Source organism: Pelophylax lessonae, assembly GCF_965119305.1.
Source record: "Pelophylax lessonae genome assembly, chromosome: 12".
In the NCBI taxonomy this organism is placed as follows: domain Eukaryota; kingdom Metazoa; phylum Chordata; class Amphibia; order Anura; family Ranidae; genus Pelophylax; species Pelophylax lessonae.
In genome coordinates this window covers 29,706,034-29,828,528 of record NC_138779.1, presented here as the reverse complement: position 1 = coordinate 29,828,528, position 122,495 = coordinate 29,706,034, and the positions used below count along the sequence as shown (strand labels likewise).

General features: G+C 46.0%; 2 protein-coding genes across 3 annotated transcripts in view; both read right to left on the bottom strand.

The window, feature by feature from the left end:
- The window catches only part of GLB1L2 (galactosidase beta 1 like 2), a 95,556-nt gene extending 66,121 nt beyond the window's left edge, over positions 1 to 29,435 (bottom strand). The window contains exon 1 of the mRNA XM_082273720.1: positions 29,316 to 29,435. Within this exon, the coding sequence (XP_082129846.1) occupies positions 29,316 to 29,386 (71 nt within the window). The 5' untranslated portion in view covers positions 29,387 to 29,435. The remainder of the gene's footprint in view (positions 1 to 29,315) is intronic.
- An 18,253-nt stretch (positions 29,436 to 47,688) lies between these two features.
- Positions 47,689 to 120,368, bottom strand: ACAD8 (acyl-CoA dehydrogenase family member 8). Of its 2 annotated transcripts, none has more exons than XM_082273134.1 (11): positions 120,207 to 120,368; positions 118,150 to 118,250; positions 84,045 to 84,214; positions 72,943 to 73,052; positions 68,661 to 68,737; positions 68,430 to 68,567; positions 64,107 to 64,242; positions 61,610 to 61,707; positions 52,101 to 52,253; positions 50,695 to 50,797; positions 47,689 to 47,854 (listed from the first exon to the last, which is right to left on the bottom strand). In XM_082273134.1, exons 1-11 carry the CDS (start codon positions 120,310 to 120,312, stop codon positions 47,802 to 47,804), a joined length of 1,245 nt encoding a protein of 414 aa, XP_082129260.1. In that variant the 5' UTR covers positions 120,313 to 120,368; the 3' UTR covers positions 47,689 to 47,801. The 2 variants fall into 2 exon arrangements, with proteins under 2 accessions (XP_082129260.1, XP_082129261.1); XM_082273135.1 differs by having other exon boundaries at positions 120,217 to 120,348.
- Positions 120,369 to 122,495: the final 2,127 nt, after the last annotated feature.

The window sequence follows — 122,495 nt, the reverse complement described above, 5'->3', positions numbered from 1 at the left end:
TCGTAATAAAGGGCCCCGCAATGAGAGTAAAGTGCCCCAGGATCAGTGGGAAGAGTCCCAGGCTTGAAGAGAAGGGCCCCGGCCAGGGGTCCGGGGGGGCCCTTCATGGTTTTCTTGCACCGGGGCCCTGAGGGTTCTTGTTACGCCTCTGAATAAAGTGTCATGTGTGCAAAGAGAAAGGTATCAGGTGTACAAAAAAATTGGTATGGTGGCATAACATGTAAATAAAGTGTCAAGTGTGCTCAGGTGTAACCATACAAAACATATTAAAGTGCAATGGTACATATAGGTATAATAAACATAACCTAATTATAAATAAAGTACCTAGTAAATATAATGAAAGAAAATTATAACCGGTCATAAAAATGATATCAACATCAGAAAATATATAAAAAAGTATTAAAAATTGTAAAAAAATAAGGATATCATCCAATAGTCCCAGTAATCGTGCAAAGTGTAAAAAATCGTGCAAAATATAATTCGTAATTCTGATTGTGAAGAAATCACTCTGTGCAAGCAGGTGCAAATCGTGCTCCCCCAATTGGACCGCACTCCCCAAATGGAGGTACCCCTACGGGGGGGTCACAGGTATGTAACCAACAAATAGGACTGGACTCCCCCAACCACTCTGGTACCGACCGAAACAGATGGACTCTCAGCCCACACTTGTTATAAGGCAACTCCTATCCAGAGTTCGTGTAAATGGTGGATACTCCTCATGGCCATGCAGGAAGGAAGATGCTTCATAGTGTAAATCCGTTGATATAAAAGGTTCTATTAAATAATAGTTGCACTTACATTGAAGAAGAGAAGTAACAGCGGTATAAGGCAGTGAACGATAGCGTTGCTCTGGTATCCCGCCTGCCGGAACGCAATACATTCCAATGACCAGAAGTGACAGGGCAGGAGTGACACGGTGACACTACGCGTTTCGTCAGAGTGACGTCATCAGGAGAAGTGTTTGACGGTCCCTGCACTATTTCTGTGCGATTTTATCTGCGACTTGCATCGACTTCTGTGTAAATAAACCCGCCCATGAAATTGCACTGGTCAGCGGATTTGAATTCGTGCTGAAGTAGCGCGATTTCAAAGCTGCATTGGTGTGAAGCAGGGCTACTAAACCAGGGGGCAGAATGTAAAATATTCACTATTGTGTTTTTATCAGTACATTTTTAGGATCGTTTTCCATACTTGTATTCCATATACAAATCTTACGCTCCATTCACACTTTATCATTGTGGAATTATAGACAGAGTCCTGGCAATTCTGATTGTGATTCCAAATTGTATTGAAATCGCATGTTTGGGTGCCAATACCCTTTAAATGGCACCCCAAGCGTAATGTAAATATCCGGGATTGGCACATGACAGGATCACGAGGCAACCGTGCCTTTAAAAATCGTGTGCAGCCAGTCGCCGGAAAAGGAGCATCGCTTCTTATCAGGCAACCAACATGCATAGGGAACTATCCGACATGCAAAACTGTGTGCGATTCGCTCTGAAAACCACCTAGCGGGAATGCTCGTTCCAGCTACGAGGTATGTGAATGGGGCCTGAACATTCCTTCTGGTAGATATCTGCAAATCAGAGAAAGAGGTGAACATATGTACGATGACAGACATCGCGTGTGATTCAGAGCGCTCTGCAAATCCCATGCAATGTCTGTTCGATGCAAATTCAGCCCAGCCATACAGATTGTATGGCTGAAAATCGCATCGCATTCGGACACAACTCGCACAGGACCCTTTATTGGGTCTGCACCAGAATTGGATTGCATGGGTGTTCACACCTGTGTGATCCGATTCATGTCCGAACTGACTGGGGGGTGTCGTTAACTTTGTATTGACACCCCCAGCGATTCGCATATGGCAGTGTGAACTGCCTGTGAGTCGAGTGCGATGCGGGAACCCACAGTGGATTCGCATAGTTCCGCATCGCATATATGTGAACCGGCACTTAAGCCCCTTTCTCACTTGTGCGCTTTGAGGCCTCATGTGCACTGGACGCTATCAAAAGGTCAGTGGAAAGCTGGAGCTGTAGAAGGCGTTTTTCAGCTTTTTTTGCAGTACTGTCTTTCAGCGTTTTTTTAGCTTTTTTCAGCTGTAGCGTTCTTTATTATTATTATATAGCGCCAACAGTTTACGCAGCGCTTTACAACTTTGAGTGTAGACAGTACAAATAACAATGTGCAAAAGTGAATATATCGGCGCAAACAATTGACTATCACGATCAAATAAAGTGCAAATGAAAGCTGCTATACCAACTTCGTTTACCACTACAAAGCAATAATAAATATCCAAATAATAACGGTACAGCGCTACATAAAGTGCACTCAGTGACTATATGTAAACAAAAAAATCATAAATATATCTGTGCAATATTAATAAAGTATTACAGTGCAAATAAGGTGCTTGTGATGTGATGAATATTAATCAATTGATATAATATACACATAATAAAAGTAAATAAACAGTCCGGTGATCTTGTGCTAAAACTTGTGCAAAAAAAGCTCGGAGACGATACTTCCACCAGTGCTCGCAGGTAAATCTGTGTGTTTCCACCACCAACACAAACAATTGGCCTCTAATCTGAGGTTTCGACCTGAGTTTCACCACAAGGTCAAAATAAGCAGGTATAAACAAGCAGGGGTTAGCAAGCTCTATATCCACCTCTCAGTCAGATCACTGCTGCCCAAAGATAGCCAAACATTGGAACAAGGTTCTCATCATAGATGTAGCATAAAAGACAAAAAAGGCACAGGATCTAATGCTCTCAGTATAATCAGGATTTTAATCAGCATAAGATAAGTATAAAACTCACATGTGTGGGCATTACAAATAGTGCATGTAAACCACAATGAAAACTACCGAACTGGCTGTCGGCTTCCAGGTTGCCGGTGAAGACTCCGCCCCTATACGCGTTGCGTCATGCGTCAATCAGACGCTAGACTTCCCCAGCCGCTTCTCCTCCTCTCTCTCCCCCGGTTGCCAGCTGCTTCACCGAAAGCCACACAGGGAGATTGGTGCCTGTAACTCCCCCCCCCCACCGAATGCCCATCAATTTTCTCTAATATCTGGGCCCCGTGCCCTCCTCTGGCTCCCCGGGTCCTCCACCGGCTCCTCCTCTGGCTCCCATGTCCTCCTCTGGTTCCCCAGGTCCTCTGTGCTCCTCTGGTACCCCTCTGTGCTCCTCCAGGTCCCCCTCTGCCCTTCGCCAGGTCTCTCTCTGCCCTCCGCCAGGTCTCCCTCTGCCCTCCGCCAGGTCTCCCTCTGCCCTCCGCCAGGTCTCCCTCTGCCCTCCGCCAGGTCTCCCTCTGCCCTCCTCCAGGTCTCCCTCTGCCCTCCTCCAGGTCTCCCTCTGCCCTCCTCCAGGTCTCCCTCTGCCCTCCTCCAGGTCTCCCTCTGCCCTCCTCCAGGTCTCTCTCTGCGCTCCTCCAGGTCTCTCTCTGCGCTCCTCCAGGTCCCCGTCCCCCCCCCCCACGTCCTGGATCTGTAAGGATGGAGAGCGGAGGAAGGAGCCGGAACATATGTCATTTGCCGACTCCTTCCTTTTCTGAATGAGCAGAGTCAGTGATCACTGACTGTTCATTCATAACTGAGCAGTGTTTACAATGCTTCAGTTTATGAATGAACAGGAAGCCTCTGTCTCCTGTCCATTCATCTTCAGTGCAGCTGAGGCTACAGAGAAAGGGACTGGGGAATCTGTGTCCTCAGACCCTTTCTCTGTCTCAAGGCAAGATCTCAGGGGTCTGCTTAGATCCCTGATATCTCACCAATGCCCCCCAAACCGGCCCTGTAAATCAGATTATTTTTACAACTCAGAGATTCTGTTTTTGAATTTTTCTCTGACATGTTGGCGTTATATCTTTCACTTGGATGTTACAAGTTTCACTGAGTAACTACAGCTGGATAAAACAAAAACTGTGTCTGTCTTCATTCCAGGCTGCAAATCAACAAAATGTGATTAGATTAAAAGGAGGGGTGATTATTTTCTATACCAGCTGTATACAACGGTCACATGGCACTTATTTAGATCAGTACAGAGAGAATTCAGTGTCAGGGAAGTAACTCTGTTCACCTTTGAGCAATGGTAAAAGTCCATGTGCAATGCATGTATGGGGAGCTATGAAGGTTGCTATGTTGCACTGCATGGTTGAATGACACCCGCATAGTACACAGAGGAATAAATATCAGTACAAAGGTTACAGTAACCCTCCTGATCTACGTCTACAGTCTATAGCAGAATGCCAAGGAGGGCAGAGGTACTGGAGAGACCATTAACCACTTTAAGACCGGAAGGATTTGCTCCACTAAATGACCAGGCCACTTTTTTCAACTTGGCACTGCGTGACTTTAACGGAAAATTGCGCGGTCGTGCTGCGCTGTACCCAAACAAAACTTGTTGCCTTTTTTCCCCCATAAACAGAGCTTTCCTTTGGTGGTATTTGATCACCTCTGCGATTTTTATTTTTTGCGCTATAAACAAACAAAAAAAAAGAGCGACAATTCTGAAAAAAACAATAATTTTCACATTCTGCAATATAACATTCCAAAAAAAAAAAAAAAAATTAAAAATCTAATTTTTTTTTTAATTTTTAGGCCAATTTGTTTTCTGCTACATATTTTTGGTAAAAGCGCAATAAGCGTATTTTGATTGGTTTGCACAAAAGTTATCGCGTCTACTAACTAGGGGAAAGATTTATGTCTTTTTATTTTTATTTTTTCTACTAGTAATGGCGGCAATCTGCAATTTTTAGCGGGACTGCAACATTACGTCGGACAGATCGGGCCCCTAACTGACATTTTTGACACTTTAGGGGGCACCAGTGACATTACTACAGTAATCAGTGCTAAAAATATGCATTGTTACTGTAATAATGACACTGGCAGGGAAGGGGTTAACACTGTGGGTGATCAAGGGGTTAAATGTAAGCCTAGGGGGTGCTTTCCTTCTGTATGGGGGCGGGGCTTTTGAAATGATCACAGAGACCTGTGATCCTATATAGAAGGATCACAGGCACTCTGTGATCATTCCAGAGAGAAGAACGGTCGGCTGTGTTTACAACAGCCGACCGTTCTTCTCTCTCAGCAAGGAACGATCGCGGAGGGTCGGCGGTAATCGGAGCCGCCTGCCCCCGTACATCGGTGTCGCCGCTGATGAGTGGGGGGCAGGAGTATGCCAGCGTGCTCGCCCCCTAGCAGTAGGCGCGCGACCGACATAGGGCTATGTCGGTTCGCACAGGAGAGGCTGCCTGCTGCAGTATATCTGCGGTGGGCGGTCCGGAACAGGTTAAAGTGGTTGTAAACCTTAGACATGAAACATGAACAAAGCATATCCCTCTATAGCAGGGATCCTCAAACTACGGCCCTCCAGCTGTTGCAGAACTGCACATCCCATGAGGCATTGTAAAACTCTGAGATTCACAGACATGACTGGGCATGATGGGAATTGTAGTTCCTGAACAACTGGAGGGCCATAGTTTGAAGACCCCTGCTCTATAGTGTGTACTCGTCTCAATCCAAAGCACTAAGTGTAATTTCTCTCTGCTGCTTCGTTCCTCTGCTTATCAGAATGAATCACTTCTGACAAGCTTTCCTGACACCAAGAGAAAAATGGTGACCGGGGAGGGACCTACAGCTGATTGACAGCCTCAGCTCTGTTCCTGTGTGAAGGGGGTGTGTGACCTTCCCTCCAATCAGCTCTCAGAGTGCTCCTCACTGAGCTCAACCAAGTGTAACTTCATTTCTCCGCCCCCTTTTTCCTGACAGCTCGTACAAGCTGTAAACTCTGAACGGATGTAGAGAAGAGAGGACTGCAGATAAACAGGTACTACTTATGTAGGAGGATTTGCCTCATCTCTGTGTATAACCTGAGTCCAGTCACTAAATTAGGTACATGGAAGGTTTTACAACCACTTTAACCACTTGCCGACCAGTCACTGGGACTGTACTGCGGAAAAGTGGCTCGATTCCGTCCAGCGACGTAGACCTACGTCGCTGGACTCCTCCCCTTCTGGGCGGGGCTCGCGCGCCGCCGGAGGCTCGCTCCCGCTGTTTTCAGTCACAGCGGGAGTCGGGCCAGGGGAGGAGCGGCGGTGATCACCGCCGTTCTTCCCCGATCGTCGGGGAATCGAGTGTGGAGATCCGCCCGCTTGTGTAAACAGAGCGGGCGGATCTCCTAAGTGACAAACAGTGACAGATTGCAGGGTTCAGCATAGCTGAACCTGCGATCTGTCCCTGTGTCACTCAGTCCCCTCCCCCCACACATGTCAGTAAGCACCAGGCATACATTAACTCCTCCCTCGCCAATAAAATTAACCCCTTCCCTGCCAGTGTCATTATTACAGTAACAGTGCATATTTATAGCACTGATTACTGTAGAAATGTCACTGGTCCCCCCAAAAGTGTCAAAAATGTCAGTCAAGGGTCCGATCTGTCCGCCGCAATGTTGCAGTCCCGCAAAAAAAAAAAAAAAAAAAAAAAAAAAATCGCAGATCGACGCCATTACTCGTTAAAAAAAAAAAAAAAAAAAAAACCAAAATGACAAAAATCTTTCCCTTAGTTAGTAAACGCAATAACTTTTGCGTAAACCAATCGAAATACGCTTATTGTAATTTTTTTTACCAAACATAGGTAGCAGAAAACAAATTGGCCAAAAATTTAGAAAAATTTAGATTTTTACATTTTTTTGGGGGAATTTCATATAAAAAAAATGTGAAAAATATTGTTAATTTTTCAAAATTTACGCTTTTTTTTTGTTTATAGCGCAAAAAGTAAAAATCACACAGGTGATCAAATACCACCAAAAGAAAGCTCTGTTTGTGGGAAAAAAAGGACGTAAATTTAGTTTGGGTATGGCGTCGCACGACCGCGCAACTGTCAGTTAAAGTCGCACAGTGCCGAATCGCAAAAAGTGGCCTGGACGTAAGACAACAAAATCCTCCGGTGGTAAAGTGGTTAACCACCTCCCACCCACCGTATAGACAAATGACAGTGGGCGGGGTGATCTCTTGTTCTGGAATGATGTCATAGGACGTTGTCCATCTCTCGCCGTAGGGTGCAATATAATAAAAGTTTGGGATTATTACTGCTTTAAGGAAAAATGATTCATAAAATTCTAATTCTAATGAGTGTGAAAGCATGCATTCACCTATCATTAATATTGTTTTATTTTATCAGTTTATCTGTTTGCATTCAAATAAAACTGGTGACATTTAAAGGAGGACTCCACCCAAAAATAAGAAAGAAGAAAAGCCTACTGAACAATACAATAACAAAACTAACATTTAGGTTTTTTTTTCCAGAGATTTCCCTCTTATTATGCAGGATTATGTAGCTTCAACAGTTTGCACAGTGCTTTACAATATAAATTGCTACCGTCTGCTGGCCAGCATCATTCAACCCACTTCCTCTGAGCCCAGGTCATCCTGGATTCTCCTCCGCCTCCCGTCTGTTACTGGACAGTAAAAGAAGAAGCAGCACAGTAATGATCTCATCTCTCTGTCACTCTGCTCTTTACCCCTATCAGCATGCTTCTCATGAACTGATTGGCTCCTTGGACTGCTTCTCACACTCCAGCTCTGCTGTTCAGGGGCTGCAAGACGCTCACACCAGGATAGATTCTGGAACTTTAACTGCTTACATTTGATAAATAAATGAAATGATGTAATAACGATTACAGAATGGCATTCATTTGTGTCTTTCACATCCAACTGAAGTTCAGCTATAAAATTCTGCCCCCCTCTGATTACCCAATGCAGGGGCCTCCAACCTTTATAAACAAAGGTTACTGTCCTTCAAACTATACTGGACTGAACTGGACTGTGGCCAGCGGGAGAAGAAAATGTCCTGGCATGAGTTGCTGGTGAGAGCTGGGAGTAAACAATGCCCCATCATTCATATTAGAGGGAGGAATAATGTCTCATTGTTGGTGTCAATAATAGTGTCCTGTCATTAGCATCAGTGGGGGGTAATAGTGCCCCATCAATGGTATTATTTAGAGGAATAGTGCCCTGTCATTGGTGTCAGTGGGAGGAATAGTTCCCCATCATTGGTGTCAGTAATAGTGCCCCATCATTGGTGTCATTGGGAGGAATAGTGCCCCATCATTGGTGTCAGTGGGAGGAATAGTGCCCCATCATTGGTATCAGTGGGAGGAATAGTGCCCCATCATTGGTATCAGTGGGAGGAATAGTGCCCCATCATTGGTGTCAGTGGGAGGAATAGTGCCCCATCATTGGTGTCAGTGGGAGGAATAGTGTCCCATTATTGGTGTCAGTAATTGTGACCCACCATTGGTGCCAGTATTAGTGCCCCATCATTGGTGCCAGTAATAGTGCCCCATTTATGGTATAATTGGGAGGAATAGTGCCCCATCATTGGTGCCATCCATGGTGTCAGTATTAGTGCCCCATCATAGGGGTCAGTGGGAGGAATAGTGCCTCATCCATGGTGTCAGTATTAGTGCCCCATCATTGGGGTCAGTGGAAGGAATAGTGCCCCATCATTGGTGTCAGTATTAGTGCCCCGTCATTGGTGTCAGTGGAAGGAATAGTGCCCCATCATTGGAGCCAGTGGAAGGAATAGTGCCCCATCATTGGTGTCAGTGGGAGGAATAGTGCCCCATCATTGGTGTCAGTGGGAGGAATAGTGCCCCATCATTGGTGTCAGTGGGAGGAATAGTGCCCCATCATTGGTGTCAGTGGGAGGAATAGTGCCCCATCATTGGTGTCAGTGGGAGGAATAGTGCCCCATCATTGGTGTCAGTGGGAGGAATAGTGCCCCATCATTGGTGTCAGTGGGAGGAATAGTGTCCCATCATTGGAGTCAGTGGAAGGAATAGTGCCCCATCTATGGTGTCAGTATTAGTGCCCCATCATTGGTGTCAGTGGAAGGAATAGTGCCCCATCATTGGTGTCAGTGATAGTGCCCCATCCATGGTGTCAGTATTAGTGCCCCATCATTGGTGTCAGTGGAAGGAATAGTGCCCCATCATTGGAGCCAGTGAAGGAATAGTGCCCCATCATTGGTGTCAGTGGGAGGAATAGTGCCCCATCATTGGTGTCAGTGGGAGGAATAGTGCCCCATCATTGGTGTCAGTGGGAGGAATAGTGCCCCATCATTGGTGTCAGTGGGAGGAATAGTGTCCCATCATTGGAGTCAGTGGAAGGAATAGTGCCCCACCCATGGTGTCAGTATTAGTGCCCCATCATTGGGGTCAGTGGCAGGAATTATGCCCCACTGTTTCTAATGATGGGAGCAATATTGCCCCAGGAGAAGATAAAAGCAAGCAAAGGGCAGCACCCAGCCCCCCGCAGATTGGAGACCACTGATCTAAGAAAGCCCAATAATAGGACACAGATCAATAATTTGTGTGATGAAAATCTATCCCAAATCTAGATGCAAATGTGGCCACTTTGATTTGCATTGCATTACTTCATCCGTAGGAATCCTGGGCTGCTCTGTGAATCACGTTTCACTGGGCTGACATTTATATAAACATAAGGAATAGTCCGGGCTCCCCGCATCAAATTCAATCTTGTTTAGTTATAAGAATTTAAAGTCCAACTGTAGCCAACTTTATTTTTTTGTTGGGTGGAGTGTGGAAGGGTTAGAAGTTAGAACCTGTGCCGGCTTTTTATACTCAGCAGGAAAAGAACGGACTCTTGCTCAAACCTAATTATAAAGTAGTAACAAACGGATCATTAAATGAATGTTCACCTTTACATCTTTTTTCTAGCTGCTCTATGATTGAACATTTATAAAACGTTTCCACCACTGTCTCTATCCCATCGCTTCCCCAAAATTCTGGATAAAGAGCACTTATTGAGCCCCCTACAGATTGACCCCCTGATGCAGAGAGGCAATGGGAACCCACAGGCTCATCCTAGGGCTGGTGGGTGCAGCAGCTGCCTTCTTACTAGGAGGGATTTCAGTGCCGCCCCTAAATGTTGCGTCTTCACGTGTGACTGTAGTCCCAGCTGAGAATGTGCAACTAGGAGTCATTATTATATCTCCACATTTAACACCAACTAAAAAATGTTCCCTTGCATTGGGGCTGTGCCTGCACTGCGCGAGTCAATTGGTACTTTTGGTCTGGGGGGGGGGGGGGGGTTCTTAAAGCGGTAGAAAACTCATTGGGAAAGATTGTGACCATATATATGGTTGGGATCCGCCTAAATACCGGGACCAGCACCCGACTCCCGCTGAGAGCCTGAGCCAGCCGCTCCCCCCCCCCCGTCTGCACTCCAGTAAGCACAGGGGGGCAGAGAGCTGCTCTTTACTCAATGATCGCTCAGTTCTCAGTGTCAGAGCCAGTGGGGGACCGATGCTGCATCCACCTAGATAAGTATACATGTGCAAAAAAAAGTCCATACGTCTCTTTTAACTTCCACTTAAAGTGGTTTAAAGTGCATTTTATGAAGGTAACATTGTGTGCTGCGGGACAGGGTATTGTTGCTAAGGAAGTCTGTTGTTGCTGGTGGGGGATCTACTGTTGCTGGGTCAGTTGTTGCTGGCTGCTGGAGAGTCTACTATTGCTGGCTGCAGGGAGATCTGTTATTGCTGTTGGAGATCTTTGGTTGCTGGGGGGAGGTATTTTGTTGTGGGTGGTCTATTGTTGCTGGCTGCAGGGGATTTATTTTACTACTTTTTTTTTGTTATCATTAACAAATTCCATACAAGTTACTTAGTGCCACAATTGTTAAGGGGCGGTACTGAGAGGTGGGTGGGGGGTAGAACCAAGGAGTGGTGCAGGAGGTGGGTGGGGGGTGGAGTAGAAGTAGAAGTGGTAGTAGTGGTAGAAGTAGTAGTAGTAGTGGAAGTAGTAAAAGTAGAAGTAAAGATAGTAGTTGTAGAAGTAGTAATAGAAGTGGGAGTAGTAGTAGTAGAAGTAGAAGTGGTAGTAGAAGTAAAGATAGTAGTAGTAGTGGTAGAAGTGGTACTAGAATTAGTAGTAGAAGTAGAAGTGGTGATGGTGGTGGTAGTAGTAGTAGAACTAGAAGTGGTAGTAGTAGTAGAAGTGAAAGTAGTAGTAGTATTAGTAGAAGTGGAAGTAGTATTAGTAGAAGTGGAAGTAGTATTAGTAGAAGTGGAAGTAGTAGTAGTATTAGTAGAAGTGGAAGTAGTATTAGTAGAAGTGGAAGTAGTAGTAGTATTAGTAGAAGTGGAAGTAGTAGAAGAAGTAGTAGTAGTGGTGGTGATGGTAGCAGTAGTAGAACTAGAAGTGTTAGTAGAAGTAAAGATAGTAGTAGTAGTGGTAGAAGTGGTACTAGAATTAGTAGTAGAAGTAGAAGTGGTGATGGTGGTGGTAGTAGAAGAACTAGAAGTGGTAGTAGTAGTAGAAGTGAAAGTAGTAGTAGTATTAGTAGAAGTGGAAGTAGTAGTAGTATTAGTAGAAGTGGAAGTAGTAGAAGAAGTAGTAGTAGTGGTGGTGATGGTAGCAGTAGTAGAACTAGAAGTAGTAGAAGAAGTGTAAGTAGTAGTAGTAGTAGTAGTAGTAATAAAAGTGGAAGCAGTAGTTGTGGTGGTGGTAGTAGTACTAGAAGTGAAGATAGTAGTGGTAGTAATGGTACTAGAAGTCGAAGTAGTAGTGGTGATGGTGCTGGTAGTAGTAGAACTAGAAGTGGTAGTAGTAGTAGAAGTAGTAGTGGTGGTGGTGGTAGTAGTAGTAGAACTAGAAGTGGTAGTAGAAGTAGTGGTAGTAGAAGTGGAAGTAGTAGTAGTAAAAGTAGAAGTAGTAGTAGTAAAAGTAGAAGTAGTAGTAGTAAAAGTAGAAGTAGTAGTAGAAGTGAAGATAGTAGTAGTAGAAGAAGTAGTGGTAGAAGTGGTACTAGAAGTAGTAGTAGAAGTATCAGTGGTGATGGTGGTAGTAGTAGTAGAACTAGAAGTGGTAGTAGTAGTAGTAGAAGTGGAAGTAGAACTAGAAGTGGCAGTAGTAGTAGTAGGAGGAGTAGTAGTGGTGGTAGTAGTAGTAGAACTAGAAGTGGTATAAGCAGAAGTGGTAGTATTTGGTGGTGGTAGTAGTAGTAGTAGAAGAAGAAATGGAAGTAGTAGTAGTAGTAGTAGAAGTGGAAGTTGTAGTAGTAGTAGTGGTGGTGGTGGTAGTAGCAGAAGTAGTAGTAGAAGTGAAGGTAGTAGAAGTAGTAGTGGAAGTAATAGTTGTAGTGGTGGTGGTAGTAGTGGCAGTGGTGGTAGTAGCAGAAGAAGTAGTAGTAGAAGTGAAGGTAGTAGTAGTAGTAGTAGTAGTAGTAGAAGTGGAAGTAGTAGTAGTAGTTGTAGTGGTGGTGGTGGTGGTAGTAGTGGCAGTGGTGGTAGTAGCAGCAGATGTGAGCAGAATTAAAATTGTTTAGTTTAATTTGCACAAGAAGGTTGTATTTCATACAAGTGGCCATTACTGTTTTGCATGAAAAGTAGTGAGTTTTTTGTTCGGATTGTTTACCTTACTCAGACTTTGTATGCAATCTATGTATGAGGCCATCAAATGTCAGTAAAATAAAGTACATACATTGCATGCAAAATGAATGGACTCAAATCTCACCGCACTGAATCCCATGTGAAATGCAGAGGAATGCGGTGCGCACTCCTGTGCGATTCATACCTAGGCTTAGAGCCAGTTCACACTAGAACTCAGTGCGGGAAAGCTGCGTTCCGTGAGGGTTTCCCGCACAATGTTAAAAAAGCACTGCATTTGCTATCTGCAGCGAGTGTCAGTACAGCCCAAGGGCAGTGCTTTTGCCTGCACAGGATTGCATGGTGCATGCACCACTTTTTGTGCGGTTGGGCGCAGTTTCAGTCTATTCTAATGACTGGGCAGACATGGCTCTGCACCTGGATTGCATGTGAACCAGGCAGGAATGCAGAGCTTGTAGCTGTGAGATTCATGGTGTGAACCGACCCTTAGATCAGATTAGAGGAGCATTGATCTAGTTCAGATAAACTGCTGCAGGATAGATCACGTCTATCACCTGGAATGTGCAGAAATATCCAGTTTGTGCTTTTCTTACCTTTACCATAAACAGTTTCCCACGTAAGCACAAAGCAGGGGAAACTCTTACTGTATGGAATCATTTTTGCAATCACTATTTGTTGAATAGTGACTGCATTTGCCTTCTTATTGCAGTGTGTATAGGGTGAGCAGACAGCGAGTGCAGAGATGCGGTCAGATTTCTCAGAAGAAGGTTTCTTTGTCATATACACTCACAGTCACTCCTTGTAATGTGACCTTGCTGGAGGCCATGTGCCAGTCACCACCCTCCACGGGTAACTCATTACAGCGACCCAAATTATAGAGCAATTCAAATGTAATTTAAGAAGAAGATGTTGAAATAAAACTTCTAGAATGATGATTTAGTGATTGAATGTAGCAGAGCGTATACAATACAATACAAAGACGTGTCAATCGATGCGCGTGCTCCGTATACCGGCGCCACAACTTTTCCTGCATAGATCCGTGTTGGCATCCTTCTTTCATTGGGAGATGGCATTGGAGCGAAGCAGAGCGACTGTCGCTGGGAAATTTATCACCAACATCAAACGTTGTCCAAATACAATGGCAGAACGACTGAGCTACAAATTACTGTAAAATCAGCGAGCAAAAAAAAAAAAAAATTACCAACGATTTCCCTAGCAAGAAATCGGTTCGGTTCAGGCTGCTGTCATGGCAAAGTCGTTCAACGTTGCCTGCGACTTAGCCCTGCGACTTCTTTCCAACTTGAATGCTATTTAGGAGCTTATACAAGGGCTGAAATCGCATCCAAGTCAGACCAAAGTAGTGCAGGAATCTTTTCCAAAGTCGGAGCAACTTGTGTGGGATCAGTTAATGAGAAAGTAAAGCCAAAGCTTTTGTTTGTACTTCTCCTGTGCACCCCTGTGACCCGTTTTCAGCACACAGCGGGCTGAACCCGGCTGACATCACAGAGCAGATGGAGGCTCAGGAAGCATTGCGACCATATGGTTGGGATCCGCCCACATGCCTGGACCGGCACCCGGCTACTGAGAGCCTGAGCTGGCTGCTCCCGCCCCCCTCCACTGACAGTCACTGAGAACAAAGCAATCAGAGCTGATTGATTCCCGCCCCCCTCCACATAGAACAAAGCAATCAGAGCTGATTGATTCCCGCCCCCCTCCACTGACAGTCACTGAGAACAAAGCAATCAGAGCTGATTGATTCTCGCCCCCTCCACTGACAGTCACTGAGAACAAAGCAATCAGAGCTGATTGATTCCCGCCCCCCTCCATTGACAGTCACTGAGAACAAAGCAATCAGATCTGATTGATTCCCGCCCCCTCCACTGACAGTCACTGAGAACAAAGTAATCAGAGCTGATTGATTCCCGCCCCCCTCCACTGACAGTCACTGAGAACAAAGCAATCAGAGCTGATTGATTCCCGCCCCCCTCCACTGACAGTCACTGAGAACAAAGCAATCAGAGCTGATTGATTCCCGCCCCCCTCCACTGACAGTCACTGAGAACAAAACAATCAGAGCTGATTGATTCCCGCCCCCATCCACTGACAGTCACTGAGAACAAAGCAATCAGAGCTGATTGATTCCCGCCCCCCTCCACTGACAGTCACTGAGAACAAAGCAATCAGAGCTGATTGATTCCTGCCCCCTCCACTGACAGTCACTGAGAACAAAGCAATCAGAGCTGATTGATTGATTCCCGCCCCCCTCCACTGACAGTCACTGAGAACAAAGCAATCAGAGCTGATTGATTCCCGCCCCCCTCCACTGAGAACAAAGCAATCAGAGCTGATTGATTCCCGCCCCCCTCCATTGACAGTCACTGAGAACAAAGCAATCAGAGCTGATTGATTCCCGCCCCCCTCCATTGACAGTCACTGAGAACAAAGCAATCAGAGCTGATTGATTCCCGCCCCCCTCCACTGACAGTCACTGAGAACAAAACAATCAGAGCTGATTGATTCCCGCCCCCATCCACTGACAGTCACTGAGAACAAAGCAATCAGAGCTGATTGATTCCCGCCCCCCTCCACTGACAGTCACTGAGAACAAAGCAATCAGAGCTGATTGATTCCCGCCCCCTCCACTGACAGTCACTGAGAACAAAGCAATCAGAGCTGATTGATTGATTCCCGCCCCCCTCCACTGACAGTCACTGAGAACAAAGCAATCAGAGCTGATTGATTCCCGCCCCCCTCCACTGAGAACAAAGCAATCAGAGCTGATTGATTCCCGCCCCCCTCCATTGACAGTCACTGAGAACAAAGCAATCAGATCTGATTGATTCCCGCCCCCCTCCACTGACAGTCACTGAGAACAAAGTAATCAGAGCTGATTGATTCCCGCCCCCCTCCACTGACAGTCACTGAGAACAAAGTAATCAGAGCTGATTGATTCCCGCCCCCCTCCACTGACAGTCACTGAGAACAAAGCAATCAGATCTGATTGATTCCCGCCCCCCTCCACTGACAGTCACTGAGAACAAAGTAATCAGAGCTGATTGATTCCCGCCCCCCTCCACTGACAGTCACTGAGAACAAAGTAATCAGAGCTGATTGATTCCCGCCCCCCTCCACTGACAGTCACTGAGAACAAAGCAATCAGAGCTGATTGATTCCCGCCCCCTCCACTGACAGTCACTGAGAACAAAGCAATCAGAGCTGATTGATTGATTCCCGCCCCCCTCCACTGACAGTCACTGAGAACAAAGCAATCAGAGCTGATTGATTCCCGCCCCCCTCCACTGAGAACAAAGCAATCAGAGCTGATTGATTCCCGCCCCCCTCCATTGACAGTCACTGAGAACAAAGCAATCAGAGCTGATTGATTCCCGCCCCCCTCCATTGACAGTCACTGAGAACAAAGCAATCAGAGCTGATTGATTCCCGCCCCCCTCCACTGACAGTCACTGAGAACAAAGTAATCAGAGCTGATTGATTCCCGCCCCCATCCACTGACAGTCACTGAGAACAAAGCAATCAGAGCTGATTGATTCCCGCCCCCCTCCACTGACAGTCACTGAGAACAAAGCAATCAGAGCTGATTGATTCCCGCCCCCTCCACTGACAGTCACTGAGAACAAAGCAATCAGAGCTGATTGATTGATTCCCGCCCCCTCCACTGACAGTCACTGAGAACAAAGTAATCAGAGCTGATTGATTCCCGCCCCCCTCCATTGACAGTCACTGAGAACAAAGCAATCAGATCTGATTGATTCCCGCCCCCCTCCACTGACAGTCACTGAGAACAAAGTAATCAGAGCTGATTGATTCCCGCCCCCCTCCACTGACAGTCACTGAGAACAAAGTAATCAGAGCTGATTGATTCCCGCCCCCCTCCACTGACAGTCACTGAGAACAAAGCAATCAGATCTGATTGATTCCCGCCCCCCTCCACTGACAGTCACTGAGAACAAAGTAATCAGAGCTGATTGATTCCCGCCCCCCTCCACTGACAGTCACTGAGAACAAAGTAATCAGAGCTGATTGATTCCCGCCCCCCTCCACTGACAGTCACTTAGAACAAAGCAATCAGAGCTGATTGATTCCCGCCCCCCTCCACTGAGAACAAAGCAATCAGAGCTGATTGATTCCCGCCCCCCTCCACTGAGAACAAAGCAATCAGAGCTGATTGATTCCCGCCCCCCTCCACTGACAGTCACTGAGAACAAAGTAATCAGAGCTGATTGATTCCCGCCCCCCTCCACTGACAGTCACTGAGAACAAAGCAATCAGAGCTGATTGATTCCCGCCCCCCTCCACTGACAGTCACTGAGAACAAAGCAATCAGATCTGATTGATTCCCGCCCCCCTCCACTGACAGTCACTTAGAACAAAGCAATCAGAGCTGATTGATTCCCGCCCCCCTCCACTGACAGTCACTGAGAACAAAGCAATCAGAGCTGATTGATTCCCGCCCCCCTCCACTGACAGTCACTGAGAACAAAGCAATCAGAGCTGATTGATTCCCGCACCCCTCCACTGAGAACAAAGCAATCAGAGCTGATTGATTCCCGCCCCCCTCCACTGACAGTCACTGAGAACAAAGCAATCAGAGCTGATTGATTCCTGCCCCCTCCACTGACAGTCACTGAGAACAAAGCAATCAGAGCTGATTGATTGATTCCCGCCCCCCTCCACTGACAGTCACTGAGAACAAAGCAATCAGAGCTGATTGATTCCTGCCCCCCTCCACTGAGAACAAAGCAATCAGAGCTGATTGATTCCCGCCCCCCTCCATTGACAGTCACTGAGAACAAAGCAATCAGAGCTGATTGATTCCCGCCCCCCTCCATTGACAGTCACTGAGAACAAAGCAATCAGAGCTGATTGATTCCCGCCCCCCTCCACTGACAGTCACTGAGAACAAAACAATCAGAGCTGATTGATTCCCGCCCCCCTCCACTGACAGTCACTGAGAACAAAGTAATCAGAGCTGATTGATTCCCGCCCCCATCCACTGACAGTCACTGAGAACAAAGCAATCAGAGCTGATTGATTCCCGCCCCCCTCCACTGACAGTCACTGAGAACAAAGCAATCAGAGCTGATTGATTCCCGCCCCCTCCACTGACAGTCACTGAGAACAAAGCAATCAGAGCTGATTGATTGATTCCCGCCCCCCTCCACTGACAGTCACTGAGAACAAAGCAATCAGAGCTGATTGATTCCCGCCCCCCTCCACTGAGAACAAAGCAATCAGAGCTGATTGATTCCCGCCCCCCTCCATTGACAGTCACTGAGAACAAAGCAATCAGATCTGATTGATTCCCGCCCCCCTCCACTGACAGTCACTGAGAACAAAGTAATCAGAGCTGATTGATTCCCGCCCCCCTCCACTGACAGTCACTGAGAACAAAGTAATCAGAGCTGATTGATTCCCGCCCCCCTCCACTGACAGTCACTGAGAACAAAGCAATCAGATCTGATTGATTCCCGCCCCCCTCCACTGACAGTCACTGAGAACAAAGTAATCAGAGCTGATTGATTCCCGCCCCCCTCCACTGACAGTCACTGAGAACAAAGTAATCAGAGCTGATTGATTCCCGCCCCCCTCCACTGACAGTCACTGAGAACAAAGCAATCAGAGCTGATTGATTCCCGCCCCCTCCACTGACAGTCACTGAGAACAAAGCAATCAGAGCTGATTGATTGATTCCCGCCCCCCTCCACTGACAGTCACTGAGAACAAAGCAATCAGAGCTGATTGATTCCCGCCCCCCTCCACTGAGAACAAAGCAATCAGAGCTGATTGATTCCCGCCCCCCTCCATTGACAGTCACTGAGAACAAAGCAATCAGAGCTGATTGATTCCCGCCCCCCTCCATTGACAGTCACTGAGAACAAAGCAATCAGAGCTGATTGATTCCCGCCCCCCTCCACTGACAGTCACTGAGAACAAAGTAATCAGAGCTGATTGATTCCCGCCCCCATCCACTGACAGTCACTGAGAACAAAGCAATCAGAGCTGATTGATTCCCGCCCCCCTCCACTGACAGTCACTGAGAACAAAGCAATCAGAGCTGATTGATTCCCGCCCCCTCCACTGACAGTCACTGAGAACAAAGCAATCAGAGCTGATTGATTGATTCCCGCCCCCTCCACTGACAGTCACTGAGAACAAAGTAATCAGAGCTGATTGATTCCCGCCCCCCTCCATTGACAGTCACTGAGAACAAAGCAATCAGATCTGATTGATTCCCGCCCCCCTCCACTGACAGTCACTGAGAACAAAGTAATCAGAGCTGATTGATTCCCGCCCCCCTCCACTGACAGTCACTGAGAACAAAGTAATCAGAGCTGATTGATTCCCGCCCCCCTCCACTGACAGTCACTGAGAACAAAGCAATCAGATCTGATTGATTCCCGCCCCCCTCCACTGACAGTCACTGAGAACAAAGTAATCAGAGCTGATTGATTCCCGCCCCCCTCCACTGACAGTCACTGAGAACAAAGTAATCAGAGCTGATTGATTCCCGCCCCCCTCCACTGACAGTCACTTAGAACAAAGCAATCAGAGCTGATTGATTCCCGCCCCCCTCCACTGAGAACAAAGCAATCAGAGCTGATTGATTCCCGCCCCCCTCCACTGAGAACAAAGCAATCAGAGCTGATTGATTCCCGCCCCCCTCCACTGACAGTCACTGAGAACAAAGTAATCAGAGCTGATTGATTCCCGCCCCCCTCCACTGACAGTCACTGAGAACAAAGCAATCAGAGCTGATTGATTCCCGCCCCCCTCCACTGACAGTCACTGAGAACAAAGCAATCAGATCTGATTGATTCCCGCCCCCCTCCACTGACAGTCACTTAGAACAAAGCAATCAGAGCTGATTGATTCCCGCCCCCCTCCACTGACAGTCACTGAGAACAAAGCAATCAGAGCTGATTGATTCCCGCCCCCCTCCACTGACAGTCACTGAGAACAAAGCAATCAGAGCTGATTGATTCCCGCACCCCTCCACTGAGAACAAAGCAATCAGAGCTGATTGATTCCCGCCCCCCTCCACTGACAGTCACTGAGAACAAAGTAATCAGAGCTGATTGATTCCCGCCCCCCTCCACTGAGAACAAAGCAATCAGAGCTGATTGATTCCCGCACCCCTCCACTGAGAACAAAGCAATCAGAGCTGATTGATTCCCGCCCCCCTCCACTGACAGTCACTGAGAACAAAGTAATCAGAGCTGATTGATTCCCGCCCCCCTCCACTGACAGTCACTGAGAACAAAGTAATCAGAGCTGATTGATTCCCGCCCCCCTCCACTGACAGTCACTGAGAACAAAGCAATCAGATCTGATTGATTCCCGCCCCCCTCCACTGACAGTCACTGAGAACAAAGCAATCAGAGCTGATTGATTGATTCCCGCCCCCCTCCACTGACAGTCACTGAGAACAAAGCAATCAGAGCTGATTGATTCCCGCCCCCCTCCACTGAGAACAAAGCAATCAGAGCTGATTGATTCCCGCCCCCCTCCATTGACAGTCACTGAGAACAAAGCAATCAGATCTGATTGATTCCCGCCCCCCTCCACTGACAGTCACTGAGAACAAAGTAATCAGAGCTGATTGATTCCCGCCCCCCTCAACTGACAGTCACTGAGAACAAAGTAATCAGAGCTGATTGATTCCCGCCCCCCTCCACTGACAGTCACTGAGAACAAAGCAATCAGAGCTGATTGATTCCCGCCCCCCTCCACTGAGAACAAAGCAATCAGAGCTGATTGATTCCCGCCCCCCTCCATTGACAGTCACTGAGAACAAAGCAATCAGATCTGATTGATTCCCGCCCCCCTCCACTGACAGTCACTGAGAACAAAGTAATCAGAGCTGATTGATTCCCGCCCCCCTCCACTGACAGTCACTGAGAACAAAGTAATCAGAGCTGATTGATTCCCGCCCCCCTCCACTGACAGTCACTGAGAACAAAGCAATCAGATCTGATTGATTCCCGCCCCCCTCCACTGACAGTCACTGAGAACAAAGTAATCAGAGCTGATTGATTCCCGCCCCCCTCCACTGACAGTCACTGAGAACAAAGTAATCAGAGCTGATTGATTCCCGCCCCCCTCCACTGACAGTCACTGAGAACAAAGCAATCAGAGCTGATTGATTCCCGCCCCCTCCACTGACAGTCACTGAGAACAAAGCAATCAGAGCTGATTGATTGATTCCCGCCCCCCTCCACTGACAGTCACTGAGAACAAAGCAATCAGAGCTGATTGATTCCCGCCCCCCTCCACTGAGAACAAAGCAATCAGAGCTGATTGATTCCCGCCCCCCTCCATTGACAGTCACTGAGAACAAAGCAATCAGAGCTGATTGATTCCCGCCCCCCTCCATTGACAGTCACTGAGAACAAAGCAATCAGAGCTGATTGATTCCCGCCCCCCTCCACTGACAGTCACTGAGAACAAAGTAATCAGAGCTGATTGATTCCCGCCCCCATCCACTGACAGTCACTGAGAACAAAGCAATCAGAGCTGATTGATTCCCGCCCCCCTCCACTGACAGTCACTGAGAACAAAGCAATCAGAGCTGATTGATTCCCGCCCCCTCCACTGACAGTCACTGAGAACAAAGCAATCAGAGCTGATTGATTGATTCCCGCCCCCTCCACTGACAGTCACTGAGAACAAAGTAATCAGAGCTGATTGATTCCCGCCCCCCTCCATTGACAGTCACTGAGAACAAAGCAATCAGATCTGATTGATTCCCGCCCCCCTCCACTGACAGTCACTGAGAACAAAGTAATCAGAGCTGATTGATTCCCGCCCCCCTCCACTGACAGTCACTGAGAACAAAGTAATCAGAGCTGATTGATTCCCGCCCCCCTCCACTGACAGTCACTGAGAACAAAGCAATCAGATCTGATTGATTCCCGCCCCCCTCCACTGACAGTCACTGAGAACAAAGTAATCAGAGCTGATTGATTCCCGCCCCCCTCCACTGACAGTCACTGAGAACAAAGTAATCAGAGCTGATTGATTCCCGCCCCCCTCCACTGACAGTCACTTAGAACAAAGCAATCAGAGCTGATTGATTCCCGCCCCCCTCCACTGAGAACAAAGCAATCAGAGCTGATTGATTCCCGCCCCCCTCCACTGAGAACAAAGCAATCAGAGCTGATTGATTCCCGCCCCCCTCCACTGACAGTCACTGAGAACAAAGTAATCAGAGCTGATTGATTCCCGCCCCCCTCCACTGACAGTCACTGAGAACAAAGCAATCAGAGCTGATTGATTCCCGCCCCCCTCCACTGACAGTCACTGAGAACAAAGCAATCAGATCTGATTGATTCCCGCCCCCCTCCACTGACAGTCACTTAGAACAAAGCAATCAGAGCTGATTGATTCCCGCCCCCCTCCACTGACAGTCACTGAGAACAAAGCAATCAGAGCTGATTGATTCCCGCCCCCCTCCACTGACAGTCACTGAGAACAAAGCAATCAGAGCTGATTGATTCCCGCACCCCTCCACTGAGAACAAAGCAATCAGAGCTGATTGATTCCCGCCCCCCTCCACTGACAGTCACTGAGAACAAAGTAATCAGAGCTGATTGATTCCCGCCCCCCTCCACTGAGAACAAAGCAATCAGAGCTGATTGATTCCCGCACCCCTCCACTGAGAACAAAGCAATCAGAGCTGATTGATTCCCGCCCCCCTCCACTGACAGTCACTGAGAACAAAGTAATCAGAGCTGATTGATTCCCGCCCCCCTCCACTGACAGTCACTGAGAACAAAGTAATCAGAGCTGATTGATTCCCGCCCCCCTCCACTGACAGTCACTGAGAACAAAGCAATCAGATCTGATTGATTCCCGCCCCCCTCCACTGACAGTCACTGAGAACAAAGCAATCAGAGCTGATTGATTGATTCCCGCCCCCCTCCACTGACAGTCACTGAGAACAAAGCAATCAGAGCTGATTGATTCCCGCCCCCCTCCACTGAGAACAAAGCAATCAGAGCTGATTGATTCCCGCCCCCCTCCATTGACAGTCACTGAGAACAAAGCAATCAGATCTGATTGATTCCCGCCCCCCTCCACTGACAGTCACTGAGAACAAAGTAATCAGAGCTGATTGATTCCCGCCCCCCTCAACTGACAGTCACTGAGAACAAAGTAATCAGAGCTGATTGATTCCCGCCCCCCTCCACTGACAGTCACTGAGAACAAAGCAATCAGATCTGATTGATTCCCGCCCCCCTCCACTGACAGTCACTGAGAACAAAGTAATCAGAGCTGATTGATTCCCGCCCCCCTCCACTGACAGTCACTGAGAACAAAGTAATCAGAGCTGATTGATTCCCGCCCCCCTCCACTGACAGTCACTTAGAACAAAGCAATCAGAGCTGATTGATTCCCGCCCCCCTCCACTGAGAACAAAGCAATCAGAGCTGATTGATTCCCGCCCCCCTCCACTGAGAACAAAGCAATCAGAGCTGATTGATTCCCGCCCCCCTCCACTGACAGTCACTTAGAACAAAGCAATCAGAGCTGATTGATTCCCGCCCCCCTCCACTGAGAACAAAGCAATCAGAGCTGATTGATTCCCGCCCCCCTCCACTGAGAACAAAGCAATCAGAGCTGATTGATTCCCGCCCCCCTCCACTGACAGTCACTGAGAACAAAGTAATCAGAGCTGATTGATTCCCGCCCCCCTCCACTGACAGTCACTGAGAACAAAGCAATCAGAGCTGATTGATTCCCGCCCCCCTCCACTGACAGTCACTGAGAACAAAGCAATCAGAGCTGATTGATTCCCGCCCCCCTCCACTGACAGTCACTGAGAACAAAGCAATCAGATCTGATTGTCAGTGGAGGGGGGCGGGAATCAATCAGATCTGATTGCTTTGTTCTCAGTGACTGTCAGTGGAGGGGGGCGGGAATCAGTCACTGAGAACAAAGTAATCAGAGCTGATTGATTCCCGCCCCCCTCCACTGACAGTCACTGAGAACAAAGCAATCAGAGTTGATTGATCGCTCCATTCTCAGCCTTAAGCCCCGTACACACGATCAGATTATCGAACGATCCGATTTTTGTTACATGCTAGTCTGATGTGGAAAGTGAAGAGTTTATTTTCATACGCAAATTCCCGTACGACAGAATTCTACTTCAGAAGTGATGTCATGTGTTGGATTGCTTTCTATGTGTTCTTTCCTCTCTGATCATGCCTTGCTCTTAAATTTTTTTTCAGATGAAAACTGTACTAATTAAACAAAAATCGGACGTTGTGTTGACGTACGATAAGAATTTTATAGCCTGCATATCCAGATTTTGTCGTCCGAAAATCCGTAATCGGCTGTCGAAAGCACCATACTAACAATCCGAAAATCGGCAGATCGTTCATCGGACGAAATTTCCCCTCCGATTTTCGTATCGTGTGTCCAGGCCTTTAGTCTCAGTTCACACTGGTGTGATGCGGGAAACCCTGCGATTCAGTGCCGGTTCCTGCATTGCACCAGAATTGCACAGTGGTTCACACTGAGATCTGCGAATCGCTGAGAATGTCAATGTAAAGTTAATCACACCCCCAGATTGGTTCATAGACCGCAGTGCAGGAATTGGATCGCATAGGTGTGAACATCCATGCGATCCGATTCCAGTGAAAACCAAAAAAAAAAAAAGGCCCCGTTTGTTTTTTTTTTATTCTCCCTCTTCCATTCTCCCCCTCCCTTTCTTCTATACTCCTTTCTATCTTGACTCCTCTACTTTCTCGCTGCCTCTCTATTCTTCTGTTCCATGTCTTCACTACAGCTATAGAAAAATTAAGAAGATGTGACGTCCAATGCGGCAGTTGGTCTTTCCCAGTGGTTATACGGTTGTGCCTTGAAAGCCTGAGCCTTCCTTTGGCCTATCTGTTTAATGATTTTCCATCCTCTAAATGTTGGGATTGTGATATTATATTTCAAGGTCACGCATTTCCTCTTTAACTGGTTACATATTTATTTATTTTTTCCTTCTGTGGTTTGACCATATGTTGTGAACTTTTTGCATCGGACTAGTGAGAACCGGTGTCCTGCTGAATCACATGCGATGTCTGGCATCGCACTAGTGAGAACCGGTGTCCTGCTGAATCACATGCGATGTCTGGCATCGCACTAGTGAGAACCGGTGTCCTGCTGAATCACATGCGATGTCTGGCATCGCACTAGTGTGAACCGGTGTCCTGTGGAATCACATGCGATGTCTAGCATCGCACTAGTGTGAACCGGTGTCCTGTTGAATCACATGCGATGTCTGGCATCGCACTAGTGAGAACCGGTGTCCTGCTGAATCACATGCGATGTCTGGCATCGCACTAGTGAGAACCGGTGTCCTGCTGAATCACATGCGATGTCTGGCATCGCACTAGTGAGAACCGGTGTCCTGCTGAATCACATGCGATGTCTGGCATCGCACTAGTGTGAACCGGTGTCCTGTGGAATCACATGCGATGTCTAGCATCGCACTAGTGTGAACCGGTGTCCTGTTGAATCACATGCGATGTCTGGCATCGCACTAGTGTGAACCGGTGTCCTGTTGAATCACATGCGTTGTCTGGCATCGCACTAGTGAGAACCGGTGTCCTGTGGAATCACATGTGTTGTCTGGCATTGCACTAGTGTGAACCGGTGTCCTGTTGAATCACATGCGATGTCTGGCATCGCACTAGTGTGAACCGGTGTCCTGTCGAATCACATGTGTTGTCTGGCATCGCACTAGTGAGAACCGGTGTCCTGTGGAATCACATGCGATGTCTGGCATCGCACTAATGTGAACCGGTGTCCTGTCTAATCACATGCGATGTCTGGCATTGCACTAGTGAGAACCGGTGTCATGTCCAATCACATGCGATGTCTGGCATTGCACTAGTGAGAACCGGTGTCCTGTCGAATCACATGCAATGTCTGGCATCGCACTAGTGAGAACCGGTGTCCTGTCCAATCACATGTGTTGTCTGGCATCGCACTAGTGAGAACCGGTGTCCTGTGGAATCACATGCGATGTCTGGCATCGCACTAATGTGAACCGGTGTCCTGTCTAATCACATGCGATGTCTGGCATTGCACTAGTGAGAACCGGTGTCATGTCGAATCACATGCAATGTCTGGCATCGCACTAGTGAGAACCGGTGTCCTGTCCAATCACATGCGAGGTCTGGCATCGCACTAGTGAGAACCGGTGTCCTGTCCAATCACATGCGAGGTCTGGCATCGCACTAGTGAGAACCGGTGTCCTGTGGAATCACATGCGATGTCTGGCTTTGGACTAGTGAGAACCGGTGTCCTGTCTAATCACATGCGATGTCTGGCATCGCACTAGTGAGAACCGGTATCCTGTCTAATCACATGCGATGTCTGGCATCGCACTAGTGTGAACCGGTGTCCTGTCGAATCACATGCAATGTCTGGCATTGCACTAGTGTGAACCGGAGCCACCGGGAGACCCAAGCAACCAGTCGGCACGTCCGCTGGCTGGATGGAGTCTCGATCTAAGCCGGATGCGGCTTTGATCGGGTCTCTGATAACGTAACCCAGAGGTGGCGTCCATGACGTCACTTCCGGGTTACTCTGCTGCTAAAGGCAGCAGATTCAAAAAGTGACTGTATTAAAAAATGCTGTTTTCGGCGTTTTGAATACAGGGAAGTGCAGTGGAGGGGTTTGGGGTCTTTTAGACCCTCGATCCCTCAATAAAGAGTACCTGTCACTGCATATTGCTGTCACAAGGGAGGTTTACATTGCTTGTGACAGCAATAAAAGTGATCAGATTTTTTAAAAAAATAAATAAATAAAATAAATAGGAAAAAAAAAAAAAATGTTAGCCGCCCCCGTCACCGTTAGCTCGCGCACGAAAAAAAAACGTATACGGAAGTCGAGCCGCAAATTAAATTGCTGTTCAAACCCCACATGTGAGGTATCGCCGCGATCGCCAGAGAGTGAGCAATAATTTTAAAAAAGAGCTAAACTCTACCTCTAAATTGGTAACCGTTAAATAAATTTTAAAGCGTCGCCTATGGAGATCTCTATTGACCGTAGTTTGTCGCCATCCCACGGGGGGGCGCAATTTTAAACCGTAACATATTGGGTATCTATTTACTCGGCGTGACATCATCTTTCACAATATACAAAAAAATGGGCTAACTTTACTGTTTAGTATTTTTTAAATGCAGTGAAATGTGATTTTTTGTAATTTTTTTAAAAAAAAAATGGCGTTTGAAAGACCGCTGCGCGAATACCGCGTGACAAAAAATATTGCAATGACCGCCGTTTTATTCTCCAGAGTCTTTGCTAAATAAAAAAAAAAATATATATATATATATATATTTATATAATATAATATTATATTATATTATATTATATATATATATTTGGGGGTTCTAAGTAATTTTCTAGCAAAGAATACTGATTTTAACTTGTAAACAAAAAGTGGCAAAAATAGGCCGGGGGCTTAAGTGGTTAAGGGGGCAAATCTTCCAGCCCTTAAGTGGTTAAAGAATAAAAAAAAAAAAAAAAAAAAAAAAAAAAAAAGGTAAATAATGCCCTGCACTGTAACAATGGAAAGCTCCGCCCCCTACACAACGGACGCCGGGACATTTCAGCGTTCACCTCGATGAGAAATGGGACCTTGGTGTTTGCTGAATCTCTCCTGCTGACAAGTCCTCTGTGCGTCTCCATCAACACTTCCTTATCTACAATTCCCCAACCGCAGCGCACCGCACTGATCTCTGCTCCAAATCTGACCACAGCCAGGATTAGACATATATATTGATACATTGTATACAGAAATCTACAGAGACATTCTATACACACAGTATGGATACATTGATACAGAAGAAGGGTTCTTGCATGTTTAGACTGCAGCACAATAAAATACTCTTTATTTACCCGTCTATAGGCCCATTTATCAAAACATTTTCATTATTAATATTTTACCTTTTAAAAATGTTACCCATGTGCATGTAAAAACGCAAAACAAATGCGTCTCAGCAGGCCAAATTACACTGCAGCTGTGACTCCCTGGCATCACAATACTTCTATCTAGCCAACAATATTCTGTATAAATGTATTGTTATCTATACTGAATATTATTATTATTATTATAATACAGGATTTATAAAGTGCCAACAGTTTGCGCAGCGCTTTACAACATGGAGGGCAGACATTACAGTTACAATACACTTCAGTACAGGAGGAAACAGAGGGCTCCTTAGAGCTTACAATCTACATTATCTCACAAAAGTGAGTACACCCCTCACATTTTTGTGAATATTTTATTCTATCTTTTCATGTGACAACACTGAAGAAATTACTTTGCTACAATGTAAAGTAGTGAGTGTACAGCTTGTATAACAGTGTAAATTTACTGTCCCCCTCAAAATAATAGTACCCCATCATTGGTGTCAGTGGGAGGAATAGTGCCCCATCATTGGTATCAGTGGGAGGAATAGTGCCCCATCATTGGTGTCAGTGGGAGGAATAGTGCCCCATCATTGGTGTCAGTGGGAGGAATAGTGCCCCATCATTGGTGTCAGTGGGAGGAATAGTGCTTCATCATTGGTATCAGTGGAAGGAATAGTGCCCCATCATTGGTGTCAGTGGGAGGAATAGTGCCCCATCATTGGTATCAGTGGGAGGAATAGCGTCCCATCATTGGTGTCAGTGAGAGGAATAGTGCCCCATCATTGGTGTCAGTGGGAGGAATAGTGACCAATCATTGGTATCAGTTTGGAGGCAGTCATTGACATCTAACAAAAACGCCTGTAATCTGCCAAAAAAAGAAGCCTATGTACATTTTTAAAACTTCAGGTAACAGAACGCTCAGATGTGACCAGGGACCATAGAAATGAATGGGATTTTGCTTTTTGGGTGCTCTGAGACCTCAGAGATGAGCGTTTTATGAGATGAACAAATCTCAGGGGTGAGCGCGGCCATAATTGTGATTTTCTCTACCAGTAGAATACAAGTTGGCCTTCATTTATAAAGAAATGTGATTTTATCCGATGTGTTTTATAACCAATAGAAGAATATATAAATAGATTTTGTTCTAAGTCTGTGCTCACATAATACGGGAATGGGATGCGTTTTGAACTGCATTGGAATCGCATACCATGTGACAGGCGGCCTCCTCCCTGCATCGGGGGTCACACATGTGCGGAGCGGCCGCGCTTTTTAAAAAGAGTCCTGTGTGTTTCTCAGTCCGGTTCACGCGTGTTATCAGGTAAACCCCCCCCCCCCCCCCCATCACAATACACGGATCAGTGATCGGGAGTTAGACCAAAGCACTGACCAATCAGGAAAAACCTGACAGGCTGGTTATACAGACCGATCAGTTTCTGTACACCCCCAATACATGGATGGACACATCCAGTCCTTGCTGAACCCGACCATTCCACATCCATGTATGGGAGGATTCTATTCACACTTTTATTTCAGTATGGGACAGAGCAATGAAGGGTTAGACCCCTCCCCCTCCCCCTCCTGCTTCTGGTGACACCAGGCCAGGAAGTGGGGGAAATCTCAGTGGGGATATAGCTTGCAATATATGTATGTCTGTGTTTTTATATTATTTTTATTGAACAATTGAAAGTTATGTCACCACTGAGGCAATTTCACCCACTTCCTGTCCTGGTGTCACTAAGAAAGGAAGTGAAGAAAAATCTCCTTAGTGGGGACATAACTTATATATATATATATATACACACATACACACATATCTTATATATGCCCCCTCAGTGGGGACACAGTAATAGATATAGATTGTGACCTGCATGTCTCCATGGAATGGAAGGAGATAGGAGTAAATAGAAGCTCAGTGTGCGCCCCCCGCCTGTCACCTCCCCCCTCATAGGTTCCCCAGTCCTCCTCTGACCTGAAGATGACAATGACGGCCAGCAGCAGCCCGCACAGCACCAGCAGCCTCCGCCGCCGCTCCCGCCTCATATCTCCTCCGGGCTCCGGCTCCTCTCTCTCTTCACAGCTGCTCCGCCACACTTCCTGGTTGCCGGGGAAACGCCAAGCTCTTTCCTCACCGCCGCCGCCGATAGGACGCCTGGGGATACGCTCCTACTGCGATTGGCTGAGGGGCAAGATAGGCGGAGACGAGTTACTACCTCGACTGTCAATCATGCAGCCAGAGGGCAGCAGATATGAATAGCGCCCGCTGTGCTGGTCAGTCAGAGCCTGGCTGTGTGCCCCTCCCCCCTCTCTATGGAGCCTCCCTTCCTCCCATCACTATGCCTCCCCCCCTCTCTACTCTCTATGGAGCCTCCTTCCCATCCCTGTGCCTCCCACCTCTCTATGGAGCCTCCCTCCTTCCCATGTGTAATCACTGTGCCTCCCACCTCTCTATGGAGCCTCCCTCCTTCCCATCACTGTGCCTCCCCCTCCACTCTACTCCCTATGGAGCCTCCCTCCTTCCCATGTGTAATCACTGTGCCCCCCACCTCTCTATGAAGCCTCCCTCCTTCCCATGTGTAATCACTGTGCCCCCCACCTCTCTATGGAGCCCCCCTCCTTCCCATGTGTAATCACTGTGCCTCCCACCTCTCTATGGAGCCTCCCTCCTTCCCATGTGTAATCACTGTGCCCCCCACCTCTCTATGGAGCCTCCCTCCTTCCCATGTGTAATCACTGTGCCTCCCACCTCTCTATGGAGCCTCCCTCCTTCCTATGTGTAATCACTGTGCCCCCACCTCTCTATGGAGCCTCCCTCCTTCCCATGTGTAATCACTGTGCCCCCACCTCTCTATGGAACCTCCCTCCTTCCCATGTGTAATCACTGTGCCCCCCACCTCTCTATGGAGCCCCCCTCCTTCCCATCACTGTGCCTCCCCCTCCACTCTACTCCCTATGGAGCCTCCCTCCTTCCCATGTGTAATCACTGTGCCCCCCACCTCTCTATGAAGCCTCCCTCCTTCCCATGTGTAATCACTGTGCCCCCCACCTCTCTATGGAGCCTCCCTCCTTCCCATGAGTAATCACTGTGCCCCCACCTCTCTATGGAGCCTCCCTCCTTCCCATGTGTAATCACTGTGCCCCCACCTCTCTATGGAGCCTCCCTCCTTCCCATGTGTAATCACTGTGCCCCCCACCTCTCTATGGAGCCTCCCTCCTTCCCATGTGTAATCACTGTGCCCCCACCTCTCTATGGAGCCTCCCTCCTTCCCATGTGTAATCACTGTGCCCCCACCTCTCTATGGAGCCTCCCTCCTTCCCATGTGTAATCACTGTGCCTCCCACCTCTCTATGGAGCCTCCCTCCTTCCCATGTGTAATCACTGTGCCTCCACCTCTCTATGGAGCCTCCCTCCTTCCCATGTGTAATCACTGTGCCTCCACCTCTCTATGGAGCCTCCCTCCTTCCCATGTGTAATCACTGTGCCTCCCACCTCTCTATGGAGCCTCCCTCCTTCCCATGTGTAATCACTGTGCCCCCACCTCTCTATGGAGCCTCCCTCCTTCCCATGTGTAATCACTGTGCCCACCACCTCTCTATGGAGCCTCCCTCCTTCCCATGTGTAATCACTGTGCCCCCACCTCTCTATGGAGCCCCCCTCCTTCCCATGTGTAATCACTGTGCCCCCACCTCTCTATGGAACCTCCCTCCTTCCCATGTGTAATCACTGTGCCCCCCACCTCTCTATGGAGCCTCCCTCCTTCCCATGTGTAATCACTGTGCCCCCCACCTCTCTATGGAGCCTCCCTGCAGGTGAAGGCGGGGGATGCTTTTTGCCAGGCCTATGTTGAAGGGCCATATCAACTTTTGACACCAGTGATTTCAGGACCGCCGTCACGGCCGTCAGGGTGGACTGAGACCCAGAGGGTCCCGCAGCTTCTGAGAGTGGGTCAGGTGGTGACACATGCTCCAGGGACTCCATGGTTAACCCAGGGACCGCCAGCAAAATCTAGAAAAAAAAAAAAAGCTGTAAAAAATCCCCACCACCCCACCGGTGGCACCACAGGTCCCAGCACACCAAAAGCACTGCTGTGGCAGAAAGAGGGAACTTGCACATCCACAGGGACTCACCACCACCGACTCAGGAGGGACCCAGACAGCCAAGCTGCCTGCGGCAATCCGATTGTGTCCTAGGAACATGGCGCGGCCGTGATCACTGCGCCCCCCGAGAGCGGCCGTTCTAGGGGCGCTGTCATTTGATGTCCTCCCAGAACGAGAGCCGCACCGTTCCCCCCCCGTCATTTGATGGTGAGCGGGTGGCATGTGGTTAAACAGAACACTAGCTACCAATATCAGTAAGAGAATATGAACCAGCGTTTTGCTTTATTCATTCTTAGATCCAAGAAAGTGATGAAATGTTCTCGCCAGTGCTTGTTGCGACTGCTGGTTTATTTGTCAATTCCGCTGTCTGTGGAAACCCTTGTTGATGTGGTGGATAAGAATATTCAGGAACTGCCTAAGAAGGCAGAGGAGTATGCCCGCGTGGTACGGAAATCCACATTGCCCCACTTACAAGATGAGGATCTGTCTGACTCTGAAGCTGATGTGTAAGAAGACAATAAAGTAAAACCTTGGACTGAAAGTTAAGCCTCGTACACACGTACCGATCGTCGGCCGAACGATCGGCCGTCTTTTGTCCAAGGTCTGTCGTGTCTGTTGAAAACTGTAAAAGACTGCACACGAATTTTGTCGGCCAACAACAGCCGACTGCAGAAGTGATGTCATGTGATGGTTAACATTCCTTGTCTTTTTTCTTTTCTGAGCATGCCCAGTCTTGCTAATCGGCTGTTTGTCGGCCGAATTCTGTACTGACTGGCGAACAATCGGCCGTTCTGGTGTTGGCCAACAAAAATTTTAATGCCTGCACGACAGATTCTGTTCGGCCGAAAATGCGCTGTCGGCTGTCGGAAGCATCATACTAACAAGCCTACAATCGGCCGATCGGTCGTCGGCCGAATATTTACGGCCAACAATCGGTACGTGTGTACGAGGCTTAACTTGGGTTCAGAGCGTTTTGCAAGACAAGAAAATTGTCTTAATTCTGTTTGTTCTGATAAACAAGCGATGTCTTCATATACAAGTAGCGTCATATCACAACTAAGTATAAAAGAGAAGAGAGGCGCCTCTAAGTGTAGCAATATGGGTACATTTAATGAGGGTACAACATTTAATTACTCACATGGTAGGTGAATAAAACAATAAATGTTATATACATAAAGTTCAGCGCTGACAAAGCAAAAAGTCCAATAAAGGTAATAAAAATTAGATGTGAAATTAATAAATATTGGTGAGTCCCAAGTGAAGAGGTGAAGTTGACGATCCAAAGTGATATGAGTGATCAAGGCAGCAGATAGATCCCCACACCATCGGGATATAAATTTAATGTGCTCATCAGAAGTTTTAGACCCAAAATACCATACAGCAAATGGGTCATAAAGGCATAGATATTAACCATAGGTCACCCCGGCAAAGGCAAAATCCTTTGAGAACAGTCCGGTGTGACGAAACGCGTCAGTAGATCCCCACAACATCGGGATATAAATTACATGTGCTCATCACAAGTTGTAGACCCAAAATACCATACAGAAAATGGGTAATAAAGGCTTAGATATTAACCATAGGTCACCCAGGTGTTCCGTGAAAAAACCCTACCCGTGAAAATTCCCTACCCTCGTCACTTCCGGTGCACCTACGTCGCACCTACGTCATGGATCAGCTGAGCAGGTTACCATTGCGCATGCTCAGAGCTCCGGAGGGTAGGGAATTTTCACGGGTAGTGTGTTGTAATGTTACACCGCATCAGCTGTTGCCGCGGTAACATTAAAACATCTCGGCTGCAACATGAAATCATCTCCGCTCCTACCCCTGTGAGAGTGGAAGGGGGAGGGGGGGTTGAGTGAAAGTGGGGCTGATTAGCTGTACAAAGGGCCTCTGGTTTTTACTTGCCCCCTGGGCCGAAAGTTGCCAGTCTGCCCCTGCCCTGAATGATTGCGGGATCCATAGGAGTTCCTTCTTTTATGCTCTAACCTTACAGCAGTAAGGTAAGGGTGTAGCACACCCAGAAATATCATTTCTAAATCATCCACTATTCACCGTAGGTGTTGTCATCACCCGAGTGGGCACCTATCACAAGACAGCACCTGGACCACCTTTTTATGAACTCTATTGCTGCTTTGTTTGCACCAAGATTACTCATCATAGTCATGGACTTTTCCACCAGTCCTTATATGCCTTAAATCCCTGTTATACATTTTTATTATTTCCTATTTATTATTGTATTTATATCACTGCTATTTTTATTTTGGATAGTTTTTTGCTGTCACCCAGTCATTACTGGGTCATTACTGGTATCACACTACAGTGTTTGTAGTAGCACTACCAAGCACCCTTACTTTGACTTCATTTACAGCACGTGAACCATCATCTATTGTTATATCACATTAGTGTCACTTCATCCATTAGTGTCACTTAATCATTTTAAGGATTAGCACTATAGTCACGTCACAATATTTGCGAAAGCACCACGTAAGCACGTTATACGGAGATCCTGTTTACAGCACTGAAGTCACTTTCTATTGATTTTGTGTATATCACTGGCTTCCTACTATACCTTTGTATTATTGTGCCATTTATTGATCCACTGTTATATGTATTGGATGAGCGCAGATTCACTATTGTATTGTCTTCTGATGAGCGCATTTAATTTACCGTATTTATCGGCGTATAACACGCACCTCAAATTTAGGAGGGACATTTTAGGAAAAAAGCTCAAATTTTAAATAAACAGCGTTGAACTCAGAACTTTTTTTTTTTTTTTAATCAAATGCAGTCTTACCAGTGCCCATGAATGCAGCCTCACCAGCACAGTCTCCATCAATGCAGCCACATCAGCGCAGTCTCCATCAATGCAGCCTCACTAACGCAGTCTCCATCAATGCAGCCTCATCAGCGCAGTCTCCATCAATGCAGCCTCATCAGCGCAGTCTCCATCAATGCAGCCTCATCAGCGCAGTCTCCATCAATGCAGCCTCATGAGCGCAGTCTCCATCAATGCAGCCTCATCAGCGCAGTCTCCATCAATGCAGCCTCATCAGCGCAGTGTCCATCAATGCAGCCTCACTAGCGCAGTCTCCATCAATGCAGCCTCACTAGCGCAGTGTCCATCAATGCAGCCTCACTAGCGCAGTCTCCATCAATGCAGCCTCATCAGCGCAGTGTCCATTAATGCAGCCTCATCAGTGCAGTGTCCATCAATGCAGTCTCATCAGCGCAGTGTCTATCAATGCAGCCTCACCAGCGCAGTGTCTATCAATGCAGCCTCACCAGCGCAGTGTCCATCAATGCAGCCTCGCCAGCGCAGTGTCCCTAAAGCAGCCTTGCCAGTGCAGTGTCCCCGATGCAGCCTCGCCAGCGCAGTGTCCCCAAAGCAGCCTCGCCAGCGCCATTGCAAAATATATATACACGCCAATGCACAGAGTGGCGATATAGTTTAAAAAAAAAAAGCCGGGCAGCGCTGAGGCAGAGGGGGGCGGGCCGGGCTGAGGAGAAGGGAGGACGAGCGGCTGCTGTCATCTGATGTCCCGGCGCCTATGATAGACGTCACACGTCCCGGCATTGGGCCACTGTTCTGTCTATCATAGGAGGCGGGACTTCCTATGACAGCAACCGCTCGTCCTTCCTTCTGCTCGGCCCGGTCTGCCCCCCTCTGCCTCTCAGCGCTGCCCGGCTTTTTTTTTTTTAAATATATCGGCGTATAACACGCACTGGTGTTTTGCCCTCTATTTTTAGGAGGAAAAAGTGCGTGTTATACGCCGATAAATACGGTATATCCCAATGGTGTGGGGATCTATCTGCTTCCTTGATCACTCATATCACTTTGGATCGTCAACTTCACCTCTTCACTTGGGACTCACCAATATTTATTAAAGCGGAGTTCCGGGCACAAAAACATTTTTTTCAATAAACATACCCCCGGGACAGTCAGGGCTAGTACATTCCACAATGGCTAGCTTTTGATCTGTCCCGGTTCGCACTTACCTGCAAGAAGAAATACTCACTTATAAAATTTCTTCTCCAGCGTTGCCATCTCTGTTGTGGGCAGCTGAAGCCAGCACGATCCTCTTCTGCTTCCTCTTCCGCGTCTTCTTCTCCCAGAATGCGCCTTCACCGGCCCCTCTCGTCACTTCCGGTGCGGCGCCGCAATCCTCCACAGCTTCTGGGCATGCCCAGAAGCTGTTTAGCAAGGAATGCGGCGTCGCACCGGAAGTGACGAGCGGGGCCGATGCCGTCGCATTGATTCCTGGGAGCGATGACGTTCAGCTCCCAGGAATCATTGCAAACCGGAAGTGACGCCGCGGGCCGCGGCCGCCGAAGGAGGAAGTGGAAGACAGGTGAGTATTTCTTTCTACAATTACAAGGTAAGTAAAAGAAAAAATATGCTAACTATCCAATTCTGTTTCAGGTGGGGAAAAGCAAGCGGATGGCCACAAAATCGGTTATGTCGATTTTGTGGCCGGAACTCCGCTTTAATTTCACATTTCGTTTTATTACCTTTATTGGACTGTTTGCTTTTTCAGCGCTGCACTTTATGTATATATTATTTTCGAGCAACTTTATGTCAGTTGATGTGCTAGCAGCTTTTTTACAGTTGTATATGTTAGCGCACTTTGAATTTTTTATTTCACTTGTGTATCAAAAACAATAATGTTGCCGTGCAAAAAACCGATGACGCGATTTTGCAAAATGCATTGTGGTCTGTTTACCTTCTGAACTTCCAGCGACGTCACATCCAGCTCCTGGGGAACGCAGGCCGGCTGCGGCCACGGAGATACTCAGTGAAGGGTGGCAGAATCAGCTGTGAGATGGAGGGGGATGTTATTTCAGATTCTTTGTGGCGGTCCTTGCTGGTGCCAGTCTGGGTACTCCCAAATGTAAACACATTTATTTGTGAATATTTTGGATTTATTAATGAAGTGGAGTTGCACTATTATCCATTTTTGTTGTTTTTTACCTCCATATATATCCTGGTTGCAGGAAGGATAATAGGGTGCTATTGGGGACTTGGCATCCATTTAGTTTCCTAATCTACATAGGTCCTTGTGGCCTAAAGTCTTTTGTTGGACTGTTTTATTCACCAAGCATGCACTGAGCACTTTATATTTCATCAAATTTTTGAAAGAAGACTTATCATTTATTTTTTAAATTGTGTATATATTTGTTGTACAGTATATACCCATTGATGGAATTCTCGTATGCGTATTTACAGATACATAATACCATTTATATGCACTTATTTATATTGAATATAGATTTTCAGTGTTATATAGTTATCACATGTTTAGCCTTTTAAACAGCGCCTCTTTTTATTTATTTTTTTCACCTATTGATGAATAAAACAGGCAGATCTAAGTATGAAGGCACCTGGGGTAAAGCTGTCCACAGATATGTCATCCTTTCCACGCTGCGCTCCGTATGTGCTTCAAGCCTCGCTTTCAGATCGCTGTACTGCAGGGTGGTCTTCCCGGTCACGACTGCAGACTGACAGTGGTAAGAGCCGGCGGTGTGGAGGATGGTCTATGTGGACAGATTTACCCCGGATGCGTGCAGGGGAAGACTGGGCCAGGGGGGCAATTGCCCCCTGGGCTGCTCTGATGCCCTGTAAAAAGGCTGCACCGCTTCTGCCAATGATATGCCTAAAGGATTCCTGGTGAAGAGAAGTAAAAAGTCTCTGCCACTGACCTACTGAGTGTGGGATGAAAAGGACAGAACGCAGGCCCCCCCCAGCATGGATGGTGTAAACTGTGTCTGAGCAGAGGCTGCTTCCATGCCCCACTTGAGACTCTCCTCCACTGGCCTGCCCCAACCGAGCTGTCCCAGCTCCCCCCAACTACCCTCTGCTGGCCAGGTTAGGAACCCGGATTCAGAGTGGAGAGTACCTGGAGCAGGGCTTCAGCCTGGAATGGGGATCAGGAGGAGGGAAGAGGGAGAGTGGGAGGGGGGCCGAGTCGTTGCACCATGGGCCTCTGGTTTGTACTTGCCCCCTGGGATGAAAGTTGCCAGCCTGCCTCTGGATGCCTGCATACTTAAATGTGTCTGTTTTAATCATCAACCATGTGAGTTGCTAAATGTTAAACCTTTATTGAATGTAACCATATGAAACCATGGCCAGGTCCGTCTGCCGCCCCCCCAACCAATGAAGCACCAGCCGCCACTGGCTTTAACCCCTTCAGCAACTTGAGATGGGGGGGGGTGGGAGAGCATATGGGGGGACGGAAATTTTTTTATTTTGCCTGGGGCGGCAAAATTCTTGCACCGGTGTTCCGTGAGAATTACCTACCCTGTGAGAATTACCTACCCCTCGTCACTTCCGGCCAGAAGCATCTGAGCAGCGCAGCAGTGCGCATGCTCAGAGCGCCGGATACCTAATGGCAGAACAGAGGAGCTTACTAGTGCGCATGCGCACTAGTATAAAACGATCACGGTGTACCGTGAAAAAAACCTACCGACGCGGCACTTACCTAAAACAGCTGTGCTGACATACGAGTCATCCCCGCTCCTGTCCCGGTCACTTCCCTGCTCTCGGCAAGTAAATATAAAAGCGGCTTTCGGCTCAGTGATTTATGTTTTCATACAGCCGCCGCCGCTTTTATATTTACTATCGGAGAGCAGGGAAGTGACCGGGACAGGAGCGGAGATCACTCGTATTTCAGCACAGCTGTTTTAATGTACCCGCTGCATTACATACAGTGCGGAGTACCGGAAGTGACGAGGGGTAGGTTTTTCTCACGGGTAGGTAATTCTCACGGAACACCGGCCTTGCTGGGAATCCATTTTGCAATGGCCTTCTCACTGGCCTCAGGGGCCTGTTGTTCCTAAAGCCCCGTACACACGTACCGATCGTCGGCCGAACAACGTTGTCCAGGGCTGTCCTGTCCGCTGAAAAGTGCAAAAGACTGCACACGAATTTTGTCGGCCAACAACAGCTGACTGCAGAAGTGATGTCATGTGATGGTTAACTTTCCGTGTCTTTTTTCTTCTCTGAGCATGCCCAGTCTTGCAAATCTGCTGATTGTCGGCCGAAATCTGTACTGACTGACGCACAATCGGCCGTTCTGTTGTTGGCCTACAAAAATTTTAATGCCTGCACGACAGATTCTGTTCGGCCGAAAATGCGCTGTCGGAAGAATCATACTAACAAGCCTACAATCGGCCGATCGGTCGGCGGCCGACAATCAGTACGTGTGTACGGGGCTTTAGAGTCAATTTTGTATTTTGAAACACTTAACAGAGCAGTGGAAATAGTTTGCTGTGCTGGTGCACTGGCTTGACTTTGTCCGTCATTGGAGGTTTTATGTACCTGTGGGGTTGAATTAGGAGAAATGAATTCTGATTTTACTTTCTTTCATACCCCACACAGCCAGCTCCAAGTTGTCTCTCTATAATTTACTACTTGTTTGGCCTTAGGCCTTTAGGCAAATTCAAAATAGAACAGATGCAAAGTCACCCTAGCTCTACCGCATAGTGGAATGAATATGGAGCTAAGTGTCAGTGTTCAGGCTGCAGCGTCCAGGTGCATGCAATTGCTTCCAAGTAATAAGAAAAGCTGGCGCATGAATGCTTCGTTTTAATGCGATTTATTCCAAAATAACAGCAGTGTACAACATGGTAAAATTCTAACGCGTTTCGGCCGTAGCCTTACTCATAGCATACAAAAATAAAATAACACCAGACTTATATAAAACAGCCCTGTCAAATAGGGGCGGTATATTCTTAATTGCAATTAAGATAATTGAAGAACACACAAGTGGGATGTTGAGGCCAGTTTGAAGAGAGGAAAGAACAGAAAAAGAAAAGCAAAAATACACATTATGGATACAGAGAAATCATTAACCATAGACATATCTTAACCACTTCTGGACCGGGCCTATTTCTGACACTTGTTGTTTACAAGTTAAAAATAATTTATTTTTCCTTAAAAATTACTTAGAACCCCAAACATTATATACAATGCCTTGCAAAAGTATTCGGCCCCCTTGAACTTTGTGACCTTTTGCCACATTTCAGGCTTCAAACATAAAGATATAAAACTGTAATTTTTTGTGAAGAATAAACAACAAGTGGGACACAATCATGAAGTGGAACGAAATTTATTGGATATTTCAAACTTTTTTAACAAATAAAAAACTGAAAAATTGGGCGTGCAAAATTATTCAGCCCCCTTAAGTTAATACTTTGTAGCGCCACCTTTTGCTGCGATTACAGCTGTAAGTCGCTTGGGGTATGTCTCTATCGGTTTTGCACATCGAGAGACTGAAATTTTTGCCCATTCCTCCTTGCAAAACAGCTCGAGCTCAGTGAGGTTGGATGGAGAGCGTTTGTGAACAGCAGTTTTCAGTTCTTTCCACAGATTCTCGATTGGATTCAGGTCTGGACTTTGACTTGGCCATTCTCACACCTGGATATGTTTATTTGTGAACCATTCCATTGTAGATTTTGCTTTATGTTTTGGATCATTGTCTTGTTGGAAGACAAATCTCCGTCCCAGTCTCAGGTCTTTTGCAGACTCTATCAGGTTTTCTTCCAGAATGGTCCTGTATTTGGCTCCATCCATCTTCCCATCAATTTTAACCATCTTCCCTGTCCCTGCTGAAGAAAAGCAGGCCCAAACCATGATGCTGCCACCACCATGTTTGACAGTGGGGATGGTGTGTTCAGGGTGATGAGCTGTGTTGCTTTTACGCCAAACATAACGTTTTGCATTGTTGCCAAAAAGTTTGATTTTGGTTTCATCTGACCAGATGTCAGGGTACCAATAGCAGGAGGGCTCTAGGACCCAGTATCCTTCAGAATAGGAGAAGGGCTCTAGGACCCAGCAACTCTGTCAGCCCCTTAACTGGGCCTTTATAAGGAAGCCAGCCCTTCTCTAAGTGCTGTTTGATCTTCAGCTTCTACCAACATCCTGTTTCCTGTGATTCCTGGTTCCTGACCCGGCTTGTTACACCTCCATCTCCAGCTTGCTTCCTGACTTTGACCTCGGCTTGTTTAACGGATCTCCTCTGCCTGCTACCTGTCCAGACCTTGGCTACCACTTGACCTTGTCTCCTCCGCTACCCACCTGGCATCGAACCTCAGCTTGAATCAACCACCCTCTGTCTCAGCGATCCTAAGTACCTGCTTCGTCTCACAGGTGCCACCTGCCTGCAGTAACCCCGCAGCACCACAGCGGTATCCCTGAACCCTTTTCTGCAAGCAACTCTGCAGGCGACCTGTGCGACTTTGGGCCTAACTCCTCCTGTCTCATCTCCAGGGGAGTTTGGCACTTAGCTGCAAGGGAAGCCCTCTCTCCATTGGCCTCCAGCACTTGATACCTGATACCAGAGCACCTTCTTCCACATGTTTGGTGTCTCCCAGGTGGCTTGTGGCAAACTTTAAACAACACTTTTTATGGATATCTTTAAGAAATGGCTTTCTTCTTGCCACTCTTCCATAAAGGCCAGATTTGTGCAGTATACGACTGATTGTTGTCCTATGGACAGAGTCTCCCACCTCAGCTGTAGATCTCTGCAGTTCATCCAGAGTGATCATGGGCCTCTTGGCTGCATCTCTGATCAGTCTTCTCCTTGTATGAGCTGAAAGTTTAGAGGGACGGCCAGGTCTTCGTAGATTTGCAGTGGTCTGATACTCCTTCCATTTCAATATTATCGCTTGCACAGTGCTCCTTGGGGTGTTTAAAGCTTGGGAAATCTTTTTGTATCCAAATCCAGCTTTAAACTTCTCCACAACAGTATCTCGGACCTGCCTGGTGTGTTCCTTGTTCTTCATGATTCTCTCTGCGCTTTAAACGGACCTCTGAGACTATCACAGTGCAGGTGCATTTATACGGAGACTTGATTACACACAGGTGGATTCTATTTATCATCATTAGTCATTTAGGTCAACATTGGATCATTCAGAGATCCTCACTGAACTTCTGGAGAGAGTTTGCTGCACTGAAATTAAAGGGGCTGAATAATTATGCACGCCCAATTTTTCAGTTTTTTATTTGTTAAAAAAGTTTGAAATATCCAATAAATTTCGTTCCACTTCATGATTGTGTCCCACTTGTTGATTCTTCACAAAAAATTACAGGTTTTATATCTTTATGTTTGAAGCCTGAAATGTGGCAAAAGTTAGCAAAGTTCAAGGGGGGCGAATACTTTCGCAAGGCACTGTATATATATTTTTTAGCAGAGACCCTAGAGAAGAAAATGGAGATCGTTGCAAAATTTTTTATCACACTGTATTTGCGCAGTGGTCTTACAAATGCAATTTTGTAGGAAAAAATACACTTTTTTGAATTAAAAAAATAAGAAAACAGTAAAGTTAGCCCAATTTATTTATATAATGTGAAAGATAATGTTATGCCGAGTAAATAGATACCCAACATGTCATGCTTCAAAATTGCGCATGCTGGTGGAATGGCGACAAACATTGGTACTTAAAAATCCCCATAGGCAACATTTTAAAAACCTCAGATCTCACATCTACACATAAAAAAAAAGTAATTTTTTTTCATGAAAAAAATGGGCTCTTTAAATCCATTGCTAGGAAGCGACATATGACGTAGCTCCAGTCCTCCAAGGCCATAGAGTCGAGTGGGGGCCATCTTGCCCTCACTCGACTTCCTGCCTGAGAGGAGAGTGGACTGTATTGTTTTTTTTCCCAGCCACCAGCGGGTCCGGTAAGCGGGGAAAACGACTGGGAAGCGGCGGGAGGGGGAGACACCTCTCCCGCCACCCATAAAGGTGATCCCACGGTGCATCTGCCATTGAGACCACCCTTATGTTAAAGCAGACCGCCCACCGTTAAAAAAATACCAGGGCCATGGCAGCTATCTGGTACAGTGCCTGTGACTGGCTGGCTGGTACAAGGCCTGTGGATGTGGGAGGCTGGCTGGCTCCGGGCTGCTGTGGGTGGGTGTATGGCTGTGATACACTCCCGCGAGACTAGTCCCGACTCCAGACAAGGCTGTCCAAGGCTAGGGAGGCGGCCTAAGAAGACAGAATGACGTCACAAAAATATCGGCAATATCGGCCAGTTCCAGGGCTGATACCGATATATCGGGGAAAGTGCATATCGGTCTATCCCTAATTATAATACATACATATGTACAGAAAACTGACATATGATAATTTATACACTTCACAATAAATAATTAATAAAAAGTTTCAAGGAACTTTAAATCGATCTTAATAAATATGTATGATTCAATAATACATCTTAATATCTGTGGACTGACAATCTCTAAATAATACATCCAATACATTTGTACATCTTGATTTCTTGTAGGCTCGATGCGTTTCGTGGACCTCCGTCCATTCATCAGGAGCTTGGATAAAAATAATATGTCTAAAAATATGAATTTGTATTAGAATACATAAATCTCTTTGGATATTTAAATCTATTTAAAAGATATGTGTAACGTATTACTACCTTAGTTGGAAATAATCTGGTTGCTGATTCATAATGTCACCCATCTAAAAAAGGTCCAATGTTGGAAAGGGAGAGCAGAGACGCAATGAGCAAAGGCTGATCCGGGGCTGTGGCATGGAAGACCCCCCAGTCCAAGAGGGGAATATAAACCCAGTCGAAAATACACACCGGAACCCACAAAAACAATCCAGAAGATAATAGTGGAGGCACACTGTGACCAAAAAGATCTACATGTATAGCGATATGAGGCTCAATTCTTTATTTTGTACATTAAGAAAAATCTGGTAATGTGTCCAAGCTAGCCGAGAAGGAAACCAAAAAATGTGAATACCAAGTGAGCAGATAGACCCGGTAGACAGTGCCAAAAATAAAGATTATAAATATATTCAAACTGGCCTCAACATCCCACTTGTGTGTTTTTCAATTATCTTAATTGCAATCAAGAATAACCTGCTCCTATTTGACAGGGCTGTTTTGTACCTACATAAATCTGGTTTTATTATATTTTTTGTATGCTACGAGTAAGGCTACGGCCGAAACGCGTTAGAAATTTTACCATGTTGTACACTGCTGTCCTGCTGGAATAAAATCACATCAATATGAAGCATTCGTGAGCCGGCATTTCTTTTTTCTTAGGTCTTTAGGCACCCTGTGCCATGCGAAAATTATTGACATTGCCCCTCCCATTGACCACATCCCTCTATATATTTTTTGGTGAGATATTTCAATTCTGGGAAAGCAGCGCTGCAGCAGATGAGAGATATTATGGAACCAGGGACTAAAGGCCTGCACACAATATAAAAATTGGATGTAAAATTTAGTCCGACAATCTGCCGATTTTTGGATCGTTAGTATGGTGCTTTCAACAGCCGATTACAAATTTTTATACGACAAAAGCTGGATGTGCAGGCTATACATTTGTTGAGCACAACGTCCAATTTTTGTTGGATTTTTTTTGTTTTTGTAAGGTGGTCTGAGGAGGGCTGTAATGCAGCAGAGTGTTCTGGATGGTGGTCTGAGGAGGCCTGTAATGCTGCAGAGTGCTCTAGATCAGGGCTTTCCAAACTTTTTTGGGCCGAGACCCACTTATGAATACAGATTTTTTTCGGGACCCACTTGCTTGTAATTGAATTGTAAAGCGCTACAGAATTAAAGGTATAGCAAGCCCCCTTTCAATGCAGAGAGACCAGCATGCCCCCTTTCCATGCAGAGATGCCAGCAAGCCCCCTTTCAATGCAGAGATGCCAGCAAGCCCCCTTTCAATGCAGAGAAGCCAGCATGCCCCCTTTCGATGCAGAGATGCCAGCATTCCCCCTTTCGATGCAGAGATGCCAGCATTCCCCCTTTCGATGCAGAGAGGCCAGCATGCCCCCTTTCAATGCAGAGATGCCAGCATGCCCCCTTTCAATGCAGAGATGCCAGCATGCCCCCTTTCAATGCAGAGATGCCAGCATGCCCCCTTTCAATGCAGAGATGCCAGCATGCCCCCTTTCAATGGCCTGGCACAGGTCATGGCACAGATGATGGTATAGGCATGGCACAGGTCATGGTACGGGCACGTCACAGGTGATGGTACAGGCACGTCACAGGTCATGGTACAGGAGATGGTATAGGCATGGCACAGTAGGTATAGGCATGGCACAGGTGATGGTACAGGCATGGCACAGTAGGTACAGGCATGGCACAGTAGGTATAGGCATGTCACAGTATGTACAGGCATGGCACAGCACTGCTACTTACCCACTGCAGCGGCTTCAATCTGCTGTCCTGGGCAGTGGGCTGGCTCGACTCCTGTCACTCCACACTCCGGCGCGCTGCTCCTCTCTTTGCTGGCGGCGGCGGAACGGGCGGGAAGGTGACTGAGTCGGACGGTGCGTGCGTCAGTCACCGCCCCCAGCGACGTCAGACGGGAACCCCCGGACCCCCCCCAGCAATACGTCCGGCGCCCCTAGTGGGCATATTAAATTATTAAACGGTAATTTTTTTTTTTCCCCTCACTGCTGATCTGACTGCTCCGTTGTCGGCGACCCACTCAGATGCGGCTCGCGACCCACCAGAGGGTCCCGAACCACAGTTTGGGAAGTCCTGCTCTAGATGGTGGTCTGAAGAGGCCTGTAATGCTGCAGAGTGCTCTGGATGGGGGTCTGAGAAGGCCTGTAATGCTCAGCGCCCTGGATGCCACTGCCAGTGGTCAAACGAGGCCTGTAATGCACACACAATGCTCTGGATGGACGGTGGTCTGAGGGGAGGCCTCAGACCTGCTGTAGTTGTAATGTACACTACACACTCACAGTGGGTGCTCTTTTTTGCTGTCTCTGCTCTGGACGTGGGCGGTCGTCTTGTGAGTCGGGAATTGGGAGTGGGACTCTCGTCGGGAATCGGGAGTTGGACTCTCGACGGGAATCGGGAGTGGGACTCTCGACGGGAATCGGGAGTGGGACTCTCGACGGGAATCGGGAGTGGGACTCTCGACGGGAATCGGGAGGCCTGGCTTTTATGTACAGTGCTGCTTTGGCCTCTGGCAGTGGCCACGGTGCACACAGTCGCTTCATTCGACACGCCTATTTGGTGCAATTGTTTTTATACTGAAATGGCAAGATGACACCCGCCAAAAGGAAAAAGGGGACAGCAAAAGTAGGACCTGAGCAGGAGGAACACAACGTTGTCAAGGAAAGACGAGCAACAGCTAATGTAAGTCTGGACCCTGGGGTTTAATATTACCGTAATGACAAACCAGCAGTTTTTTCTTCTCTACATCCACTCGAAATCCAGAATTATCAAGCTTGTCTGAGTGTTCAGAAAAAAGTGGGTGGAAAGCTGAAATTACACTTTTGCAGAGCTTAGTGAGGAGAGCTTTGAGAGCTGATTGGAGGAAAGGGACACCCCCCCCCCCCTCACACATCACACAGGAACAGAGCTGAGGCTGTCAATCCGCTGGAGTTCCCTCCCCTGTCACCATTTTTGTCTTGGTGTCAGGAAAATTTGTCAGAAGTGATTCATGCGGATAGCAGAGGAAGGAGGCAACAGGCAGAAATGACACTGAGCCCCGTTCACACCGGTGCAGTTTGTCATGCAATCTCACAGTTCCAAATCACATGACAAATCGCACCTCATTGCCTGCAATGGAACTGTTCAAATTGCCCTGAATCATGACAAAGGTTTCTGCAGTACCTTTTTTCCAATTTCACTGCATCTTGCTTTGACTTCTGTTAAATGAAGTCGCAAGCCGCAGTGAAACTGGATGTACAAATCGCACAGATGTGCGGCTTTGAAATTGTGCTGAAGTAGCGCGATTTCAAAGCGGCACTGGTATGAACCAGGGCTTAGTGCTTTTACTTAAGATAAGTACACACTATAGAGGGATTTCCTTTGTTCATATTTCATGTTTACAACAACTTTAAAGCGTAACTCCACTTTTGTTGAGAAATAAACATTCCCTCTGGGTGATCTCTGTACATTACAAGGATTATAAACAAACTTTGTTGCCGATTCCTACCTTTTGCTATTCTGAAGGAATCATTGTGTGTTCCTCTGTGCTGGGTGGGTCTAATGGGAGTGGTTTCATAATTATCTATCAGCTGTGGCAGCTGCAGGGCACTAATAAGGAAATCTGCTGGGCCTGCATCCCTTTAGACGTGTTCCTAGTGGGAGTATCTCACCAAAAATGACATTTTTGTTGCAGGGGATGCCAGAAATCTGACTTGTATCTTAGTGCAGACTTCTGGGAAAATTGGTGAGCCAATCACACAAGCAGGAAATTATGTTTCTGGGGGTGTGGTCAGTATACGGTCTGTGTATAGAACAGCTCCAGGTCGCCATATTGCATTTTTAGAAATTTACAACAGCTACATATTGAAAAGGAACGGTAAGTTTTTATAACATTCAATTACAATATGATTTGTGTCACAATTGTATACGCTATATTGTTTTTTCTTTATTTGCTAATTTTTTTTTTCCCCAGGAAAGTGGAGTTACCCTTTAAGTTCAAGTGACGGTGACAACGCAGGAGCACAACTGGGAGACAGGGACAGAGCGTTGTCACCCTATAACAGGAAAAGCCCAAACAAGGGTCTTTATAGCAGGTTTACCAGGGATTATTTTAACCCCCTTGGCGCTTGCCGTAAGCAAATACACAGCTTCCCGGCGGGTGGGCCTTGGCGCTTAGCAGCTGCATATTTGTGTGGATTAGTGTGAATACCCTGCGCGCTCCCGACACAGTTACTGGCAGCTAATGGAAAGTTCCATCGCAACTTGCGATTGGGAGCTTTCCGGTCATGTGACCGCCTAGACAGCCAATCATGGCAGCCACATGATCATAAACCCCGCCCCCACCTCCAGGCATCCTAAACCTCTTAAAGGGTCAGGAGGTGCCAACGCCAAAAGGTTAACAATGATAACGTTTATAGGAGGTTTCAGTGAGTGGGTTTGTATCTACTTGGGATATAAAAAGGAAATGTTCCAATCCAATTTGTTAAATATATATTTAATACCAAACCTTCTGTGTTTTGTTCAGACAGGAAGGCAGCAATGAAAAAACACCCCAGTCCATTTATACAAAAAAAGAATATAACATCATAATGAAGCTGAAGGCGGCCGTTTCACGAGTCCATCCAATGTTCAGTTTAGGAGATCCCCCTGGTGCACTGTGCGCCTCGTGCCTCAGTGAGGTTACTTTTCTCTACTTAGGGGATCCCTTAGCCATACAGGATCCAGCCACAAAACCACTTCCAATGCAAGCAATGGCTACACCTCAAAACAGAGACGATCAGAGTCCGACACCCATAGAAAAGCCCCCAGATCCCAGACCTGCCTCTAACACCATATATGGAGAGGTTTGGTGATGGTTTTATCTGATCCCCTGAGGCAAGGTCCCTGTGTCATCAGGAACCATATGATGGAGAGAAGTCCTCAATAACCCGATGTCACCGTCTCATCCCTGCAAAAGGTTCCTGGCCACGATCATCCGCATCACCTCATTGGTCCCTGATAGGACAAAGAAAAAGAAACATTAACTAGACAATTCAAGGACTGAAACAGACTTTCATTTTCAGAAATAAAGCAGAACTGAACCCAATTGTCAGTTTCTTGTGCTCTCAAACTGTTAAGTCATCAAATGCGTGGTGCATTACCTGGTGACATGGGCAGCACCATGGAAGCTACAGATCAAACAGAGGTTAAAATGGTAGCTTCTATGGCTATAAAGCAGGGGTGTCCAACCTGCGGCCCCGGCCCGTCTGGAAGGATGCCATGCAAGCACAGCAGCCACAGAGGCCGACACAGACAAGCTGGGCTCATACACATATGTAGGGATGTCGGGGAGGACGTGCAAACATAGCCTACATTGACCGTCTGGCAGGATGCCCGTGACTGCCATGTTTGCAATAGCACCACGCAGGGGGCTGGATCTGAGGGGTGCTGGGGTGGGCCGCGCCCCCCCTCCCCCCCCCCCCCAGATTTTAATTGCGCACCCTTCGCCCACAACCGCCCCCTCCACCTTCCCGAACAGTGCATACATAGGTTACATTCACACTGGCGAATTGGGCCGGAGCGAATTGTAGTGCAGTTCCTCTTGCGGCTCTCAGTGGGTAGGTGCGGCTGTCAGCCCCGTACGCTATAATGACAGTAATCCGGCAACCACGCCTATTCACAGCTCTCTACACAGCCAGCGATTACCTGCCGTGATCCCTGCTGGAGGCAATTTACGTCCAGCAGCTCATCAGCTATCCTTATTGTTGGTGTATTTTATGTGCGGCCCAAGACAATTCCTCTTCTTCCAAAGTGGCCCAGGAAGGTCAAAAGTTTGGACACCCCTGATGTAATGTCTAGCACACATGGACGTGAAAGTCGGGAGACATCAGCCAGTTCACAAAGAACTGTCCGACATTCTGCCCCGTGTGTAGGTCAGTTAGTCCAACAGAAGCAGGCCGTTTGGCCAGCATCTGTCAGATGAGCATGTTGGAAAACCAGCAGCCGCTGACTCCCGTTCAGCGCTCCCAGCCAATGGCGGACATCGCTGCCCAGAATGATCTGGTGGGGGAGCATCGGCTCAGCCTGGGAGATCGCTGTACTAACAAACATCGGACTGTTAGTACAGCTGCTCCGACAGGAGCTGTCAGTTGTTTTTTGTTCAACCCGCCTAAAAAAAAAAAAAAAAAAAAACTATTAGTGTGTACCAGGCTTTAGGGATAGGAGGGTTAGTTCTGCTTTAAGTACAAGATCCAAATGTTAAGTACAAAATCCAAAACTAAAATAATAGAGTGAAAGGGGGATGTCTGTGGTACGCAAATGTTCAACGCTAAATGCGACATTTACTAAGACCGGAGCAGACAGAAACTGGAGTAGCTGTGCATGGCAATCCATTTCTAGCTTTTATTTTTAAAGCTTTAGGCTCCTTTCATACAGGCGGTCCGTTCCGATCCGCCTGTCCGTTTTTTTGGCGGATCTGAACGGATGCCCCATGCATGTCTATGGGGCATCGGATGTCAGCGGAGACATGTCCGCTGACATCCGATCCGATCAGTCAAATCTGGATGGATGGAAACCCTATTTTCCATCCGTCCAGCGGATCGGATGGGATCGGATGAGAACGGACAGACGGTCCATTCGCATCCAATTCCCCCATAGAGAACAGCGGGGACCTGATAGCTCTGTCTCCGCACACAGCGCAGAGACAGAGCTGCCATCCGCCTGCTCAGCGGGGGATCGGCAGATCGATACCCCGCTGAGAAAAACGGAGTCCGCAGATGGACTCCCCGGTGTGAAAGGGGCCTAACAGAACAAGCTGAAGCTAAAAGTGTATTGGTTACTATGTACAACTGCTCTTACTTCTGTCTGCTCCATTTATAGTAAATTCCTTGCTAAGACTTCTTTTACATTAGCGACCGTGTTTACCACTTTGCTGCCCTCAAAAATGCAATCCACCAGGGGTTGCTTTTTAGAGGGCAGCAAAGCTGCTGCTGACCGGCATTTAGACGGTGCTACTACCACCTCCTGAACCCCTGTTTTTTTGGTTTTACTTTTATTTTTAAATTGCCAAATGACAATTGAGGGACCATGACGCAACTGCGAGTTGAGCGTTCAGTTTGCATTTGTTATGCAGCCCCCATTAAACTCAATGGGTGAGTTGGAAGGCCAATGCAGCCTATCAAACTCTACACCCAGAGTTAATAAAATTATTTTAATAATTTAATTTATTAAAATTTGTAAAAAAAAAAAAAGTTTATTTTTTGTAAATTTTTTTCCTTCACCGATGAGGTGGCACTGATAGGCACTGATTAGGTGGCACTGATGAGGCACTAATATGCCACACAGATGGGCAATGATAGGCGGCACTGATTGGCATCACTGATGGGGCTGCACTGATAATCAATGCCCTGATTATCTGTATAGCCTCCCCTGCAAGGAGACGCCGCTGATCCACTCTTCTCGCCTCACACTGACCGTGTGAGAGGAGGAGAGCCGATAAACAGCACTTCCGTGTTGACATGTGACCAGCTGTGATTGGACACAGCCGACCACATGGGTAAAGATCTGGGTCACGCCATGTCGTAGGAACACGGTACGATCGCTGCACGCCTCCATGTTGACCCTGGGGCAACATCATATGACGTCGCCCCAGAAAGAGAGGTGATCTCGCCCGCTGTCATTTTAAAATAAGACAGGCGGTGGTTAATCGCACCACACCGAGCCGCATGGTGCCGCAGCGTTTGGAACACTCGAAAATGTGGTGCGTCTGCTGATGGGTAGGGGGGTGGATTCCTGTCCCGCAGTAATGTGAACCTAGCCTTACAAAACAGTTAAACTGTATCGCAACAAAAACTTACCCTCGAGGATCTGATGAACGCGGATGTCTCGGACGTACTGCTGAACGGCGTAATCTTTCAGGTAACCGTATCCTCCATGCATCTGCAGCGCCTGGTTACAGACCTGCAGCAATCATAGAATGATGAGTACAATTCCTACAACTTATTCTACAACTCAGAATATCTAGAACTCTAAATCTATTTTTTTTTAAATTTTTAAATAGAGTAGAAAATGTTAAAACACCAAGGGGGAAATTTTCCTTCACTTCCTGTTTCTAGACATATCAGGAAGCGAAAGAATATTTTTTCAAAGTAAATGGAAATCCTTTTTGCCTAAATTCACGTCTTACACCCCATTCACACTTGTGCGAATTATTATGCGACTTTGAAAAAAACAGAATCCCCCATAGATGAGTGGGACTTTAGAGGCAACTAGTACATCATGACACTGTGATGGTGTACTGGTTGCCTCTGTAGTCCCACTCATCTATGGGGGGGATTCTGTTTTTTTTTCATACTAACCTGGGATGTCGGCAACAGACATTTGGTTTTTGAATAGTAGAGACAATTTTCTGTCATGTGACTTTGGACATCCCTCTACCCCCAACTCCTGGTGAGACGTCACCCTATGACGAAACGCGTAGGACAGTACCAGACGTGACATCAACACGCCCCCTATCTGTTTGCTACAGCGAGGATGCGGGACGCCGCGGTCCGCACACCAGCCTCGTGGATTACCATGACAATGCGCTTTTACCTTATAGGTTTGGAAGTTACTTTTTAATAAATATTTTATATTAATTATACTGGATTACGCTATGTGTCTCCACCCTTTCATTTCTTGCAAATTACCTGATCTTGCTGGGTGTCTGACTGAACTGTGAGGATTGTTTGCCCGGGAGGTGATCCGTGCCAGTTTATGACCCTGGGGTCATTGATACGCTTCATGCTTTTGGGGCCATTTCATTAGCTTGAATGGCCATGGATTTCCGGTAAGCAGCCTCCTTATCCCTTTGCACTGTGGTGTCCCCTTCTGTCTTCCTGCTGCTTTCACGAGGGGAGGAATTCTTGGATTATTTTACACCTGCTGGGACTTGTGGTGCACTCCTGGGTTCATCATCATATTTGTTTTTACTTATATGGACCTTCTTTATATGGACCTAATTTTTCACTTATTTGCACATTTTTTATATCATAATTTATTACATTTATATTGTATATATTGCTGTCATTGTGTGATATATGTCATTTTATGATTTAGCGCTACACTATTTATATATATTTGGTTTGATCATTGTCTGTGGATCAGTGTTAGCAGCTTTACACATTATTTGGTATTTCACTGTTTTTCATCATTTTCTAGCACAGAAATCCCCCCCCTTTTTTTTCCTTCATCTAATTGAGAGACGCTGGATTCTCAGACCCACCTTAAAGCACTCATCTGTGGCATACAGCTTTGCCATAGCACAGAGAGTCGCCGCATCACCATGTCCCTCTTGGAGTGCCTGTGCCGCATGTCTCACTATAAGTCGCGCCGTCACCAGCTGTGTCGCCATCTCTGCCAGTCGGAACTGAAGATACTGTGGACGATACATATAATGTTGTAACACCAAACACATGAGACTTTTAAGGAAGAATGAAAGCAATGATTTTAACATATTCACAATTGTAATTTTTAAATATGGCTCAGAATATTTTTCATATACATAGGGATGGAGACTCAATGGCACGAGTTTCATATAAAGTCCCAAATTCCCCTTTCTTTCCCTTTAATCCACATCCCCTTTCCTCCCCTCTTTTCCTTATGTCCTACTTATTACATGGCTCAGAATACGCATGTGGGGTTGGTGTTCTTTTGTGGATCAAATAAAAAATTAGCCATAGAGTTAAAATGGAACTCTGGGCACAAAAACTTTCATTTAGATATATTCCTCAATAACCGCAAAGGATAAAACCACTTTGTGAGCACCAAATGCCTTTCAAACCCAGATATTGTTTAGTTAAAGTAGCAGTGACATCATAACTGTGCCTGTGCAGAGGATAGAGCTGTGGGAGGGGCCAGCAGGCTCCACCCACTACAGGTTGCCTGCAGGAAACTACAGAAGGGAGCGGAGACAAAACCAGTCACCCTGCATAGGTAGGCTTGCCTATTTTTTAAGACTGCTCAGGTCCGTCCACCTGATCCGCCTCTCCCTGTGTTAGCCAACAGCAGATACATGGGAGTGCCAACAATGGCTGGAACATGGGAGCCTATGGGTGAGGTCACCACTCCTGGGATTCACAGCCATTGCCGAGTGCTCTCTCCCCTCCCCTGCAGCCAGCGCTGACTGATACAGAGGATCACATGACCAGACCAGAGCGGCTGAAAATAGGTAAACATATACACAGGCCAGGAGGAATGTTAGAAAAGAAAATCGCTTGATTCCCCCATCAACACAGTCACTGTTGATGGGGGAATCACTCCTGCAGTGCGCTATTGTGTTCTGCCACAGGCAGTGATTGCATGTAAAAAACCCTACAGACTTCGATAGATTGACCTGGGTACCAATCGCCTGCCCATAGATGGATCGAATCTCAGCCAGGCCCTGCTGAATCAGCCAAGATTCCATCTATGGCCGGCTTTAGGGTGTACCTTACAACTGAATATGTCCATAGCCACCAAAATTCTCTCTTTCCATAGAGCTGGGACCTCTTTGGTTGCTATAGGCCAGGAGTCTCCAAACTTTTCAAAGGGCCAGTTTGCTGTCCTTCAGACTTTAGGTGGGGCCGGATTGTGGCCAGTGGAAGTAGAAAATGTCCCGTGTCAGTGGGAGTAAAAAATGCCCCAGACATGGTGGTCAGTGGGAGGAGGAATAGAGCCCCATTTTCGGTATCAGTGGGAAAAATAGTGCACCATAGTTAATGTCATTGGGAGGAACAGTGCACCACAGTTGGTGTCACTGGGAGGAACAGTGCAGTCTTATTGGTATCAGTGGGAGGAATAGTAACCCATCATTGCTCTTGGTCAGGGGGTCTCCAAAATTTCTAAACAAAAGGCCAGTTTAATGTCCTTTAGACTTTAGGTGGGCCAGACTGGGTGAGTAGAAATTGTCCTGGAGTCAGTGGGAGTAAACAGTGCATCTTAAGCATTAGGGGTAGGAATAGTGCCCCATCATTGATGTCAGTGGGAGGTATAGTGCCCCATCATTGATGTCAGTGGGAGGCGTAGTGCCCCATCATTGATGTCAGTGGGAGGTATAGTGCCCCATCATTGCTGTCAGTGGGAGGTATAGTGCCCCATCATTGCTGTCAGTGGGAGGTATAGTGCCCCATCATTGCTGTCAGTGGGAGGTATAGTGCCCCATCATTGCTGTCAGTGGGAGGTATAGTGCCCCATCATTGATGTCAGTGGGAGGTATAGTGCCCCATCATTGATGTCAGTGGGAGGTATAGTGCCCCATCGTTGGTGTCATTTGGAGAAATAATGCCGTTGTTGTTGTCAGCAACAGAAATTATGCCCCATTGTTGAAGGGAATTTGATTGTGTTGGGATGAATAAAAAAAATATAACTAATGGTACCTACATCCCAATTTAGTTGTTCATTGTACAAAAAGGACTGACAAGTCCGAATAGGAAAAAAGGGGGAGGAGCGTGGAACAGGAACCGGAAGGGAACAGGGGGGAAGGGGGAAAGGAAGGGAAGGAGAAGAGGAGGGGGAAAAAAAGGGGGGGGGGGAAGGGAATCAAGGAAAGAGAAGGGGGCTATGGGGACTTTAATGGTACCATACAAAATTGTATAGAGTGAGTTAAAACATTCAATTAATTTTATTAATCAAAAATTATATAAGACAACAGACATACCAATCAGTTTTACAACCACATATAGTTAACAAATCTCTCTAGAACAATAGGCTTAGAGAGCCAAAAAGCTCAACAGAGGCCTTGCCCGACATGTTTCGCGGTTCGCACACCACTTCCTCAGGAGCATGTATTGAAGAGAAGATCAAAAATGACCCTGTTAGAGATATATACATGAAATAAGACATGTCAGCAAACACATTTAGTATTCTATATTGCAGATTCCAAAGCTAATTTGCATATTGGCCACAGAGCATAAGACCAGCACCAAGAACCATGAGTGACATGCTGGAAGTGCGAGCAATGAACCGTTTCCCCGGGACGAGCGCGGGAGTGAATATACTGTATGTGTAAAAATGTATTGAAGTTTGAATTTAAAAAAGAAGTTACCAAATAAGGGAAGAGGGAGAAAAAAAACCCTCAAACCAAAAGAAAAGGGTGATACAGGTATAGATGGTAAGTATATTTAAAGCGGAGTTCCACCCTGAAAAAAGTTTTTTAGATAAAAATACCCGAGACAGTCAGGGCTAGGGCATTTCAGCAAAAATAGCCTCTGAACTGTCCCCTGTTTCACTTACCTTTTAGAAGAAATACTTACCTTGAAAATGTCTTGTCCAGTGCCATCTCAGGTGTAGCCGGAGCGTTCTCTTCGGTGACGTCGGAGTCCCAGAATGCCCTGCACCGGCCCTGCTTGTCACTTCCGGTGCAGGCGCGTCATTCCCTGCTGAACAGCTTCTGGGCATGCCCAGAAGCTGTTTAGCAGGGAATGACGCGCCTGCACCGGAAGTGACGATCAGGACCGGTGCAGGCGCATTGATTCCTGGGATCGATGACGCTCATCTCCCAGGAGTCAATGCAAGGAGGAAGTGACGTCAGCAGTCGTGCCCGCAGAGGGAGGAAGAGGAAGGAAGGTAAGTATATTTTCATTAAAAACAAGCTTAAGTGAATCAAAAAAAAAAAATTAATTATCCAATTGTTTTCAGGTAATTTAGAGCAAGCAGACGGGGAAAAGTTCATTTTTAGGGTGGAACTGGTGCAGGCGCATTGACTCCTGGGAGCGAAGACAGTTATCTCCCAGGAGTCAATGCAAGGAGGAAGTGACGTCGGCCGCCGTGTCCGCAGAGGGAGGAAGAGGAAGGAAGGTAAGTATATTTTCATTAAATACAAGGTTAAGTGAATCAAAAAAAAAAATAATTAATTATCCAATTGTTTTTCAGGTAATTTAGAGCAAGCGGACCGGGAAAAGTTCATTTTGAGGGTGGAACTCCACTTTAACCTATAAAGGGACTATAAAAAACAAAATACAGCTAAAACAATAGACAGGTAATACTGGCCAGGAGATTGATGAGGGGAGTGTGGACACAGAATATAAAAATATTCCAACCAACAATCTGGTTGTTTGAACAGTAAACTGTTCCTGAGAATGGACGATACAAATAAGCCAATATAACTACACTGTAAAACAATAAAGAGTAGAAAGGCTTAGCCTGTACCTAGACAGGAACAGCCCAAACAGTTCAAAGAAGGAACTAGTGAACGGATATTCAATGTGGGAAGGGGTGAAAGAAATCTCTTACCGATTGCCTGTCCACCTACAGGAATACTGGAGACAGGGAGATGCACAAACTTAGATTGTCAAAAGAAATTGTTCTGGTCATTGTCCTGGTCTGGAGTATTCCCCTATTACTCAGAAAAATATAGACCACAAAATTCTTTCATGGCCCATAAACGATCAGACTTTGCAGCCTATGGGTAATAAAGTGACTAAGTCATATCGTAAAAATCTAGAAAATAGTATAAAATAGTTGCATGGTTGTCATACCTTTAGATAGAAAGCTCCTCGTGTTTCCTTGTGGCTCAACCGTGGATATTGCTTCCGGCGCTTAAATAAGACTCTCCAACCCGACACGTCATCTCCGGGACTACCTGGAAATAGATGATCGTTGTGCGAACCCTAGGGGGGGATCGGGGATGGACGCGGCTTGTCTGCTTAACTTTCTGGCTCCTCCCTCTTGGACCCACCTGTGTTTACACAGCAATTTAGTTTTTGGCACTGCGCAGGCGCCATGGCCGGCGCCTATGCAGTTAGAGATCGGACTCGACGTGCGTCTATTTCCGGGTAGCAGAGGTGGGGAACTCGAGTCACATGACTTGACTTAAGTCAGACTTAAGTCCCCAGTTTGAGGACTTGAGACTTGCTTGACTAAAATTAATAAAAGACTCGACTTGACTTTGACTTGGTATTCATGACTTGAGACTTGACTTTGACTTGAGACATATGACTCAAAATGACTTTACTTTTTAAAGTTATTAAATATTTGCATTTTCTCAAGATGTGTTAAAGCAAAATTAATGTGCCTGTTATGTTTCTGACACCACAGTCACTTAAAACACCTCAGTGTGTTCTGATTTTTAGGACACTGGCTGTTTAACAATGGAAATACGTAACATGTTTTTAGTGACTGTGGTGTTCTTTAATATGCCAAGAAAAAAGCACTAAGCAGTTTTGTTAATGTTGAAAATAAAACAAAACCTTTCCTGACCACTGACTTTTAACTGATTTAAAAAGGTGAAAATTGGGGTAGATCAGTATTTTGACTTGATTTGTGACTTGACCAAAATAAATGACTTGACTTGACTTCTAGCAGGGACTCGACTTGACTTGCTTGCTTTTCACCACAGTAACTTGGGATTTGCTTGAGACTTGAAGGTTAAGACTTGAGACTTGCTTGTGACTTGCACATGTGTGACTTACTCCCATGTCTGCCGGGTTGGAGAGTCTTATTTAAGCGCTGGAACCGCTATCCACGGTTGAGCCACAGGAAGACACGAGGGGCTTTCTATCTGAAGGTATGACAACCATGCAACTATTTTATACTATTTACTAGATTTTTACGATAGGACTTAAAGTTGCGGCGCTTAAATAAGACACTCCCAATGGAGGATGATGAGTGGGGTGACGCTTTGGACGCCTGCAAACTGGTTTCCCCCAGACTGTCTGACCGCCTTACACAACTGTACATCCTTCACCAAGCCTACCTCACCCTCCCTCAGGACAGCCAGATATAGACGTAACGCCTCTGACCTTTGCCCCATGTGCCGCCTGGACCGGGGAACCTTCTACCACTTGTTATGGAGCTTCCCAGAGCTTCAGGCATATTGGGAGCAGATTGTTAAATTTCTACATGACACTATGGGCTCCCCCTTATCGCTGTTCCCCAAGACGTGCTTATTGGGGATTTTCCCAGATACCAGTATGGACAAATTCACTACCCTCTTCCTGCACGAGACCCTATTTCTAGCTAGGAAAGTGACAGCATGACAATGGATGCGAGACAAACCCCCACCTTCCATGACTGGCTTCAGGAGGTTAACAATACATTACCCTACAAAAGATTAATTTATGTTCATTGCAGCTGTCCCACCAAATTTAATAAAGTATGGGACAGGTGGCTGCAGGCTCCGGAGACGTGCGCCTGAGCCCAGGTTTGCTGAGTTATTTCGTATGCAAATGTTTCTCCTATTTCATGTTTGCCCTTAGGCACTTACCATGATCCAGTTATGCATCCCCTCTGTTTACGGACCATGATGCATTTTCCCATTTGTATTGTTGCGTCTACTTGAATTACTGTATTCCCATGGCTATCTTTTATTCTGTTTGTTCAATTGCAATCTTTTGTTTTCAATTAAGAACTTGTTTGATTAAAAAAAATAAGACACTCGGAAATAGACGCACGTCGAGTCTGATCCCTAACTGCGCAGGCGCCGGCAATGGCGCCTGCGCAGTGCCAAAAACGAAATCGCTGTGTAAACACAGGTGGGTCCAAGAAGCGAGGAGCCAGAAATCGAAGCAGACAAGCCGCGTCCATCCCTGATCCCTCCAGGGATCGCACGACGATCGTCTATTTCCGGGTAGTCCCGGAGATGACGTGTCGGGTTGGAGTGTCTTATTTAAGTGGCGGAACCGCTATCCACTGGTTGAGCCACAGCAAGACACGAGGGGCTTTCTATCTAAAAAGGTATGACAACCATGCAACTATTTTATACTATTTACTAGATTTTTTACGATATGACTTAAAGTCACTTTATTACCCATAGGTTGCAGTCTGATCATTTATGGGCCATGAAAGAATTTTGTGGTCTATATTTTTCTGAGTAATAGGGGAATACTCCAGACCAGGACAATGACCAGAACAATTTCTTTTGACAATCTAAGTTTGTGCATCTCGCTGTCTCCAGTATTCCTGTAGGTGGACAGGCAATTGGTAAGAGATTTCTCCCCCCCCCCCCTTCCCACATTGAATATCCGTTCACTAGTTCCTTCTGTTGAACTGTTTGGGCTGTTCCTGTCTAGGTACAGGCTAAGCCTTTCTGCTCTTTATTGTTTTACGATGTATAGATATGTGGGGGGGGGGGGTATGTTTTGATCTCTAGAGAGCTATAAAGTGTGGGTTGCCTCCGTCTCTATATATCATAAGGGTTTTTTTTGGTGCCTCAGGCGAAAGGGTGGGACTTTACGGGCTAGTGATCATATACACAAGTTATTCATAAAAACAAAAGATAATTTATTAAATCATTTTTTTGTCAATAATTTTGAAACATATATTCAAAGAAAACTTGATATGGATAGTGTTGATAAGTGTTGGGTTAAAGACCCAAGGTGCAAAGGTAAGAAAGAAGGTTCGGAAAATTTCCGTAACAATTGTGAATCTGGTGACTTAATCTGGATATTGTCTCTGTTTTTCCATGCTGGGGGCTTGGAAAGGTATTCACAGAGGTCATCCGATAAGTATCCGACGCGTTTCGGCTAGTCTTATAGCCTTTCTCAAGAATTGTATCACCAGGTCTATAAAAGAAGTGATAAATATATCAATTATTGTCTGTAAATATTATATTCATTGGAGTAATCGTCTAATGTAATTAATGTAAAAACATACAGATGTAATGTAAAAAAAAATCAAGTTTTCTTTGAATATATGTTTAAAAATGATTGACAAAAAATTATTGAATAAATTATCTTTTGTTTTTATGAATAACTTGTGTATATGATCACTAGTCCGTAAAGTCCCACCCTTTGGCCTGAGGCACCAAAAAAAAACCCTTACAGTGTAGTTATATTGGCTTATTTGTATCTTCCATTCTCAGGAACAGTTTACTGTTCGAACAACAGATTGTTGGTTGGAATATTTTTATATTCTGTGCCAACACTCCCCTCATCAAACTCCCGGCCAGTTTTACCAGTCTATTGCTTTAGCGGTATGTATTTTGTTTTTTATAGTCCCTTTATGGGTTAAATATACTTACCATCTATACCTGTATCACCCTTTCCTTTTGGTTTGAAGGTTTTTTTTTTCTCCCTCTTCCCTTATTTGGTAACTTATTTTTTAAATTCAAACTTTAATACATTTTTACACATACAGTATATTCACTCCCGCACTCCTCCCGGGGGAATGGTTCATTGCTCGCACTTCCAGCATGTCACTCTTGGTTCTTGGTGCTGGTCTTATGCTCTGTGGCCAATATACAAATTAGCTTTGGAATCTGCAATATAGAATACTAAATGTGTTTGCTGACATGCCTATTTCATCTATATATCCCTAACAGGGTCATTTTTGATCTTCTCTTCAATACATGCCAATGAGGAAGCGGTGTGCGAACTCGCGAAACATGTCGGGCAAGGCCTCTGTTCAGCTTTTTGGCTCTCTAGGCCTATTGTTATAGAGAGTTTAACTATATGTGCTTGTAAAATATATTTTTATGTCTGTTGCCTTAAATAATTTTTGATTAATAAAATGAATTGAATGTTTTATCTCAATCTGTATACAATTTTGTACGGTACTATTAAAATCCAGATAGCCCCCTTCTCTTTCCTTGGTTCCCCCCCTTCCCTCCTCTCGTCATTCCCTTCCCTCCCCCCTTCCCCCCTGTTCTTCCAGTTCCTGTTCCACGCTCCTCCCCCTTTTTTCCTATTTGGACTTGTCAGTCCTTTTTGCACATATGCCCCATTGTTAGTGTCAGTGGGAGAAGCAGTGTCTTGCATTAGTGGGAGGAAAAGTGCCCCAAGAGGTAAAGGCAAGCAATAGCTACATCCAGCCCCGGGGCCCCAGTTTGGAGACCACTGTTCTTGGTGGAAGGAATAGTGCCCCAACATTGGTGTCAGTGGGAGGAATAGTGCCCCTCATTGGTGTCAGTGGGAAGAATAGTGCCCCATCATTGGTGTCAGTGGGAGGAATAGTGCCCCATCATTGCTGTTGGTGGAAGGAATAGTGCCCCATCATTGGTGTCAGTGGGAGGAATAGTGCCCCATCATTGGTGTCAGTGGGAGGAATAGTGCCCCATCATTGCTGTTGGTGGAAGGAATAGTGCCCCATCATTGGTGTCAGTGGGAGGAATAGTGCCCCATCATTGCTGTTGGTGGAATGGAATAGTGCCCCATTGTTGGTGTCAGTGGAAAGAATAGTGCCCCATCATTGGTGTTGGTGGAAGGAATAGTGCCCCATCGTTGGTGTCAGTGGGAGAAATAGTGCCCCATCATGGCGGTTGGTGGAAGGAATAGTGCCCCATCATGGCGGTTGGTGGAAGGAATAGTGCCCCATCATTGGTGTTGGAGGAAGGAATAGTGCTCCATCATGGCGGTTGGTGGAAGGAATAGTGCCCCATCATTGGTGTCAGTGGGAGGAATAGTGCCCCATCGTTGGTGTTGGTGGAAGGAATAGTGCTCCATCGTTGGTGTCAGTGGGAGAAATAGTACCTTGTATTAGTGGGGGGAATAGTGTCCCAAGGGCTGGCTAAATGCAACCAAAAGGCTGCATCTGGCCGTGGGCCACAGTTTGGAGACCACTGCTAGGCAATGCAGATACTGCCAACTCCTCCACCTATCTACAACAATCCGGCTACAGTTCTATTCAATTACAATATAACAGCAAAATCCTGATTTGCTTTTTTGTTACTTGCTGCTAATATGGTAAGGATGAACTTCCTCTACACTGGCCCGGTCTTTCCAGTTTATGGAGAGAGGAGGCCAGTATAAAGGAAGGCAATTATTAACATGTCAGCAGCAAGTAACAACAGACGACATAGGTCAGGAATGATAGCTTTACCTGGTAATTAGCCAGGGGCTCCCCAAACTGCTTTCTAACAACCATGTGATCGCGGGTGAGCAGGACAGAGGCATGGGCAGCCCCTAGAGAACAGGAGGCTGCAAAGCAAAAATGCAGAGTTCAAGACATGGCAGTATGCATGCAAAAAAAAAAAATATATATATATATATATAATAATAATAATAATGAAAAAAAAGTATATAATAATAATAAAAAAAATATATAATAAAAAAAAAAAAAAATTATATATGTATATATATATATATATATATATATATATATATATATATATATATATATATATATATATATATATATATATATATGGTGCTTTTTATAATTGTACAGAGCCCTGTATTGTTCAATCATTGAATTGTTATTAAACCCAAAAATGTAATATATTGCAGCTTACCAATATTTAGGTGTGGTGGCAGCATTAGTTTTATTTCTTTTTTAGGCTTTTTCCTCTTGGTTTTTACCTGGTGATCTGGTCAGTAACACATATCCTGTATTAGAGCGCCCCCACTCTGGATGAAGGCACACAGGAATGGGGATAAATGTTTTACATAAATAAAGAAAAGCAGATCATTTTAAGCACCCCTGTCAATGGTAAATTGTTTGTCTCATCCCTGTAAACCCGATAGATCGGAAAGAGAGCTTGTTCTTTTGAAAAACCGCAAACCTAGTGGCTGGATGACCAGATAAAATTAGAAGAAAGCAAGCTTAAAACATAAAACTAATGCAGACATCACATCTAAGAACTGGTAAGCTGCAATAGAATAAATTGTTTGCTTTTGGGTTTAATACCGCTTTAACTGAAATATTTGTGTGCAAAACTCAAAGAACATCTATACTATGTTAAATATGAAATTCAGGCTTGGAAACTTTCATTTAAATATTTTCCTCAGTAGCCACAAAGGATATAAATCCACTTTGTGTGCATCAAATACCTTCTCAAACTTAGATATTACCTTGTAAAAAAAGGACAGAATATCATCACTGTGCTGTACATAGCCTGTGCAGGAAGCAGAACTGTGGGAGGGGCCCAGCGGGCTCCACCCACCACAAGCTGGCTGCAAAAAACTACAGAAGAGGGCGGAGACAAGACCTACACAAGGAAAGAGAGAGCAGAGGTGTGGGAGGGGCTCAGAAGGCTCCACCCACCACAAGCTGGCTGCAGAAAACTACAGAAGAGGGCAGAGACAAGACCAGTCACCCTACACAAGGAAAGAGAGCAGAGGTGTGAGAGCGATCCAGAAGGCTCCACCCACTACAGGCTTTCTGCAGAAAACTACAGGAGGGGGCGGAGACAAGACCAGTCACCCTGCACAAGGACAGGGAGCAGCAGTGAGCGGTCTGTATTACAGGAAGGTAAAGTCTCACTCTGGATTACTGCACAGATCTGGAAAAAATACACAAAGCACACCGAGATTCAAGGAAGAATACACGTGATCCTTGTATTTAGACTTTACTTGCTTAAAGTGGAGTTAGCTTTAACAATAAAGATACAATAATAGTCTTGCTGGGATGGACAGAGGGAGAGGAAAAAGCTGAAATGCTTTTCTTTCTTGGGGAAAATGCTGCTCCAGGTTCCCTCAGATGCTGGTAAATATCCACAAGCCTAGGGGGTAGAACACAATGATCTCTGCTGGCGGCTATAGCTACTGGCAGTGATTGCATAAAATAACCGGACAGGCTGGTTGTACTGAAATCGATTGTTGAATTGACTTCAGTATAACCAGTCTGCCCATAGATGGATTGAATCTCGGCTGGTCCCTGCTGAACCGGCTGAGATTCAATCCATCTAGGGCTGACTGAAAGTGGAACTTCACTCAAGAGGGAAAGTTCTGCTCTTCCTCCCCTTCTTCTTTACCACTTTTTTTGGGTGGGTGCTTGATGTTGGCAGGTACCCACTCCCCTACTTCCGGTCAGATCACTGCGGCACTTCACCCGCCTACTCCTTGCAGTCTTCTGAGACACATCAAAGGTCCCAGAAGACTGCGGGACAAATCACAAAGCGCAGCACAGCTCACGCATGCACAGTTGGAAGCCAGCTGTGAAACCACAAGGTTTTACTGCTGGTTTGCCTTAGTAAAGATGCACCCAAAGCCGAGTGAAGAATTGCCTTGGGTGAGGACAGTGCAGGATCCAGGGGCAGGTAAATGTAATTTTATTAAAAGTCAGCACCTACAATATTTGTAGTTGAGGACTTTTAATTTGGGGGGGGGGGGGGTTTGGTAGACTGGAGCTCTCCTTAAGTATTGAATGAATAATGAAAAAAATATCGCTATCAAAATGTTAGGAAATTGATTGCAACAAGAAATTGTTTTTTTTCTAGTTTGTGTGGCCAGGCCAGGTCTAGTGGCTGTTTCCATCCACTGATTGGTATGAACTCCTAAGCCGGTTATACGAGTCACAGCGGATTTTAATTTTTGTAGAAATTGATCTAAATGTTGGAATTTGTACAATCAGACGTTAACATGTGTGGGTAGCTTACCAATGTTTATCCTTCCTCCATTCAGCCCCCTCATTGCGATCCCGAAGCCCTGTCCTTCCTGACCCAAACGATTTGCTACAGGGACCGCACAGTCCTCAAATATAACCGCTCGCGTTGGCTGGGAGTTCCATCCCACCTGAGGACATCAGCAGATGTTATAGAAGAAATAAACATGAAGAATAATCAATAGGGCCGATTTATAACAAGCTGAATAAATGACAGGAAAACAAAATGTAACAAATGCACCAAAAATGATAAAATAAATTGTGCCTATATTATATTTTTGCATTCAGGCCTGCAGAGCATTACAAATTGGATCAGTGTGCAGCAGATACAATGCACAGGGTTACCCCCTAGCCCCAGGTCCCTATAGAGGTATACAGTAGATCTTCTAATATGGAGCTAGAGTAGGGGACTCCAAACTTTCCAAAGAACGGGCCAGATTACTGCCCTTCCGACTTTAGGGGGGCCAGTGGGAGAAAACAATGCCCCATTGTTGGTGTCATTGGGTGGAAATCTGCCCCATTGTTGGTGTCAAGGGTAGGAATTGTGCTCTATTGTTGGTATCAATGGAGGGAATTATGCTTTTCAATGGTGTCAGTGGAGAGGAATAGTGCCCCATTGTTGGTGCCAGTGACAGAAATCATGCCCCATTATTGGTGTCAGTGGCAGAAATCATGCCCCATTGTTGGTGCCAGTAAATGGAATAGTGCCCCAAGGGCCAGACACAGGCAAGCAAAGGAGACCACTGGGCTAGAGGAAACAACTGCAGTGACATGACCTGCTGCCAGCATTCTCTGGTGAGAGCCTCTGCTGCGGTGGAAGATGGGGTTTATAGTATCTCATTCACTAATCCCCATCAATGGCCGGCACAGCAAGCAAATGGGGTTCTTGTTGCTCAGCGGCCGTGATTCAGGTAAAAAGGGATGGCTTCGTTTTACGTAGCTGGCGTACACGACCATACTTCATTTTAGACCCTAAATATGGGTATACCCAAAATATGGTCTAAAAAGTGGACTGCACCTTTAACCATGTTTCATATACTTTAAAAAGAAAGAATAATTTATTTGTCATCAGTATTTATATAGTGCTGAAAAGCGCTTTACATTAATGTACATTCACACCAGCTGCTGCCCCCAAGAAGCTTACAATAAAAGATCTCTTCTGCTAGGTTCACATGTATGCATGTTGGGTGTTGGGAAACATTTTAGGAGGACACCAGCTCCAGCTAGTTGCTTGGCTGCCAGGCTGTATGTCATATGGACCTGACAGTGGGGGGTTGCAAACACACTACCAGTGGCTGCAGCCACCAGGGGTGTGTATATATCTGACAAGCAGACTGCTACCTGTCAGATGAGAGTAATCCGCGCCCCTGCTATGTATTCTGGGCTCTGCTTGCCCATCCACAGGCTCGGGACCTGCATAGCGAATGCCGCCGGGTAGAGGGGAGGGACCAGAGCGGACACGTGTCTCCTCCCCTCTGTTGCTGATCGAGAAGCGACATGTTTGATGTCACTTCTGGATCCCTGTCAGTTTCCCCAGCCAGTATAGCCAGGAAAGAATGCATTGCAATACATTCAGTGGAGCACAGGGGAGATATCTGGGGTCTTTCAGACCGGGAGAGTGGCGGCCGGTTCGTTGGGGGCACAGGGGCGCCGCCCCCCCACATCCATGCATCCAGGCCCCTAATCTACATGCAGGGGCGTCGGACGCATGGAGTTCAATGGGGCTTTTTTTTTGGCATCACCCGATTAGAGCCAGTGGCTCTAATAGGGCGATGCAAAGGGTGGACCCGGGGCGCAGAGCAGTGCGTCCCAAGCCCACCCATTGTGTGACAATAGCGAATGAAAATTCGCTATTGTCACACGGATCCTCCTCCTGGCCAATCAGGGAGCGCGTCCAATACGCGCTTCCTGATTGGCCGCAAGGCAAACCCCATGCCATTGGCCCAGCAGGAGGCCGGAGCGTGAGGACTTGTGGAGACGCGCCACTGGGGGACTAAAGAGAAGCCGATGCCGGGACTGCTCCAGGGCTCCAGGTAAGTGCACTGGTCTGGGGGGGGGGCATACTGCATTGAAGGGGGCACGCACGTACGCTGGTCACTACATTGAAAGGGGGAACGCACGCTGGTCACTACATTGAAAGGGGCATGTACGCTGGTCACTACATTGAAAGGGGGCATGTTCGCTGGTCACTACATTGAAAGGGGGCATGTAAGCTGGTCACTACATTGAAAAGGGGGCATGTACGCTGGTCACTACATTGAAAGGGGGCATGTACGCTGGTCACTACATTGAAGGGGGCATGTACGCTGGTCACTACATTGAAGGGGGCATGTACGCTGGTCACTACATTGGAAGGGGGCATGTACGCTGGTCACTACATTGAAAGGGGGCATGTACGCTGGTCACTACATTGAAAGGGGGCATGTACGCTGGTCACTACATTGAAGGGGGCATGTATGCTGGTCGCTGCATTGAAAGGGGGCATGTATGCTGGTCACTACATTGAAAGGGGGCATGTACGCTGGTCACTACATTGAAAGGGGGCATGTACGCTGGTCACTACATTGAAAGGGGGCATGTACGCTGGTCACTACATTGAAAGGGGGCATGTACGCTGGTCACTACATTGAAAGGGGGCATGTACGCTGGTCACTACATTGAAGGGGGCATGTATGCTGGTCGCTGCATTGAAAGGGGGGATGTACGCTGGTCCCTGCATTGAAAGGGGGCATGTACGCTGGTCCCTGCATTGAAAGGGGGCATGTACGCTGGTCACTGCTTTGAAGGGGGCACGCTGGTCACTGTTTTGAAGGGGGCACGCTGGTCTCTCTGCATTGAAAGGGGGCACGCTGGTCTCTCTGCATTGAAAGGGGGCACGCTGGTCTCTCTGCATTGAAAGGGGGCACACTATAACTTAATTACTGAATGCCCCTTTCACACTTTTGCGACCTCAAAGTCACGCAATTTTTTACTGTGTTTTTTGCCGCAAAGCAATGCCTATTACATTTTTCTGTTTGCGCCCCCCCCAAAAATTTTGAGCACCAGCCGCCACTGGAGCAAAACAAGAGGATGTTGAACAGGTGAGAGCCAGATGGTTGACAGCAGAATGGGTGAAAGTGGAATGGGTGGATGCCGAATGGGTAAGAGTCGAAAAGGTGAAAATGGAACCAGGGTGAGAACGAAAAAGGTGAGAGCAAAATGGGTGAGGGTGGAATGGGAGCCAAACGGGTGAGAGTGATAAAGGTGAAAGTGAAACAGATAAGAATGGAATGCTGAGAGTGAAACTGGTGAGAACCAAACAGGTGAGAGTTAAAAGGGTGAAGGTGGAACGGGTGAGAGCAAAACCGGTGAGAGCAGAGCAGAATGGGTGAGAGCAGAACATGTGTGGGCTTCCTATCTTCCCCAGCTCGTAAAACGGTCATCTCTGAAATCTCAAAACGCCCAACAAGCAAAATCCCATTCATTTCAATGGCTCCTGTTCACATATGAGCGTTTTGACGCCTGAAGCAAAACGCCTGAAGCTCAAAAAAAGTACACAAGCTTTTTTGTCAGATTACAAGCAATTTTATTAGATGTCAATGCCCACCTCCAAACACCTGCAAAAAACTCCTGAAAAAAGCCCAAAAACCATATGCTCAGGGGTGAATAGGGCCTTAGTAAATCTATACTGACATAAATATGTAGATGACCCCCTCCTGAAAGCTGCCTGACTCCACTACATTCTAAGTCACAAACCATAACAAATATGCAACATGTGAATTCAGATCTGCATGTTTCTTCCAGATCACTAAAGCCTCATACACACGCAACGATTATCGGCCGACCGATCGGCCGTCTTTTGTCCAGTGTTGTTGTGTTGGTTGAAATGTGCTCTAGACTGCACACGAATTTTATCGGCCAACAAAAACCAACTTCAGAAGTGATGTCATGTTCTGGTTTACTTTCCGTGTGTTTTTTCTTCTCTGAGCATGCCCAGTCTTGCTCATCTGATTTTTGTCTGCCGAAATCTGTACTGACTGACGAAAAATCGGCCGTTCTGTTGACGGCCAACAAAAATTTTATAGCATGCACACCAGATTTTGTTCGGCCGAAAAGTCGCAGTCGGTTGTCGGAAACATCATACTAACAAGCCGAAAATCGGCCGATCGGACGTTGGCCGAAAATTCACGGCCAACAATCGTTGCGTGTGTACGAGGCATTATTCAAAAATATTAAAGCATGACCCAAGCAATTGCCATGTTAGAGCTGTTTGGCTTCTATGAAGAGATACCTTTTATTTTTCGGACTTTGTTTTTCATAAAAAAAAATACATGCTCACCTTTTTTTCTTTCTTGCCAAAGCTGAGGCCTGGTGTCCCCTTTTCCACCACTAGACAGGAAATTCCTCGAGATCCGCTGCCCCCAGTACGACACATCACAACGTATACATCGGTGTCCCCAGCACCGCTAATGAACGCCTGGATAGAGACAGAGGGGCGAAAACAGAACGCGATTACACCTTCAACTTCTAACATTAATATACTTGTGTATGAACATGGGGGAGAACCTACCTTAGATCCATTCAGAATATAGTTGTCGCCGTCTCTCTTCGCCAACGTCATCAGTGACGCAGCATCACTTCCACTGCCTGCCGAGCACAAGAATGAACAGAACAAGACTGCAACGTCTGCACAGATTCAGCACTATTGGCACTTTTGAAGGATTGTATTTAGGTGGCTGCATCTATACCTGCACTTGCTCATCGGGATTTATTTGCACAGATGGACTTCACACATGTGCGATTTATTTATTTGTGATTATTTTATACTTTGATATTTATTTATCACGTACTCAGCACTATTGGCACCTTTGAAGGATTGAATTTTCAGGTGTTTAACAAAACATAATCAAGTTATAGTTATCTAATGGATCTGGGCTGAAAGTGCACACTCTCAGGTTTAAAGCGGTAGTAAACTCATCCAAAAAAAAAACAAAAACCTGCAAGACAAAGGCATAATGAGCTAGTATGCATCGCATACTAGCTCATTATGAAACACTTACCTTAGAACGAAGCCCCGACATGGACCCCCGGACATGATCCCTCGGCGTCTCTTCCAGGTTCGGCGGCTCCGGCGCTGTGATTGGCCGGAGATGCGATTACGTCACTCCCGCGCATGCACGCGGGAGTGATTTTCCGGCAATTCCCGGCAAGGAACTCTGAAGGTCCCCCCGGACCTTCAGAGCGCATGCGCCGCTCTCGTCAGCGGCTGCATGCAAAGCAAATATCTCCTAAACCATGCAGGTTTAGGAGATAATTAATTGTACCTACAGGTAAGCCATATTATAGGCTTATCTGTAGTTAAAAGTCAAAAAAAGTGGTATACTATCGATTTAATTTGAGGGTATGTACATCCAAATCGGAGGAAGGGTTTATGAATTACAGCTAAGAATATCCACCCCCCCCCCACCATTTTCAAGGGACCAAAAGTAATTGGACAATTGAATTGAAAGCTGTTCCATGGCCAGGTGTGAGCTACTCCTTTATTATTTATCAATTAAGCAGGTGAAAAGTCTGGAGTTGATTCTTAAGCCCCGTACACACGTACCGATTGTTGGCCGTGAACTTTTGGCCGCCGCCCGATCGGCCAATTATCGGCTTGTTAGTATGATGATTCCAACAGCCGACTGCGACTTTTCGGCCGAACAAAATCTGGTGTGCATGCTATAAAATTTTTGTTGGCCGTCACCAGAACGGCCGATTGTTCCTCAGTCAGTACAGATTTCGGCCGACAAAAGTCAGATGAGCAAGACTGGGCATGCTCAGAGAAGAAAAAACACACGGAAAGTAGACCAGAACATGACATCACTTCTGAAGTTGGTTGTTGTTGGCCGACAAAATTTGTGTGCAGTCTAGAGCACATTTCAACCAACACAACAACACTGGACAAAAGACGGCCGATCGTTCAGCCAACAATCGATGCGTGTGTGCGGGGCTTCCCTGCCAGTTCACACTGATCTGACTTGTCAGGCGACTTGGTCGCCTGACAAGTAGGTTCCAATGCTGTGCAATGGAACCGTTCTAATCAGAGCGACTCAAGTCGCTCTGACTTAGAAAAAGGTTCCTGCACTATTTTTTGGCAAAGTCGGAGCGACTTGCATTGACTTGCATTGACTTCGCATTGACTTGCGAAGTCGTTGCAAGCCGCGCCGAAGTCGCGCTGCACGGGCGACTTCATTGTGAAACAACTCTTAGGGCTCTTTCACACTGGCGGAACGTTCAGATCGGCCTGTCCATTTTTTTGGCGGATCTGAACGGTCCCCCCATGCATCTCTATGGGGCATCGGATGTCAGTGGAGACATGTCCACTGACATCCGATCCGTCAAATCCGGACGGATGGAAACCCTATTTTCCATCCGTCCAGCGGATCGGATCAGATGAGAATGGACCGACAGTCCGTTCCCATCCGATTCCCCCATAGAGATGTATGGGGAACTGACAGCTGTGTCTCCGCACACAGCACAGAGAACAGTTGTTCTCCTCCTGCTCAGCGAGGGATCAGCGGATCGATCCCCCAGTGAGATAAACGTAGTCCGTCCGACGGACGGGCTGTGTGAAAGAGCCCTAAAGGCCCGTACACACGATACGAAAATCGGAAGGAAAATTTCGTCCAACGAACGATCTGCCGATTTTCGAATTGTTAGTATGGTGCTTTCGACCGCCAATTTTCGGACGACAACAACTGGATGTGCAGGCTATAAAATTTTTTATCATACGTCAACACAACGTCCGATTTTCGTTTAATTAGTACAGTTTTCGTCTGAAAAAAATCGTAAGAGCAAGACTAGGCATTCTCAGAGACAAAAGAACGCATACAAAACAATTCAACACATGACATCACTTCTGAAGTAGAATTCTGTCATATGGGAATTTTTGTATGAAAGTGTATGTATGTATGAGACCAGCATGCAACAAAAAATGGATGACAGATCGTTCGATAATCTGATAGTTTGTACGAGGCTTAAGTGCCGGTTCACACATATGCAATGCGGGAACCCTGCAAATTAACTGCGGGTTCCCGCATCCCACACTGCCATATGCGAATCGCTGGGGGTGTCAATACAAAGTTGACGACACCCCCAGATCAGTTTGCATATCGCAGTGCGAATTGTCAATTCGGACAGCAATCGGATCGCATAGGTGTGAACACCCATGCGATCGGATTCTGGTGTGGACCAAAAAAAAGGATCCTGTGCGACTTTGGTCCAAATGCGCATACTAGCTCATTATGAAATACTTACCTTAGAACGAAGCCCTGACGTGGACCCCCGGACACCGAAGGCGGGAGTCATTTTCCGGCACTTCCCGGCAAGGAACGTGAAGGTCCGCCGGACCTTCAGAGCGCATGCGCCACTCGCGTCAGCATGCAGTGCAAATATCTCCTAAACCGTGCAGGTTTAGGAGATATTAATTGTACCTACAGGTAAGCCATATTATAGGCCTTATTATAGGCTTACCTGTAGTTAAAAGTCACAAAAAGCGGTACACTACCGCTTTAATGACCAGGCCCTATTTTGCGATTCGGCACTGCGTTACTTTAACGGACAATTGCACGGTCGTGCGACGATGTACCTAAATAAAATTGATGTCCCTTTTTTTCCACGAATAGAGCTTTCTTTTGGTGGTATTTGATCGCCTGAGCGATTTTTATTTTTTGCGCTATAAACAAAAAAGTGCAACAATTCTGAAAAAAAGAAACAATATTTTTCACATTCTGCTATATAACATTCCCCCCAAAAAAATTAAAAAATCAAAAATTTAACGTTTTAGGCCAATTTGTTTTCTGCTACATATTTTTGGTAAAAAATCGCAATAAGCGTATTTTGCTTGGTTTGCGCAAAAGTTATCGCGTCTACTAACTACGGGAAAGATTTATGTCATTTTTATTGTTTTTTTTTTACTAGTAATGGTGACAATCTGCAATTTTTAACGGGACTGCGACATTGCGGCGGACATATCGGACCCCTAACTGACACTTTTGGGGGGACCAGTGACATTATTACAGTAATCAGTGCTAAAAATATGCACGGTTATGGTAATAATGACACTGGCAGGGAAGGGGTTAACACTGTGGGTGATCAAGGGGTTTATTGTGTACCTAGGGCGTGTTACTAACTGTGGGGGGCGTGGCTTGTGGAATGAGCATAGAGACCTGTGATCCTATATAGAAGGATCACAGTGGCTCTGTGATCATTGCAGGGAGAAGGACGGTCGGCTGTGTTTACAACAGCCGACCGTTCTTTTCTCTCAGCGGGGAGCGATTGCGGGTGTAAGGCGGCGATCTGAGCCACCTGCCCGCTGCATGGGGGGGCGGGAGCCCCCTAGCCTCCTGCGCGCGACGTAAAGCTAAGGCGGTTTGCCCAGGAGCGGCTGCCTGCTGCAGTATAACTGCGGTGGGCGGTGGTAAAGTGGTTAAAGCTGAAAGTCTGCACTTTAAATGAATTTGGATTGTTTCCTTTTAATTTTATTCTGGTGGCATACAAAGCCAAAAGTATGAAAATTGTGCCTGTTTCCAAGTATATATGGACCCAACTTTACGTGTGGTGCATGGACCCATGTTATGTCATGCATTCTGCCTAATACACCAAAACGCACAATAAAGGGTGCATGTACCATTGGCAGCAAAGCAGCACACCCCAATGAAGAGCTGTGTGTTACCATGCGTCGTGCTGCCGCTCAGGATGAATGGCACTAGGAATACAATGTGCGTTACGGCCATGCAGCTGTGTGAATCTGATGAGCAGATAGGTGAATCTTTTCAGTGGATATTAAATGGCAACGCTTCGGGTCTCACCTGGCTCAGTCAGACAGTAAGATGCAAATTTCTCCATGCTGCAGAGGGGAGGACAGAATCTGTGTCTCTGTTCTTCATTTCCAAAGGTATCGATCATCCAGACACACATGCTGCAAGGAACAAGGAATTTCAAGTGTAACACATTAAAAGCATTATAAACATGCCACTCCACTGAAGAGAAATCGTCTGCTGAGGTCTCTTCAGAACACTTCCAGGAGTGTCGATCTCTTTGGACCCCCCATTGCACTCCTTGATTCCTTCCACCAACCTGTACATCAATATACTGTGTCCCCACCAACCTGTACATCACTATACTGTGTCCCCACCAACCTGTACATCACTATACTGTGTCCCCACCAACCTGTACATCACTATACTGTGTCCCCACCAACCTGTACATCCCTATACTGTGTCCCCACCAACCTCTACATCACTATACTGTGTCCCCACCTACCTGTACATCACTATACTGTGTCCCCACCAACCTGTACATCCCTATACTGTGTCCTCACCAACCTGTACATCCCTATACTGTGTCCCCACCAACCTCTTTATCACTATACTGTGTCCCCACCAACCTGTACATCACTATACTGTGTCCCCACCAACCTGTACATCACTATACTGTGTCCCCACCAACCTGTACATCACTATACTGTGTCCCCACCAACCTGTACATCACTATACTGTGTCCCCACCAACCTGTACATCACTATACTGTGTCCCCACCAACCTGTACATCCCTATACTGTGTCCCCACCAACCTGTACATCCCTATACTGTGTCCCCACCAACCTCTTTATCACTATACTGTGTCCCCACCAACCTGTACATCCCTATACTGTGTCCCCACCAACCTGTACATCCCTATACTGTGTCCCCACCAACCTGTACATCCCTATACTGTGTCCCCACCAACCTGTACATCCCTATACTGTGTCCCCACCAACCTGTACATCACTATACTGTGTCCCCACCAACCTCTTTATCACTATACTGTGTCCCCACCAACCTGTACATCACTATACTGTGTCCCCACCAACCTGTACATCACTAAACTGTGTCCCCACCAACCTCTACAACACTATACTGTGTCCCCACCAACCTGTACATCACTATACTGTGTCCCCACCAACCTCTACAACACTATACTGTGTCCCCACCAACCTGTACATCACTATACTGTGTCCCCACCAACCTGTACATCACTATACTGTGTCCCCACCAACCTGTACATCACTATACTGTGTCCCGTAGTGAGGTGAAGTTGAGTTGGCAGAACCACTGAATGGTTCTAAAGGCGGAAGGTTGCATACTTGTTAGAAATCAAGGGGCCCCATACAGCCCCCCCCCCCCCCACTTCGAAAAATATCAAATTATATTTTTTGCCAAAATGCCATGGCTGCGATGCTATGCTTGGCAGCCATGGCAGAAACTATACCCTCATCGATAAATACCCATTCAATTGAATAACACTGCTCTGCAAGTGCAATATAAAACATTTAAACAAGTCCTTAATTTTTTTTAATTGTTTTTTAAATTTTACAAAATATAATTCTACATTTTTTTTTATTATTTTTCAATTTTTTCAATTGCCCTGTTGGGGGGGGGGGGGGTTGGTAAAATATCAGGGGTCTAAACAGACCCCTGATGTCTCAAATTTGAGCCAAAGAAAGAGACAGAGGACAGAGATTCATCCGTCTTTTTCTCTGCAGCCTCAGCTGCACTGGATCCACTGGAAGTGTCAGCAATAGGGCTGGCTGAACTGCCCCATCAGCGGTTGTATTCTATGCAGTAAGGTATAAAACCTTCAGTGTGCAGCTCCCCCGATCGCGCTCCAGTGATGTACACGAGAGCAGCTGCTCTCCAGGGTCTCTGCCTCCTCATTGGCTCCTGCTGGTGTCATTTACAAGCCAGTGAAGAGGGATTGGGGGACGGGGCTGAGCCCCGTTCTATGTGTCTTATGGACACACAGAGCGGGGCTGGGGATTGAGCACACACACGAGTGCCCCCAGAGCAAGCAGCTCGCTAAGGGGGCACTCTTCAGGGAGGAGGAGCCAGGAGTGCCGGTGAGGGAACCAAGAAGAGGAGGATTGGAGCTGCTCTGTGCAAATCCATTACACAGAGCAGGTAAGTATAACATGTTTGTTATTTAAAAAGAAAAAAACTTCCTTTAACCACTTGCCGACCGCCGCCCGACTATATACGGTGGCAGTCAGCCCCTCCCAGGCAAAGTGACGTCACTAGCTTGGGAGCGAATAGGGGGCGAGCACGCGCCGCCAGAGGCGCCCTCCCGCCCCCGCTCGTACCTGTGACCGGCGGACCCGGTGTCGTCGGGTAGAGAGGGAGAAAGGCAGGCGGCTAATGTAAACAAAGCCGCCTGTCATTCTCCCCTGTGTAAAAGCACAGATCACTCGGTCCTGCTATGTAGGACCGTTGATCTGTGCTGTTACACCACTAGCCCCATCCAATGACAGTTAGAAACACGCCCCTAGGGACACACTTAACCCCTCCCTCTCCAATAAAGTTAACCCCTTCCCTCCCAGTGTCATTTTTACAGTAACAGTGCATATGTATAGCACTGATTACTGTAGTAATGTCACTGGTACCCCCAAAAGTGTCAAAAATGTCAGTCAGGGGTCCGATCTGTCCGCCGCAATGTCGCAGTCCCGCAAAAAAAAAAAAAAAAAAAAAAAAAAAAAAAAAAAACAACAAAAATGACAAAAATCTTTCCCTTAGTTAGTAAACACAATAACTTTTGCTCAAACCAATCAAAATACACTTATTGTGATTTTTTTTACCAAACATGTAGCAGAAAACAAATTGGCCAAAAATTTAAAAAAATTTTGATTTTTACATTTTTTTTGGGGGGGGGGGGGAATTTCATATAAAAAAATGAGAAAAATAGTTATTTTTGCAAAATTGTCGCTCTTTTTTTGTTTATAGCGCATGATCAAAAAAAAAAAAAAAAAAAAAAAAAAAAAAAAAAAAAAAAAAAAAATAAAATCGCACAGGTGATCAAGTACCACCAAAAGAAAGCTCTGTTTGTGGGAAAAAAAAAAAGGACGTCAAATTTGTTTGGGTACAGCGTCGCACGACCGCACAATTGTCCGTTAAAGTCACGCAGTGCCGAATCGCAAAATACCCCCTGGTCAGGAAGGGGGTAAAATCTTCTGGGGCTTAAGTGGTTAATATCACTTAAAAGCTGAACTTCCATGAAAACAAAATTCTTCCCTTTCAGTGCCCTGCAGGGGGTAAATGCTTTTTAGTTTTAAAAAGGGACGGAAAAAGCACTTTTACTTACCATATTCTCTGCTCCCACAGGCTCTCGCCACACTCCTAGACCAGTCCTTGCAAAGGTCACAAGTCCTCTGGTGACTTTTCCAGTGCCCTGCCTGTGCTTTTCCAGTTCTTTGTGCCTGGAAAATAGAGAACGACCACGGCGTCCAAAAAGCGTTCTTTTTGCGCAAAAGCGCTTTTAGACGAACTGGAAAACAGCGACAGCGAAACTGAGTTACTTGAAGAACTGAGCGATAGCGATTTGTGGGAAAATTCGTCATCAGGTACGGAAAGTGACGACAGTGACGATTCTGATGTCTCTTTCTGGCACATCGCTCCGTTGGAAATTCTGAAGAATCATTTGATATACTTCCCAAATTCCACATCTATGTGCCAGAAAGAGACTTCAGAATCGTCGCTGTCGTCACTTTCCGTACCTGATGACGAATTTTCCCACCAATCGCTATCGCTCAGTTCTTCAAGTAACTCCGTTTCGCTGTTGCCGTTTTCCAGTTCGTCTAAAAGCGCTTTTGCGCAAAAAGAACGCTTTTTGGACGCCATGGTCGTTCTCTATTTTCCAGGCAGGGCACTGGAAAAGTCACCAGGTGCAATCCTGTGGTGAAATGGGATGATACAGTGTAATCCGATAGGATCACAGCTTTGTATCATCTCATTTAGGGTATTTACACTTTTGAATTTGCCGCTGGTTCCACCCCCCCCCCGCGTCGCAACGCTCGCAGGGAAGGGAACCAGAAGGCAAGTGCTGACAATCGGCCGAGCACAGAGCGGGGAGAGAGTGTGAGGACTGTGGGAGGATGGCGGGGGAGCGCAGGGAAGGTGAGTAAAATTCTGGGGTACTTCCGAGTGTGGCTCGGGGTTACCGCTTTTGGTACTGAGAGTTAACCCGGGAGGTTAACCAGGCACTGATAGAAGTCACAAGATGAGAAACTGCCAAGGAGAAAAGGTATTTAGCAGTCTATATTTACTAATGGCACTTTTCCACTGCAAGTACCGGCTTGGCTCTACTCGGCCCTGCTTGGTTTTCCACTGCATGGTACCGCATGGTACGGTGTTGGAACGGTTCAGTACGGTTTGGTTTGCTTTTCCACTAAAGTAGTACTAAAGTAAGTGGGTGGGATAACAACGATTCTCTGACCAATCAGTGGCTAGTAGTGACAAACAGTCAAGGCTGCATGCAAAGGATTGTGGGATATGGTACCGGTACGGCCCTGTTGGAACCACACCTGAGGTGGTACTGTTTAAGCGAGCCGTACCAGTCGGTTCCATGTAGTGGAAAAGCACCGCCGTACCGTACCGTACCTACACCGTACCATGCGGTACCAGCAGTGGAAAAGCACAAAAGCGAGCCGAACCGTTCGGTTCCATGCAGTGGAAAAGCGCCATAAATTATTTCATTTCCATGTTCTGTGCAGTGTGAGAACCAGATATAGTGAATGCCTGGCTTTAGTAACACTTTAAGGAACACATTTCCGGCATCCCAATAGACGTGCATGCTGAAGCCACCAATCAGCACACTGCCCAGATAAAGTCTGCAGCACCAAGTGGGCTGCAGGGAGCAGCATGCACATCTAAAGGGATACGGGAAAGTGTTTTTTTCATATAACAAAGATCAAAGGCAGAGTTCTGTGACTGCTGATTTTCTATTCTTGGAGCAAAGAACAGAAGACATACCCAGTGATCACTGGGTCTCAGAAGTAATTATTAAAAGCAAAATTATTTGACTGAAAAAATGTAATTACAAGTTGAATGAAGGGGGGGGGGGGGGAAGGTACAATCATATGTGTATATTACACCTCTGCTTTAAAAAAAAAAAAAAAAAAAAAAAAAACAGAATTTTTGTAAAATCTTACCGTAAAATTCCTTTCTCTGAGTCCTCCGACAGTCGCCGCCCCTTCCCAAGTCTTCACCAATGGGTATTGACCTTTGCTCCGCAGGAGTAGCTAGGCACAAGATTTGTTAATAACAAAAGCTTTTAGCATAGACACACCCCTAGGGGCTGTCCCCTCAGTCAATACCTCCCTGCACCAGCATTCCCTACTCAGTTTGGTAGTATAGCAGTAAGAGTACACAAAAACCCCAAAAGAGGGGCGGGGGTCGGCGACTGTTGGAGGACTCAGAGAAAGGAATTTTACGGTAAGATTTTACAAAAATTCAGTTTTCTCTTACGTCCTCGGACAGTCGCCGCCCCTTCCCAAGTCTTCACCAATGGGATGTCCCAAAGCAGTGTAGACCTGAGGGGTGGGAGACGCAGCCGCAGAAAAAGCAACGCAGTACCCACACCAGAGAAAGGAACCTTACACACAGTAAGAGAACCAACTGGGCAACAGGAAAATGTGCTCAACAGGAGCAACAACCCAGGAAAAAACAAGTAACCCAGGGGTAAAACACCCCAACAGCCAAGGACCCCAAAAAAAACAAGGGTCCCTAAGGCACTGCCGCACTGAGAACTTTACGGCCAAAGGAGGCATCGGCCGATGCCTGAACATCCACCTTATAGAACTTTGAGAAGGTGTGAACGGACGACCAAGTCGCCGCCTTACACACCTGGGCCACAGAAGCCTGATGCCGGAAAGCCCAAGACGTACTCAAAGACTTGGTAGAGTGCGCTTTCACAGGGAAGGGAGGAACCCTCCCCTTCAAGGCATAGGCCTGCACAATGGTTTGTCTAATCCATTTGGCGATAGTTGCGGCCAACGCCGCCATGCCCTTCCGAGGTCCCTCAGGAAGGACAAAGAGGGAATCCGACTTGCGAAAAGGCTTAGTGGACGACAGGTAAACCCTGATCGCCCGGACAACATCCAAGGAATGTAAGGCAACCTCCTTAGGATGCTTCGGCTTCGCGCAGAGCGAAGGCAAGATAATTTCCTCATTAAGGTGAAAATCCGAGATCACTTTCGGCAGAAAGGATGGGTTAGGTCGCAGGACCACCTTATCCTTGTGGATCACCAAGTAGGGAGAGCTGCAGGACAAAGCCGCCAGCTCCGACACCTTGCGAGCCGACGTGATCGCCACCAAAAAGGCCACCTTTTTGGACAACAGACGCAACGAGATCTCCCTAATCTTTTCAAAGGGAGCATGTTGCAATGCGGACAGAACCAGGTTCAAGTCCCACGGAGGCAAAGGCTCCCTCCGTGGAGGGGGCAAATGGCGCACCCCTTGAACAAAGGTGCGGATCAACGTGTGTGACGCCACAGGGCGCTGAAAAAGAACGGCCAGCGCAGAAATCTGGCCCTTAATCGTGGCCAACGCCAAACGCTGGTCCACTCCAGTTTGGAGGAAAGCCAACACTCTGGACACCGAGTATGAGCGAGGGGAAAACCCCCTGGACTCACACCAGGCAAAGTATGTTTTCCAAGTACGGTAGTAAATCTTTCCCGAAGAGGCTTTCCTAGCCTTGATCAAAGTGGGAATGACCTCAGGGGAGAGACCCCTGTCCTTCAGGACCTGGCTTTCAACAGCCAGGCCGTTAAAGCCAGCGACTGTAAAGCAGGATGGAATATCGGCCCTTGAGACAGAAGGTCTTCTCGAAGCGGCAGGCGCCACGGAGCGTCGACTGCCAGATTTACGAGGTCTGCGTACCAAGACCGGCGAGGCCAGTCCGGTGCCACCAGAATCACCGTGTGCGGTTCCGAGGCTAACCTGCGAAGGAGCCTGGACAACAGCTGAATTGGTGGAAAGGCATACATCAGACGATACTGATGCCAGGGCGCCACTAACGCGTCTGAGGCGTCTGCCTGAGGATCGCGCGTCCTTGCCACGAACCTTTCCACCTTGTTGTTCAGACGAGACGCGAACAGGTCCACATCTGGGGAACCCCACTTCGCGCACAACATCTGGAAGACATCCGGGTGAAGGGACCATTCTCCCTGGTCCAGGGTCTGGCGACTCAGATAATCCGCCTGCCAGTTCTCCACCCCCGGAATGTGAACTGCCGTTATCGCCGGGACGTGCGTCTCGGCCCAAGACAGAATGTCGGCAACTTCCCGAGCCGCTCGGGCACTCCTGGTGCCCCCTTGATGGTTGATGTAGGCCACCGCCACCACTGTCCGCCTGAACCCGAACCGGACGGCTCCGAAGCCGTTCCGACCAATGCCGAAGGCAAAGCTTTATCGCTCGCAATTCCAGAATGTTGATCGGAAGGGAGGACTCCTCCTCCGACCAAGTCCCCTGGGCGGACAGAACGCCCAGGACACCACCCCAGCCCAACAGGCTGGCATCCGTGGTGACTACCGTCCACAACAACGGACGGAAAGACTTGCCCCCCGACACCGTCGGGGACTGGAGCCACCACAGAAGACTCTGTCTGGTGCGGTGACTCAACGAGATCCGCAGATCCAAGGACTGCGGACACCCGTCCCACTTGGCCAGAATCTCCGCCTGGAGACCCCGCGTATGAAACTGGGCAAAGGGAACCGCCTCGAAGGAGACCATCAACCCCAGACATCTCATGCATGTCCGGAGGGACGAGCTTTGGCTGTCCCTGAGGGCCCAGACCTCGTCCTGAAGCGTCCGGAGTTTGTCCTCTGGAAGGAAAACCTTCGCCTGAACAGAGTCCAGAACCATCCCCAAATAGGGAAGGCGAACCGAAGGACACAGAGTCGACTTCGGAAAGTTTATGGTCCAACCGAACTCTTGCAGCGTCTGCACCGTGGTGGACAGGTCGGCCATCAGGCTCCGGCTGGCATTTGACCATATGAGGAGATCGTTCAGATACCCCAGGACCGCAATGCCCTGTGCCCGCAACAGGGCCAGGACCAGCGCCAGCACCTTGGTAAAAACCCGCGGAGCCAAAGCGAGACCGAAAGGTAACGCCACGAATTGGTAGTGCTCCTCTGCAATGGCGAATCGAAGGTACCGTTGATGACCCTCGAAGATGGGGATATGTAGGTACGCATCCTTCAGATCGATGGAGGCCATGAACTCCCCCGGACTCAGGGCAGTCACCACCGAGCGCAGGGATTCCATGCGGAACTTGCGAACCCGCACAAAGCGGTTCAGAGCTTTCAAATCCAGAATCGGACGCACCTTGCCCTCCTTTCTGGGCACAGTGAACAGATTGGAGTAAAACCCCCGAAATCTGTCCCGATGAGGCACCGGAACCACCACTCCTTGGGCCCGCACCGCCAGGTGCAGATCCTGCAAACGCTCCGGAGACAACTGAAGATTTGAGGGAAAAAATCTGCCCGCCGGCCGAGAGAGAAATTCGATCTTGTAACCAGATCGAACGATTTCCTGAACCCATCTGTCCTGAATGCGGATCAGCCAAGGTTGGAGGAAACCGCGCAGACGTCCCCCCACCCCAGAAGCGGGTGAGGGCGCCCCTTCAGGCGGAACTGGCGTGGGTTGTCGAACCGGACTGGCCGGATTTTTGCTTACCCGCCCACGGCTTCTTCTGGGAGCCCTGGCCCTTGAAGGGCTTGCCCTTGGATTGTGACCGAAAGGCACGAAAGGACCCCTGGGAGGGCCTAAACGAGGGATTCCGTTTGCCACGGAAAGATTTGTGATTGGGATTCTGGGGTAAGAGAGTACTCTTGCCCCCAGTAACACCCTTAATCAGAGTATCCAAAGCCTCCCCAAAAAGGCGAGATCCCAGGTAGGGAAAATCCGCCGTCTTGCGAGAAGATTGGTCCACCGACCAATTCTTCAGCCATATCAGGCGACGGTTGAGCACCGCCACGCCAGACAGGCGTGCAGCCAAAGGAGCTAAATTCAAGTCCGAATCACACAAGTACATGACGCCTTGATGGATTTGATCCACCATGGCCAATGTGGTAGGCGGAGCCGAATCAGCCACCAGGGTGCGCCTGAGCACCTTCGTCCAATCGGCAACCGCCTGGGCCGCCATAACCGAAGCAAAAATAGGTTTTAGCATAGAACCAGCAACCATATAGGCATGACGGGCAAGAGACTCCAACCTCCTGTCCGTAGGGTCCCGGAAAACCGGGGTATCCTCAGAAGGAATTGCAGTAGCTTTGTTTAACACGGCTAACGCTCGTCGGTGGATGGCGCAAATGGATAAAGCAGTTTAAACTTATTCGGCACTGTAAAGGGCTTCTTTAAATTGCGCCACCGCTCATTAACCGTATGGTGAAATTCAGCAGGGCAGGGAAAAACCTGCGCTGATTTGCGGGTCCTTTGCGTCCCAAAGGAGGACACCCTAGCAGGAGGAGTGGGCTCATCCTCCAAGTGCAAAGTATCCTTAATGGAGGCGATCAGCTCATCCATGAGTGCAAGCTCTTCAGGCGAGCCAGGGGGAGAAGCATCAACCCCCTCCACCTCCGCCTCCCCCTCAGACCCCATGAGGTCCAGAGATGAGCGAGACCCTGAGAAGGGCACGCCAGCCACAGCGCCCTCTGAATCAGAGGAAATGGATAACCTGGCCCTTTTTGCGGATCGTTCAGCCATCAGCATATGCACCTGAGACACCAATGACGCCACTACCGTGGCCAGATCAGCCCCCTCGGGGGGTGCAGCAGCCCCCTGGCCCCCCACCAGGGCGGGGGGAAACTTGCTATCCTGAGAATCCATGCCCACAGCAATGAAAGGAAAAAAGGGTACTGTCCCTTTAACACCACGGCGAGCGCAGCCCACCGTACACTACTGTATGCACCGATCCCGCAGGGATAGAGAACACTGAGCAAGGAATGACAGGACAATGAAGGAAAAACCTGGAGAGCTCACAAACAGGCTGCTGCCACCGATCGCTGTCCCAGAGAAAGAGGAAGTGATGCAATAACCGGCTGACTATTATAGCCTATGAAGGCTCCGCAAAAATGGCCGCTCGGCTGAGGGATCGAGGCTACAAGAAAATGGCGCCGACATGTGCTCGAAAGAGCGCGGCCCGCCAAAATGGCGGCGATTGGCGCCAAAAACACACCGCTGTATAGGGACAGGGCCGTCCACAGCAATTTCTGCAAAAAAATGGCGGGCCGCAATAGCGGTCGCCGCTCAGGCATGTCTGTCCAATCTGCCCCACAGAATTAACAGCAGAGCGGGAGGGCCCCCCCCCCCCCTCGCAGCCCACAAAGGCATGCATCCACACAGGAAATCTGACAGGGAGCCCGCATAGCACACAGACATGGGGGTACACACAGCCACAGACTGACACCCACACAGATGGTCCCCACACAGAAGGTGCTTACCGTACCGGATGGCGTGGGGAGCCGTCTCAAGCGACAAACCACTATCAGGATGACAGGGAGTGCCGCAGCCAGGACGCAGTGGAGTGCAGCACAAGACCGCAGAATGGCGTCCAGTGAGGTAGCCACCTCACAGGCAGCATCCCTGCATCGAACAGGGATGGGTCGTTCATGGCGCCAGGGCGAACCATAGCTGAACGCTCGATGGCAGGCTGGGGATCCATCTGGCCCTCAGCCCTGGGATCCAGGGCGAACAGTCCGAGACCCAGCTCCGCATGATCATCTTCATCCTGAAGATCCCTAAACTAAAGCTGACAAAATAACAGCTAGTAAAGAAAAGAAAAAACACTTGAAATAAAATCAAAAAAAGGGTAGAAGGCTGAGACTGAAGCCCCAGCACAGGAAAGCCTGCTACTCCTAAGCTAGGTAAGATCAAACTGAGTTGGGAATGCTGGTGCAGGGAGGTATTGACTGAGGGGACAGCCCCTAGGGGTGTGTCTATGCTAAAAGCTTTTGTTATTAACAAATCTTGTGCCTAGCTACTCCTGCGGAGCAAAGGTCAATACCCATTGGTGAAGACTTGGGAAGGGGCGGCGACTGTCGGAGGACGTAAGAGAAAAAAGGATTTTTTATAAATGAACAGCAGAAACCAAGCATACGTACTTGTGGATGCTCATGTATGCTGTAGTGCTGACACAGCCAGTAGACAGGGCCTCAAAAATGACAGAAGTGTCCAAACGTGACAGTCCTGACCCACCAACATCAGGACTGGTGTAGATCCCACCGAAGCCAAGCTGCGCCGCCTTCTGCATTGTTTCCACTGGGAAAATTTCCTGAATTGAGAGGAAACAAATGTTATTGTTATCTAGGATTAGTGTTCAGTATAGGAGAAAAGACATTTGATGGCTGTTTGTCAGCAATGCCTTCACTTTCTATTTCTATTGATTTAGTTGTTTAACAAAAGAGACCTAATCAGTCTGGCCAGGGACATAAATCCGCAGCAATGGCTCCTGCTGCTGTTGTTGAACCAATGAGGAGCAAGAGAGCCAGAGACAGCCTCACTGGATGGAGATCAGGCTTAGGTATGTATTTAGCAGGGGCTGTGGGGGATCTGCATGAAGAAGGTTTGAAGGTTTACCTGACTGCTAGAGATGGACTCGGGCGTCTACTGGATCCCACCTGCCCGATCCCGCCAGGAAGCCGTCACTGCACACAGCTAATCACAGGCCGCGAGACATCTCCTTATCTGTGCAGCTGCGAATCAGGAAATGTCTCACTGCCTGTGATTAGCTGTGTGCACTCCAGTGTTAATTTCGACGACTAAAACTTTTTCGTCAACTAAATTATCACAGTTTTAGTCGACTAAAATACGACTAAAACTAAAATGGCATTTTAGTCAAAAGACTATAACTAAAACTAAATAAAAAATTGACATCAAAAATAACACTCCTCTGCTGGCCATTTCTATATCGGCAACACAATTCCATCCAGAGCATGTAATAATAGCACATTAAAGTTTAAACATGTATTGCACCACCGCATACGCATAAGTAAGGAGCATCTACTAAGCTGCTGAAAACTAAACAATTAAGAAAAAGGCTTTTCTTATATTTTTCCCTAATATTTAATGTTGGTAATATATTCAGGTAATATGTGCAATGACATTACAGCCAATGGAGTTTACAGCAGTGTTAATTTCGTCAACAAAAACGTTTTCGTCACCGCTTTCGTCACCGGCATTTTTCAACTGACGAAAACGAGACGCAAAGTATAGCACAATTTCGTCCAATGACGACAACTATGACGAAAATCAAATCCGTTTTCGTTAAGAAAAACTAAAACGAGAATGTGAGGCAGGGACGTTTACCCAACTTCCGGTTTTCACGGAGCTCCGCCTGTGTGGCGTCTGGCATGGCATGCCCCGTGACGTCCGACAGGAGGAGTGGACTACTACAAGAGAGTCGATTCGAGACCAGTCACCTGACCTCACCAGAGCACTGCAGCTGCAGAACTACAGCCAGACGCTCCAGGCCCGACTCATCACACGGCACTGGCACCCGGCCACCACCACATCCAGAGCAGAGCACCCACTGTGAGTTAACAGCCAGGCCAGCTATTACTGCCTCCCTGAGTCCCCTCAGACCACTCACCAGTCACCACTGGCATCCGATTCGGCCATCCATCCAGGACTATGTGCGTGCATATAGGCCACTGAGGCCCGCCCGGCCCATCCTGTTCAACAACTTCAGTTCAGTCAGACCAGAGACCACCCTTAAACCTGAGACCCCTATCCAGCACTCTGAGCAGCACTGTGTGCACTCACTGCACTGACTGCAGGCAGAATTACAGGCCTCCTCTCTGACCTGACCATGACCATTTAGATGACTAAAATGAGTTTTAGTCAACTAAAATGTAGGACGTTTTAGTCGACTAAAATGTAAGATGTTTTAGTCGACTAAAATGTACTGGAGTTTTAGTCGACTAAATACGACTAAAACAAAAATACTTGCAGAAGACTAAAATGGGACTAAAACTAAAATGCCATTTTAGTCCTAAGAAGAAGACTAAAACTAAATTGAAATTTGCTGCCAAAATTAACACTGATGCACTTCCTAGCGGGATCGGGCAGGTGGGATCCCGAACACGCCCGAGCCCATTCCTACTGGGAGAGAAGATGGCTGAAAAGTTGGAAAAAAAAGGAGCGAACATTTTGAAAAAAAAAAACCCCACTTTTTTCTTAGTTTATATTATAAAATTTTGCCAATAAGTAATTTTTCCTCATAAATTTGGGCCAAACTTTATACTGCTGAATATCTTTGCTAAAATTAGCCCAAATTAGTGTATATTATTACTGATGGCGGTACTATGCGACAGGTCACTGATGGCGGCCTGTGTGACAGATCCAGATGTGGTGTCAGGTTATCGATATATGAAAATATTAAATGATGAAATATACTTGCGACACTTACACTGACCTCAGCCTGACACATCAACCTCTGTAAAAAAAAAAAAAAAAAAAACTGGCCACACACACACAATAGTATTGACCAAACCTTCAACAGTGCAAATTCAGACAGGTTTGTGTAATTAGTCAGAGACAATTGGCCATACAAAAACGTCCCCAATTCTCAAGGTTTTGTACAAAGAAAGGTGATAAAAACCTGAAAATCAAAGTTTGAAGAAGAAACTTATTCAACAGAAGAAACAAAGCAATAGACGGTCCCCATTGTTCTAGGGTGAAAACTAACTCTTCTTAAGACGCAATAGTATTGACTCAGCTGAATACATAAGCCTCTTCAACAAAATGGTGACTAGGATGTGTACATCTGTGTATGTAGATATGTTTATATATATATATATATATATATATATGTATACACATGTATGTATATATGTGCGTGTAGGTGTGTAGGTATATGCATGTATATGTGTATGGTACATATGTACATGTGCGTGTGTGGATATGTGTGTGTATATGTATGGGTATGTGTGTACACGCACGTGTATTAATATATCTGTGTGTGTATGTGCATGTGTGTGTGTATCCAGTTATCACCATATATTGAACTTTGTTGTTATATGTAGGGGATAGTGTTTCACTAGAATAATTCATCAATAGAGATGGCTCACCCACCAAATCACAAATAATGCTCAATGATGATATAAACTACACTAGCATGAGATATCCCTATAAATCTCTTGTACTTAAAGAATATTACACAAGGATTATGGAATTATTCCTACAGGAAATGAATACAGCTATTAATAATGACACTACCAGCAGAAAACATAATCTTGAATCAAAATATTGAAATGTTATAAAAAGCAGAAATCACCAAATCCCCAAAAATATAATTCATATATGGTTTATAGCAACTCCCACATCACATTATAGGACAATCCCATTTGCAATGATGCAACTAACTGTTAACCAATGGGCAGGTGACAATCGACTAGTCACTGCCCACTTCTGAAAACCACCACTGAAGAAACAGTCAATATTGGTTGGGGAGTGGTCATTTCAATCAATAGTTTCTGATCATATAAATAAGGACCCCGGGAAAAACAAGGGACTCTGAAAAAAAAAAAAATCCTAAAAAACACGCCTAAGGAAGGACACAGGAAAAGACTGCTGCCATTTTGACCACTGCCCATTGGCTGATCTCCTGCTGAGAGACGAACTACTTTACTTTGAACATTTTCCTTGGAAGGAGTGGTGAGAGATAGACTTAATAATTTAACCCATTTACTCCCAAGATAATAGGAATTGTATGACATTGTCTGAAATTATACATATATGGTCATTTACATCGGGTAGAGCAACTCTATATGTTAATTTTTCTTTTCACTGAATCAATTGATTTTATGAATTTCAAGTGTTTGTCTAGAGTTAAGGCTGAATTTAAGTGTGTTGGGTATAATAGGGTGTGACTCTTTAAGATAAGTTCCTTTCTTTCCTACGGCCGCGGAAAGTGAGAAACTGCCTTAAGAGTGGTCAGGCATTTTGTTTTTAATATTTTAATTCACAGTTCATTTTACTTTTATCGGGTTATATTTAATTCTGTGTCTGGTTTAAAAAAAAAAAATTTAATTCTAATCACATTGTATCTGTGCAACGTATTTTGATATTGTGTGTGGAATATTAATCACCAGTAAATTTAGTTTTGTATGTAAATATATAATTATACTCGTATCTTAATAAATTATATTTATTAATTTAATTGGGAGATATTTATATATTGGTAAGAATTCACCGTAAGCGCCAAGGGCTCAGGAAAATTGTTGTGGTATATTATTGGAGGTCTGAACAAAATTGATTGGGTTTTTCTTAGTTATTAAATTATTTGCCGTAATCGGCTGGAGGCACTGCGTCATAATTTTATTGATAGTTCAGACATCGCCTTTTAGTAATAAATTAAAAATAGTCAAATTTTATACCAAAACGCACAACATATTAATTGGAGGCACGTGCTGAGATCGCTTATAAGGAAATCTTACCATATAACAAAACATACTGGTGATTGTCCACATACATTGTCAAAAATATCTATTGTCCTAGCATGGCAGGAAATCACAGTGAATCAAGTCCATCTAGGCACAGCCAGGAAGGTGAAACCATCCCAACAATGGCCACTACCCCCGCTAAAGATACTGATAAAAATCGAGAAACATTACATAAATTTGTTGATTATGGAATAGTTGAACACCTTCGTAGAAGATTAAACATAGGATGCAGTTTAGACAAGTATGTCAAGGATGAAAAAGAGCAAGCTCAGAGTTTAACTGATAATTTGTTTATTGAAGGCGGCCGGGTTTACCAACTTATAAGGGCCTATGCTAATGAGAAGGACACGAAGGTCCAAGATCGTCTCATTATGAAAACATGGCCTACTCTGTGGTTTTTGTGTAATGAATTTATCACACAAATGCCCGCCCTAAAGAAAGAATTATTGGAAACCCGCTCCCTCTTGATAAACAAAAACCAAGACATAGGATCCCTTTTAGAAAAACTCCAATGGGCTGAGACTAGAATTAACCAATCTAAGGGAATTGAGGAGGAATTACTTATCCAGGTTCAAAATAGTAAAACCCTATATGAGGAAACCCGTGTCCAATTTAGGAAGCTAAAAGAAAAATATCAAACACTTAAACAAGAAATAGAATCTTATAGACAAGAAAAAGAAACCCCTAAGAAACATAACTCTATTACTGAGGATGAAACAAACAACGCAGAAATTGAGATTCTAAGATCAGAGCAGAAAGTATTGGAGAAACGGATAGGAGATTTAACATCCATGATAAATCACGAATTAATGCATCTGGGTGATAATCGTGAACAGGAAATAAAAAGAGGGGGATCTCCATATCAGCGGGAGAGACAGGTAAGGTATAGCCAATCAGAGTCTGAGTATGGGTCACCCCCTAGGCTTCAAAGGTACTCCCCAGAGTATACAGATGAGGAAATGGATAGGGCTTCATATAAACAGGAAAGGAGGCCCAGGGTCCTTTTTAAAAGATATGACACCCCCAAAATCATCCGATTTTTAAAAGAAACTGTTCCTGTCTTTTCTAAGAAAGGATCCCCCGCCATCACTGACCATCTAGGAACATACGAACGTACCTTAGAAATCTTAGGCATTGAGGACGATCGTACAAAAATTGATTTGCTACCTTGGGTATTTGAAAGTAAAAACAGACAATTCTTTGATTCGTTAAAAACCCTGTATGGTCAGTCGTGGAAGGAGGTTAAACATAGGTGTCAAATGGAGTTTGGACCATATAAAACTACAACGTCTGCCAAGGCTGCGGCCTATAATCTAAAATGTGGTCATAATCAGAGCCCTACAGAGTTTCTGGCATTACTGAAAAATGCCTATTTTCTGGCTGAAAAGGATCCCAATCCTGATCAGTCTGAATTCAAGACCTTATTTTATGAAGCATTACCTGCTTATATAAAATTAGGTCTTGCACAAGACTTTAGGAAAGGACGCTCCCTGGATTGGTTAGTAAGGGAGAGTGACTACCTTTTCTCAATCCAACAGTCCAGTGAAAGTGGGGTAAAAAGAGAGGCCCAGCAGAACCCTAAAATAGTAGCGGCCACTACCATGCCCCCTCAACCTTCGGGTGAACAGACAGAGAGAAAATCTTATGCAGAGGCAGTCCGAGATGGAAGGCCCAGTAGACCTCCCGGAGTCGCACCACGACTCCAGCCAACGGTGAGGGACAGACAGAGGCCACGTGGGTACAGTAGTGAAAGTGAAAGGGGTCCACAACACAGAAAGGGCAAGAGGGAATATTCCCAGGGGTTCCAACCTGATTTCAATCGAGACTCCAATTTCAATAGGGATCCCGATTTTAATAGGTACCCCCCCTTTGACAGAAACTCCAATTTTAATAGATACTCCAACTTTCACAGAGACCCCAATTTCCATGGGTATCCCAGATTCCAAAGAAACCCCAACTTCCGTAGATACAACAGATTTGGCAGAAACCCCAACTTTAACCAGGACCCAAACTTCATGAGAAACCCTAATATTATTGAGAACCACAATGACCATAGGTCGCCTCCTGACCAGGAACGAGAGGGAGCACCCCGGATTGGTGCAGTTCCCCAAGTTCCCCAAGGTCAAGGAGAAATACAGGGACCTCCGAGAGAGAGTTCCCAGCATCGGGGCCTGAGGAGTGGTTATGAGTCTGAGACATCTACCCAGTCCCATCCGGAACGTAATAGGGTCAGACAAAATAGGGCAACGTACCAAAATACCCTCAACCAACGTATAGGACAAATTGAGGAGCAGGTGAATCAAATGGTCGGACAAATGACACAATTCATGAACACCCAATCTAACAACCCATCTTTTTTAGGGGCAACTCCTGTGACCAACCAAAGGTCACAGAATGCATAGACCTCCCCCCGATAGGCCCAGAGGGGATAACACTGTATGCAGCAAAAGGGGGCGCATGCTCTACCCCTGATGTGCCCACAATTGAGAAACATAGTCATAGGGCCAGGGAGGATCAAATGTTGGTTGTTAATTCCCCTCCTGCCTTGCAGTGTTCACTTAACCCCTCTAACCTAGCCGAGCCATTGGGGATAGTCATAAATGACCAGTCTGACGGAGCGCACCCCACTCATTGCGCTTCCGTCTTGAGGAAGTCCAACAGGCAAACCAGAAGGAATAATAAGCGCACAGAATCTGTGACGTGTGGTGAGATCAATGCTGATTGTAAATTATTGACAGGTTCCCAGATCTTCAACCATGCCAATTTCATGTGTGAGTTGAACGAATCTGATGGGAGATATTTCACTACGGTGAAAATACAGGATGCCAGTGATCACCCAATTTTAGGCCTAATTGACACTGGGTCCCAAGCCACAATCCTGTCAGAGGAACATTTTAATCGAGTAACAAACTCAATGCCCAAGAAACCAAAACTTAGGAGCTTTGATTGTTCCCTGGTAGGGGTAGGTGGAGAACCACTAGAAGTTAGGGGTACTGCCTGGCTTAAACTTAAATTAGGTAATAAGGAACTTAGGCACCCTGTTATTATTGCCACTCTCCCACACCATCACATGATCATTGGAATAGACCTTCTTAAAAGGCTCAACACTATTGTTGATTGTGTGAACAAGGTATTGTGGTCCCAAGTCAATACACCAATTAAATATGAGAGACTTCAGACTCCCCATTCCCGGCAACACTGCCACCTGGTGGAAGAAAGGCCTGGTTCCCTGGAAGTTCATTTCAGAAATAGTCAATTACCTGATGTAACAGTCATCCAACCTGACCACAAAAGCCTTGAAGTGGGAGGAGATGACCATGTGTTTAAAATCCCCTGTGATAAAATAAAAGAGATCTCCCTCCTAGATAATGTACTGACCATGTCTTTCCATCAGGAGAATAAAATTAGGAAAGGGGGAAACCACGCTCAGTTCCTAACAGGAGTGGAAAGGGTTAGCAGTGATCTATTTATCCCTATCCAGATAAATGGTCTTAGTAGGTCAAAATATGCCAAACTTGATTTAAAGCAAGAGCATAGCTTTGTGAGCCATGGGCTCTTAAAACATATGACTGAGATAGAAATGATCCATTTATCCACTCCTCAACGTCATTGGATTTCAGACGCCATTGATGATTCGGAGGATTATAATTCCATTGCTAGATGCCTGTTAAACATTACCATAGGTAATAAGACAACCACTCACGTGTTCATAGTCTTGGACAATCCCCAAAACCAAATATATATCGGCAACGACTTACTGCATCGGTTTGCCACTCAAGTCGACTTAATCAATGACTGTTTATGGAGTCGACTAAAGGGGGTCCCTGAGGGATACCAGGATGTAAATTTAGCCCTGAAATTCCAACAGCAGATGCCTTATGCTGTTGAGGTTCAGGTAGCCCAAGAAATTATCGTGCCCAAAGGCAGAAATAATTTTGTACTCCCCGTAAAAATAAAAAGGGGACAAAGATTAAAAGGGTCAGATGCGCTAGTATGCATATCCCAGAGAATGCAGGGGGAAGGACTAAAAATTACCCACACGCCTCTGATCAACACGCATCAATCCCCTATATACATCTACATACACAACCTCTCAAATCAGGACCTTAGCCTACCCAAGGACACCATTATCGGTCTTGCGGTAGAAACGGGGTATTACACATTTGGGGTCACTAACCAAGTGATTGGACTCATACCTGAGGAATATTTATCTGAGGAGCAATTAGTTGAACAATCGTTCAATTCTTTACCCGAAGGTATGTTCACCATTGAGTCCATTTATCCCTTTGATTCTAAGGATGGTACCTGTAGAATTGAAGAGACATCCCTTGTCTTTGATCAACCGATTAAAGAACAAGAGTGCCCCAAAGGACATGAATGGGAGGAAAGTGCCCGATATACACCTAGTGATTTAACCACCAGACTTGAAGAGGCATATGAGATAGGGCAGCCTGAAAGCTTTCCTGGATTCAAAGAGATAGTTGAAGAGATAATAGCACTAGCAGATGCATGCTCCAATGATCTCGAGCGACAATTGCTCCGCGAACTCCTCTTTGAATTCCAGGAGATCTTTGCCAAGGATTCTTACGATTGTGGGAGTACCGAACTCCACTTCGCCAGAATCCAGACTGACCCAAAGGCCCCACCAGTGTTCGTCAAACAATATAGACTTCCTTTGGCCTCCTATGAGTCTCTAGCCGAGATTATTAGGAAGCTAAATGAACGGGGTATAATTAGGCCCATCCACAGCTCCTATAATCACCCCATCCTGGGTGTTTTGAAACCCAATGGACAGTGGCGCTTGTGCGCTGACCTCCGACAACTAAACAAGCGTGTTTACATGTCAGGATGGCCTGTACCATACATAGACCAGTGTCTTGCCCAACTCCAAGGGTCCCAGGTATTCACAGCCCTTGATTGTGCCCAAGGTTACTGGACCATTAAAGTCAGTGAAGAAGACCAGTATAAACTAGCTTTCAGTTTTGGGAACCAGCAGTTCTGTTGGGTTCGTATGCCTTTTGGGTTTATCAATTCTGGCCATGAATTCGCTGTGTTTATGCATAAGGCTATGCCAGATGCCCTAGAGCGAGGAACACTGGCGTATGTTGATGACATCCTAATCAAGAGTACTGACATGACCAAACACCTTACAGAACTGCGACATGTCCTAGGCCAGTTAAGATCAGCCGGGGCGAAATTGTCTCTACAAAAAGCCCAGTGGTGTCGCACACGTGTAAATTTCTTAGGCCATGAAGTTACTTCGGAAGGTCTAAATCCCCAAAAGAAAAAGGTTGAGGCTGTGCTAAACTGTAAGGTCCCTACTAATCTGAAAGAGTTGAGATCGTTTCTAGGGATGGTAAACTATTCCCGTAAGTTCATTGACAACTACGCCGAAATAAGCAAACCGCTTCTTCATCTGCTAAAGAAAGACATTGGATGGTCGTGGGGTAAGGAACAGGAAGACGCTGTAAAGGAAATGAAGGTTCGTCTGACCCAGGCTCCTTGCCTTGCATATCCAGAAGGAGGTAAACCCTTTTATCTTGAGACAGGGTACACGCAGGTAAGTATGAGTTCTGTTCTTTACCAGAAACAAGAGAATGTCAGTAAGGTTATTGCTTACGCTAGCAAAACATTGTCCCCAGTAGAGATGAAGTTTACAGACTGCGAAAAGGCTTTATTATCCACGGTGTGGGCATTACAGAATTTCCGCAGTTATATTCAAGGTGAAAGAATTATTGTTGAGACCGCACACCAACCTTTACAGTATTTACAAAGTGAACGTATCAGGGATGGAAATGTGTCTAATAGCCGCATCACTGCTTGGACTTTGTCCTTGCAAGGATGGCCTCTGGAAGTTCGTTATAAACAGAACAAGAAAAGTCCAGTAGCCCAGGGCCTTGCTGAGCTCCATGACTGTTCAGCCACCAATCCCAGTAAGGGAGACCCGGACGCTGACTTTTTGGAAGAACAACTGTTGTCTCCCTATAAAGTTTATGATGAAGAGTACTGTAAACGGTTGCCGTGTGTATATGTAGATGGTTGCGCCTATCATCATAAGGATGGAGAACAGCTCCAACTAGTGGCAGGTATTGGGATTGTATGGACCCAAGGTGTAGCCCCAACCTCTGTGGGATACAAGCTTGGATCCAAAAGCAGCCAAGTTGCTGAACTCGCTGCCATTCTAAAAGCTGTCGAGATGGCCATAGAATATAACCTAAAAGAATTTTCCATCATCACCGATTCCAATTATGTTAGGAACAGTTTTGTTGAATATCTTCCTAGGTGGAAAAGGAACCACATGCTAAAAAGCAACCAAAAACCCGTTAAACATGGTAGGTTATTTTGCCAAATAGACCAGCTGGTAAGGGAAAATGACATCACCTTGTATTTTAAGAAGACCAAGGGCCACTCTAAAGTCCTAGGTGCCGAGAAGGAAGGTAATGATCTGGCTGATTCCCTGGCCAAAGAAGGGGCCATAACAGGTGAATCACTAGATATTGATAAATTTTTGGGGGCAGTACAGTTAGAAGCTGTAACTAGACAACAAGCCGGGGTGAGCAAAGATGCAAATGTGTTACAATGGAGTCATGATGCCCCCAGTGAAGATTTAATTACAGCTCAAAAAGAAGACCCAATAATTGGCTTATTTTATAGACACCTAGAAAATTCTGACCAAAATCCCATTAGCCAAGGGGATGGTACCGGTAAAGAGGATTTACGCATTTTAATGAAGTCCAAATCCCAGTTTGCATTGCATCAGGGATTGTTGATACGCACATCAAAAGGGAGTATCCAACAATGGGTAGTTCCACTTAAATTTAGAGGGTTAATGTTGCAACACGCCCATGACGCTCCCACTGCCGGGCATCGTGGGGAGAAGATCACCTATGAGATCCTTCGGGATTATGCCTACTGGCCTCATATGCTGCGTGATGTGAAGGCATACTGCCAAGGCTGTTTAATATGTCCCCAATTTCAACCGGCTTCACCAACCCATCGGGCCCCCCTTCAGAAAAGGGGGATCTGTATGCCTTGGTCAGACCTTCAAATGGACTTCATTGGACCTGTCACTAAATCTTCACGAGGGAATCGGTATATGTTAACCGTTACATGTTTATTTACCAAGTATGTTGAATGTATTCCAGCGCCAAACAATAGCTCTGATACATGCGCTGCCTTATTAATTAATCACATTTTTTCACGGTTTGGTCTACCCCAGAGGATAGAATCCGATAGGGGTTCACATTTCACTAGTGAAGTGATGACCAAACTGTGGAAAATATTGGGCGTGAAAAGGAAATTGCATATCGCATATCGGCCCTCCTCTAGTGGTGGAGTAGAACGGTACAATCAGACAATTGTCAACATCCTAAAGAAATTTGTTAAGGAGACAGGCAAAGACTGGGATGTTAAACTTCCCCTAGTCTTGATGGCCTTAAGGGCAACTCCGAGTACGGTCACAAAAATGTCCCCTTTCGAACTCATGACCGGAAGGCAGATGGTATTGCCCCAGCACTTATTGTACCGCACTACAGATCACAATTTGGTCAATGCCACCACAACACACCAATACATAGAGGATCTGCGAAAACATTTACAGTATGCTTTTGCCTTTGCCCAGCGAAACATTGAAAGAGCCGCAGTTGGCGCTAAAACCTACTATGACCTTAAAACCACCAAGAAGGAGTACGAGATTGGGGACAAAGTCTACCTATACAATTTTGCGAGAGACCAGGTCAAGGAACGGAAATTCCTTCCATCTTGGAAAGGTCCGTTTAACATAGCTGATAAGATTTCCCCCGTAGCATATAAATTGCACATCCCTCGGAATGGTGAAATCAGTGAGAGATGGGTGCATATAAATCAATTGCGTGCTTGCCATCCCAAATCACAATTACAGCTGTTGGGAGACTGAACCACGCACTCCTCTTGGATTATGGAAAGATCATAAGGGCAGAAAAAGAATTAGGGTGAATCCACATTTTGCTTTACAGGGCTATTTTTATATATATGTATCTGATACTAAAACTGTTTATTTACCTACTATAGTGTATATAATGATGCCCCAGATGACAGCCAAACTGGTAATCGGAAGTGCTAGCGACCAGACCCTAGCAGGAAGCCCTGATGATGATCTGATGTATCAAACCAGAAACCTGTCTGCCAGCGATCACTCAAGGAAGGAGGACCAGATATCCCGAAGGAGAGACCTTCCCACGAGAATGTCCTGGAGTCCTGCTATGTGGAGCATCCTGGGTATCCTGCTGTGGATATGTCTACCAGGCCAGGCCGGCCTCATCGCCCGACCAGGACCTTCATCGGGAATACTTGTCCAAGAAGCACCCGGATTCATCTTGACTGACAAACGAATCATCACCCAAAAAGTTTGCACAAGTGTGGATCCAAGGACCTACACCGGAAAATGTTTTAAACCTCAGCATATCCCCTGAAATCAAGGAATAGTACGCCCTACACTCGAAAGCAATACAGACTCGTCAGTGGAATGTACCATAATGATCCATAACCTGCCTATTAGTTGATTTCCCTGTATGATGCTGACATACATGCAAATCAAAAAGGGGGATATGTCAGGTTATCGATATATGAAAATATTAAATGATGAAATATACTTGCGACACTTACACTGACCTCAGCCTGACACATCAACCTCTGTAAAAAAAAAAAAAAAAAAACTGGCCACACACACACAATAGTATTGACCAAACCTTCAACAGTGCAAATTCAGACAGGTTTGTGTAATTAGTCAGAGACAATTGGCCATACAAAAACGTCCCCAATTCTCAAGGTTTTGTACAAAGAAAGGTGATAAAAACCTGAAAATCAAAGTTTGAAGAAGAAACTTATTCAACAGAAGAAACAAAGCAATAGACGGTCCCCATTGTTCTAGGGTGAAAACTAACTCTTCTTAAGACGCAATAGTATTGACTCAGCTGAATACATAAGCCTCTTCAACAAAATGGTGACTAGGATGTGTACATCTGTGTATGTAGATATGTTTATATATATATATATATATATATATATGTATACACATGTATGTATATATGTGCGTGTAGGTGTGTAGGTATATGCATGTATATGTGTATGGTACATATGTACATGTGCGTGTGTGGATATGTGTGTGTATATGTATGGGTATGTGTGTACACGCACGTGTATTAATATATCTGTGTGTGTATGTGCATGTGTGTGTGTATCCAGTTATCACCATATATTGAACTTTGTTGTTATATGTAGGGGATAGTGTTTCACTAGAATAATTCATCAATAGAGATGGCTCACCCACCAAATCACAAATAATGCTCAATGATGATATAAACTACACTAGCATGAGATATCCCTATAAATCTCTTGTACTTAAAGAATATTACACAAGGATTATGGAATTATTCCTACAGGAAATGAATACAGCTATTAATAATGACACTACCAGCAGAAAACATAATCTTGAATCAAAATATTGAAATGTTATAAAAAGCAGAAATCACCAAATCCCCAAAAATATAATTCATATATGGTTTATAGCAACTCCCACATCACATTATAGGACAATCCCATTTGCAATGATGCAACTAACTGTTAACCAATGGGCAGGTGACAATCGACTAGTCACTGCCCACTTCTGAAAACCACCACTGAAGAAACAGTCAATATTGGTTGGGGAGTGGTCATTTCAATCAATAGTTTCTGATCATATAAATAAGGACCCCGGGAAAAACAAGGGACTCTGAAAAAAAAAAAATCCTAAAAAACACGCCTAAGGAAGGACACAGGAAAAGACTGCTGCCATTTTGACCACTGCCCATTGGCTGATCTCCTGCTGAGAGACGAACTACTTTACTTTGAACATTTTCCTTGGAAGGAGTGGTGAGAGATAGACTTAATAATTTAACCCATTTACTCCCAAGATAATAGGAATTGTATGACATTGTCTGAAATTATACATATATGGTCATTTACATCGGGTAGAGCAACTCTATATGTTAATTTTTCTTTTCACTGAATCAATTGATTTTATGAATTTCAAGTGTTTGTCTAGAGTTAAGGCTGAATTTAAGTGTGTTGGGTATAATAGGGTGTGACTCTTTAAGATAAGTTCCTTTCTTTCCTACGGCCGCGGAAAGTGAGAAACTGCCTTAAGAGTGGTCAGGCATTTTGTTTTTAATATTTTAATTCACAGTTCATTTTACTTTTATCGGGTTATATTTAATTCTGTGTCTGGTTTAAAAAAAAAAAATTTAATTCTAATCACATTGTATCTGTGCAACGTATTTTGATATTGTGTGTGGAATATTAATCACCAGTAAATTTAGTTTTGTATGTAAATATATAATTATACTCGTATCTTAATAAATTATATTTATTAATTTAATTGGGAGATATTTATATATTGGTAAGAATTCACCGTAAGCGCCAAGGGCTCAGGAAAATTGTTGTGGTATATTATTGGAGGTCTGAACAAAATTGATTGGGTTTTTCTTAGTTATTAAATTATTTGCCGTAATCGGCTGGAGGCACTGCGTCATAATTTTATTGATAGTTCAGACATCGCCTTTTAGTAATAAATTAAAAATAGTCAAATTTTATACCAAAACGCACAACAGTGGTCACTGATGGCGGGACTTGTGTGACAGATCCAGATGTGGTCACTGATGGCAGGACTTGTGTGACAGATCCAGATGTGGTCACTGATGGCAGGACTTGTGTGACAGATCCAGATGTGGTCACTGATGGCAGGACTTGTGTGACAGATCCAGATGTGGTCACTGATGGCAGGACTTGTGTGACAGATCCAGATGTGGTCACTGATGGCGGGACTTGTGTGACAGATCCAGATGTGGTCACTGATGGCGGGCCTGTGTGACAGATCCAGATGTGGTCACTGATGGCGGGCCTGTGTGACAGATCCAGATGTGGTCACTGATGGCGGGCCTGTGTGACAGATCCAGATGTGGTCACTGATGGCGGGCCTGTGTGACAGATTTTGACAGATCCAGATGTGTTGTGACAAATCCAGATGTGTCACAGATACAGAATGTGACCAGTTCTCTTTATTGGGGGGGCGTATGGTGCACAGTAATGTGTAATAATACAGGCAAAAATGTCTCACTCACTAATCCTAGCTCTCCTCCTCATACGATCGGTGTGTGAGGAGAAGAAGCCGGACCAGTACTAACGGCTATCTATGTTTTGATTTGTGACCGGCTGTGATTGGACACAGCTGATCATGTGGTAAACAGTTAATTTCATTGGCTGTTTACTCTGATCGGGGATGGGCTGTGTCCGAGGGGACATGCGCCACCCCCGATCGCCACGAGGCGAGCATTAGCGGCGCTTCCTGCTGGACGTCATATGACGGCCAGTCAGGATAGTTTAACTACTTTGCGGCCATCATTCTGTTATATGGCGGGTGGGAAGTGTTTAAACTAGGCGATTGGGGGAGGGTCCAGATGTAGAGCTAGCCAGCGGGGAGCAAATTTCAGTGGGCATTATTGGGGGCATTAGCAGTAGGGTGACCAGAGATCCAAAACCCAAGGTAGGCAAGTTGACAAATTGAAAGTGCAGCCTCGTAACATCTAACGAGGATATAGTATGCAACCGGACAAAATTACGAGGTTTGTATGCCGATGCTAGAAGTCTGGCTAACAATCTGGGAGAACTGGAGCTGCTAATGTATGAGGTGGATTTAGATTTTGTGGGAATTTCGGGGACTTAGTTTGACAACTCTCTTTGGCAACCATTCAGGGGTATTTCCTTTATCGTAGAGATAGGGAGGGTAAAAAAGGGGAAGGGGTATGCCTGTATATCAAGAACGATGTGCAAGTGAATATGAGGGACAATATCACAAATGAAGCTAGGGAGGAGGTGGAATCCCTTTGGGTAGAGCTTCAAAGGGAAGGTACTATGGGGAGAGTAATACTGGGCATATGCTATAGGCCCCCCAACCAGGGGGAGGAGGGGGAGGTGGACCTCCTAGTTTGGAATGGTTGGGAAATGTCATTATATGGGGGAATTTACTTATCCAGATATAGACTCGGCAGAAGGAACCGCGCATTCAGCCAAGGCTCGCCATTTCCTAAATGTTTTGAAGGACAATTTCATGAGTCAGATGGTGAATGCCCCAACAAGAAACAATGCGTTACTAGACCTACTGATTACTAACAATACAGACCTGATCGCGCATTTAGTAATACAAGGCAACTTAGGAAACAGTGAACATAGGTCAATTAGGTTAAGTAAAACCACAAAAACAGAAGGCTGAGAAGTCATTGCCAGCATTCCACCATTACAAAGAATACAATAAGAAATGTAAGAGTGCAATCAAGACGGCTAAGATTGAACACGAAAGGCACACAGTGGAAGAGAGTAAAAAAAAAAAATTAAAAAAAAACCCACGAAATTCTTCAAGTACTGTATATAACTAGTAAGAAAGTCAGGCAAGAATATATTGGCCCCATAAAGGACGATAAAGGGAATCTGGTTATAAAGGACAGAGAGAAGGCAAAGGTTCTAAATAAATTCTTCTCTTTACAAAGGAATTGAGGGGGGGATACATTAACCTAGACTGTAATGTTAAAGTTAATAACACATCACAGGAAGCATCCTCATAGTTAACAGAAGACAGGCTCAGAACTAGACTTGAAAAACGTAACATAAATAAGTCACCGGGACCAGATGGCTTACACCCGAGGGTCCTTAAGGAACTCAGCCAAGTGATAGCCAGACTATTGCTCCAAATTTTTATGGATAGTCTACTGACAGGAATGGTACCAGCTGATTGGAGAAAAGCAAACGTGGTACCAATATTTAAAAAGGGCCGAGATATATACCTGGGAACTACAGGCTGGTTAGCCTAACATCAATAGTCTGCAAGCTATTGGATGGGATGATAAGGGACTATATACAAGAGTTTAGTAATGAAAACGGTATCATTAGTAGTAAACAGCATGGATTCATGAAAAATCACTTTTGCCAGACCAATCTATTAACCTTATATGAAGAAGTGAGCTACCATCTAGATAAAGGAAGACCTGTGGATGTGGTGTATCTGGATTTTGCAAAGGCATTGATACATGTCCCCACAATCGTTTACTGTACAAACTAAGGTACATAGGTATGGACCATAGGGTGAGTACCTGGACTGAAAACTGGCTTCAGGGGTGAGTCCAAAGGGTTGTGATAAATGGGGAGTACTCAGAATGGTCTGGTGTGGAAAGTGGGGTCTCCCAAGGATCTGTCCTGGGACCAATCTGGTTTTATTCATAAATGATCTAGAGGATGGGATAAACAGCTCAATCTCCGTATTTGCGGACGATACTAAACTAAGCAGGGCAATAACTGGATGTGGAAATCTTACAAGAAGACCTGAACCAAATAATGGGGTGGGCATCTACATGGCAAATGGTTTATTGTTGGAAAATTTAAGGTAATGCATTTGGGTGCCAGAAATACGAATGCAAGTTACTCACTAGGGGGGGGAGAGCCTTTGGGGGAATCTAAGATGGAAAAGGACCTGGGGGTCCTAGTAGACGACAAGCTCAGCAATGGCATGCAATGACAAGCTGCTGCAAGAAAAGCCAACAGAATACTGGCATGTATAAAAAAAGAGGATTCACTCCAGAAATAAAATTCTCTCACTTTTCAAGTCTCTGGTCCGGCCGCATCTTCAGTATGCCGTCCAATTCCGGGCACTGGTCCTCAGGAAGGATGTGCTGGAACTGGAGAGAGTCCAGAGAAGGACAACAAAGCCATTAAAGGGACTGGAGGACTTCAGCTATGAGGAAAGACTACAAGCATTGAACTTATTCTCTCTGGAGAGGAGACGCTTGAGAGGGGATATGATCTCATTGTATAAATACTGTACTGGTGACCCTATCATAGGGAACAAACTTTTCAGCGAAAGGGAATACAAAAGGACTCGCGGCCACTGACTAAAATTAGAAAAGGAGCGGTTTAACCTTAAAACTGCGTAAAAGGTTCTTTACCATCAGAGCAGTAAGGATGTGGAATTCTCTTCCACAAGCAGTGGTATCAGCGAGGACTGCAATGTTCCCTCTAATTTTTTACTGTGCTGAGCAAATAAAAAAATTTGAGCGCAAACCTTTAGACTTTAGAGTGCCCACAGCATTGCCCCCAATCAAAGCAGAGTGCCCACAGCATTGCCCCCAATCAATGCAGAGTGACCACAGCATTACCCCCAATCAATGCAGAGTGACCACAGCATTGCCCCCAATCAATGCAGAGTGACCACAGCATTGCCCCCAATCAATGCAGAGATGCCAGCGTTCCCCCCGTGAGACCCCCCGCGAGACCCGTGCACTTACCTCACGGCAGCTTCTCTTCAGTCCCCATGTCCCCTCAGTCCTCCCGCCTCCTCCTCGGCCAATGGCATCGGGTTTGCCTTTCGGCCAATCAGGAAGCGGGAGGACCCGCTCCCTGATTGGCCAGGAGGAGGATCTGTGTGACAATAGCGAATTTTCATTCACTATTGTCACACAATGGGCGGGCTCGGGGAGCACTGCTCTGCTCCCCGGCCGCCACAGTAAAACCGCAGCCCGGTTACCTTCACGTCGTCTGCGCGGTCTGAATTTGTGCTGTGCGGGACCTTCAATTAGACTGCGCGTCCGTGCATGCGCGCAGCTTAAAGGGAACCTTGGCGAGGAGCATCGATAGTTTCAAAAATCTATTAGATGGGCACCTTAAAGACCACAACATACAGGGGTATACAATGTACTATTGACATAAACACTTATTTACACACACTCATCATAGGTTGAACTGGATGGACTGGTGGCTTTTTTCAACCTCACTAATTATGCAACTATGTACTGACTGCAGTGAATGGAGTCAGGTAAAAAACCTTCTGCCTTTACAACAACTTGAAGTTCAAGAAATTACTGTAAACTCCCAAACAAACAATTATATTTTTTTTTTTTAAAGCAGAGGCCCTAGAATAAAAATGGTGGTAGTTGCAATTTTTTTATATGTTGCACAAAACTTGCATAGCTGCTTACCAAACATTTTTTTTCAGGAAAAAATGCACCAAAATTAATTTTAGTGCAAACACAAAATACCTCGTTTTTTTTAGTAAAAATTAAAAAATGGGGTTACATCGGCTAGACACCAATGAGCTTGCATTGGAGTGTGTACAGGGTGGATTTTCGTATGATTTTCTTATCGTGTATTCCTGCCTTAACACGGATTTAGACAGATTTGTGAACAATATTGGAGAGAAATCGGCCTTTTTTGTACATAGAAAAAAAGTCTTCGATCTTGGAGTTCAGCTCATGAAAAATGGGGGCAAAAAACGAAAAAGTGTTGAGTTTATAATTTTGTTCAGTGTATAATTGGGGTGTGAAATTACCTCCAAAAAAGTCCCATGGGTACTCATTTTATGGCTTTTTATAGAGTAATTTGGGATGGAGGTGTGCTAGTCTATTTATGCAACTTAAATTTATGATATGGTTCTGTTGTATATCAGATTTCTTAGGTAAAGTTGCCATTGTTACCCTGAGTTTTCTTTTTCTTTTTTGTGGTCTACTCTTTGTGAGTAATGCATTGTAACTAATGTTCGAAAATCAATAATGGTGTGAATACACGATTAGAAGATCGCCTGATCATTCGACCACCGACTTTTGAAAAATTATTTGTCGGTCGAAAACGTTGCCAACATACACGGCCCGAATATCGCCCGACTGGTGCCCGCCGACTATCGAAACAGTGTTCGTCGCTACGTTCACATGTGGGCGCATCGGCTCAAGGGCAGAATCACCGCGATTCTGCTCGCGATCCGGAAATCATTGCAAATCGCGGGACGCCTGTGATTTGCAATGGCATCCCAAACTCTGAGCGATGTTGCCGCGATTTCCGCCTCCTGAATCGCGGTAACATCGCGCAAACGGAATCGCGGGACGCATGACGCACAAAAGAAGCTCTTGTACCTTTTTTGGGCGTCATGCGTCCCGCAATTCTGTTTGCGCGATGTTACCGCGATTCGGCAGGCGGAAATCGCGTCAACATCGCACAGCGTTTTGGGTGCCATTGCAAATCACGGGCATCGCACAGGCGTCCCGCGATTTGCAATGATTTCTGGATCGCGGGGATTCTGCCCGTGATCCGCTACACCCACACGTAAAACGTATCCTAAAAGCGTTTCTGTTAAAAAAAAAAAAATTGCCATTGTGTACAACACATGGGGGCTTGTTTGAATGCAGCCATGGACCGGCCGGTCACATTGAAGCTAATAAAACAAAAAAAATCATAACATAAGCATACAAAAGGCAACCGATTCCCACCGCCCCTCACCTATAGATTCAGGATTAGCAATACCGATGCCTATTGTTATGTTGTACAAAAGCAGCCATAGAAATGACGCACCCAACAGAACGCCAAACACAACACACAAACGCATTATTCATGACATAGCAGGCGGCGCTGACTCTACATTCCTCAATACATTCATTCTATAGACATCTGATGGATACATAAATCACAAAATCGTTACCGTTGGTAATTGAAGGGATGAATAGCAGTCTGTAATACCCCCTCATTAAAAATCAATCAAAATCAGTATTGGTAAAGCACAGATAAAACATAGATTGCTATAGTGACATCAAACTTATTAAAAGTGATTGTAAAGTCTCGTGTTTTTTTTTTTTTTTATGTTGCACAAAATTTGCATAGCGGCTTACCAAACACAGATTTTCAGGAAAAAAAAAATTAACCAAAATTAATTTTAGTGCAAACACAAAATACCTAGTAAAAATTAAAAAATGGGGTTACATCGGGTACACACCAATGAGCTTGCTTTGGAGTGTGTACAGGGTTGACTTTAGATTTTAACATTTTTAGTTATTTTAATTAACCACTTAAAGCCCCGGAAGATTTTACCCCCATTCCGACCAGGGTTTTTTTTGCGATTTTTTACTGCGTGACTTTAACGGACAATTGCGCGGTCGTACCTAAACGAATTTCATGTCCTTTTTTCCCCACAAACAGAGCTTTCTTTTGGTGGTATTTGATCACCTGTGCGATTTTTACTTTTTGCGCTATAAACAAAAAAAAAAAAAGAGCGTAAATTTTGCAAAAATAACAATATTTTTCACATTTTTTTTATATGAAATTCCCCCCAAACAAATGTAAAAATCAAAATTTTTTAACATTTTTGGCCAATTTGTTTTCTGCTACCTATGTTTGGTAAAAAAAATATCACAAAAAGCGTATTTTGATTGGTTTGCGCAAAAGTTATTGCGTTTACTAACTAATGGAAAGATTTCTGTCATTTTTGGTGGGTTTTTTTAACGCGTAATGGCGGCGATCTGTGATTTTTTTTTTTTTTGCGGTACTGCGACATTGCGGCGGACAGATCGGACCCTTGACTGACAATTTTGACACTTTTGGGGGTACCAGTGACATTACTACAGTAATCAGTGCTATACATATGCACTGTTACTGCAAAATGACACTGGCAGGGAAGGGGTTAACTTTATTGGGGAGGGAGGGGTTAAGCGTGTCCCTAGGGGCGTGCTTTTTTACTGTGATTGGCTGTGGCTACTAGTGTAGGAACAGTGATCCAACGGTCCTACATAGTAGAACCGTCTGATCACTGTTTCTACACAGGGGAGAATGACAGGCAGCTTTGTTTACATCAGCCGCCTGACTTTCTCCCTCTGTACCGACGATCGGCGAGTGACCGGCGGACATCGGGTCCGCCGGTCACACGCACTAACTTCCCTGTGAACGAGCCGAGGCGCGCGCTTCCGCGGGTGCGCGCTCGCCTGCTATTGGCTCACAAGGAAGTGACAGGCAAGTGACGTACCGATACGTCACTCTGCCTGGCCGGGGCTGACCGCCGCAGTATATAGTCATGCGGCGGTCGGCAACCGGTTAATATTATTTAAAAAAAAAAAAAAAAAAAAAAAACACTTTTTTTTTTTTTCTCTTCATTTAACTTTATTGCAATCACAAGGAGGCTAACAAGCCCCCTATGTGATAGCATGGGCAGGTGATAGATCCTCTTTAGAGTCGGTTCATACCGGTGCGACTCAAAGTCGCCCTGACTTTTGAAGCCGCCCGTGCAGCACGACTTCATCGCGGCTTGCAAATTACTTCTCTAATAGAAGTCAATGCAAATCGCTCCGACTTCGCCCCCCAAGTAGTGCAGGAACCTTTTTCTAAGTGGGAGCGACTTGCGTTACTTGTCGCCTGACAAGTCGTGGCAGTGTGAACCGGCTCTTATGGAGACATCAATGCTTCATTAGACCCCCAATGTCTCACCTGCCCTACACTGCAGCTAAACAAACACAGATTGTCTGTGACGGCTCTGAACCCGGAAGTGGCATAATACACATCGCTTCCGGGTTCAGAGTAATTTACCGCCGTCCCGGGCTCCCTGGAGCAGGGGTTCTCAACTCCAGTCCTCAGGACCCACTAGCAGGCCAGATTTTAAGTATTGCCTTGGGGAGAAGCAGACTAGAGTACTGCAATCACTGAGCAGGAAATGATATCACCTGTGATGTATTTCAGTTATCTTGCAAATCTGGCCTGTTAGTGGGTCCTGAGGACCGGAATTGAGAACCACTGCCCTGGAGGAAACATGAGAGCCAGGGAACACTGTGGGCGCCGTTGACCGGTAACAGGAGGGGGGGGGGGGGTAAGCAGGGGGGGGGGTGAGGGGGCGTGTGCACCTTTAGATTTTCATAAAAAAGTGTTCCATTTCTCTAATAAACCATAAGATTGCTTTAATCTCTTGAAGACCAGGATGTTTAAAAATGTATCCAGACAAGCAGTTAATTACTAAGGTAATTTTGTGGTTTCTTGGGTTGGGATTGGGTTTTGCTTTACCTGTCCATCCTATGTCCATAGAAATTATAGAATCCATGTAGACAGTTTATGACCACGTGGTACGATGCAAGAATAAGGCACCGGCTTATTTTAGCGTGTAGGTGTCCTTCAGAATTTGTCAGTAAAAATCCCCCCAATCATAAGAAAAAAAAAAGAAGAGCATTTACTGTATCTGTATGCTTACTCCCGTATTCCCCCTCGTCCCAGAACAAATCTGCCCCTCTGCTGAAATCCCCCTCCCAATGCAAATCGAAGCCCCCCCCATCCCCCAAATCCCCCAGCACAAATGCCCCCCCCAAAAAAAAAATTAAAAATTCCCCCTCCCAGCACAAATCTTCTTTCCCCTCACCCCCCCTTCTAAAACAAATCTCCCTAAATTGCCACTCTTTGCACACCCCTACCTCTCCAAAATGTTCCCTTTTAGAACAATACTTACCCTCTACCGCCCCAAAAATCCCCCCTTCCAACACAAATCCCCCCCCCTAATTTCTTTGCAGTGCCTGCCCCCCCCTCCTCACATGATACCACAGTGCCCAGGACAGCTGTCCCTTCTGCCCCCCCCTAATTTATTTTCAGTGCCTGCCCCCCCCCCCATCTCACATGATACCACAGTGCCCAGGACAGCTGTCCCTCCTGCCCCCCCCAATTTCTTTGCAGTGCCTACCCCCCCACCTCACATGATACCACAGTGCCAAGGACAGCTGTCCCTCCTGCTCCCCCCCCCTAATTTCCTTGCAGTGCCTGCCCCCCCTCCTCCTCACATGATACCACAATGCCCAGGACAGCTGTCCCTCCTGCCCCCCCCCTCCTCACATGATACCACAGTGCCAAGGACAGCTGTCCCTCCTGCTCCCCCCCTAATTTCCTTGCAGTGTCTGCCCCCCCCCTCCTCACATGATACCACAATGCCCAGGACAGCTGTCCCTCCTGCCCCCCAATTTCTTTGCAGTGCCTGCCCCCCCCACCTCACATGATACCACAGTGCCAAGGACAGCTGTCCCTCCTGCTCCCCCCCCCTTAATTTCCTTGCAGTGCTTGCCCCCCCCCCCTCCTCACATGATACCACAATGCCCAGGACAGCTGTCCCTCCTGCCCCCCCCCCCGCCTCCTCACATGATACCACAGTGCCAAGGACAGCTGTCCCTCCTGCTCCCCCCCCTAATTTCCTTGCAGTGCCTGCCCCCCCCCTCCTCACATGATACCACAGTGCCCAGGACAGCTGTCCCTCCTGCCCCCCCAATTTCTTTGCAGTGCCTGCCCCCCTCCACCTCACATGATACCACAGTGCCAAGGACAGCTGTCCCTCCTGCTCCCCCCCCCTAATTTCCTTGCAGTGCCTGCCCCCCCCCTCCTCACATGATACCACAGTGCCAAGGACAGCTGTCCCTCCTGCCCCCCCCCTCCTCACATGATACCACAGTGCCCAGGACAGCTGTCCCTCCTGCCCCCCCAATTTCTTTGCAGTGCCTGCCCCCCCCCCACCTCACATGATACCACAGTGCCCAGGACAGCTGTCCCTCCTGCCCCCCCCCCCACCTCACATGATACCACAGTGCCAAGGACAGCTGTCCCTCCTGCTCCCCCCCCCCTAATTTCCTTGCAGTGCCTGCCCCCCCTCCTCACATGATACCACAATGCCCAGGACAGCTGTCCCTCCTGCCCCCCCCCCACCTCACATGATACCACAGTGCCAAGGACAGCTGTCCCTCCTGCTCCCCCCCCCTAATTTCCTTGCAGTGCCTGCCCCCCCTCCTCACATGATACCACAGTGCCCAGGACAGCTGTCCCTCCTGCCCCCCCAATTTCTTTGCAGTGCCTGCCCCCCCCCCCCACCTCACATGATACCACAGTGCCCAGGACAGCTGTCCCTCCTGCCCCCCCCCCCCCACCTCACATGATACCACAGTGCCAAGGACAGCTGTCCCTCCTGCTCCCCCCCCCTAATTTCCTTGCAGTGCCTGCCCCCCCTCCTCACATGATACCACAGTGCCCAGGGCAGCTGTCCATCCTGCCCACCCCCCCCCCCCCCCCCTTATTCCAGCCCTGGGTTTGTGTGAGCCTAGGTTCACCCTGGTGTGTGCAAAACACTGCATGTGATTTGCACAGGAATTGCACATCACAAATGCTATGTCTGTGCAGAGAGATTTGAGCCACACATTTGGCTCAAATCGGATCGCTTTGGCCCACATACAACACATGGATGCCTGCTTGAGGGCAGTCATGGACCGTTCATATTGAAGCTTGGGGCCTCAGCAAATAAAATCATAACATAAGCATACAAAAGGCAACCGACGCCCACCGCCCCTCACCTATAGATTCAGGTTTAGAAATACCGATGCCTATTGTTATGTTGTACAAAAGCAGCCATAGAAATGACGCACCCAACAGAACGCCAAACACAACACACAAACGCATTATTCATGACATAGCAGGCGGCGCTGACTCTACATTCCTCAATACATTCATTCATTCTATAGACATTTGATGGATGCATAAACCACAAAATCGTTACCGTTGGTAATTGAAGGGATGGATGATTAACTACTTCAATACCAGTCTGCAATACCCCATCATTAAAAATCAATCAAAATCGGTATTGGAAAAACGCAGATAGATAGCTATAGTGACATCAAACTTATTAAAAGTGATTGCAAAGTCTTACGTTTTTTTTTTTTTAAATAACAAACACGTTATACTTACCTCCTCTGTGCAGCTGGTTTTGCACAGAGCAGCCCGGATCCTCCTCTTCTCGGGCCCCTCCCACTTATGGAGTGCACCCACAGCAAGCAGCTTGCTATGGGGGCACCCGAGCTCAGCTACAGCTCCGTGTGTCCATTCAGACACGGAGCTGCAGTTTAGCCCCGCCCCTCTCTCCTGATTGGCTAACTGACTTTGATTGACAGCAGCGGGAGCCAATGGTGCCGCTGCTGCGTCTCAGTCAATCAGGAGGGAGAGTCCCAGAGGGCCGAGGGACTGTGGACATCACTGGATAGAGATGGGGCTCAGGTAAGTATTAGAGGGGGCTGGGGACGGCTGCTACTCATAGAAGGTTTTTTATCTTAATGTATAAAATGCACTTTTTGCCTTTACAACTCCTTTAACCACTTGCAGACCACCTACCGCAGATATACTGCGGCAGGCTGGCTCGGCTGCGCGAACCAACGTATGGGTACGTCGGTTCGCGGGAGCACTCCAGGGGGCGTGCACCTGCCCCCATTAGAAAGCGGGGAAGCCGATCCACGCGACAGGTGGTCGTAATTGCCACCAGGCACCCGCGATTGCTCCCCGCTGAGAGAGAATGACAGTCTGCTGCTGTAATCACAGCAGAACGTTGTTCTCTCTGGAATGAACACAGAGCGCCTATGTTCCTCCTATTTAGGATCACAGGTCTCCGTGTGGATTCCACAACTCCCTCCCTCATACAATTAGATAACACTCCCCTTTTAGGCCACTAGATGGCTCTGCTGCCTTGGTACTGTCCACCTAGTTGAGTGTTGATCTTGTATGATGCATGTGAACTGGGGGTCGGGACGACTGAATGCTGAGCATAGCTTGGTTCAGTCGCCCCGGGCCATAAGCATCTTGGGGGGGGGGGGGGAGTTGAGACTGGGTTGGGTTTATTTTTGGTTACCTCATATTCAGAGGTGCCTGTTTGCTGTTTTTCTCAGTTTTAATTTTTTTTTGACTGTATTGTATGTGTTTTCTTGTTCAAAACTTTAATAAAAAGAATTTTACAAAAAAAAAAAAAAAAAAAGAATAGAAAAAACACCCCCCTGTTAGAAAACACTCCCCTAGGCTCACACTTAACACTTTGATCACCCGTGGGTTAACCCCTTCCCTGCCAGTGTCATTAGTACAGTAACAGTGCATATATATAACACTGATTACTGAATTAATGTCACTGGTCCCCCCAAAAGTGTCAAAAATGTCAGTCAGGGGTCTAAACTGTCTGCAAGGATTCAGTCACAAGGATTGCATGAGGACTCGAGGGCATACAATGCGATTAGAGGAGAAGCATTTTAACCTCAGGCAACGTGGGGGGTTCTTTACTGCTAGGGCTACAGGATTGTGGAATTCTCTACCACAAGAGGTGGTTTCAGCGGGAAGTATGGTGGCTTTCAAAAGACTCTTAGACGTACATCTCAAGGATCAGAACATTCAGGGGTATGTGAGATGATTACGGCCACACACACCTACACAGGTTGAACTGGATGGACTATTGTCTTAAACCTCAACTACTATATAACTATGTAACCCAATCAATGGGCCCAGAGCACAGGAAGTGTCCGGTATTTAAAGCCTGAGATATTTGTAGATCTTCTACAGCTGGTTGGCAGGTGGAGCGAAAGTGTCCATAAGGAGAGTCGCACAGTACAGTATGAAAAACCTGCAGCAGAAAGTTCTTCCAAAGGCTGAATGGCTAGGTCTGTGCACCTCCATGCCAGAGACCCGGGTTCAAACCCCGAACCCGAGCGGATATCCGACAGGTACGTGTTGTAATAGTTTGACTGACAATTAGTTCTTCATGCAACATTCTGCCCAAACCATTTTATTTATTGTAAGCTGGGGAACAGGTAGCAGGTGCAAAGCTCCCTGGGATGAGCAGTCTTTCAGGCACAGATACCAAATCCACTGAGGGAGTGACAAACAGTGCAGTGTTTATTGGTGCTATATACAAGTTTATAAACAGGTGCTTTAAGGAAAACAAGCAGGAATAATAATAATAATAATAAACAAAAGCCTAGCCGTGTCCCGGCGCTTACTACACACAATGCAGTCCCTAACTAACACAGACTGAGCAAGCCTACAGCTTGTCAGCTTCCAAAGACACACACTGACAGTGTTACCAACCTTCTGCTCTCCTAGACAAACATTGTCTGTGTTCCCAGGCTGAGAGAGCACTGCTGTCTGTCTCAGGTGAGATTAAATTGGCCTGGTGAAGAGGACGAAGATCCGAACTGGATCATGGCTCAGAGATCCCTAAAGGTATACGAGAGATGCCTGGGTGATGTATAAACCCCGAACAGGACTTTTCCTGGCTCTCTCTGGGACAGTCTGCTACAGTATATATATATATATATATATATATATATATATATATATATATATATATATATATATATATCATTTTTTATTTTAGACAGGCATCGCTTTCTTTTGCTTTTAACCGGTTCCTGACCTCCCACCGCATATATACTGCGGCAAGCTGGCCCTCCTGCCCGAACCGATGTAGGGCTACGTCGGTCATGCGCCAGCAGCTATGGCGCAAGCGCGCACCCACTCGGCAGCGGGAACCCCGATGCACGGGTCAGGCAGCTCCGATTGCCGCCTGACACACGCGATCGTTCCCCGCTGAGAGAGAAGAACGGACAGCTGACCGTTCTTCTCCCTGGAATGATCATGGAGCGCCTGTGATCCTTCTATATAGGAACACATGTCTCTATGGTCATTTCACAAGCCACACCCCCCACAGTTAGAATCACTCCCCTAGGCTCACGTTTAACCCATTGATCAACCACAGTGTTAACCCTTTCCCTGCCAGTGTCATTATTACAGTAACAGTGCATCTTTTTAGCACTGATTACTGTAGTAATGTCCCTGGTCCTCCCAAAAGTGTCAAAAATGACAGCTAGGTGTCCGATCTGTCCGCCGCAATGTCACAGTAAATCGCAGATCGCCGCCATTACTAGTAAAAAAAAACAATAAAAATTGACATAAATCTTCCCAGTAGTTAGTAGACACGATAACTTTTGCTCAAACCAATGAAAATACGCTTATTGCGATTTTTTTTTTACCAAAAATATGTAGCACAAAACAAATTGGCCCACAATGTTAAAAAATTTCGATTTTTTAATTTTTTTTTTTTTTTGGGAATGTCATATAGCAGAATGTGAAAAATATTGTTTTTTTTTGTCAGAATTGTCTTTTTTTGTTTATAGCCCAGAAATAAAAATCGCAGAGGTGATCAAATACCACCAAAAAGAAAGCTCTATTTGTGGGGAAAAAAGGACATCAATTTTATTTGGGTACAGCGTCACACGACCACGCAATTTTTCGTTAAAGTAAGGCAGTGCCGAATCGCAAAATAGGGCCTGGTCATTAAGGGGGAAAATCTTCCGGTCCAGAACTGGTTAATAACCACTGTTTTTCCATCATGATCATTATGATTCATTTTATTACTATATATATATATATATATATATATATATATGCAGCATGGGGGCATTCTAATAAAGGAGGTTTGTTACTGGCCAGACCACCAGGTAAAAACAGAGGGAGAAAAAACGAATGCAGCCACCACATCTAATAATTGGCAAGTTGAAATATAATAAATGTTTGGCTTTGGGTTTAATACCGCTTTAACCCTTAAACCCCTCTCATGCACCTCCAACCAATGTAGATTGCGGCTAAACCCTAACAAGAGCACAGGTAGGAATTTGGTGTTACCACTACTTCGCAGGTGAAACAAAATTGTCATAGTACTTATTTAACCACCACCCACCCGCCGTATAGTAAAATGACGGGGGGGCGGGATCCCCTCTTGTTCTGGGACGACGCTATATGACATTGCCCCAGTGTCACCTCTCTCGCACGCCTGTGGCACAGGGCGTGACTCCGATCTTGGTAAAGAGCCAATGACGCGGCTCTTTACCAATGTGATTGGCTGTGCCAATCACAGCTGAACGCATGAACACACGGAAGTGCCATTTATCGGCTCTCCCTGACAAAGTGTGAGGGGAGCCAATCAGCGGCATCTCTTCACAGGGAAGACCTGTTCAGATAATTAGGGCACTGCTCATCAGTGCTGCCCCACCAGTGATGCCAGTTAGTGACCATCTGTGATGCCAAGCTGTGCACATCAGTGATGCAAATTTGTGTCCATCAGTGCCTGTTCATCGGTGCCGCCCATCCGTTACTATTAGTGCTGCCCATCAGTGATGCATATTCATGCCTCCTCATCAGTGCCCTTCAGTGCCGCCTATCAGTGCCACCTATCAGTTCAGCAGATTAGTGCCTCCTCCTCAGTGCTATTCAGTGCCACCTATCAGTGCAGCATATTAGTGCCCCTTTAGTGTCTTCTCATCAGTGCCACCTATTAGTGCCACCTATCAGTGCGGCATATTAGTGCCTCCTCATCAGTGCCACCTATTAGTGCCATCTATCAGTGAGGCATATTAGTGCCTCTTCATCAGTGCCACCTCATCAGTTCCACCTATTAGTGCCACCCATCAGTGCGGCATATTAGTGCCTCCTCATCAGTGCCACCTATTAGTGCCATCTATCAGTGAGGAATATTTGTGCCTCCTCATCAGTGCCCTTCAGTGCCGCCTCATCAGTACCACCTATTAGTGCCACCCATCAGTGCGGCATATTAGTGCCTCCTCATCAGTGCCACCTATTAGTGCCACTCATCAGTGCGGCATATTAGTGCCTCCTCATCAGTGCCACCTATTAGTGCCATATATCAGTGAGGCATATTAGTGCCTTCTCATCAGTGCCCTTCAGTGCCGTCTCATCAGTGCCACCTATTAGTGCCACCTATCAGTGCTGCATATTAGTGCCTCCTCATCAGTGCCACCTATTAGTGCCACCCATCAGTGCGGCATATTAGTGCCTCCTCATCAGTGCAGCATATTAGTGCCTCCTCATCAGTGCCACCTATTAGTGCCACTCATCAGTGCGGCATATTAGTGCCACTCATCAGTGCGGCATATTAGTGCCACTCATCAGTGCGGCATATTAGTGCCTCCTCATCAGTGCCACCTATTAGTGCCATCTATCAGTGCTGCATATTAGTGCCTCCTCATCAGTGCCACCTATTAGTGCCATCTATCAGTGCTGCATATTAGTGCCTCCTCATCAGTGCCACCTATTAGTGCCATCTATCAGTGCTGCATATTAGTGCCTCCTCATCAGTGCCACCTATTAGTGCCATCTATCAGTGCTGCATATTAGTGCCTCCTCATCAGTGCCCATAAGTGCAGCCATGGGTGTCCGCAGAACTTTTTTCAGGGATAGGGGCATCATTTTAAGGTAAGCCGTGCTCGGCCATGTCATGAAGGGGAGGGGCTTAGTCATATTTATTTTCAAATATTTATTTTTAAAGGGGAAATGGTAGAATTTATTTTTAAAGCGTTTGTTAACCTAAAAAAAAAAATTATATATATATATATAGATCCTGTTCCCTTAAAGCATGTTATACAGCACAGTGCTGTGTAATTTGGCCCCTTCTATCACCTAAAATACCTGGCTGATCCTGCCTGGTTATGTCCTCCCCTCTATAAACTGACCACAGAATTCCATGGCTGCTGAGCCCTGACACCGTGGTCAGTCTATGTGTCTCCATCATCCACAGCCCTCCTGTCCTCCTCTGTCCTCACTCCCCCCTGTCTGCTCCTGTGTCAGTGCCCCCCCTCCCCCCCCCCTGCTGTACTTTCATTTGAAGTTTCATATCCTGTCTACAGTCTGTTTAACCACTTCAGCCATGGAAGTTTTTACCCCCCTTAATGACCACAATGTCTACCATGTCACCCAAACAGCAGGGCAGGGGCGGGAGGAGCTGCAGATCGGAATAAGGGTGACATCGTCAGGTGGGCGGGGCAGCCGGGAGAGGAGATGCGGACTGAGCACTGCCTCTGCCCTGCCAAAAGGTTAGGAGTCCTGTGCAGGGGGGAGACAGAGATTAGGATGGGGAGGGGAAAGGGGGGAGACTGCAGGGGAACTGTGATGGAGGTGACTGTGATTGCTCTCAGGGACTGCTTTGTAAATGGGGGACTGAGATATAATGGGACTGCACTGTAATATATAGGGGACTGTACTGTAAAATAAAGGGGAATGCACTGTAATATAAAGGGGAATGCACTGTAATATAAAGGGGACTGCACTGTAATATAAAGGGGAATGCACTGTAATATAAGGGGGACTGCATTGTAATATAAAGGGGACTGCACTGTAATATAAAGGGGAATGCACTGTAATATAAAGGGGAATGCACTGTAATATAAGGGGGACTGCACTGTAATATAAGGGGGACTGCACTGTAATATAAAGGGGAATGCACTGTAATATAAAGAGGGGACTGCATTGTAATATAAGGGGGACTGCATTGTAATATAAAGGGGACTGCACTGTAATATAAAGGGGAATTCACTGTAATATAAAGGGGAATGCACTGTAATATAAGGGGGACTGCACTGTAATATAAGGGGGACTGCACTGTAATATAAAAGGGGAATGCACTGTAATATAAAGAGGGGACTGCATTGTAATATAAGGGGGACTGCATTGTAATATAAAGGGGACTGCACTGTAATATAAAGGGGACTGCACTGTAATATAAAGAGGGGACTGCATTGTAATATAAGGGGGACTGCATTGTAATATAAAGGGGACTCCACTGTAATATAAAGGGGACTCCACTGTAATATAAAGGGGACTGCCACAATATAAATATTATAAAATTGGGTAAGGGTATATATCTCACAATCTAGGGCCAATAAATGTATGATTTGGTGAATAAAAGTATATGTGTCTAGCATATATGTCTATATGCACTGTAATATAAAGGGGACTCCACTGTAATATAAGGGGGACTCCACTGTAATATAAAAAGGGGACTGCATTGTAATATAAGGGGGACTGCACTGTAATATAAAGGGGACTGCACTGTAATATAAAGGGGGACTGCACTGTAATATAAAGGGGGACTGCACTGTAATATAAAGGGGACTGCACTGTAATATAAAGGGGACTGCACTGTAATATAAAGGGGGACTGCACTGTAATATAAAGGGGACTGCACTGTAATATAAAGGGGACTGTACTGTAATATAAAGGGGACTGTACTGTAATATAAAGGGGAATGCACTGTAATATAAAGGGGACTGCACTGTAATATAAAGGGGACTCCACTGTAATATAAAGGGGACTCCACTGTAATATAAAGGGGACTCCACTGTAATATAAAGGGGACTGCACTGTAATATAAAGGGGACTGCACTGTAATATAAAGGGGACTCCACTGTAATATAAAGGGGACTCCACTGTAATATAAAGGGGACTGCACTGTAATATAAAGGGGACTGCACTGTAATATAAAGGGGACTGCACTGTAATATAAAGGGGGACTCCACTGTAATATAAAGGGGGACTCCACTGTAATATAAAGGGGGACTCCACTGTAATATAAAGGGGGACTCCACTGTAATATAAAGGGGGACTCCACTGTAATATAAAGGGGACTCCACTGTAATATAAAGGGGATTCCACTGTAATATAAAGGGGACTGCACTGTAATATAAAGGGGACTGCACTGTAATATAAGGGGGACTGCACTGTAATATAAGGGGGACTGCACTGTAATATAAAGGGGGACTGCACTGTAATATAAAGGGGACTGCACTGTAATATAAAGGGGACTGCACTGTAATATAAAGGGGAATGCACTGTAAAGGGGCACTGTAATCATTAAAGTGTCCCTTTACAGTGTAGTCCCCTTTATATCACAGCCCCTTTTACATCACAGTGCCCCCTTTACAACGCAGTGCCCGTTACATTAATATAAAGGGGACTGCACTGTAATGTAAAGGAGGGGGGGGCTGTGATGTGAAGGAGAACTAAGGACACTGATATAAAGGGGGGACTGTGCTGTAAAGGGAGGTTGTGGTGTGAAGGGGGGCTGAGGACAGATTCTGTGAATATCCCATCCCCCGCCCCCTGGAAAATTGGCTGCCATGAAACGATCCCTGGTGCCAAAAAGTTTGGGAATCGCAGATCTAGGGGATAAAAAGTGTTTTTGATCCAAACAACCAATTAAATGCACGTTACCCCAACACATGCAACATTTTCAATGGCCCCCCCAATGCACTATGGGTGTTGACTTTATTGCTCCGCCCCTTACCTTTTCATCCCACAAGGCCATGTTAGGAGCCATCTCCTTGGAGGCAAAATCAAAGGCCACCTTCTGAAATTCCTTCTGTTCTTCAGTCAAGCCAATGGAGGCTACAGAAGGAAAAGAGACGCAAATAAGAACAACGTCCTATAAAGGATAACTAATCACAAGAAGAAAAACCATTATTCATAATATATTGCAGCTTAGCAGTTCTTTAACCACTTTACCACCGGAGGATATGACTGCTCAGTGACCAGGCCCTATTTTGCGATTTGGCACTGCGTTATTTTAACGGACAATTACGCGGTCGTGCGACGCTGTACCCAATTTAAAATTGACGTCCTATTTTTCCCACAAACAGAGCTTTCTTTTGGTGGTATTTGATCACCTGTGCGATTTTTATTTTTTTGCGCTATAAACAAAAAGAGCGACAATTCTGAAAAAATTACAATATTTCTAACATTTTTTTATATGAAATTCTCAAAAAAAAAAAAAAAATGTAAAAAATCTAATTTTTTTAACATTTTAGGCCAATCTGTTTTCTGCTACATATTTTTTTTTTTTTTTTTTTTTTTTTTACCAAAAAAATGTAAAAATAAAAAATCTAATTTTTTTAACATTTTAGGCCAATCTGTTTTCTGCTACATATTTTTGGTAAAAAAAAAAAAAAAAAATGTAAAAATAAAAAATCTAATTTTTTTAACATTTTAGGCCAATCTGTTTTCTGCTACATATTTTTGGTAAAAAAAAAAAAAAAAAAAAAATGTAAAAATAAAAAATCTAATTTTTTTAACATTTTAGGCCAATCTGTTTTCTGCTACATATTTTTGGTAAAAAAAAAAAAAAAAAAAAAAAAAAAATCTAAAAATAAAAAATCTAATTTTTTTAACATTTTAGGCCAATGTGTTTTCTGCTACATATTTTTGGTAAAAAAAAAAAAAAAAAAAAAAAAAAAAAAAAAAAAAAAAAAAAAATCGCAATAACCGTATTTTGATTGGTTTGCGCAAAAGTTATTGCGTTTACTGACTAAGGGAAAGATTTCTGTCATTTTTATTGTTTTTTTTACTAGTAATGGCGGCGATCTGCGATTTCATGCAGGACTGCAACATTGCGGCGGACAGATCGAGCCCCTAACTGACATTTTTGACAATTTTGGGGGTGACATTACTACAGTAATCAGTGCTAAAAATATGCACGCTTATTGCGATTTTTTACCAAAAATATGTAGCAGAAAACAAATTGGCCTAAAATGTTAAAAAAATTTATTTTTTTTATTGGGAATGTTCTATAGCAGAATGTGAAAAATATTGTTTTTTTTTTTTCAGAATTGTCGCTCTTTTTTTGTTTATAGCGCAAAAAATAAAAATCGCACAGGTGATCAAATACCACCAAAAGAAAGCTCTATTTATTTTTGGGAAAAAAAAGGACGCCAATTTTATTTGGGTACAGCGTCGCACGACCGCGCAATTGTCCGTTAAAATAACGCAGTGCCGAATCGCAAAATATGGCCTGGTCATTTAGGGGGGAAATCTTCCGGTCCAGAAGTGGATAATATAATATAATAATTACTGACATTACATTGCCCTTAACAGTATAACTATTGGTGCAAAAACTGAAAAGTAAGATGACACGTCATAGCTCTCACTAATTACCTAATGCATATAAAGAGGTCTATTTACAATTCAGACCGGTCGATATGTATGCACACAGCTGTCCTGAATAATCCCCATATTGTGTCCAATGTGTTTATTTCCTATGATCATCAGCTCCATCTAGTGGCCATAAAACTATATTCTCATAATTGAGGGAATTCAATGAAATTCGCCATTATGGCCACTAGATGGCGCTGAGAAGTAACCACACGGAAGAGACTTCTATCACAAGCACAGCTGTCCTCTCCCCCAGCAGTCATGTGACCATTCCCTTAACCATCATGTCTGACAGAGAACACCGCTCATGTGATCTGCGCCCCGCCCATTTCAGGTAAAACACAAGGTCAGCGAATCTATTCGCCTTGGCTCCTCCTCGTGCCGTCCAACCTCCCCCCATCCCACAGAAGCCCTTACGGTCTATCACTGAGGCTATTCCTCTGCGAGGAGCCGCCATCCGCCCGCCCACAGCATCCCGGAGGCATCGGGAGAGCCGAGAAGCCGCTCTCAAGCCGGCCGCCATGTTTGGAAGCCGCGACGAAGTGCACGCTGGGAAGTGAAGTCCTCGGCAGCGGCTTCTTCTGTGTTCTAGACCAACGGACGGACTACATTCCCCAGAACCGCACACGGAAGGGGTGGGGGGGGCGCTGCCAGTTTTGAGGACGCTGATTGGCTGGAGGAGGAGGCACGGCTTAAAGGAGAAGCAGCAGTTAGGTAACGCTGAGAGGAGAGGGTAGGAGTGAGAAGACTCGGGGATCTTTATTTATTCCATACATGGGACTTTCATAGTGATTGACTGCATTTTCCAGGGCAGTCCTAGGGTTTGAGGTCCCTGGATATGACCCCCCCTTTCCACAGTTTTTTTTGTTTGCACTGTGTACCCCCTGCCTGTAGGGGGCTCTGTATATAATAATGTGACCACAATAATAACCCCCATGATTGGCGTCAGTGACCACAATAACAACCCCCATCATTGGCGTCAGCGACCGCAATAATAACCCCCATCGTTGGCATCAGTGACCGCAATAATAACCCCCCATCATTGGTGTCATTGACCGCAATAATAACCCCCATCATTGGCGTCAGTGACCGCAATAACAACCCCCATCATTTGTGTCATTGACCGCAATAATAACCCCCATCATTGGCGTCAGTGACCGCAATAATAACCCCCATGATTGGCGTCAGTGACCTCAATAACAACCCCCATCATTGGTGTCAGTGACCACAATAATAACCCTCATCATTGGTGTCATTGACCGCAATAATAACCCCCATCATTGGTGTCATTGACCGCAATAATAACCCCCATCATTGGTGTCAGTGACCGCAATAATAACCCCCATCATTGGTGTCAGTGACCACAATAATAACCCCCATCATTGGCGTCAGTGACCGCAATAACAACCCCCATCATTGGCATCAATGACCGTAATATTAACCGCCATCATTGGTGTCAGTGACTGCAATAACAACCCCCATCATTGGTGTCAGTGTCCGTAATAACAACCCCCATCATTGGTGTCAGTGACCGCAATAACAACCCCCATCATTGGCGTCAGTGACCTCAATAACAACCCCCATCATTGGTGTCAGTGACCACAATAATAACCCCCATCATTGGTGTCATTGACCGCAATAATAACCCCCATCATTGGTGTCATTGACCGCAATAATAACCCCCATCATTGGTGTCAGTGACCACAATAATAACCCCCATCATTGGCGTCATTGACCGCAATAATAACCCCCATCATTGGTGTCAGTGACCACAATAATAACCCCCATCATTGGTGTCAGTGACCACAATAACAACCCCCATCATTGGCACCAGTGACCGCAATAATAACCCCCATCATTGGCGTCAGTGACCGCAGTAACAACCCCCATCATTGGCATCAATGACCGTAATATTAACCGCCATCATTGGTGTCAGTGACTGCAATAACAACCCCCATCATTGGTGTCAGTGTCCGCAATAACAACCCCCATCATTGGTGTCAGTGACCGCAATAACAACCCCCATCATTGGCGTCAGTGACCGCAATAACAACCCCCATCATTGGCGTCAGTGTCCGCAATAACAACCCCCATCATTGGCGTCAGTGACCTCAATAACAACCCCCATCATTGGTGTCAGTGACCACAATAATAACCCCCATCATTGGTGTCATTGACCGCAATAATAACCCCCATCATTGGTGTCAGTGACCACAATAATAACCCCCATCATTGGCGTCATTGACCGCAATAATAACCCCCATCATTGGTGTCAGTGACCACAATAATAACCCCCATCATTGGTGTCAGTGACCACAATAACAACCCCCATCATTGGCACCAGTGACCGCAATAATAACCCCCATCATTGGCGTCAGTGACCGCAATAACAACCCCCATCATTGGCATCAATGACCGTAATATTAACCGCCATCATTGGTGTCAGTGACTGCAATAACAACCCCCATCATTGGTGTCAGTGTCCGCAATAACAACCCCCATCATTGGTGTCAGTGACCGCAATAACAACCCCCATCATTGGCGTCAGTGACCTCAATAACAACCCCCATCATTGGTGTCAGTGACCACAATAATAACCCCCATCATTGGTGTCATTGACCGCAATAATAACCCCCATCATTGGTGTCATTGACCGCAATAATAACCCCCATCATTGGTGTCAGTGACCACAATAATAACCCCCAT

Excerpts from the sequence above, each read along its gene's own strand:
- ACAD8 (XM_082273134.1), bottom strand. The coding sequence starts at position 120,312 with ATGGCGGCCGGCTTGAGAGCGGCTTCTCGGCTCTCCCGATGCCTCCGG. Across the intron at positions 64,243-68,429 it reads TTGGCAAGAAAGAAAAAAAG|GTGGGATGGAACTCCCAGCC; the intron begins GTGAGCATGTAT and ends TGATGTCCTCAG. Across the intron at positions 50,798-52,100 it reads CCACAGATGAGTGCTTTAAG|GTCTGTAACCAGGCGCTGCA; the intron begins GTGGGTCTGAGA and ends TGATTGCTGCAG.